This window comes from Capricornis sumatraensis, chromosome 14, assembly GCF_032405125.1.
Source record: "Capricornis sumatraensis isolate serow.1 chromosome 14, serow.2, whole genome shotgun sequence".
In the NCBI taxonomy this organism is placed as follows: domain Eukaryota; kingdom Metazoa; phylum Chordata; class Mammalia; order Artiodactyla; family Bovidae; genus Capricornis; species Capricornis sumatraensis.
In genome coordinates, this window is record NC_091082.1 from 73,402,264 (window position 1) to 73,546,442 (window position 144,179).

General features: G+C 38.0%; 2 protein-coding genes across 2 annotated transcripts; one reads left to right on the plus strand and one right to left on the minus strand.

Annotated features, from left to right (window-relative positions):
• The first annotated feature begins 2,993 nt into the window (after positions 1 to 2,993).
• Positions 2,994 to 98,324, plus strand: SWT1 (SWT1 RNA endoribonuclease homolog). Its single transcript, XM_068986415.1, has 18 exons — positions 2,994 to 3,069; positions 5,394 to 5,477; positions 11,365 to 11,423; positions 13,704 to 14,442; positions 18,710 to 18,769; positions 20,108 to 20,237; positions 21,196 to 21,297; positions 21,637 to 21,825; positions 31,335 to 31,428; positions 39,312 to 39,457; positions 40,932 to 41,095; positions 42,193 to 42,331; positions 47,436 to 47,584; positions 51,237 to 51,424; positions 66,877 to 67,008; positions 87,293 to 87,359; positions 91,980 to 92,044; positions 97,521 to 98,324. The coding sequence occupies exons 1-18, from the start codon at positions 2,995 to 2,997 to the stop codon at positions 97,648 to 97,650; spliced, it is 2,712 nt and encodes a 903-aa protein (XP_068842516.1). The 5' UTR covers position 2,994; the 3' UTR covers positions 97,651 to 98,324.
• Positions 98,325 to 102,732: 4,408 nt separating this feature from the next.
• IVNS1ABP (influenza virus NS1A binding protein) lies at positions 102,733 to 116,044 on the minus strand. The gene is made up of 13 exons (XM_068985707.1): positions 115,934 to 116,044; positions 115,543 to 115,712; positions 115,343 to 115,418; positions 113,764 to 113,937; positions 113,306 to 113,431; positions 111,828 to 111,935; positions 107,602 to 107,731; positions 107,148 to 107,372; positions 106,576 to 106,697; positions 106,353 to 106,479; positions 106,126 to 106,257; positions 105,838 to 106,011; positions 102,733 to 104,704 (listed from the first exon to the last, which is right to left on the minus strand). The coding sequence occupies exons 1-13, from the start codon at positions 116,042 to 116,044 to the stop codon at positions 104,451 to 104,453; spliced, it is 1,929 nt and encodes a 642-aa protein (XP_068841808.1). The 3' UTR covers positions 102,733 to 104,450.
• Positions 116,045 to 144,179: the final 28,135 nt, after the last annotated feature.

Consider the following 144,179-nt stretch of genomic DNA (forward strand, 5'->3'; position numbering starts at 1 on the left):
TACTTAATGGTTTTCTTCTTGGTCTGTTTATTTTCTATTTGTTTTCAGTACCCAGGGGAGAGCGAGTGTGATTTTTTTTGGCACTTCGAAACTCAAAACAGGAATGTGGTCCTCCCTCCCAGTACTTAGAAAGTATATGTGGAGGGGTTTTCCTCTTCTCTCCTCCCCAGTTAAACAATTTATCCCATGGAAGTTTTTGTGAATTGTGATTCTAAAGTCCTCTTAGTGGCCCCATCCACAACTTTTAACTAGTATTCCTGGATGTATATACTGCCTCACTGGTCTTAACAGTTAATTAAAAATGGGATAATAACATTATAGTTTGCAGGCATGAGTAGTGGATATTTATGCATCATCTAGGAACCAGGGATGTTTTAATTTGTGAAAGAATGGATGGTTAATTGAAAGCTTGATTTAGGATGTCAATTTCATTAATACCAGTTGAAAACCAGAAGATGAAAAGGGCTAGATTTTTAGTCTGTGTTTTCTGTGGAAATTTTAATCAGAAGTCCCAAGCACGGTCCCTGCTCTTGAGCCATCCTAAAGAAGGCATCTTCAAAGTTTGAAAAATTATATTGAGTATATTACTCATCTATTGCTGCGTAAGTTTTTCAAAACTTTATGGCTTAAGACAACCAATACACTTCTTACCCACAGTGGATTATGAGTCAGGAATTCAGAAATGGCTTTCTGGGTGTATCTGCCTTTGGGTCTCTCATAACATTGCAGTGAGATACTTGCAAGGGATGCTGCCTAGTGGATGCTTGATTAAGGCTGCAGGATCAGCTTCAAGGGTGGCCCACTCACATGCCTATAAGTCCATTCATTTTTGGCAGAAGGTTTCAGCTCTTCCTTGGTGGGCTTTTCTAGGGTTACTTGAATGTCTTCATGATATGGTGGCTGGCTTTTCCTAGGGTAAACAATTCAAGACAGAGAAAGGCAGAAGCCACAGTGTGTTATTTGACCTAGCCACATATTGTATAAATATATCCTGTTGGTTACACAGGTCATCTCTACTTATTGTTAGAGAAAACATCATAAGAGATGGTGGCAGCAGAGATCAGGAGCCAGTTGGGAAGCAGGCCAGCACAGGATATCTCCACTCATTTAGTTTATATTTTGATTTCCATAAAATTGGTATGAATGGTACACTAATATAATTTGTCAGTACATATATAGGTGTTTTTCTTTTGATAGTCTACTCTCTGCAGTATTTTTTTTTTCTGATTTGTCTTATGGATAATAGATTCAAATTGGTTTTGTGTGTGTGTGTGTGTGTGTGTGTTCAAAGCACAACATGAAAGGGTTTAAATTGTAAAAGGTAAAAAAACCAGCCCATTACCTCTAAGCAGTTTATTTCATGAAAGTTATTGTTTTTCCTTATGCCGTTCTCCCCATGGAATGGGATCCTTGGAACAAGAAGGAAAAAATGAAGATTATTCCTGTGATCTGGAAGCTCAACTGTGAATTTAATTATTGCCATGAATTATCTTAAAAGGCAAAATTTCTGGGTAATTTAGAATCTGTCCTTAGAAGTATATGTTGACTGTTTTATTAATTTTTATCATTATTATTAGATCTCTGATCTCAGTATTTTCTTTCTTCCATATTCTTCAAAACATTCTACAAGTTTGATTTAGTGTAGCTGATCATTCTTTTATAGAACTTCACTTACTGTGATCATGTTTGACTGGAAGTACTTGTAATTGCTTGGTTTCTAGTCTTTGTTATGTTCTTAGCATCAATACTTAATCACTCTGTGTGTGTGTGTGTGTTATGTGTGTGCGTTAGTTGTTCAGTCGTGTCTGACTCTTTGCAACCCCATGGACTGTAGCCTGCCAGACTCCTCTTCCCGTGGGATTATCAGGCAAGAATAGAGTGAGTTGCCATTCCCTCTTCAGGGGATCCTCCTGACCCAGGGATCGAACTCTGGTCTCCTGCATCGTAGGCTGATTCTTTACCATCTCTGTGTCACATGGAAGACATAGCACTAGCAGCAATAAACTCTCCTTTGGACTTTGCTTGTGGACCCCTTTATATGTTCTTGCCCCAGCAAATCTGGTAATGTTCCCAATCTCTGGCCTCTGTGTTCCAGTACAGGATGATTATATATACTATCTTTAAAGTGTTTATGACCATTGGGGATGACTGTATAGTTTTCTTTCTTCCTTTTTCTTTTTGTCAGTAACAGCAGTATAGACTTGATCTAGATCCGGGCTGGAAAAGGGAGACTGGGATGAGAAATGGACAGAGGGACTGCAATGAGCAAGAGTTGGAAGTGACTCAGAATGAACAATCACTATTCTGGGAAAGAAAAATTCACCTACTCATTTACTCAGAGGGCATTTATGAACACCCCCTAAATTTTCAATACAGCGTACTCTTCAAGAAGCTCAGGGGCTAGCAAAAAGACAATAAAGCCAGTGTTTTTTTAGACTCTACTGTGTACTATCTTGTACAAGGTGCTTTTACATCCATAGTTTCATTTGAGTTTTTGAAAAACCCTCTTGGATGAGTTATCTCTGTTTTACACATAGTGGAACTAGGACTCAAAAAATGTTTGTGTTTTGCCCGACGTCTCACTCAGTGAGAGATGGAGCGTGTACTGAGAAAATGAAGACTTAATGACTAATTGGTTTTGAGGTGTGGGTGGGGCAAAATATAATAATCCTGTAGGCAATTGAAAATGGGAATGCAATGCTAGAGAGAGGTTTGCCTTAAAGGCATACTTTTGAGAGTCTTTCTTAAAAGGTGACCATCCCCACCCTGATGGAAGGGAACAGGTCATGAGGCAGAATATAAATAAAGTGGAAAAATGAGACAATCCTATCATGTTGAGAATGAGTAAAATACAAAAATTATTTTATAAAACTCCAATCTTTAAGAAACTGAAATAAGTATGATTTCTAATGTTTTTGTTGTAGCAATGGTTTAAAAAAAAAACAAACCCACACACACATAATGTGTTTTTGATGTTTCTTTTAGCTTTGCAAAATGTCCAACAAAGAATCTTGTGAAAAAAAGGAGACGTCTCGGAGAAAAGGCACCACCCTATCATCCAATATTGAAGTAAGAATTTTGACGTATTGACCTAAAGATACCCTGTCTTACAGTTTTATTTTTGTATGATGAAAAAAATACACCTCAGTTTTAAAACAAGTTATGTAAATATTTTGTTCTTCTGACCGAGAAAGAGTCATTTATTTGTCTTTACTTGCATTATTTTATTTATTCCTCTCAACTCTATGAGGTAGGTACTATTATTATCCCAATTATACAAATGAAGAAACTGAGGCTTGGCAGCATTCTTTTTGGCTCTTTCTCCTCTTAAACTATACTCTCGCAAGTGCCCAGCCTGTTTTCTCAGTGTGGTAAATTGCAGTTACATTCTTTAAGTTGCTTGGACCAAAACCCTGGGCATCATGCTCTGCCTGCATCCCGTCTATCAGCAAATTCTGTCAGCTGAGTGTGACTACCACTCCCACTGCTATCACCATGATCCAGGCAAACAGCTTGCTTTCTACCTTTGCTTTCTTGTGTTCTCAACATAACAGGCAGAGTGATCCTATTAAAATGTTAAATCATGTCACTCTTCTGCTCAATATTTTCTAGTGATTTTCCACTTCAGAGAAAAAGCTAATGTCTTTGCTGGGACAGAAAACACCTTACTGTCACCATCTCATCTCCATCTCATTCTCCCTTTGCTTTCTCCACTCCTTGGCTTCCTTATTGCTGCTCCAGTAAGCCAGGCACATTCCTGCTTTGTGCTTGCTGTTACTCCCTTTAACTTGAAAACTTTCCCTAGATACTCACAGGGTTTGTTCCATCATTTCATTAGGTCTCCGTTCAGATGTCAAATTACCAGTGAGGACCCATTTTGACTACTTTGTTTAAAATTGCAAAAGCCTCACCCTTGCCTCCCAGCCCTTCCTGACCCCTTTTTCTGCTTTATTATTATTATTTTTTTAATAGCATCATCTGACACCCTAAATATATTACTTATTTGTAAGTTAAACCTGCAGTAGGTATAACCTCTATGACAGCCGGGACTTTTATTGTTTTTTCACTAATCTGTTCTCACTGTCTAGAAAAGTGTCTCTGATACACGGTAGATACTTGAAATACTTTTCTCCTGGGTCTGTTGAATTCAGGAGCCACTGAAAAAATAACTGGGTATATGGTTTTGCTTTGTAGAAGACTAAGTGTCACTATCGGAGAAGGCAATGGCACCGCACTCCAGTACTCTTGCCTGGAAAATCCCATGGACAGAGGAGCCTGGTAGGCTGCAGTCCATGGAGTCACTAAGAGTCCGACATGACTGAGCGACTTCACTTTCCCTTTTCCCTTTCATGCATTGGAGAAGGAAATGGCAACCCACTCCAGTGTTCTTGCCTGGAGAATCCCAGGGATGGGGGAGCCTGGTGAGCTGCCATCTGGGGGTCGCACAGTGTCGGCCATGACTGATGCGACATAGCAGCAGCAGCAGCAAGTATCACTATGGCAGTACCATTTCCCAATGTCCTTATGTGAGTTGTCTGCAACTTTCTGCTATATTACCTCTAATCCAAGTGAAAGTGAAAAAGTGAAAGTGTTAGTCACTCAGTCACGTCCAACTCTTGCAAGTTCATGGACTGTAGCCCACCAGCCTCCTCTGTCCATGGAATTCTCCAGGCAAGAATACTGGAGTTGGTAGCCATTCCCATTTTCAAGGGATCTTCCTGACTCAGGGATTGAACCCAGGTCTCCTGCATTGCAAGCAGATTCTTTAACATGTGAGCCACCAGAGAAGCCCACTTCTATCCCATCTCATTCCTAATTCAAGACCACTTAGATCTTCTGATTTCTAGTTAAGTCTCCTTTCCTCTTACCAATGTTTGTATGCCTTTAAACATTGTTCCCGGACTTCCCTGGTGGTACAGTGGATAAGAACCCAACTGCCATTGGATGGGACACGGTTCTGATCCCTGGTCCGGGAAGATTCCACATGCCAAGAGCAGCTAAACCTGTAAGCTGCAGCTACTGAGCCCACTTGCTCCGGAGCCTGAGAGCCGTAACTGCTGCCTGTGCACCACAACTGCTGAGCCTAGGTGTTGTGGCTACTGAAGCCCTCACACCTGGAGCCTGTTCTCTGCAACAGGAGAAGCCACTGCAATGAGAAGGCTCTCCTACCACAACTAGAGAATAGTCCCTGCTCTCCGCAACTAGAGAAAGCCTGTGCGCAGCAACAAAGACCCAATACAGCTAAATAAATAAATAAACATTGTTCTCCTCTGAAACTTATTATTAATGCAGAAGGAATCTTGATTTATAACAACATTGATAAAAGAATGCTCTCTTACACTGTGCTTTATTTTGTGCTTTTCTTTCCTTTTTTTTCCAAATGACATTCTTAGGATAAGAGAGAGAGAAAAACATCAGTAAGTTTTCCTTGTTCAACTTGCTCTATAAGATCAGTGTCATCAGAGAAGAGAAAACTGGTGAGTATTTAGATACTGTAACTAACTCTAAAAATGATATTAAAGTTTTAATGTACAATTGAAAGCTTTATAATATAAACTTCCCTACTACTTTTCCATTAATTTTTTCTTGATATTATACTTGCTTTTTGATAGCCGATAGATGGAAAAGCAGCTTTCAGCTTTTCCCTGCTACTCACCGAAAAGCATATATCAAATTCTTCCTTTGTGCTAATAGATCCTATCATGTGGGATTAGACAACGTGAATATAAATTTAGACAATTTTTAAGTCTTTTCCTGTATGTGGTTAAATTTGTCTTTACAGTTTCATTTTGAAGTCACCAGAGCAGAGATAGTGTTTGCATTTTCAGATTCAGAAATTGAGATCCAGAAAGTTAAGTGACTTGTAAAAGGACACAAAATTGTTTGCAGCAACCAAGTGAAGTCCAGATTTTTTTCCACTGTCTGCCAAATAACATGGAACAGTGACAGCAGACTAAATTCATCAACCTGGTACATGGATGGTTGCGAAGTGCTCACCATGTTCAAGAGAAGAGTTAGGAGTATATGAAGATTGCTGCACAGTTGTTGTAGATAATAAGAGAAAATAGTTGTGAAAGTTCCATGAATGCAGATTTGGGTTTTCACGAGTTTGTTTTCACATAATGGAACTGCTGTTGCAATTCTTGCTGTATTAACCTTCTTTAAACACGGATCTCATCATATTTCTCCTCTGTTGAAAAATCTTCATTTACTTTTTTAGTTTATCATTTGGGCTTCCCTAGTGGCTCAGCTGGTAAGAATCTGCCTGCAATACGGGAGACCTGAGTTCAATCCCTGCTTTGGGATGATCCTCTGGAGAAGGAAATACCTACCCACTCCAGTATTCTGGCTTGGAGAATTCCATGGACTGTTTAGTCCATGGGGTCACAAAGAGTCAGGACCCTTTTAAATTTGGTCATACCTTAAGTATCCAGTTTTCATTTTTCTTCTTCCTCAAAACAGCCCTTCTAGGTAGGCTGATTTATTTTCTCTCTGCTGAATTTATATCCGTCATCTCCAGCTTCTTAGAATGCCTAAGCATTTTTAATGGAGAATGCCTTTTTCTTTTACGCGTTCATCTTTATTCAATATATGTTCAATCTTTAGCATATTTTTGGCCTACTTTTTTTCCTTGGTACATCCCAACTTTGGGTTTTGATCTTTTAAACTCTTTTACAGCTTATTGTTTATTGTTCTGCTTTATTTTATTGTTTATTGTATATATCCTTGTACTTTTTTCTACTTTATCCCTTTGCTTTACTCTGAGCTTGTTAGGACAGGGACTGCTTTACTCTGAGTTCTTTAGGACAGGGACTATATCCTCTTTCTCTGTTATTTTTATTGTGTGTAGCCCTCTGCCCCTAGAGAGACAGGGTGGTAGAATAGAAAGGGTAGAGAAATCTGGTTTCAGATCATGGCTCTGCGACTAACTTGCTCTGTAATGTTGAGGATATTTTGCTCTATTTGAGCCTTGGGTGCTTTGTGAAATGAGATACTAATAATATCTGTCTCATGAGATTATTGCAAGGATTAAGAAAATTATTGTGTCAACCTGATACTGACCAGGGTTTTTGGCCTGCCCATAGTCAATAGAAAGTGATCAGATGCCAGATAAGAAGTTCAGGTAAGATTTCAATGGGGTGCCTGCTACAGCAGGGAGAGCGAGAACAAGGAACAGTTTCCTTTGCTTTCTCAGTCACTGAGGTGGGAGCTGCCTTGTTTCTTTTTTAAGTTTATTTTTTCAAAATTGGAGTAAAATTGCTTTACAATGTTGTATTAGTTTCTGCTGAATAACAACGTGAATCGGGTATATGTATACCTATATCCCTCCCTCTGGAGCCTCCCTCCCACCCCAACCCCAGTCCCACCCCTCTAGGTCATCACAAAGCATGGAGTTCAGTTCCCTGTACTATATAGCAGCCTCCCACTAGATATCTGTTTTACATATGATTCAGTTCAATTCAGTTCAGTCACTCAGTTGTGTCCCACTCTTAGTTACCCCATGGACTATAGCACACCAGGCCTCCCTATCCATCGCTAAGTCCCAGAGTTTATTCAGATTCATGTCCATTGAGTCGGTGATGCCATCCAACCATCTCATCATTTGTCGTCCCCTTCTCCTCCTACCCTCCATCTTTCCCAGCATCAGGGTCTTTTCCAATGAGTCAGCTCTTCGCACCAGGTGGCCAAAGTATTGGAGCTTCAGCTTCAACATCAGTCCTTCCAATAAACATTCAGGACTGATTTCCTTTTGGATGGACTGATTGGATCTCCTTGCTGTCCAAGGGACTCTCAAGAGTCTTCTCCAACACCACAGTTTAAAAGCATCAATTCTTCAGCACTCAGCTTTCTTTATAGTCCAACTCTCACATCCATACATGACCACTAGAAAAACCATAGTCTTGACTAGACGGACCTTTGTTGGCAAAGTAATGTCTCTGCTTTTTAATATGCTGTCTAGGTTGGTCATAACTTTTCTTCCAAGGGGTAAGCGTCTTTTAATTTCATGGCTGCAATCACCAACTGCAGTGATTTTGGAGCCCAGAAAAATAAAGTCTGACACTGTTTCCCCATCTATTTGCCATAAAGTGATGGGACCAGATGCCATGATCTTAGTTTTCTGAATGTTGAGCTTTAAGCTGTTTTCGCTCTCCTCTTTCACTTTCATCAAGAGGCTCTTTAGTTCTTCTTCACTTTTGTATATATATATCAATGTTACTCTCTCAGTGTGCCCCACCCTGTCCTTCTCTCACTATGTCCTTAAGTCCGTGCTCTGCGTCTGCATCCTTATTCCTGCTCTGCAGAGGGTTTCATCAGTACCATTTTTCTAGATTCCATATGTATGCCTTGGTGTACATTTTTTTGTTTTTCTCTTTCTGATTTACTTTATTAAGTTTGACAGACTCTAGGTTCACCCACATCACTGCATATGACTCAATCTAGTTCCTTTTTATGGCTGAGTAATATTCCATTGTGTATATGTACCACATCTTCTTTATCTGTTTATCTGTTCATCTGTTGATGGACATCTAGGTTGCTTTTATGTCCTGGCTATTGTAAATGGTGCTGTACTGTGCTTAGTTGCTCAGTCCTGTCTGACTTTTTGCGACCTCATAGACTGTACCCCACCAGGCTCCTCTGTCCATGGGGATTCTCCAGGCAAGAATGCTAGAGTGGGTAGCAGTTGTTTTGGATTTGCTTTTGTGGGTCATCTTCTTCTCTTTTGTTTCCTGCCTAGAGAATTTCCTTTAGCACCTTTTGCAGGCTGGCTTTGTTTAGTCCCTAAGTTGAGTCCGATTCTTGTGATCCCATGAACTGTAACCCACCAGGCTCCACTGTCTGTGGAATTTCCCAGGCAAGAATACCGGAGTAGGTTGCCATTTCCTTCTCCAGGGGATCTTCCTGACCCAGGGATCGAACCTGCATCTCTTGCATTGCAGATTCTTTGCCATTGAGCCAAGGACACTAACTTAATTAGAAGGCTAAAATCCTTGAGTAAGTAAGGCTGGCTTGGTGGTGCTGAATTCTCTTAGCTTTTGCTTGTCTGTGTTTAATTTCTCCATCAAATCTGAATGAGATCCTTGCTGGCTGTAATCTTAGTTGTAGATTTTTCTCTTTTATCACGGTAACTATATCCTGCCACTTTGACCTGGCCTGCAGAGTTTCTGCTGAAAAATCAACTGAGAGATCGATTCCCTTATGGAAATTCCCTTGTATGTTACTTTTTGCTGTTCTAAATATTTTTTTCTTTTATTTGGTTTTTGTTAGTGTGGTTTGTATGTGTCTTGGTGTGTTTCTCCTAGGGTTTATCCTGCATGGGTCTCTCTGTACTTCCCAGACTTGGGTGGCTATCTCCTTTCCCATGTTAGGAAAGTTTCTGACTATAATCTCTTCGAATATTTTCTCAGACCATTTCTTTTCCCTTCTTTTTCTAGGACCCAGTATTTTGAATGTTAGTGTATTTAGTGTTGTTGCAGAGTTCTCTGGGTCTGTCTTTAATTTTTTTCAATTTTTTTTTTCAAAATCCTGTTCCTTGGCTGTTATTTCCACATTCTGTCTTCGTTTTTCATTCTTCTGCCTTAGTTATTCTGCTATTGAGTCCTTCTAGTGTATTTTTCATTTCAGTTATTGTGTTCATCTCTGTTTATTTATTATTTAGTTCTTCTAAGTCTTTGTTAAACATTTCTTGTATTTTCTTGATCGGTGCCTCCATTCTTTTTCTGAGTTTTTGGATCATTTTTACTATCATAAATTTTTTTTTTTTTTCAGGTAAGTTGTCTATTTCCTCTTCATTTGTTTGGTCTTGTAGCTTTTTATTGTGTCTGTTTGTTTGTAACTTGGGTTTTTGTCATCACATATTTTTGGTAGGTGGGACTGTGTGTCTGTCTTCCTAGTTGTTTGCTCTGAGATTTGGGTTTCCCTGGTGGCTCAGAGGTAAAGAATCTGCCTACAATGGAAGAGACCCAGGTTTGATTTCTGGGTTGGGAAGATCCCTGCAGAAGGGAATGGCTACCCACTCTGGTATTCTTATCTGGAGAATCCAATGGAGCCTGGTGGGCTACAGTCCATGGAGTCACAAACAGTCAGACATGACTGAGTGACTTTTACTTCACTTCCAGCACTGGAGTTTGCAGGCAGTTAGGTAGAGCTACTTCTTGGTGTTGAGATGTGGACTTCCAAGAGACTTTATATTAATATAAAGTCCTTACCCCTACAAGAGACTCAAATTAATATTCCCTGGAGTCTGTGGTTCTCTGTTAGAACCTCCAGGTTCAGCCCTCCTACCATAGGAACTCAAGCCCATCCTCTGGCCCATGAACCGAGATCCTACAAGCCACAAAGCCGCACAGAGTAACAACAACAGCGACAAAAAGTGAAATTTTAAAAACTAACACATATATTAGGAAAAATAAAGATAAAAGTGAAACAACCACTGGAAGCTAAAACAGAACTGCAATAGGAAAAAAAGAGAAAAGAGAACGAAATCTGGAAAAAGTCTTGGCTGTTGGGGGGCAGGGCTTAGGTGGGGGTGGGCCCATGCTGCAGATAAAGGCCCTGGGTGGGGGTGGGGTGCAGGATGCCTGAGCTCAGCCGGGCCTGGAGGGGCTCTGGAATGCTTCTGGCCTCAGAGTACAGAGGATCAGGCCCCCGGCCTCAGCAGGCTTCCCAGGGTTGAGTAGGTTCCAGGTACGTGCCCCTGATCTTCTGACCTCCGAGGGTCTCTCCCTGTCCCTACTGATCCCCTTGAGGTAAGTGTGCCTCTCAAGGCCTGGGAACTCCTCTCCCCGAGCTGCTCCTCAGAGGCACTGGTCCTGCTAGCCTCTGCTTCTTCCCGCTCACTCCCCACTATATTCTACCCCTTAGTATATTGCTCAGAGGTTCCTCCTGTCCACCTGGGTGTCATGGTTGCCACTAGCATCTGGTAGGGCACTATTTGTGGCACCTTCCCTCTCTGCCATCTTGGCTCTCTCTTGTTATATGGGGTGAAGTTAGGGGTGTGCACAGACTTAGGGCTGGAAGGATGAGGTGTTTTGCCCACCCTTCTGGTGGTGGTGACTGCAGGGGGCATGCTTAGTACCCTGCTTTTTCCTCCTGGCTCTTCATGAGTAGCAGTTTTTTGGTCTTAATTTGCCCCAACTGAGCGTTCAGACAGTTATTTTTAGTCTCATATAGTTTCTTTGTATTCTGTTGCTAGAGAAGAGGTGTGTCCAGGTACAAGTGTTGCAGCAGTTACAGTAAAGGGTCCCAGGTCCCAGGCTGTCTCTAACGTATTCACTAACATATAGGTATGGAAAAATACTGTCTCCCAATCTCTTTCCTCAGTTCACAATTTATATTTCCTAAGTAATACCTTTTTTCTTTCAGAAATCAGATCCTGCAGATATTCTGTACTGTAATATGAAAAGAAGACAAGAACTGAAAAGGTAAATTTTCCCTTTTTCTTGGTATATTTTTTAGCTTTGAATTGTGAGACTGAATATTTAGATTTGCAGAATCCTTTATTTTGTCTAATACTGTTTTGTAGGCACATATTTATAGCTAAATCACAGATACGATTTTCTTAATATTTGTATAAATTTAAGAAAAAGTTGAGTGAAATAAAAAATCTTATCAGAATTCTATACTATGTAAATACTACTTTCAACAAAAATGTTAATTTGCATCTCAAATAATTTGATTTTGACACACCCTTGCAAGATACATAACTTCATGACATAACAGTAATAGAAGACGTTATGAGGCTGATTTCATCATTTTGGATAAATTATCTTTGCATATTACCCATGAAGAGAATATGTAGCTTATTGAATTGATATGGCTCTGAAACCATGTTAATTTAACAGATTGTGGCTACAACTAGAGAACTTGGGAAATAGTAGGAATAATTAAAGGTATTATAATGCTGAGTTTTCATTGTTTAATGACCTTATGGACCATGGTGTATAGATTGCTATGAAATATGCCACATAGGACTGTTGTGAAGAACAAATAGGAATTTCAAAATGCTCAGAAAACTAGGGGGTCCTATTAAAATTTTCTTTCGTTTGTTGTTTTCCTGATTTTTCTTTACTACAGTTAATATCTTATATGATATGCTAATAAGTACCAAACAGGGTCCTATTAAAGTTTTGTCTCATTGCTATTTATTAACAGGTAAATAATGATAGGCAATCTTTTTGTAGAAAGAGCAAAGAAAATAAAACCAGGTGAAGACTCAGGTGAAACTCCTATGGAAACTCTGAGATGTTTATAGTTTGCTCTTGTCATAGTTAATTCTTTGAGAAGTCACTTATTCATGGTCTCTCTGTCCCCTGCTGGACAGTAAAGTAATGAGGGGAAAGGGCTGTATTTGCTGTGTCCTCCACTGCCTCCCAGTGTCCAGAAGGACAGGTGCTTAAAAGGCATTCAGGGCTTTACTGATATAAATTAATAGATTGTGGCTCATCAAATTTTTTCCCCTTTTTTTCTGACTACAGAGTAATATCTAGTTTTATTGTGCAGGAAAATATTATCACTTCTAGCTATTGTTGCTTCTAGCATTCTAGTATGTTTCTTTCTGACTTGTTTACTATGCTTATTTAAACTGTTGAGATGGTCTTATGTATACAGATTTATGCCATGCTTTTTTTCTGCTTAATAGTATACCAGTATATTTTGTATGTCTTTGAAAATTTTGCATAAACATCCTTTGAAATGACTTTGATAGTTTATTGTATTCGGTAGAATGACATGTGTCTTAGTCATTTCCAAAATTTTAGCATTTACCTTGTACCTGACTTTTTGCTCTTACAGATAATCCTGAATTGAATATCTTATTATTTTCAGTCTATTTTTAGCTTTTTTCTCCTTAGATTTCTAAAGTGGGAATTACTAAGAAGTTAAAAGATAAGAACATTTTCAGAATTCTTAATTATATCATCCAATTCCTTTGTGGAACTGTTATATCATTTTGCATTTCCACTGGCAACATATGAGAGGGTCCATTTAACAACGTCTTGCCAGTATTTAGTGTTATTTAACATCTTGACTAATTTGATAGAAGAAAATGGTACATCACAATTAGCACATCTGCGACTACTAGGGAAGTCAAACATTTCTCCCAAAAATGTCTATTAACCATTTCCTTTTTCTAATTCATTGGTTTTCTGTTCATGTCTGTTTCTAGAGCCTTAGTACTGTTCGATGAGATTTTAATTTACTAAGGCTAATAAGCTGTCACATATGTAGCATATGCCATTTCCCAGTTCTTTTAATTTTATTATTTTTTAATATACTACTGTAGTCATTTACATTTACTGTTTTCCTCTGTGATATTTTTCCCATTGCTATTAAGTTTAGGAAGTTCTTTATTAGGAAATCTGATAAATGTTCCTTTTTTATTTTATGGTTTTTAAGTATTTAATATGAAGTATAGCAATTACAGAAATAATAATTATTTAGCACTTGAATGTTTAATCTGTTTGGGATTACATCATCTGATGTTATATAAAGCTGTACATTTTTTTTTCCAAATAACAAACCAGTTATTCCAATACCATTTATTAAGTAATCCTTTCCACTTTATTAATAATGTAGTTATTTCTTACTTTTAATGAAGTTCATATCAGGCCAGTTCTTTCATTTCCTAACTAAAATGATACAGTGCAATATTATGTATTATGTTTAATTGTAATGTCTACCTAATTTTCTGTGCTGCTTTACAGACTGAATGTAGAAACTGACCCTCCAAGAAAGAGACCAAAAATTGATTCTTCATCCCAAGGACTTGTTACACTCCAGGAAACATCATATTCAAATAATAATCAGATTATTACACAGAGTCCTTCTTCAAATGAAACTAAGAAAGATATAAGTAAATGTGTAGATTTTCAAGTTAAAGATATTAAATTGGCAAATGTTAAGAGTAAGCTGGACCATGGAATTAAAAACTTTAGCTGTCCTAAGGTGGCCAAAGATGTGAAACCAAAAGCTGAAGGCCAGGCAAGTGAAAAAAAATGGCCTCATTTACTTGCTCAGAGGGAGAAGATGAAGGAATTCAAGAAAGAAAGGTATAATAAATTTAGAGACAGTTCTGAAAAATGTGCTTCGGAGAAATGCAAGAGAATCCAACTTTCTCAGGATTGTAATTCCAGCAAGATAATTAAGGAACCCTTTGAATCTAGAAGGAGAAGGATTAATTTCAAAATCCCGGTAAAATCCCGCAATACCCTCCAGAATCTTGTACAAGAAAATGTCTTCAGTTTAGGTTCTAACAAGTTAAAGACTAAACAGGAGAAAAAAGAATGCCCAGAAGCCTCCCAGTTTTCATTAAAGTTTACAAGGCACAGAAGTGAATATTTATTTTCAGATTGCACATATAAGCAGACTGTTCATGAGTGGGAAGGAGAATATCACGAGCATCAAGAAATTAATGATATAAGTTCTGGTGAAAACCTAACCCAGGTAAGGTAGTGCAAAATGAATACAGACCTTAGTAAAGAGTTTAAATACACTTAGGTTTGAGTTGTTTCTGTTATAGATAGTGATTGTAAAAAGCAGATTCTGTTTAGACAGGAAGGTATGTTGGTTCTTTTATTTTACTCTGTAAATTCCAACTTCCTTAAGAAACTATCCTGGCAACTATCAGGGACCCAAAATAGAAGGGACTGTGTAAAAATACAGGGGAAGCAGTTATAGATAATCCTATCAGAGAAATACTATGACAGTTTTCTCTTAACTCCAGGTACAATTCCAGGGTTAATATTCCAAATAGCTGTTCCTTTAACAAATTATTCTTTTGAGTGCCCTGTATGCCAGGTACCACAATCACAGTCATCGTTTTCAAAGGCTTTCTTATATGAGGAGGTACAGAAACAGCCACCTCAAGTCTGACAAGTACTTAATCACCTTACATGAGAACACATAGCAGGGGATTAACATGGCCTTGGATGGATTAATTCAATAAGATTTACTGGAGGGGACAACATGTAAGTGAAGGCACTCAGTCGTGTCTGACTCTTTGTGACCCCATGAACTGTAGCCTACCAGGCTCCTCCATGCATGGGATTTTCCAGGCAAGAGTACTGGAGTGGGTTGCCATTGCCTTCTCCAGAGGATCTTCCTGACCAGGGATCGAACCTGGGTCTCCCACATTGTAGGCAGACGCTTTACTGTCTGAGCCACCAGGGACCTGTGGTTGAATAGGAGTTACTCAAGTGAAGACAAGGTGGAGTGAGATGGGAGAAACAGGAATGTTCCAGACAGAGGAATTATATATACAGAGATCTAGGCTAGAAAGCTTGGCACATCTGTTTTTGCTTCTAAATTATGCAGTAAATCAGCATATGTGGACTAATTTGAAAACCTAATTGTGATAGTCTTGTTTCTATGGCAAATAAAATTATTTATCTTTAGGAGAACTTTTAGAACTTTGGAATTTTAGAAGCTCTGAAATTTAGAGACTGCTTATAAACAGCAGTGGTTACCTCTTTTTTAGGAATCAAGACTATAGAGTGTTGTATAAGATACTTCCTTTGAAAAACGGAGGGATTGTAACCAAGGGGGCCAGAAGAGCTTGAGAAAGAGTACTCTTTTTCACTGAACTTGAAGAGGTCCAAAGAAAGAAAGAATTGAGTTTGTTCTTTTTATTGCTTTCTTAAAGGAAAGCTTCAGTTTTCTTCTTGTGCTGTATAACCAATTCTCTAGAGTAGAATGCAAGAAAGGAATCTGAGTTTTCCAGTATGTTGACTGAACATCCTTGTATCATTGTTTGGTATTCCCCTGGTGCTGTATATCTAAGGAACAGTATGAGATGTATCTTACACACTTTTTTGCTCTCTGTTTAGAATTATTATAAAAACTGAATGAGGTACATAGCATGAATATTAAGTTGTAGGGGAAGCAATTTTTGCATGATTACTTTTCAATTATTGGAATTAAAACTCTTTATATTTCTTTGATAGCAGTCTAAATGACTGAAAGTCATTTAGACGCAGGAGCAGCAAGTAAATATTGTTCTTATCTTGAATATGTTATCGTTAACATTATTAGTGACAGTAGCTAATCATTTAAATATTATATTTGTTTTCCTCATAAATTCTTCAGTGGATAATTGTCTTCCTAAAATAATGAGTTTACAAAGAAGTAACTGTGTTTTTTTGTATTCAGTGATCCTGTTATGCTTTCCTAGGAGAAAGTGACTTCTTTTTTTCCCTAGGCTTATAGTTCTTTGTTATCCTTTTCAGTTTGCATTTTCCCCTCACCATTGTGAACTAATATTCTAGAGATTTATTGTTTACAGGCCACTTTTATAAATGGTATCCCACTTAATTCTTATAAATCTCTGGGGATAGAAATTCATCAGTTTATCTAAATGTTATTATGTATTAAGCATTTAGAGTTTGAATAAGATGCTTTTACCCTCAAGAAGTTCCCAGAGAGGTAGATTAGTAAACAAATACAATTTCAGATACAGTGAAGAAAATATTAGAGCCCTGGGAATTTGGCTGGTGTTAGAATAAATTTGGAAGTGAGTTAAGGAAGGGCTCATTAAGAGATTCTTAAGAGATTCTCTTAAGCTTGGAGATTCTTAAGCTTGGTGTTGAAAAATGTGTAGAGCAAAGAATAGAAGTGTTGTCCTGCCAGGGGAAATGATCAGTTGTGTAGTGGCCCAGAGTTGTGAAACTGCATGGCACGAGCATACATGAGCACTGTGTTGTTCAGTTTGACTTGAAATGTGCTGAGAATCTATATGAGAGGAAGTTGGAGAGGGAAGCCAGGGTCTAGGCAATGGATTCCTGTATCTCTTCTGGGAAAGACTGCTTTTTATCTTGTAGATAGAACAGAGCCACTGAATAATCAGGTTTTTAGTTTGGAATCACTCCAGCAAATAAAGCCATTTATACCGTCATTGTTGTTACTCCCTTTTGTCATCTCCAGGGAAGGCTTTATCCCAATCCATGGACTTAATAAAACATGGAAGGGGGAAGGCAAAGTTAAATGCCCTCTAAGACTTTCTTTTATAATAAGGATTTGAAGTTGATAGAAAGTTTTTTGAAATGACTGAAAGTGACTTGTCAAAGAGAGTGAAGGGTAGTAGTGACCCAAGTAAAAGAATGAAAAGACTTGCAATGTCAGAAGTTGCAGGAAGTTCTGCAACTAGCAGAACTGATCTCTGATCTCTAGCTTGGTTGGCACTCCTTAGCGGAAGAGAATCTAAAGTTCCAGTGAGATTTAAAGTCAGGTGGAGAAAGCATTTTAGAGCCCACGGTCATGGGAGAGTGCGGCTGTAACGGGCCTACGTGTGTGACGTGTGTGGTGTTGTGTTGTGTGAAGATTGGTACTGGAAAGTTAGGGTTGAAGCTCAATTCCCAAAGCAACATAGGATACACTTTCTGAAAGAGAGTCTGCAGTTTATATCCAGCTTCTTATAAAATACATGTGTGTTTGATGTTATCTTGGCGAATTCTTAGAAGATGATTTGGTTCAGTAGAGGCTTAGTTAAGTTCCTTCTCACCTGTATGTAGGATTGGGTAAGTCTCAGCCACTCACCGAAAGTGCCAGGGAAGAACTGAAATTAGAGAGATCTTCAGTCTTTGCTGGGAGACAAAAAATAAAACACCCATACATTTTCAGTCTTTCCCTCCCTCAGCCATATAATAATCTTCAAGTTTCTTTCATTGTTTTGTCATGTCACTTTTAGAAATGGTTCATTTACTCATGGATGAAAATTTCCCACCACCAAGGCCCAGTATTTTTATCCTTGCCATGGTTATTTCTGTTTCTTAAGGTGGCATGTTTTGTTCTTAGAATATGAGTATTTTTAGGGAGGCATGTATATGAATGAGTAAATCTTTTTTTTTTTTCCTTTGTTGTTGTTGTTTTAATAGCTCAGTCGTGTCTTGACTCTTTTGAGACCCCTTGGACTGTAGCCTACCAGGCTCCTCTGTCCATGGGATTTTCCAGGCAAGAATACTGGAGTGGGTTGCCATTTCCTTCTCCATGAATGAGTAAATCTTAAAGAATTTCTACTATGTTTCATGACTTGATAGAATGAGGCTTTTCTATTCTGGGGACAGTTTTTCATCTGGGGGCAATTTTGCCTCTTAGTGGGTATTTGGCAACTGATTTGATGGAGACTTTTTTTTTTCAGTTCATTTTTTTTTTTAATTGCATTTATTGAAGTATGCACCCCCAAACAGTATAGCTTAGTGGAATGTAAACTGAAGTATAGATAATTTTCTCTTCAACTCCATTTACGTCAAATTCTGTCTCTGTTATAACACTGAAATTGTTTCGGCAAAGGGATGGAGACATTTTTGATTGTCAAGGATGGGAGGGAGGTAGGTATCTAGTGGGTAAAGGGAAGAGATACTTCTAAACATCCTACAATGCTTGGAACAACCCCAAACGCTTTGTGTTTTTCTATTTAAAGAAGACTTTAAAACCATGTTGATTGCTTTTTATTTGTGACAGTCAGTTCTACTTTTGTGTCTTTTGGGTCAGTGCCCCTTGATAGAAGCAAGGTTTCTCACCTCTGCTTTAATGTTAGATTCTACTTTAATTTCTTTACATTATGATACATCAGGGAACTACTTCCCTGAAGTGAGAAGAGCATTAACCCCCAAAACAAAGAATTGTCTGATCCCGAATGTCAGTAGTTCCATAGCTGAAAAACCTTATTCTTGGTGTATGCTTCTTAACTAATTAATAAAATTACTTTTCATTTCAGAGTTTTGAAGCACCATGTTCTTCAGTGTCACTTGAAAGTATTCAAGATACAGATCAAGAGGTTACTGATATATTTGTTTACTTTCAATATTTTTAATGAAATTAAGACAGGGGATTCCTATTTTAACAAAAAAATAATGATAAAAACTTTTATAGTATGAAAATAACAGTGATGTCTCTACTTAATTCAGTATATAAGTATTTATGAAGTCCTGAAAAATTCTTTGGGAAAGTATTTCCATTTATTCAATCACCTTTTGGGCTTTTTTTCTAATAAGCTCTAATTTGTTTTGAATAAAAAGCGTGGAGCCTATGCTCACAATATTAATTTTAATTTAATGTTATGTTTTTGCATGCTTATGCCTCAGCTTGCCAAAATACAGTATAATATTAATGTTTTTGCCTCATTTTTCTAATTAGCAATAAGATGAAAGTGAAAACACATACGTATTTATTTTTAACCTGTTGTTTCATTTCTCAGCTAGAATCTTCTGGTCAAACCTTTTAGAAGTATTGCATGTAATTTTATGTTCTCTGCTTCTAAATTAAAATTAGATTCAGAGAATGCTTTGGGTTTTTCTATTTAAAGGAAACTTTAAAACCATGTTGACTGCTTTTTATTTGTGACAGTCAGTTATATTTTTATGTCTTCTGGATCAGTGCCCCTTGATAGAAGAAAGATTTCTCACCTCTGCTCTAAAATTAGGTTATACTTTAATTTCTTTACATTATAATACATCAGGGAACTACTTCCCTGAAATGAAAACAGTATAAAGATCTGGATTTCAGTTTTTCATAGTTAATTAACAATCTTAGAAATTAGGAAGAGTGCTGATCATCCAGACAAAAACATATTTGGCTCCTAAAGTACTTTGAAGTGAGAATGGAAATGATAATTAACTTATTTTGGAGAATTAACTTATTATCTCTTATGTATTAGACCTTATGTGAGGTTTTTCATGTTATTTCACTTAATCCTTACAAAAAGTACCAAAAGGATACAAATATTTACCATTCCTATTGTGCGGATAAACTGAGATCCATGGTGTTTAAATGATTTGCCTAAGGTTGTAATAAGAATAAGAGAAGAGCCATTTTATTTTTTTTAAAGAGCTTAAAAAAATTTTTTTTTACTATGGTTGATTTGCAATGTTATGTTAGTTTCAGCTGTATAGCAAAGTTGATTCAGTTATAGATATACATGTATCTTCTATTTCAAATTCTTTTCCTGTAAACCTTGTATATGTTTATAAATCTGTGGGTTTTTTTACCATATTTTTGTAAAGTTTTTGCTTTCCACAGACTATCTCATATTAAGCGAATTAAGAATTAATTGCTTTCTTACTAATCTGAAGAGAAAATAATTAAAATATTGTTTTGCGGGTCTTTTGCAATTTAGATGCAGATAGTAGAAGAGCTTCATGCTGCTCGTGTGGGAAAAAGTATGGATTTACCTGAGGTTCCACCTTCAGGAGAGTTAATGAGTATGGAAATTGACGTGGTAGAACATGATATACATTCCTCTGCTGGTATGTATATGACTTTATGTATATGACTGTGTTTGCGATCTCCTGTGTTTTCTCAGTGTTCAATTTTTATAATATTTAGGTGAAAGTGTTAAAATGTGCTCATTTGAAATAATAAAATATGGTATATTTCTTTCAGCTGTAGGAATCAGGTCTAAGATTTGTGTTATCATTTGCTGTATATATCTCACATTATTAGGCAGTTAGAAATATTTTCTTTCTTTTTTTTGCCTAAGGACAGTAATCAGAATTATGACTAGTCTGTTAGTCTTGTTCTTAATCATAAATTTTAACAGTTTCAAGTTTGTAAAGCACTGATCAGAAACACTGCAATTTCCTCAAAGGTATTCATGAATTTCTTACTTATATAGTAAAACTGTGATTATTCTTACTCCTGGGAGAAGAAAACCTGAGATTATTCTTACTCCTGTGATTATTCTTACTCCTCCAGAGTATGCTAGTATACAGTTTTGAATGGCATTTCTAAAAATAGTAATGCTGCTACATTATATTCATGTTGCGTTTTCCAATTTATTGTTTATCTGTGAATCAGTTCACCTGTTCCTAATATGACCCTAAGAAGAAATAATACTAGTATTATTAGTTTTCTTTCTTTTTATACATATTTATCTTTTCAGTGTTATTTCACAATATATTAAGATTAGCTTCTCATTCCTAACTGGATAACTACCAGTGATAGAGTACAGGGTTTGACAACATAATTACTGCTGTCATAAGTTAGTTTATGATTTAAAAATCTACCCATAAGTAATATGCAATATTCTACTGGTGGATGATTAAACACTGATTGCTGTTCTTTCTCTTAAGAATTGGAGTAAATGTGTTTTTGTTGTGTAAAGGATTGCCTTAAGAATGCTGTCAGAGTTCTATGATAACAAAGTTTTATTTATTATACAAGTGTGTTACAAATGTCAGTTCTCACTTTGCTTTTTTTCCCTAGCAAATGCTGCTTCAGACAAAAAGCTTCTAATTGTTATTGACACAAATATTCTAATGAATCATCTCAAATTTGTTAGACTTTTGAAGACAAGAGAAATCCCAGGTATTTATAAAACATACTGACTGATTCTGATTTTCTTATTTAACACTTGTTAAGCACAAGCGCGCACAGCATAATCAGCTTAAGTAAAAAGGCGAATAAAAAAGAGCCTTTACTGGTTAATCTAGCTTCTAAACTTCCTTTTCTTTGATCTCCGGTTGTATTAGTATTTATTTTTGTAATGTTCTCTTGACACTGTATCTGTTTTAAGTTCCTATTTTTATGTATTGTTTCTTTATTTAGATTGTGAATTTCTTTAAAACTTTTAATTCTCCTACAGCAGTTTGATTTAGTAGCTTAATACATATTTGTTGACTTATAAGAAATCTTTTTATTTTTTAGGCTTTGAGAGACTTGTGTTAATAATTCCCTGGGTGGTTGTACAAGAGCTAGATCGTATGAAGGCAGGAAAATTACTGAAACATGCCCAGCATAAAGCTATACCTGCAGTTCATTTCATCAATGACAGTCTCAGAAATCAAGATAGAAAGCTATGGGGTCAGTCAATACAACTTGCATCTCAAAAACTTTGTAAGTATTGTCCTCTCAGGCTGTTTCCTGATTAAGATTTGTTTGGATGCTGACTCATCATGGCAGGGAAATGGTGCAAAAATAATACTATAAGTATTGCATTATGAAATGGCAGGACACAGTGATGCTTTGAAGTGTTCTATTAGGCTTGTTTTGGACATCTTTGATAATTTATTTTCTGTTTCTCCTAGACCTTATTGGGAAGGTCTGTGATTTCAGATAGTGGCTATATAGTTCTGTACGCATAGTTGTCTGTATTACAATACTTTAATTCTTTTTAAAAAATACCTTGCTGAGTGATGAGGCCCGTAAGTGATCTGTGTTTCTAATCATCTGTGTGCTCACATGATGCAGTAGTGTCTGGCTCCGTGCGACCCTGTGAACTGTAGCCTGCCGTGGGATTCTCCAGGCAAGAATACTGGAGTGAGTCGCCATGCCCTCCTCCAGGGGATCTTCCCGACCCAGGAATTGAACCTGTGTCTCCTGCCCTGCAGGTGGATTCGTTTAACTGCTGAGCTACCAGGGAAGCCCCTAGTCACCACTACATGCAGTTAATATAATACAGAGATAGGTGTTGTTTTCCTCTGGTTTGCCAGAACCTATAATGAGGTTTTTTAATAATAGAGATCTATAGATTTTCTCTTGATTTTTTTTCTATATTAGTTTTTTTGGGTTTTTTTTTTAGACATTTAAAAATTAGTCTTAGAACCAAAGTGTGTTCTTCATGTTTTGTATAACTATTTGGTAAAAAAATCTTTGTAAAGCAACACAGTTGCCTCTGAAGAGTTTATATTTACATTTAAAGGATATATTTCATTCTTTAAAAATTTGTCCATTCCCAACTCAGAATTATTTGTATATGTAGATTTGTATTATTTTAAATATCATGAATTTATGTTGTTTGCTGTATCCATATTCACCATAAGATATGAAAGAATTTATCCTAAGATGAGTCTAATTATGATATTAATCCTGAGAAGGCTTTTGGCACAGCTGTTTAGTCTTAAATCTTTGAAGAAAAAGGGCCTCTACCATTAATTCCCTTATTTATTCCCTTTACAAATAATTATTAGCTCTTAGTATATTCCAATACAATGCTTATGCATTTTGAGTAGGAACGTCATGTGACGTTTAAGAGCTTTTAAAGGAAACCACTAAAAAAAAATCATTTATTAGAGTTAAGAAAATACTAAAAATATTTTAATGTGTTATATTAAATTGAATGTTTTAGGTTTTTGTTTTTTTTTTACTTTCTATTATGAAATCCTTCAAATACAGAATCAGGTAGAATAATACAATGAATCCCTGTGTGCTTTTCACTCATTTTCAATGATTCTCAACATTTTGGTGAGAATTTCTTTCATTCTGTCATTTCCTTTTCACCTTCTCTCCCAACTCCTGAAACTCCTGTAGTACTTTGGTATATAATGCTAACAGATAGGACTTTTAAAAAAAAACAACCTCACTATAACAAAACCTCTATCTAAACCATCATTTCAATAAACCTCCAATCCTTAAGAAGAGGTGAGAACTTTTTTCACTCGTAATTTTTTTCCTTGTTACTGATAAAAATTATATTTTAGAGTATAATTGTATAGATGATGATAGTAATAGACAACACTGGTATGGCCGTTATTCTCCAGACCCTCTTCTAAGTACTTTACAGCTACTATCTCATTCAAAACTTACGGTACTTGTGGAACATATTCTTATTAGACCTATTCTGCTGATGAGGAAATTGAGACATAGAGATGTTAAGAACTTGTCCTGGATGGAATACCTATTCCTTCAATAGATTGACTTTGAGACTTATTTTAGAAAAACTAATAGATATTTTGGCCACATTTATTATTTATAGATACTTTATAAGTGTCTTTTGACTTTTCAATTTTTATGTGCTTTTTTTGATGCTTTTACTTCTTCAGTCTATGCTTTTAGGATTATTAAGGAGGATGAATCATAGCAGTAGTCTCACACTTCTGTGCTGCTTCAGTTCTGGGCCTTCCTGGAAAACCATACTTCCCTTTAATGCTTCAATTTGATATTATCTGGTCTTAATTTTGCTAAATTGTGCTTTTAGTTACAAGGTTGTAGATTAGTCTTTATAGATTATTTGTGTAATTGTCTTTGTCAGATAAATCCATTGTTATCTGTCAAACTGATTGTTTGGAACATTGTTTATATAAAATCTAATGTACTTAATATATTTATTCTATTGATAATGATTTTATGATCTTTAAAAATATCCTTAGTCATTTTTATCATAGTAAAATTATATTTTACATTCTAATGATGAATTGAAACGTATAAAAAATTTAATTCAGGATTTTTGAATAAAATTAAAATACTTGTTTGGAAAAAAGCAAGAACAAAACAGTCTTTAATTATGCTTTACATCTGGCAAGCACATTTGCCACTAACTCTAATAATTGCTTATAGATGTATTATTTTGTTTTATGTAATCGTTGAGTATTATAAATGTATTTTTCTTAGGAATTTTCTATTAAAAAAAGAAACATGCCACAAATTGAATGAAAATAGTCTATTTATTAATAGACTTAGTTGAACATAATTTTAGTGTTGTCCTTTTTTCAAAATTGTACTTATTTGATGTAGTATGCATTACGATGAGGATAGGATTTGAAATCTGATTGACGTGAGTTTTTTGAGCTGACCTGGAGAAAATTAAAGGTGAGGAAACTGAGTAAATAAAATGGGGGGAAATGACCTCTGGCTGAAAATATGGTTTTGAAGATTGGTTGAGCTAATTGTATTAAAGTGCTTAATGCTTTAATGTTTGGAATAGATGATAAGTCTTTTGTGTCCTCTTACATGAGAAAGTTATACAGATGGATTAGAAAAACTAAGTATTTCCCTAAATGGACAAAGATTATTAATAGGTAATTCACAAAAGAAGAAATACATCTAGTCAGCCTTTTTTGTTAAAGGTAAATATTTTCCCGTTTGCTGTTTTAAATATTGTTAACTGCTTATCACGATGGTGTGATCACTCACCTAGAGCCAGATATCCTGGAATGTGAAGTCAAGTGGACCTTAGAAAGCATCACTACGAACAAAGCTAGTGGAGGTGATGGAATTCCAGTTGAGCTATTACAAATCCTGAAGGGTGATGCTGTGAAAGTGCTGCACTCAATTGCCAGCAGATTTGGAAAACTCAGCAGTGGACACAGGACTGGAAAAGGTCAGTTTTCATTCCAATCCCAAAGAAAGGCAATGCCAAAGAATGCTCAAACAATACAATTGCACTCATCTCACACACTAGTAATGTTCAAAAATTCTCCAAGCCAGGCTTCAGCAATACGTGAACTGTGAACTTCCATATGTTCAAACTGGTTTTGGAAAAGGCAGAAGAACCAAAGACTAAATTGCCAACATCTGCTGGAGCATCGAAAAAGCAAGAGAGTTCCAGAAAAACATCTATTTCTGCTTTATTGACTATGCCAAAGCCTTTGACTGTGTGGAGCACAATAAACTGTGGAAAATTCTGAAAGAGATGGGCATACCAGACCACCTGACCTGCCTCTTGAGAAATCTGTATGCAGGCCAGGAAGCAACAGTTAGAACTGGACATGGAACAACAGACTGGTTCCAAATAGGAAAAGGAGTGTGTCAAGGCTGTATATTGTCACCCTGCTTATTTAACTTCTATGCAGAGTACATCATGAGAAATGCTGGACTGGAAGAAACACAAGCTGGAATCAAGATTGCCAGGAGAAATATCAATCACCTCAGCTATGCAGATGATACCACTCTTATGGCAGAAAGTGAAGAGGAACTAAAAAGCCTCTTGATGAAAGTGAAAGGGGAGAGTGAAAAAGTAGGCTTAAAGCTCAACATTCAGAAAACTAAGATCATGGCATCCGATCCCATCACTTCATGGGAAATAGATGGGGAAACAGTGGAAACAGTGTCAGACTTTATTTTGGGGGGGCTCCAAAATCACTGCAGATGGTGACTGCAGCCATGAAATTAAAAGACGCCTACTCCTTAGAAGAAAAGTTATGACCAACCTAGATAGCATATTCAAAAGCAGAGACATTACTTTGCCAACCAAGGTCTGTCTAGTCGAGGCTATGGTTTTTCCAGTGGTCACTTATGGATGTGAGACTTGGACTGTGAAGAAAGCTGAGCTCCAAAGAATCGATGCTTTTGAACTGTGGTGTTGGAGAAGACTCTTGAGAGTCCCTTAGACTGCAAGGAGATCCAACCAGTCCATTCTGAAGGAGATCAGCCCTGGGATTTCTTTGGAGGGAATGATGCTGAAGCTGAAACTCCAGTACTTTGGCCACCTCATGCGAAGAGTTGACTCATTGGAAAAGACTCTGATGCTGGGAGGGATTGGGGACAGGAGAAGAAGGGGATGACAGAGGATGAGATGGCTGGATGGCATCACTGACTCAATGGACGTGAGTCTGAGTGAACTCCGGGAGTTGGTGATGGACAGGGAGGCCTGGCGTGCTGCGATTCATGGGGTCGCAAAGAGTCGGACACGACTGAGTGACTGAACTGAACTGAACTGAACTATGTGTAAAAATTTTTAGCATATATTTTTTGCATTTTCCTTTTTTATTTTTATTGCTCCTATGTTTAGAATGATACTTCTTCCTAGCACTTGATAGGGACACAGTACTCAGTGCATAGGGAATATGAATTAGTAACTTTTCAGGAGAGCAATTTATCAGTGTTTATTACGAAGCCTAAAGAGATGAGTTGTCTTTCTTGCAATTATTCTAAAGAAATAATCAGAGATTCAGTGATTGATATATTTAATGTTCCTCACAGCATGATTTATACAGGAAGAAATTGGAAACAGTCTGTCAGTTGGAGATGTTACATATAATGCTATAGCCAAATGAGAGAATACTAATTTTGAAAAATGTTAATGATGTGATATTAAACAGAATAATATTTAAAAGAATGTAAACTACAATCCTAAATTTCTTAGATTAATTCAGGCAAAGAAAGACAAATATCATGTGTCACTTATATATGGAAGCTAAAAAGTAATGCCAAAAATCATCCAGATATCTGTCTCACAGTTCTGAAGACTGAAGTCTAGAATCAGGGTGTTAGCAGGATTATTTCCTTCTGACATCTATCAGAGAAACATCTGTTCCAGACTGCCTTCTTGGCTTGTAAATGGCTATTTTCTCCTTATGTCTCTTTATATCCTCTTCTCTCTCCCCATGTCTGGTTCCAAATTTCCCCTTTTTAGTTAGAATATCAGTCCTATTGGGTTAGTTCAATTCAGTCACTCAGTCATGTCCAACTCTTTGCGACCCCATGAACCGCAGCACGCCAGGCCTCCCTGTCCATCATCAACTCCCAGAGACTACCCAAACCCATGTTCATTGAGTCGGTGATGCCATCCAACCATCTCATCCTCTGTCGTCCTCTTCTCCTCCTGCCCTCAATCATTCCCAGCATCAGGGTCTTTTCCATTGAGTCAGCTCTTCGCCTCAGGTGGCCAAAATATTGGAGTTTCAGCTTCAACAGCAGTCCTTCCAATGAACACCCAGGACCAATCTCCTTTAGGATAGATCAGTTGGATCTCCTTGCAGTCTAAGGGGCTCTCAAGAGTCTTCTCCAACACCACAGTTCAAAAGCATCAATTCTTCAGTGCTCAGCTTTCTTTATAGTCCAACTCTCACATCCATACATGACCACTGGAAAAAACATAGCCTTGACTAGACAGACCTTTGTTGGCAAAGTAATGTCTTTCTTTTTGAATATGCTGTCTAGGTTGGTCATAACTTTCCTTCCAAGGAGTAGGCGTCTTTTAATTTTATGGCTGCAGTCACCGTATGTGGTGATTTTGGAGCCCAGAAAAATAAAGTCAGTCACTGTTTCCGCCGTTTCCCCATCTATTTCCCATGAAGTGATGGGGCCGGATGCCATGTTATTAGTTTTCTGGATGTTGAGCTTTAAGCTGTTTTCACTCTCCTCTTTCACTTTCATCAAGAGGCTCTTTAGTTCTTCTTCACTTTCTGCCATAAGGGTGGTGTCATCTGCATATCTGAGGTTATTGAGACTTCTCCCGGCAGTCTTGATTCCAGCTTGTGCTTCTTCCAGCCCAGCGTTTATCATGATGTACTCTGCATCAGTTCAGTTGCTCAGTCATGTCCGACTCTTTGTGACCACGTGAATCTCAGCACGCCAGGCCTCCCTGTCCATCACCAACTACCGGAGTTCACTCAAACTCATGTCCGTTGAGTCGGTGTTGCCATCCAGCCATCTTATCCTCTATCGTCCCCTTCTCCTGCCCCCAATCCCTACTCTGCATATATAAGTTAAATAAGCAGGGTGACAATATACAGCTTTGACGTACTCCTTTTCCTATTTGGAACCAGTCTGTTGTTCCATGTCCAGTTCTAACTGTTGCTTCCCGACCTGCATACAGATTTCTCAAGAGGCAGGTCAGGTGGTCTGGTATTCCCATCTCTTTCAGAATTTTCCACAGTTTATTGTGATCCACACAGTCAAAGGCTTTGGCATAGTCAATAAAGCAGAAATAGATGTTTTTCTGGAACTCTCTTGCTTTTTCCATGATCCACCGGATGTTGGCAATTTGATCTCTGGTTCATCTGCCTTTTCTAAAACCAGCTTGAACATATGGAAGTTCACAGTTCACGTTTTGCTGAAGCTTGGCTTGGAGAATTTTAAGCATCACTTTACTAGCATGTGAGATGAGTGCAATTGTGCGGTCATTTGAGCATTCTTTGGCATTGCCTTTCTTTGGGATTGGAATGAAAACTGACCTTTTCCAGTCCTGTGGCCACTGCTGAGTTTTCCAAATTTGCTGATATATTGAGTGCAGCACTTTGACAGAATCATCTTTTAAGATTTGAAATAGCTCAACTGGAATTCCATCACCTCCACTAGCTTTGTTTGTAGTCATCCTTTCTAAGGCCCACTTGACTTCACATTCCAGGATGTCTGGCTCTAGGTGAGTGATCACACCATCATGATTATCTTGGTCGTGAAGATCTTTTTTGTACAGTTCTTCTGTGTATTCTTGCTACCTCTTCTTAATATCTTCAGCTTCTGTTAGGTCCATACCATTTTGTCCTTTATTGAGCCCATCTTTGCATGAAATGTTCCCTTGGTATCTCTAATTTTCTTGAAGAGATCTCTAGTCTTTCCCATTCTCTTATTTTCCTCTGTTACTTTGCATTGATCACAGACACTAATGAACTCATTTTAACTTGCAAAAAACCAAAAATAGGATTTAAAAGAATATAGATTACAATCCCAAGTCCCTTAGATTCTGTGTATATATTTAGAGAAATATTGAGCTGATAAAATTATGAGATATTTTAGTTTTCTTTATCTTTTCAGAATTTTTCAGATTTTCCATAATTATTTATTTTTATAATTAGGTAAAAATAATGTTATCTGACACCTGCTACACCAGGCATTTGTTTCATCATTTTTATATTTTCTTTTATTACATTTTTGTTGAATCATTTACTTGCAAGATATTTGTATTAGACACTGTTCTAACTGTTGAGGCTGCAGCAGTGAATGAGACATACAAAGCCTGCTGTTGAGAAGCTTTAATTCTACTAATATGCTAAATATCATCTTAACTATAATTTATACAGTAGTTATTTTGATGTCAAATGTGAATAGAGGTCATTGCTGTTGAGATACAGTTAAGCTAAGTCTTAAGTAATCAACGAACTACTTAAGCACTTGGTATCACCACATATTGGGCCAAGTGTTTTATATACATTTTCTCATTTAATCTTCCTTCTTAAGCAATTTGCCCATTATTGCATGTCCAGTAAATGGGAAAGGAAGAATTCAAACCCAGATCATCTGTTTCCAGAGTCTTTGTTCATTTTTGAACAGTTCCTGAGCAAGTACTCAAAAATATTTGTTGGTAAAAATATTTCATGAATATTCTTATAATTTTAGGTATACCTTCTGGGGCTGTGTATTCTAGAAAAAAGTGACAGAACAAGTAATCATGAACTTTGATACCTTTAGAGCAGTGTACTTACTGTATGCTCTAAACCTCCTTTGATTGGTCAAATTGAGTTGCTAAAGTTAACTACTGATTTTGAGCTGCCCATTTTGCATTATTGTGATATTTACTTTGTGAGCTAAAAGTAGGAAAATTGGCTGTTGTAACATATGTCTGTCTGGCTTACTGGTTGTCTGATTAAAGAACTGAGTCATATGTCTCTCAGGTTCATGCTATGAGATCAGTTGAGTTTTGTCTAGACTTCGCCATGAGATGGTGAGGCCCCAAAGAGCTTGTCTTTTGACAAGCCTAGGGACCTGGTGCAGCTTAGACCTTAGAAAAATGTTTATTGCATGCATGAATGAGTTTTCTAATTTGAAAGTTTAGAGGACTCGGTGATATTGGCTAAAAGTTGAGGGGAGAAAAATGTTATAATCTGGGAAAAAAGTTAAGGCTCACTGGCCAGCATATCTTGACTTTCAGTGTGTAAGAGACTTGGCAAGGGCTTAAATCAGTCTTTGGATCCAGGCTTCAAAGATTCTTATCCATAAATGGGTCTGGGGTGTAGTGCTTCTTTCTATATTATTAATAAGTACCCCAGGGAATTTTGAGGCAGGTAGTGTAAGGACTTATAAAAATTATATCTTTGGTCCTCTTTCTACATGTTACATTCTTTTCATATACACACACAACTTATTACATACTTCAAGATTTAGAGAATATCAGCTACATACTAACATTTGTTAGAAATTACTTTTTGTATTCTCTTCCTAGTGCCCATGTTGTCTTCTTCTGTACATCTCTCTCTAAATGTTATTGCTTAGAAGAAAATCCCATGGATGGAGGAGCCTGGTAGGCTGCAGTCCATGGGGTCGCTAAGAGTCAGACATGACTGAGTGATTTCACTTTCACCTTTCACTTTCATGCATTGGAGAAAGAAATGGCAACCCACTCCAGTGTTCTTGTCTGGAGAATCCCAGGGAGGGGGAAGCCTGGTGGGCTGCCGTCTCTGGGGTCGCACAGAGTTGGACACGACTGAAGCGACTTGGCAGCGGCAGCAGCAGCAGAGGTTAAGAAAAAGCAGGCACATGAAAGTGGTTCTGTTGCTGGTAGAACCATTGCTCATTATTTTGCTGACCTCTTTTAAGTTAATATGAAACAAAATATAATCATATAATTTGCTTATAGTCTCTTAAATGACTGAACTGAGACTAGAATTCATAGCTTTTGGTTTCTAGTATGGTATTTTAACCTACTGTCCTTTGAGTTATAGGCATATTCTCTTCTGTTTTAGTAAACTATCAATTTAATAAACTATCAGTTAATTAAACCCATAAATATATGAATCGTAGATCCAGAATTTTCAGGTCATTGTTTTTGTTGTGTTTTATCTTCCTCCTCTTATTTAATAAGTTTTCTTTGTTTTAGATGATTCAATTTGTAAATATGGCCCAAATTGTTTATACAGTTCTCAGATTTTGAGTGTGCTTATTGATTGTTGCTTTTCCTGAATTCGCAGATGGATTGAGTGATGAGAACAATGATGATCGTGTATTAAAATGCTGTCTTCAGTACCAAGAACTATTCCCTTGTTCTCTTGTTATTTTGTGCACGTGAGTTTCACAATCATTTTACTTTTTTAAAAAATAGCAATTTCTATTAAAGAATTTTAAAAAATCATACTGTAATGACGATACCAAGGATCAAAGACATATATACTATTCTAAATTTCCCAGTAAATATATTCAGTTATATCTCACATTTTTATAATGTACAAACTATAGAGGAATGAGATTAGAATCTCATGAAGTTTCATTTCAACTTAAGTTATATGATATTCAGAAAACTTTTGAAAAAGCAAGGGAGAGTCAATTTAATATCCCAGTAAAATAGTTAGAAATGAAAATCTACATTTTGGTCATGAGGCAAGAGGGTTAATTAATTTATTTGTTGGGAAAGGCTAATGTATGTTGTAGTTATATCCTTTGTGCTTATAACAGAGTAAGAGTTGAAATTCTGGGTCTACCACTTACCAGCTTTGTGACCTTGGAAAGCTGCTTAATGTTTCTTTATGTGTTTCCTTATGTGTGAAGCATAGGGAGAATAATAATACCTGCATTTATGAAGATATTGTGAGTATTTAATCAGAAAAAGTATACATATATGACTTGGAAGAGTGCCTCATACATAAAATTATCTCAGTAAGAGTTTTTCCTCCTTCTCCTGTCCTCTTTCCATTCCATTCCTCCATTCCAAACTAATATATTCATAAGTTAGTTCTAAGGTAAAAGTAGCAAATTTTATTTGCCAAATTGTGTTTATCATGTATGAGAAAAGGCTCTATAGAAACTGATAAGAGCAATTTTAGTTTGTAGTTTTAGTCTGAATTGTATTCACTTCAGAATGGGGTTTTTACAGGTTCATGATCATGCCTAAATTCTCTGAAATGGAGTGATTATGGAAATGACTGGCTCTTAGATTTTTCTTGTGAGAGGCTTGCCAACTACCATTTTAGCTGTGTTCAAAGATAAAGTTATTTTTTTTTATTTAAAAAGAAACAGATTTCCGTCTCTACCTTCAAATTATTTATTAATCTAGGACATAATATATCATCCTGGAGTTTGTTGAGGGCTGAAATAGATTTAGTAATATGTTAATCATTTTGAATTTGAGATAAGCTAAAATTGAGAGAATTGTTATTTTTTTGTTCCACTTAGAATGAAAATTAAATTGGTGAGATTTAATCAATTCTCCATTATTTCTGCAGTCACTGTTTTGGAATGAACAGATCTAACAGTTTTCAATGAAATGAAATTTTGTGGTCAAACTTTACTTTTACCTCTGGCATTATCATGTTCCAGACAAGCCTTTTTTGTTTTTTCCCTGTTAAGTGTGATAATCATACTTACTGTGTAAGTCAGACATACGTAATGTGAGGATATATTTTTACTACTTTAAGGGATGATGAGATGATAATTAACATTAATATTAATAATGGCAGTGATAGGAGAAACCGTCTATAAATACTACGTACTATATCTCATTCTAAGTGCTTTACTCACATTTTTAATTTTAAGTATGTGCCAGCAACCTCCAGTTAGTATTTCCAGTCCACATCTCTCTTCTAAACTCTAGACTAATATATTCATCTACTTATTTGATATCTGTTTGGATGTCTCATAGACATCTGAAACCTGCCCTCTCCAAAAATGAACTCCTAATCTTTCCTTCTAAACTGTTCTCCATTTGAATAAAAAAGGCCATCTTCTACCCATTTTGCTAAAGCCAGAAACCTTGGAGACATTTTTTATTTCTGCCTTTCCTTCATAATCTTTAGTCAGGCAAATAGCAGGTCTTGTGTGGTCTTCTTTTCTTTACCTACTCTGCCACCATCCTATGTCAAGTGATGTTATTTTTCCTCTTCCTTTTCTTCTCTAAGATCCATTATGCTCTCTACTTCCATATTCTTCATTTCAAAAAAAAAATGGTATTTTTAACTTTCAAAAAGTTTTGTTATAAAGAATTTCAACAACATTCAAAGTGAAGAAGAGTTAATAAACTCCTAAGTACCCAGCTACAATAATTATCAAGTTTCTACACTTCTATTACCTTATATTTCCATCTACTCCCTATCCTACGATATGATAATTTTTATATAGTTCTTTTTATATTGAGGGAAGCTGTATAATGTTAAAATGCCCAAATATTAACTATACAGTGTGACAATGGATACCCTGGTTATAGCCCCACATCCCTCTTGATATATAGAACACTTCCATTATCCCAGAAAATGTGCTCATCCCCGTTTTGTGCCTTTTCTAGTTTCTTGAGGTGGAAGCTAAGATAATTTATTTGAGACTTCTGTAAATTTCCCTTTAAGCACTGCCTTAGCTGCATTTCACAAATTTTGATACACTATTTTTTAAATTCAATTTAACATGCTTTATAATTTGAATTCCTGGTGGTCCAGTCTAGTGGTTAAGACTCAGTGCTCTCCCTGTTGGGGCTGAGGTTTGATCCCTGGTAGGGGAGCTAATCCTGCAAGCCGTGGTGCAGCCAAAAAATAAATTAAAGAAAATATGTTTTATAATTTCTCTCATGATTTTCTTTTGACCCACAGGTTTTTTAGATATTTGGTGCAATTAACTCCAAATATTTGCAGATTTTCTAGTTATCTTCTTGTTATTGATTATACTTTAATTCTGTTACATGACTTGAGAACATAATTTATATGATTTCTGTTCCTTTAGATTTGTTAAACTTGGTTTTATGCCCATGAATAAAATCTTAACTTGGTGAATGTTTTATGTGCTCTTAAGAAGAATTTATTCTGCTCTTGTGGGTCGCGTATTCTATAAATTTCATATGGGTCAAGTTTGTTGATAGTGTTGTTTAGGTCTTCTGTAACCTTAGTATTAATGATTATCTGTCTACTTATTTTATGATTACTGACAGAGGAGTCTTGACTTTCCAAACTGTAATTTATTGGTTTGCTTCTCCTTTCCATTCTGTTTGTCTTACTTCATGAATTTTGAAGCTCTGTTGTCAGAGGCATACACATTTAGGATAGTCTTCTTGGAGAACTGACACTTTTCTCATTGTCTAATTGCTGTCTTTGTTCCTGATAATATTCCTGATTCTGAAGTTTCCTTTGTTTAATATTAATATTACTATTCCAGTGTTGTTTGCTTTGTATTTATAATATATATATTTTCATCCATTTACTTTTAACCTATCTATTTCTTTATATTAAAATATTTTGTAGATAGCATATAATTGATACTTTTCTTTTTTCCATTTTGACAATTTCTGTCTAATTGATGAGTTTCTACTATTCACATTTAATTGGTTGGATCAGAATCTACCATTTTACTAATTATTTTTTATTTGTTCAGCTATTCTTTTCTTCCTTTTCCTTTTTTTTTTCTTCTTGGATTAACTGTGGTGCCATTTTATCTCCATTATTGACTTTGTACCTTTTTGAAAAAAACTTTATAATGGTTGCCTTAGTGTTTATAATATACATCTTTACTTGATCAAAGTCTGTCTTTAAATAACACTATGTTGCTTCATGTGTAGTATAAGGATTTTAATATGCTTTGAATTTCTCCACCATCCATTTTGCTATCATTATTACATATTTTACTTTTACAGAAACAATAGCACAGTACTTTGTAATGTTTTTGCTTCACTCATTTGTCATTTAACGGAATTAAAAAAAAGAAAGTGAGTGCTTTTATCTTGCACTCCATTTTTAGCATTCTTTATTTCCTTATTTGAATCCAAGTTTCTGTCTGGTGCCAGATTTCTGGTCGTATTCCTTTTGCCTAAACAACTTTCACATGTGTGAGTATGTTGGCAGTGAATTTTCTGGTTTTGTTTGTCTGATAGTGTGTTTATTTCTCATTTATTTCTGAAGTATATTTTTACTGGATATGCAATTCTGGGTTGATTTGTTTTTTCTCTTTCTTTGAGTATTTTAAAGGTATCACTGCATTTTCTAACTTGTTTGATTTCTGATGAGAAGTCTGGATAAATATTTTCTTCCTCTGTGTGTAATGTTCTTTTGGTCTTTTTTTTTTTTCCTCTCATTGCTTTCAAGATTTTTTCTTTGTCTTTTTTTTTTTAGCAGTTTGTTTTTAGCAGTCTTTAGCAGATGTACCCACTCCAGTGTTATTGCCTGGAAAATCCCAGGGACAGAGCTGCCTGGTAGGCTGCCGTCTATGGGGTTGCACAGAGTTGGACACGACTGAAGCCACTTAGCAGCAGCAGCAGCAGCAGCAGATGTACCACATGTTTGTGTGTATGTTTGTGATCCAGGCATGCATGCTTAGTTGCTCAGACATGTCCAACCCCTTGTGACACCATGGATTGTAGCCTGTCTGGTTCCTCTGAATACTGGAGTGAGTTGCCATATCCTCCTCCAGTGTATCTTCCCAACCCAGGTGTTGAACCTGTGTCTCCTGCATTGACAGGTGGATTCTTTACCTGAGCCACCTGGGAAACCTGTATGCTTGTGGTAGAGGAGAGGAAATTATCCTGCTTGATGTTCTCTGAGCTTCTTGGATCTGTGGTTTGGTGTTCATTTTTTAGTTTTGGAAAATTCTCAGCCGTTATTTATTTAAATATTTAATATTTCTTCTGCCCCATTCCCTCTTTTCTCCTTCTGGTATTACAGAATTATTAATACATTGTAGTAGTCAGCCTCCAAGATGATTCCAGTGATTCCTTGCCTCTTGGTATCTTTTTGTTTTTGTTTCTTGGCTGCACTGTACCACTTGCAGGATCTTAGTTACCCAATCAGGAATCAAACCCAAGTCCTCTGCAATGGAAGTGCAGAGTCCTCACCACTGGACCACCAGGGGATTCCTGTGCCTCTTAGTATTAATTCCCTTGTGTAGTCCTCTCCTACATTGTACCAGGGTTGATCGTCTGTGTGACAGATAGCAGGCATCAGAAGTGATGGTATGTCACTGGCACTTCCTTTTTGGGCACACTCTTGTTTCTTTTTCTTGGATCAGTTGTTCTGGGGAAGCAAACTCCATGCTGTGAATAGCTCTGTGGAGATGCCCACATGGTGAGAAACTGAAGCCACAAGCCAAAAGCCAGTGAAGGGCTAAGCCCTACCAATAGCTACATGAATGAGCACCAATTAAATCATGAGGTGACTGTAACACTGGGGAATAGTATGTTTCAACTTTGTGAGATACCCTGAGCCAGAACCATTCAGTCAAGCTGTTCACAGATCCCTCACTTTTAGAAACTGTGTGAGATAATAAATGTTTTTTTCACACTACTAAGTTTTGGGGATAAATTGTTACACACTCAATAGCCAACTAATATATGCCTATATATTTGACTATTTGATATTGTCCAACAGCTCTTATACATATATATTTTTAACATTTTCTGCATTTTTGTTTCAGTTTGGATAATTTCTTTTGACCTGTCTTAATGTTTGGTCTTTCTTCACCTGTGTTGGGTCTACTGAGGAGCTTGTTGAAGGCATTTTTAATTTCTGTCTGGTTTTACATGTTGTTCACCTTTTCTGTTGGGCTTCCCAGGTGGCGCTAATGGTAAAGAACCTGCATGCCAAAGCAGGAGCTGTAAGAGATGTGGGTTCAATCCCTGGGTGGGGAAGATCCCTTGAAGAAGGGCTTGGCAACCTGCTCCAGTATTCTTGCCTGGAGAGTCCCAGGGACAGAGGAGCCTGGTGGGCTACAGTGCGTAAGGTGACAAAGAGTCGGACACGACTGAAGAGACTTAGCACACATGCATGCACCTTTTCCATTAGAGCCTTTAACACATTAATCTAAATTCTTTAAAATTTCCTGTCAGATTCAACGTCTGTCTCATATCTGAATCTGGTTCTATTGATTGATGTGTCTCTTGGAGTATATTGCTTTTTTCCTGGGTTGAATTTATATGCAGATTTTAGGACTCAACTCTGTGATTTCCACCCTTCTTCAGTTTCCCCTTAACTGTCCATATGTTTTGGCCTGTGCTACCTAACATTGCCTTCTGACATTTCAAGCCACAAAGGCTCTGACTTTCTGTCCTAAAGCATTGATAAGTTGGGGAATGCCCTCAGGCAAAAAGATAGAAAAGTGTGCTCTTAACCTTTGCAGTGTCTGTGTCTTAAGTGTACATTTCCTTCCACCTTCTACTTTCATTTTTTTGCTCTTTAGTGCCTTCAAATAGATTTTGCCTTTGTTGTTGTTTTTGGTCTAGATTTTCTAATTCTCTCTATGGGAACTTAGTCTGACCAAGCTACTCTGCCATTAACAGAAGCTGGAAGCCTGCTAGTCTCAAGAACAACAGTTTGGTAAACACAGATCTGATGTCATTTCTGCACTGAAGCCCTTTAATCTCTTTCCATTTATTAATGTTCTTGACTTTCTCTGTAGCCAGGTAAACTGGTCTTATATCCACTATTTCTAATCATCCTGGCTTCTTACAGCATATAGCAAATTCATATCATTTGTCTTCAGTCATCAGTTCAGTCACTCAGTCATGACCGACTCTTTGCGACCCCATGAACCGCAGCACACCAGGCCTCCCTGTCCATCATCAATTCCCAGAGTCTACCCAAACCCATGTCCATTGAGTCGGTAATGCCATCCAACCATCTCATCCTCTGTCATCCCCTTCTCCTCTTGCCCTCAATCTTTCCCAGCATCAGGGTCTTTTCTAATGAGTCAGCTCTTCACATCAGGTGGCCAAAGTATTGGAGTTTCAGCTTCAACAGCAGTCCTTCCAATGAACACCCAGGACTGATCTCCTTTAGGATGGACTGGTTGGATCTCCTTGCAGTTCAAGGGACTCTCAAGAGTCTTCTCCAACACCACAGATCAAAAGCATCAATTCTTCGGTGCTCAGCTTTCTTTATAGTCCAACTCTCACATCCATACATGACCACTGGAAAAACCATAGCCTTGACTAGACGGACCTTTGTTGGCAAAGTAATGTCTCTGCTTTTTAATATGCTGTCTAGGTTGGTCATAACCTTTCTTCCAAGGAGTAAGTGTCTTTTAATTTCATGGCTGCAGTCACCATATGTGGTGATTTTGGAGCCCAGAAAAATAAAGTCATCCACTGTTTCCACTATTTCCCCATCTGTTATGCCATGAAGTGATGGGACTGGATGTCATGATCTTACTTTTCTGAATGTTGAGCTTTTAAGCCAACTTTTTCACTCTCCTCTTTCACTTTCATCAAGAGGCTCTTTAGCTCTTCTTCACCTTCTGCCATAAGCGTGGTATCCTCTGCATATCTGAGGTTATTGATATTTCTCCTGGCAATCTTGATTCCAGCTTGTGTTTCTTCCAGTCCAGCGTTTCTCATGATGTACTCTGCATATAAGTTAAATAAGCAGAGTGACAATATACAGCTTTGACATACTCCTTTCCTATTTGGAACCAGTCTGTTGTTCCATGTCCAGTTCTAACTGTTACTTCCTGACCTGCATACAGGTTTCTCAAGAGGCAGGTCATTTGTTTTAAGCCCACTCTAAATAAATTTGTAATTGCCTACCCTTTGTAAATCATTTATTTTATTATGGCTCTTAATGCTTATTTTTCCTAGGATCATCATATTCTTGTGTTCAAATCCTCCTCCCACTTACCGGGTATAACTTTGGACAAGTTACTTAACCTTTTTATACTTCAGTTTCTTATGTGTGAAATGGGGATAAAAATTAGTACCACTCCTACCTAAGAAGTTTGTTGTGAGAATTAAATGGATTGATATATATAAAGTGCTTAGCATAGTTCCTGATACCAGGAAAACATTCAATATGTAGCAATAATAATTATTCTCAAAAACTAAGATGATATGCCTCTAGTGTGTGATAATTTATCTTCTGCATTAAAAAATTATCCTTTGTTAATATATGTACTGAGAATCACCAGCCTCTGATTAGATTCCATGTGATTTTAGTTGCCATACGATTTGTCTTATAAAAAATAAAATATTTTTTCCTCCTAATCCAACCTAGGGATGATAGAAATTTAAGAAACAAAGGCCTAATAAGTGGTGTGAAGTCACTCAGTAAAGAAGAATTGAGTGCAGAGTTATTAAACTTATCTCTGAACACAGATGTATGTCATCAGCCTTGTATATCTAAACAACAATTGAAAGCAGGTAGTATTCTTACTACAAATAATTAGAAGTATATCTTATTTTGTGTACTAAGAATATTGACAACAGTTGGAATTAATGGTAGATTTTTATTTTGTACATTTAAAGAAACATTGTTTGGAGTATTTGCTGGCACATAAATGGTAGAAATGAATGAATATTATAATGGTGATCCAAGAAAAAGCATACATGATTGCCTTCTATATATACTGTTACAAATTAATTTGCATTTTTGTCTGTACACTCATATACATTTTTATATATTTGTAATCACCATGTGAATCCTATTTTTTCTTTCACAGAGGATACCTTTTAAATTAATGGTAGCTATAAGAAATATCCATTTGAGGTAGGAAAAATAGTTTATTCTTAACATTACTTTCATATTCATAACTTTCTATTAACATAGTAAAACAGTAATGGACTTGAAGGACTCTAGGGGTAATGTTTTTAAATTTTAACTAATACACACATTATTTAAAAACATATCTCACCATTTCCTTCTGAGGGAAAAATAATTATTGAAGTTTTTAGTAGCATATGCACATGCTTCATATATTCATTTGAATATATGCTACTTATTTGTTGCTTATTTGACCTTTTTGGTAATAAAGTTCCTTTGTCATGATACTGTAAATGGCTTTTAGAGGCAGTTACAGAATATTCTACTTTATAGTTTTTCAAGGGAAATATGCTTTTGATTTGCTCATTTTATTACTGACATTTTAAATTTTTACTTCATATTCAAAGAGGTAATCCCCTTAATATTTTTAATTTTTCCATAAAGAAATTGCAGTTGTTTGCAGGTGTCAAAATAGTAATTATAATGAAATAATATAAATGAAAATAATCAAAACTAATATTAGAAGGTGAAGGTGTATAGGTAGTTAAGTCAGAGATTCTAGTCTTTTCAAGACAAGTTATTGATGTGAGTTATGTTTATGATTTTTGGAAGTAAACACATTTTGTCCATAGTTCTTGGTTTTCTATTATAAATATTAATAGATGTAAAGAATTTTTTTAATTTTTAATTTTTTAAATAATGTAAGGTTAAAATATACACATTTCTCAAATTCCTTTTTTTCTTTCAAATTTCTATTTTAGTAAAAACATTTCATTGCCTTTTGTCAAAAAGATAAAGCATTTACTAATGTAATATGTTTTGCATCTAAAAACAGCTATACTAAATATTTCTAAATACTCTTTATTTATTTATTTTTGGCCATGCCACATGGCTTGCAAGAGTTCCCCCGAACAGGGATTGAACCAGGGCCAGGGCAAGTGAAAGCCTGGATCCTAACCATAGCCCACCAGCGAACTCCCCAAAATCTTGTTTTAAAAATATTCATTTCTTCCCTAGATTGAAATACTAATTATATCCATTAAATATTTATTATTTATGGCCAAATACTAATTATATGTGTAAAATATTTACTATTAATGTCCTAAATAAAGCTTGTAACTATTTGTTTTGAAGAAACAACACCTTTGGAGGAGAGCTATGAGGAAGAATCTACAAACTCTGGACTACCCCTTCTACTTGAAAAGATTGTATCTGATCTCGAAAGATCTCTTGGAACAGCTTTATCTTCTATATTAGAAACAGAAATGAAAGTTGCTTTTGGAAACCTCTGGATGGAGGTGATTATTTGAATGCTTAGTTAAAGGTTTCTTTTTTATTGCTAAAGATTTGTTGCCTTATTTTAAGAAATATACTTTGTATAAAATATGTTTTATTGTAATAACTGATATCACAATAATATTTTTCTTGAAGTTTTTAGAATAACTTTAAAAACTAACTGATGGACATTTCCTAAAGATTTAGGACTATTTTTTATCATTCATTTTCTCAGTGAACAAATATTTATTGGGTGTCTACCATTTGTTAGACATTTCCTCCATGGAGCTTAAATTGAAAGAAAATGTCTCATTTTTAGTTTATTTGAGTCAAAATGTCTATATTGTGGCTTATGTGATATAAGTTTGAGAATCAGAGTGTAAATTTGGTATTAGTAAAATATTTTGAATTTTCTTTAGATTCACATCTTTTCTATAATAAGTTAACATTACATTTGGAAATAGTGGCCTTCTTAATGTTTGTTTGCTATTCACGTTTATCATTAAGAGAAAGTTTATTCCCTATCAATTGTATCTATCCCAGATATTCAGTGAGATTCTAATATTTGTCAGTGTGGCTTGATTATACTATCAAGTGTTAAACCAAGATGTTGAAGAATGATCAGATTCTAGGAAGGTTGACATAAATTAGATTTCATAATAGAGTCTAATAAAGTGATTGCATATGAATGATTGAAGAAAGGATGTACTGATCTTGTAGTACTTAATTATGAGTTTTCTTTATAAACATGCCTTTATAGGAAAATTCTTTTCTGTATAGATGTTTTTCTCTAGTTTTAGGAAATTAGATTGATTTTGTTGTAGAAATGACCATGTTGAAAGGTAGATGACGACTTTTGCTGACTAGAACTGTAGTTTTTCTGATGAAAACTATGCTTTCTTTTGGCACACATGGTTTCTGAAACTATAAGTATCACTACTAATGTGAATTTTATAAAAGCAGTTTTCAGTGGAATAGGCATTTTAAGATTGTGACTGGCTTTTAATAAAACATCTTTTAGTTTAAGAAGAATTCAATTATGTTTTGCCTAGAAATCTATGTAGGAATTCCTAAATAGGTACTTTAAAATAAATACATCAATAATGCTATTTTTCTCTAGATGCTGTACTTGAAACCTCCATGGACTCTAATACATTTATTACAGTGCTTTAGAAAACATTGGTTGGCTGTATTTGGATTAGTTATGGAAAAGAACTTGCTCTTAACCATTGAGAGTCTATATGAAAATCTCCGTAAAGGTATGAATCTTTCATTTTGTCTTTGGAAGTGTTGTATTAAAGTCAGAATTCATGGAATGTGAAGATGAATTAATAAAAAATTTTTCAAACAGTTCTTAACCATTTGCACTTTTAATTTCTTAAGGAAATTTATGGCAGCTGGATGAATGGATGGAGTCCATAGAGATTGTGACTGTTCATAGTATCATTTTTGATGTTCAAATAGTTAATCAAGATTTCTACTTAAAATACATGGATAAGGAGTAGGAATCCTTTGGATTTGGTGCATATTGAATTTTAGAACCACAAGAGACTAGAATCAACATTTAGTTGGTAGTTTCTTAAACTGTATCACACAGAACCTTCTTGAAGTGTTTCTGGAGTTGCCAGAGATTAGGGGTAGAAAGGTTGATGGGGAGCCTGATAATAGTGTGCTTTTGGCCTTCAACCCCAACTTTAGCCATTCAGCTTTCTTTTATTTATGTAGAGAGATTCCGTGTGTGATTAAAAAAGAAAAAGTTTTTCTGCCAGAAAGCAAAAGATGTGAAAAGCACTGATCTAATTGTGGGCTACAGTTTCAGTTCAGTTCAGTCACTCAGTCGTGTCCAACTCTTTGCGACCCCATGGACTGCAGCACGCCAGGCCTCCCTGTCCATCACCTACTCCCAGAGTCCACCCAAACCCATGTCCATTGAGTAGGTGATGCCATCCAACCATTTCATCCTCTGTCGTCCCCTTCTCCACCTGCCCTCAATCTTTCCCAGCATCAGGGTCTTTTCAAGTGAGTTAGCTCTTTGCATCAGGTGGCCAAAGTATTGGAGTTTCAGCTTCAACAGCAGTCCTTCCAATGAACACCCAGGACTGATCTCCTTTAGGATGGACTGGTTGGATCTCCTTGCAGTCCAAGGGACTCTCAAGAGTCTTCTCCAACACCACAGTTCGAAAACATCGATTCTTTGGCGCTCAGCTTTCTTTATATATAAGTCCAACTCTCACATCCATATATGACTACTGGAAAAACCATAGCCTTGACTAGACGGACCTTTGTTGACAAAGTAATGTCTCTGCTTTTGAATATGCTATCTAGGTTAGTCATAACTTTCCTTCCAACGAGTAAGCATCTTTTAATTTCATGGCTGCAGTCACCATCTGCAGTGATTTTGGAGCCTAAAAAAATAAAGTCAGCCACTGTTTCCACTGTTTCCCCATCTATTTCCCATGAAGTGATGGGACCAGGTGCCGTGATCTTACTTTTCTGAATGTTGAGCTTTAAGCCAACTTTTTCCATTCTCCTCTTTCACTTTCATCAAGAGGCTCTTTAGTTCTTCTTCACTTTCTGTCATAAGGGTGGTATCATCTGCATATCTGAGGTTATTGATATTCCTCCCAGCAATCTTGATTTCAGCTGTGCTTCCTTCAGCCCAGCGTTTCTCATGATGTACTCTGCATATAAGTTAAATAAGGAGGGTGACAATATACAGCTCTGACGTCCTCCTTTTCCTATTTGGAACCAGCCTGTTGTTCCATGTCCAGTTCTAACTGTTGCTTCCTGACCTGCATACAGGTTTCTCAAGAGGCAGGTCAGGTAGTCTAGTATTCCCAACTCTTTCAGAATTTTCCACAGTTTATTGTGCTCCACACAGTCAAAGTCTTTGGCATAGTCAATAAAGCAGAAATAGATGTTTTTCTGGAACTCTTCCTTTTTCCATGATCCAGCAGATGTTAGCAATTTGATCTCTGGTTCCTCTGCCTTTTCTAAAACCAGCTTGAACATCTGGAATTTCACGGTTCACGTGTTGCTGAAGCTTGGCTTGGAGAATTTTGAGCATTACTTTGCTAGTGTGTTTATGTGCTACAGATTATGGAGTCGCAAAAGAGTCCAACATGACTTAGCAACTAAATAAATGTTATTAAAGTCTGTGTTTTGTCATTAAGGAAACTAGCTTTGAGAGAGTAAGTGATTTGTCCATAGTGAACAGCTCCGTTTCTTTTGCTGTATAAACCATTATTAGGATGTTCAGTTAGTTCTTGACTTTTCTCAAACTCCTCATGAAGTGATCTATTTTATGTATTAGTTATATCCTGTCTACTTTTTAAATATAACTGAGTATAGATGGGCCTTTAAAGGACCACCTGAGTACAAGAGAGTTTAAGTTAGGCTTAAAGGCGCAAGAGCCAGGTAGCGAAGAAGAACCAAAGAGATATTTTTACTATAAAACATGTGCAAACAATTATTGCAATACTTGAACACAGATTTTTAGCACTAAGCTTCCTAACAGCTAAGATAAAACAAAAACATTCTATGCCGGATATCCCACTTCTCTTTTCCCCTGAAGTGTAAACTCTGAAAATGTTTTATATCTTTATAAATTTCCCCAGGGAACTTAAACTTCCTAATCAATACTTTATGACATATATGTAGTTGATGTTGCATGAATATTTAGTTTTTAAAGTTCCTGATTTTTAAAATAAAAATACACTTTCCAGGCATTGACCTTTAACTAGAAAATATTTATTAGGGGTATTATTATTAAGGAATGACATATTGGACATGTCTTCAAAGCATTTGAAAGATATATAGAAACAGTGTTCATATCTTTTACTAGGGACATAATTTTGTTGCTTCTGTCAAAAGAGGAAGTCCATAAACCATGTGTGATCTTAAGTAAGACTTGGTTTCAAAAATGGGATATCTAGTTGCCATCTTCCATTTGTCTGTTTTCCAGGGCTGGGCAGTTTTGTTGTGCTTATATGGAACTTTAGAGGTAGTAGTCAGTAGTTCTATTTTTCTCTAATAACAAGAGAAATGAAGAGATATGACCGTTCCTTTCATTAAAAACTCATTTGGAGGATTATTGTGTAATCATAATTTATTGATCTTTGATCTGGAAGAATCCAATGCATAATGTTTACTGACTTGTGAATGATATGTAATAGAATTATAAAAATGCTTTCTGCTCTAAAATACTTTTGAATTAGAAAAAATTACAGGTAATTCTGTTTATAATCTTTTAATAGTATCTGCAGCTGTTGAATTATACGTGTTTAACTTACTGTATCAAGCATGTCACTTTAGATCAATTCATAGAAAATTACATAGAAAATGAGTAGTAGCTTTTTCTGACTTCATTGTCTGTATTATTTTTAACCTAAATAATTATTGACCTTATATAAACATTAAATTATTTCAGCCTTGTAGATTTTTTTTATGCTTTGTCTGAGTACTGAATTGATCATTGACATTATACTTTTGCCTTAATCTTTAGTAAAAAATTCTTTTAAGATGAAATAAAATGATTAATTCAAGGATTTCAGCCCTATGAAACAGACTACACTGGAGAAGCATCATTAAAAGAAGTTGTGCCCAACTGCCTCCTCTGAGGAGATTTACCTCCTTTCTGTCCTCTGTAGCATCGCTTATCCCTAATTTTCCCACAGGAATTTGAACTAGTCTTTGATTTTAAAAATAACTGAAAGTGTTTTGTAAGGAGATGCACTGTTTGCTTAATAAAAGGGTAGCCAGAAACTTAGCTGTAACCGTCACATTAGATCAGAATTTCAGAATATTGAGTAATTGATTATGAAAATCCACTTTTTGTTTTCATTTAACCTTTCAGTATTTCACAAGCAAATATTTGTTATGTAAGTTACACAGAAAAACTATTTTTTTTTAACTCATAGTGCCAGTGTTTCAGAATAAAATAGAATTTCTGAAGCTGTGAACCTAAAAGAAAACAAGCAAACACATTGCACTGTGGTTATTTTAAATGCCTTTGAAAACTGTTATGCAGTATTCTATCTTAATAATAGAGATAATTTTTTCTATTCTGAATTTTGGTAACATTAGAAAGTTGTTTAACTTCATTTTTCATAACTTTGAATCTTTTATTGTCACCACTTCTCCTAATTGGTTTGAGAATTTATTGTAAGCAAGTTTAGTTCCTTGAGACAAAAATGTTACATCTTTAAATTATTACCTGTAGATTAACTCACTTTGCTAATTTAAGGGGGAAAAGTTCTATTAGCTTCTTTTGCCCATAGCTCACTGTTAACCCAAGTTGTTTATTTTTCGCTGAAATTGTATTGCATCCAGAGAGAACACATTTTCAATAAATCTGATATTATATTTCATGTGATGGGATTTGAAGATAAATCACTACATGATAACTGAGTTGATTATGAAAGGTACTGCATATAATTTAAGTGCTCACCACCAAAATGTGACACTGTGATGTCTCAAGAGTAATCTGTATACAAACAACCTCAGTTTTGAAAATCTGTAGCTTAACTCAGATTTGTTTGGTGATTATCTCTTCTGAAGAGTATAATATTGTTTCATTTTACTGTTAATTTTAAAAATTGAAGTATAATTGGAGTATAGTTGATTTACAATGTTGTGTTAGTTTCTGGTATACAGCATAATGATTCAGATACATATATATGCATATTCTTTACATTGTGGTTTATTGAAGAGTATTGAATATAGTTCCCTATCCTATTCAGTAGGGCCTTGTTATTTGTCAATTTTGTATGTAGTAACTTGTGCATTTCACGTTTACTTTGAAGTTGACCATTTTGAGGGACATTTTGGAATCTGAGTATAGACTCAGTATCCACAGGAAATTGGTTCCAGGACCCCCGAGGATAGAAGAATTCTCCATGCTCAAGTCCCTTGTATAAAATGGCATAGTATTTGTATATAACTTACACATATTTTCCTATAAACTTTGAATCATCTCTAGATTACTTGTAATACCTAATACAATGTAAATGCTCTGTGAATAGGTGCCAGTACATAGCAAATTCATGTTTTGCTGTTTGGAACATGATAGAACTTTTTTCCCCCAAATACTTTTGATCTATAGTTGATGGAAACTGTACATGTGAAAACTTACGGATATGGAAGGCCAGCTTCACAGAATGCCAGAATCAACTCCAAGAACTTTGTCTAAAACTAAGTCTCATTATGGCTTTTTACACCAGAGAGATAAATTAGGAGCCTGTAGATATAAATGTGTACTCTCTTTAAATTTCTTAGTTATTATTAGATTGATTTTTCAAAAGCATTTTTGTGTTGTATACTCATTCTTACATATTTTTTTCCTTCTTAATTTTCTGTTACCAGCTAACAAAGCAGTGGATTTTACAACAGTGAAATTCCTGCTTCAGGATTCTGAAAGTTTGCTACATGCTTTCAGTACAAGGTCAAATTATGATGGTATTCTTCCACAGGCCTTTGCTCAAGTAAACAAACTACTCCAAACATTTGCAGAGGTAAGATACCTTTAGAATGCCGTTTAGAGTGATCATATATGTTATAAGAATGTATTTATCAGACAACAGTAGGTAAGAAATTTAACTTACTCTAACATACTAAAAGCATTAAGTAAATATTAAGTGAATTGAATGGAGACTGAACAATCCTTATTACAGGTTATAAAATATTCATACTCCTATGGAAGCAGTGTCACAGCAGTTGTTGGGATTTCATATTGTTTCATTTATGAATAGAAGAGAACTATGCATTGTTGCCTGACTACTCATTTTCCAGTGCTCCTGACCAATGGATCACAGCCTGCATCAAAATACTTCAAAAAATTTTTAAGCGTGCAGATGCCATGCCCCTTACTGAGTAAAATTTCTGTCAGTGGTGCCCAGAAGTGTTTTTGTTCTTGATTCATGTTTTATTTTCAAATAATTTCAAACTTATAAGAAAATTACAAGAGTAACATAAAGAATTCTCATATGTGTCCTTTACCCCTATTGCCCACTGTTAACCTTTGATCACATTTGCTTTTATTATTTTCTGTCTTCTACCAACCAGTCTACTTATCTATCCAGAATATTTTTTCTAAATTAAGAGTATGTTGCAGATATTATCCCCTTTTACCCCTAAATATTTCCATATATATATATTTCCTAATGAATAAGGATATCTTATATAACTAGTATCGTTAATCAGGAAATTAATATTGACATAATCCAATTATCTAACCTACAGACTGTATTCAAACTTTGCCAGTTGACCTACCAATTTTTTAACAGATCTCCTCATGTGATTCTTATACAGTCTGCCTAGCACTGATGCCTTTTTGCCCCTTTAAAATAACTATGTGAGTTTTGTCCTTAGTAATACTGTATTTCTAGAGTCTTCTGATTTCAAATCTATAAAATTCAGGTCATTTTATATGCCTGAAACAGTTCAAAAAACTCAGCATCACAATTACATTGTTAGATATCAATGATACTTTCATCTAATATATATATATGTGTGTGTGTATGTGTGTGTCATATCTTTTTTCCTTTGAACTATTGAATTGGCCAGGTTTTCCTCTGTGGGTTTTTTTTCTGGCAACATAGGCCCTGGTACCTATGAAGTAGTGAAAGGATTAGATGATACTAAACTTAGTCATAGTTACTGAGGAAAGAATTTAACTTGCTTAAGACTAAAAGAAGCATCTTTTTGATAAACTAACAGGAAATATATGTTATTTCTTGAGGAAAGAATTGATTTAAGCAGTGAATAATCTTTTGGTTTAAGATGACCAAAACATTGGTACTTATTCTTTTAAATGGCAAGTGTGACTTGTAGAGTCTTCAGTAGGGAAAAATGGACCTGGAAATTTAGGAGTTGCAGCTTGAATATTTTAATTGAATTGTGTAGGGAAGAGCTCATTATCCTGTCTCTCACAGAACTGAGCCCTAAAACCCCATCTTTAGTGAAACAACCATGGTGAACAAGATGGAAAGTTTAGGATACTTACAGTCTTAGCAGCCTTTGAATGAAAATTATTGAGAATAAAAAAAATTAGGAATGATTGAGATAAAAATGATATCAAGATTCTTTTATCAGTTGGAAACCTAGCCATGGGAGTTTTCTTCCATGAAAAGTTTGATATTAAAATCTAGTGTTGTTTGTCGCATAATTGTATGCCTGTTATATATTGCCCACTTGTAAACATATTGGCTTGTTATTTAGTAAGTTATTTATTCTTGGATCCTGATTTTCTAGTTGTCACATTAGCAAGAGATTTAAGAAGACAAGGGACAAAAAATCTAGTATTCTCTTTAGTGCTTTTCCTGGAACATTAAGCATTAGTCTGATTGTTTGAAACAACTTGTGTTTTTTCCACAATTAGCGCTTTCAAGTATTGCTTATACAACAATTCATTGTCTAAGTCAGTCAAGAACATTGTGATTTAGCTTGGGCTTTTAAAATGCACTTTCAGTAGCAGTTATTTTGTAGAGTACATCTGGTTTATGACCTGAATACTTAGTTATGTGTCACTAACTTGAACAACGAAAAGAAAGAGATTACCTCCAGGAATAGAATATCTAAGTATAGTAACTGTAAAAAAAAAAAAAAAAAAATCCCCCTTATCTTAATTTACCAAGTGTAGAAAATCAGGAAAAGAGAAGTATTCATTATGCATTTGTTTCTGAGAAACCAAAATGGAAAGTTAAGTAATGTCATTTTCCAGATTTTTATATAAATGGGGTAGAGGAAAGGATATATATTTTTTCTCTTATGAACCTTTAACATCATAAAAAAAGAAAGACTTGCTCTTCCAGAATGATAGACTATTTAAAATAAGTCTTTTTAATAAACTTTAGACTTATGTGCCTCAGACTTCCCATCCTGACTAGTTGTGTTTTTAATTTCTGGTTATTTAATCTCTCAGAGCCTTAATCCCTTCTTTTATAAGAAAGAGTATAATAATCTCTGCCTTAGAACTGTCATGAGAATTAAATTAATATTTGTAGAGCCTAGCACATAGTAAGTGCTATGTAAGTGTTTGATAAAGCAGCCTATTTGTATATTGCATACACTTCTGTTTGAAAGCTGAGAAAAAGCATTATGTGATGATTAAACACATTTATCTCAAAACAAAATTCATATTTCCATTCATGTGTATTTATTAAATTCATAATTAATGTAAACAGGCAGTTTTCTTCCTTCCTAAAAAGAAATAAAAGGATAATATTTACCTTTATGAGCTGGAGAGAGAATATAACCACATTCATATATACTTATTCATATATACTTCATTCACTTATACTAAAGGTCAAGATTCTGTTCATGCCTCTTACCAGCTGTGTGACCCTGCATAACTTATTCATCCTTTCTTTGCCTCAATAAAATGTAGATAATCATAGTTTCTCCTTCATAGAGTAATTGTGAGGATTAAATGAGCTAAATAGATATAAAGTTCTTAGAAAATTCCTATACATAAGAAATGCTCAGTAACTATCAACTGTTGTTACAGTTTTGGAAATTTCCTTTTTTTTTTTTAATTTGATAAGCATGAAGCTAATGTTTGAAATCATACTTTTATCAACAAAGGAAACCTAGATAAACGGAGTGATTTTAAATTCACAGAGATATTATAGATGAGCCAAGTCAACAAACTCAATAAACTCATAGTTAAAAACTTTTTTCCATTCTATCTTTCACCTAAGTTAATATTTTCACCCAGGGTGATTTTTTAAAGAAAATGTCATTTGAATCAATGGTATTGCTTTTTCACACTGTTTAGAAATATGTTCAGATCTGTTCTTAAATATTTTTAATTGGTCGTGCTATTTACTGTACCATCTCCTTCCATCAGCTACCAAACTTCTTAAAAGAGCAGTATGGAACCATTGTTCCTATTTCTATGTTCACTTATTTCTTAATCCCTTACAAGTAGAATTCTACTTCTGTACTCTGTAATAAATAAATGGGAAATACTGTTTCATATAAGTGGAGAAGAAAAAAATTTTTAGCTCTGACTCTATTCTGATAATATTCTGTACATAATCAAGGACAAAGAATAAATAGCACTTCCACGAAAGGCAGAACATTTGTGATCTACAATTGGCGTTCTTTCTCTCTCACTTACTAGTGAAGGACTAGCTGCATATTATGTAATTCTTATTTCCCCAGGGCAAGGCAAAACTTAAGCAAAATTCTTCGAAAAATATCCCGGGTAAAAGCCAGGAAGATAATTCTCTGATGAAATCTGATAACCAAGAAATCACCGTTTTCCCCGGTTCTTATCCTCCCCAACCCAGCAGGCATCAAGAAATCTGGTCTATCCTAGAGAATGTTTGGATTACACTGTATCAAAACAGGTACTAAACTAACAAGAATTTTTGAGTTTCAGGGTTTTCCATTATTGCTAGTGTTCATTAACTAGTGTTTGGGGTGTGATTTTTTTTTTTTTAACTACCAAGTCTCTTAGTCTTTTAAAAATTTTGTTTGTTTGTATTCACTTTTGATTGTGCTGGGTCTTGTTGCTACTCAGGCTTTTCTGTAGTTGGGATGAGCAGAGCTCAAGCAGGGCTTACTCTAGTTGTGATGGACAGGCTTCTCACTGCTTCTTTTTTTGCAGAGCACAGGATGTGGGGTGCATGGACTTCCCTAGTTGTGGCTCCCAGGCTCTGGAGCACAGGCTCAATAGTTGTGGTGCACGGGCTTAGTTGCTCCACAGCACGTGGGATTCTCCTGGATCAAGGATGGAACCTGTGTCTGCTGCATTGGGAAGTGGGTTCTTTACTACTGAGTCACCAGGGAAGCCCTGGTTTGTGACTTTAGCAATATAGTTTGTACTAGATTATCTTATGAGGGCCTTTTGTCAAATTATACCTTAGAGGTAGTGCTGCTTAAATAGGGGCTCAAAATTATCTGGAGAGGGTAAAAAATACATATGGTTAGGTTCTCTTGTTAGAAATTCTAATTCAGTAGCACAGGGCTTCCATGGTGGCTCAGCTGGTAAAGAATCCACCTGAAATGTGTGAGTCCTGGATTCGGTCCCTGGGTTGGAAAGATGCCCTGTAGAAGGGACAGTTACCCACTCCAGTATTCTGGCCTTGAGAATTCCATGGACAGAGGAGCCTGGCAGGCTATATAGTCCATGAGTCGCAAAGAGTCAGACAAGACTAAGCAACCTTCACTTCACTTCAGGACTGAAGCTGAACTAGTGCTTCTGTCTAGTGATTCAGATGTGAAACTTTGATGAGAATCATTGCCAGATACGTCAGATCATTTGCCAACATGTCAAAACCAATGACTAGTCATCAGGAGTGGCTAAGAAATTAGCAGGATCCAAAGGCTTCTAAGAAATAAGATGCAAAATAATATAAAGAAAACATTGGTCTAGATTAGGAAAAATTCATGTAAAAAGTTTTTTAAAGATAAATGCTTAAGTGGAGTAATATTTTTGTTACTTTCATACACATAAAGTATTCTTAGTGAAATGAAAAGATAGAGACCATTTGTGAGTAGGCCTTTAAATAGGTTGCTGGAGTAACTTAAAAAATAATAGAAAACAACTGATTTTAAAGTAGGCCAAAAAAAATAAAATAAAATAAAGTAGGCCAACACTCCCTTCCATATTTTTCCTCAAGCCCATAGTCTTTAGATAACTAATATGTCAATCATACTGTATGCCTTGTAATATGATTTTGGTTTGAGAGCCCATTTTGTTATTTTGGATTAAGAGCCTCTATCCATTCTAGTTGTTTACAAGATCAGTAAAGTGGTCTTAGCACTCCATTTAAACATCTGTTCTCATTCAATTATAGATTTAGGACTGATTTTTAGTCCTTGACAATAGTTAAAAATTTTTTCAAACAAATTATTGTCTTTTATACTAAAGAAATAACTATATCTGACATGTGAGGTAAAGAAAACAGTATTTAAAATTTTGTAATCACATATAAAGCAAAGATTTTGTTTGTCCAGTCTTAATGTATTTTTAATGTTGTGGCTTATCATATATTCTTGTTAGCAGAATGTTGTATATACCAGACAGAGATAATCATTTTGAAACTGAAATAGTTTAAAACAATAGTTCAGTTCAGTTGAGTCATTCAGTTGTGTCTGACTCTTTGCGATCCCATGGACTACAGCACGTGAGGCTTCCCTGTCCATCACCAACTCCCAAAGCCTGCTCAGACTCATGTCTATCAAGTCAGTGATGCTATCTAACCATCTCATCCTCTGTTGTCCCCTTCTCCTTCTGCCTTCAGTCTTTCCCAGCATCAGGGTCATTTCCAATGAGTTAGTTCTTTGCATCAGGTGGCCAAAATGCTGGAGTTTCAGCTTCAGGATCAGTCTTTCCAAAGGATATTCAAGACTGATTTCCTTTAGGATTAACTGGTTGGATCTCCTTGCAGTCCAAGGGACTCTCAAAAGAGTCTTCTCCAACACCACAGTTCAAAAACATCAGTTCTTTGGTGCTCAGCTTTTTTTATGGTCCAACTCTTACATCCATACAGAACTATTGAAAAAACCATAGCTTTAACTAGACGGACCCTTGAGGGCAAAGTAATGTCTCTGCTTTTTAATATGCTGTCTAGATTGGTCATAGCCTTTCTTCCAAGGAGCAAGCATCTTTTAATTTCATGGCTGCAGTCACTATCTGCTGTGATTTTGGAGCCCCAAGAAAATAAAAGTCTGTCACTGTTTCCATTGTCTACCCATCTATTTGCCATGAAGTGCCAACTAAGGTCTGTCTAGTCAAGGCTATGGTTTTTCCTGTGGTCATGTGTGGATGTGAGAATTGGACTGTGAAGAAGGCTGAGAGCTGAAGAATTGATGCTTTTGAACTGTGCTATTGGAGAAGACTCTTGAGAGTCCCTTGGACTGCAAGGAGATCCAACCAGTCCATTCTGAAGGAGATCAACCCTGGGATTTCTTTGGAAGGACTGATGCTAAAGCTGAAACTCCAGTACTTCGGCCACCTCATGTGAAGAGTTGATTCCTTGGAAAAGACTCTGATGCTGGGAGGGACTGGGGGCAGGAGGAGAAGGAGACGACAGAGGATGAGATGGCTGGATGGTATCACCGACTCGATGGACGTGAGTCTGAGTGAACTCCGGGAGTTGGTGATGGACAGAGAGGCCTGGCGTGCTGCGATTCATGGGGTCGCAAAGAGTCGGGCACGACTGAGCGACTGAACTGAACTGAACTGAACTGATGGGACTGGATGCCATGATCTTAGTTTTCTGAATGTTGAGCTTTGAGCAAACTTTTTCCACTCTCCTCTTTCACTTTCATCAAGAGGCTCTTTAGTTCTTTTTTGCTTTCTGCCATAAGGGTGGTGTCATCTGCATATCTCTCCTGGCAATATTGATTGCAGCTTGTGCTTCATTCAGCCCAGCATTTCACTTGATATACTCTGCAATTAGCAGGGTGACAATATGCAACCTTGATGTATACCTTTCCCAATTTGGAATCAGTCTGTTGTTCCATGTCCAGTTCTAACTGTTGCTTCCTGACCTGCATACAGATTTCTCAGGAGGCAGGTTGGGTGGTCTGGTATTCCCATCTCTTTAAGAATTTTCCACAGTTTGTTGTGATCTACACAGTCAAAGGCTTTGGCGTAGTCAATAAAGCAGAAATAGGTGTTTTTCTGGAATTCTCTTGCTTTTTTGATGATCTAGCGGATGCTAGCAATTTGATCTCTGGTTCCTCTGTCTTTTTAAAATCCAGCTTGGATGTCTGGAAGTTCTCAGTTCACATATTGTTGAAGCCTGGCTTGGGGAATTTTGAGCATTACTTTTCTTGCGTGTGAGATGAGCGCAGTTGTGCAGTAGTTTGAACATTCTTTGGCATTGCCTTTCTTTGGGATTGGGATGAAAACTAACCTTTCCCAGTCCCATGGCCACTGCTGAGTTTCCCAAATTTGCTGGCATATTGAGTGCACGCTTTCACAGCATCGTCTTTTAGGATTTGAAATAGCTCAGATGGAATTCTGTCACCTCCACTAGCTTTGTTTGTCGTGATGCTTCCTAAGGTCCACTTGACTTGCACTCCAGGATATCTGGCTCTAGGTTAGTGATCACACCATCGTGGTTATATGTTTCATCAAGATCTTTTTTGTATAGTTCTGTGTATTCTTGCCACCTTGTCTTAATATCTTCTTCTTCTGTTAGGTCCATACCATTTCTGTCCCTTATTGTGCCCATCTTTGCATGAAGTGTTCCCTTTGTATCTCTAATTTTCTTGAAGAGATCTCTAGTCTTTTCCATTCTATTGTTTTCCTCTATCTCTCTGCACTGATCACTGAGGAAGGCTTTCTTTTCTCTCTGTGCTATTATTTGGAATCTATTCAAATAGGTATATCTTTCCTTTTCTCCTTTGCCTTTCACTAAGCGAAAGAATATTAAAGCAAAAACAATATTTAAGGGGGAAGTCCTAAGATGGCGGAGGAATAGGACGGGAAGACCACTTTCTCCCCCACGAATTCATCAAAAGAAGATTTGAACACTGAGTAAATTCCACAAAACAGCTTCTGAATGCTGGCAGAGGACATCAGGCACCCAGAAAAGCAACCCATTGTCTTTGAAAGGAGGTAGGAAAAAATATAAAAGACAAAAAGAGAGACAAAAGAGGTAGGGACAGAGATCCGTCCCGGGAAGGGAGTCTTAAAAAAGAGAGAAGTTTCCAAACACCAGGAAACACTCTCACTGGAGAGTCTGTGGCAAGCCTTGGAACCTCAGAGGGCAACATAACCAGGAGGAAAAATAAATAAATAAATAATTAAAACCCACAGATTACGTGCCCAACGGTAACTCCCCGTGGAGAAGCAGTGCAGAGGCCCGCATCCACCACTAGCAAGCGGGGGCTGGGCAGGGAGGCAGGGGCTGCGTTGCTTAGAGTAAGGACCGGACCTGAACGCCCCGAGGGCAATCTGAGGGAACTAACTTGAGATAGCAAACCAGACTGTGAGATAGCTATCCTGAGAAAAGCCCTACACCACCAGGCCCGCTCACAGAACAAAGAATTGAGCAGAGCTAGCCGGCTGCAGACCTGTCCATCCCTCACCAGAGACAGGAAGGTGAGGGCAGCCAGAGCCGGAAGAGGGCAATCGCAGCCCCAGAGAGGCATCACCTACCAAACTGCAAGCAGGCTTCGTTGCTAACCAAGACTTCTTGCGATTCGGGACGATCGACATCTGCCGGGAGAGTCGCAGCCAGAGATCAGCCCCCCAGAAGAGAGACACAGCACACCTGAGAAGGTGCACGAGTTGTACACTCAGAAAACTGAGTAGCAGGGATGGGGGAGGCGATAAGTTGCAGCGACCGCGCTCACCAAGCACCTGGTCACCTGAGCTGCTCGGACATGGGAAGGGCACAAAATGCGAGCCCAACCAAGTCTGCGCCTTTGTGGAGTACCCGAGTACCTGAACCTGAGCACTTAGACCTGGGAAGTGCATACAACCCAGGGCCGGCCTCACACAGTTCCCAGCAGAGCAACCTAGAGCCTAAGCAGTGTAGACAGGGAAAGCACACACGCAGTGAGCGGGGGCAAACCCAGTGTGGCTGAGACACTGTGAGCACATGCCAGTGTTTGTTTGCAGTGTTCCTCCCTCCCCACAGCCCGACTGAACAAGTGAGCCTTAAAAAGTGTCCACCACTGCCCCCTTGTGTCAGGGCGGAAATTAGACACTGAAGAGGCCAGCAAACAAAAGAAGCTAAAAACAGAGGGAACCGCCTTGGAAGTGACAGGTACAATAGATTAAAACCCTGTAGTTAGCACCGACTACATAGGAAGGGGCCTATAGATCTTGAGAAGTATAAGCCGAATCAAGGAACTATCTGAAAATGAACTGACCCCACACTGCCCACAACACTATCAGAGAAAGTCCTAGATATATTTTGACTATTATATTAAAAAAATTTTTTTTAATTTTCATTTTTATAACCTACTATTACTTTGTAAAAAAAAAAAAGACCCTATTTTTAAAAGCAAACTTCATATATATATATATTTTATAATTTTTGTGACTTTGTTTTTTTCTTTAATATTGTATTTTTGAGAATCCAACCTCTATTCTAGATTTTTAATCTTTGCTTTTTGGTATTTGTTATCAATTTTGTACCCTTGAGAATACAATCTTCAGTAACCATTTTTACTTGGGAGAGAGATTACTGGCTTGACTGCTCTCTCCCCCTTTGGACTCTCCTTTTTCTCCACCAGGTCACCTCTGTCTCCTGCCTCCCCCTTCTCTTCTCTACCAAACTCTGTGAATCTTGTTGTATGCTCTGGACTGTGGAGAAGACTTAGGGAACTGATTACTGCTGGATCTGTCTCTCTCCTTTTGATCCCCCCTGCCTTTATCCTCCTGGCCGCCTCTGTCTCCTTCCTCCCTCTTTTCTGTATAACTCCATGAACATCTCTGAGTGGTCCAGACTGTGGAAAGCACATAGGGAAGTGATTACTGACTAGCTTGCTCTTGCCTCTTTTGATTCCCCCACTTCTCCTCCTGGTCACCTCTGTCTCCTTCCTCCCTCTTCTCCATGTAACTCTGTGAACCTCTCTGGGCATCCCTCACTGTAGAGAAACTTTTCATCTTTAACCTAGATGTTTTATCATCGGTGCTGTATAGATGGAGAAGTCTTGAGGCTACTGTAAGAATAAGACTAAAAACCAGAGGCAGGAGGCTTAAGTCCAAATCCTGAGAACACCAGAGAACTCCTGATTCCAGGGAACATTAATCGATAGGAGCTTATCAAACGCCTCCATACCTACACTGAAACCAAGCACCACCCAAGGGCCAACAAGTTCCAGAGCAAGACATACCATGCAGATTCTCCAGCAACACAGGAACATAGCCCTGAGCGTCAATATACAAGCTGCCCATAGTCACACCAAACCCACTGACATCTCATAACACATTACTGGATACTTCACTGCACTCTAGAGAGAAGAAATCCAGCTCCACCCACCAGAACACCGACACAAACTTCTCTCACCAGGAAACCTTGACAAGCCACCCGCCCAACCCCACCCATGGCGAGGAAACTCCATAATAAAGAGAACTCCACAAACTGCCAGAATACGGAAAGACCACCCCAAACACAGCAATATAAACAAGATGAAGAGGCAGAGAAATACCCAGCAGGTAAAGGAACAGGATAAATGCCCACCAAACCAAACAAAAGAGGAAGAGATAGGGAATCTACCTGGTAAAGAATTCCAAATAATTATAGTAAAAATGATCCAAAGTCTTGGAAACAAAATGGAGTTACAGATAAATAGCCTGGAGACAAGGATTGAGAAGATGCAAGAAAGGTTTAACAAGGGCCTAGAAGAAATAAAAAAGAGTCAGTATATAATGAATAATGCAATAAATGAGATCAAAAACACTCTGGAGGGAACCAACAGTAGAATAAGAGGCAGAAGATAGGATAAGTGAGGTAGAAGGTATAATGGTAGAAATAAATGAAACAGAGAGGAAAAAAATGAATTAAAAGATGAGGACAATCTTAGAGACCTCTGGGACAATGTTAAATGCCCCAACATTTGAATCATAGGAGTCCCAGAAGAAGAAGACAAAAAGAAAGACCATGAGAAAATACTTGAGGAGGTAATAGTTAAAAACTTCCCTAAAATGGGGAAGGAAATAATCACCCAAGTCCAAGAAACCCCGAGAGTCCCAAACAGGATAAACTAGAGGCATAACACCCCAAGACACATATTAATCAGATTAACAAAGATCAAACACGAAGAGATATTAAAAGCAGCAAGGGAAAAACAACAAATAACACACAAGGGGATTCCCATAAGAATAACAGCTGATCTTTCGATAGAAACTGTTCAGGCCAGGAGGGAATGGCAGGACATACATAAAGTGATGAGAGAAAATAACCTACAGCCCAGATTACTCTACCCAGCAAGGATCTCATTCAAATATGAAGGAGAGATCAAAAGCTTTACAGACAAGCTAAAGCTGAGAGAATTCAGCACCACCAAACCAGCTCTCCAACAAATGCTAAAGGATCTTCTCTAGACAGGAAACACAGAAAGGGTGTATAAACTCAAACCCAAAACAATAAAGTAAATGGCAGTGGGATCATACTTATCAATAATTACCTTAAATGTAAAAAATGGGTTGAATGCCCCAACCAAAAGACAAAGACTGGCTGAATGGATAGAAAAACAAGACCCCTATATATGTTGTCTACAAGAGACCACCTTGAAAAAAGGGACACATACAGACTGAAAGTGAAGGGCCAGAAAAAAATATTCCATACAAATAGAGACCTAAAGAAAGCAGGAGTAGCAATACTCATATCAGATAAAATAAGTTTTAAAACAAAGGTTGTGAAAAGAGACAAAGATGGACACTACATAATGATCAAAGGATCAATCCAAGAAGAAGATATAACAATCATAAATATATATGCACCCAACATAGGAGCACTGCAATATGTAAGACAAATGCTAACAAGTATGAGAGGGGAAATTAACAATAACACAATAATAGTGAGAAACTTTAATATCCCAGTCACACCTATGGATAGATCAACTAAACAGAAAATTAACAAGGAAACACAAACTTTAAATGATACAATAGACCAGTTAGACCTAATTGATATCTATAGGACATTTCACCCCAAAACGATGAATTTCACCTTTTTCTCAAGTGCACATGGAACCTTCTCCAGGATAGATCACATCCTGGGCCATAAATCTAGCCTTGGTAAATTAAAAAAAAATGAAATCATTCCAAGCATCTTTTCTGACCCCAATACAGTAGGATTAGATCTCAAGTACAGGAGAAAAACCATTAAAAATTCCAACATATGGAGGCTGAACAACACACTGCTGAATAACCAACAAATCACAGAAGAAATCAAAAAAGAAATAAAAATATGCATAGAAATGAATAAAATGAAAACAACCCAAAACCTGTGGGACACTGTAAAAGTAGTGCTAAGGGGAAGGTTCATAACAATATAAGGCATACCTCAGGAAACAAGAAAAAAGTCAAATCACCTAACTGTACACCTAAAGCAACTAGAAAAGGAAGAAATGAAGAACCCCAGGGTTAGTAGAAGGAAAGAAATCTTAAAAATTAGGGCAGAAATAAATGCAAAAGAAACAAAAGAGACCATACCAAAAATCAACAAAGCCAAAAGCTGATTCTTTTAGAAGATAAATAAAATTGACAAACCATTAGCCAGACTCATCAAGAAACAAAGGGAGAAAAATCAAATCAATAAAATTAGAAATGAAAATGGAGAGATCACAACAGACAACACAGAAATACAAAGGATCAGAAGAGATTGTTATCAGCAACTATATGCCAATAAAATGGACAACTTGGAAGAAATGGACAAACTCTTAGAAAAGTACAACTTTCCAAAACTGAACCAGGAAGAAATAGAGAATCTTAACAGACCCATCACAAGCACAGAAATTGAAACTGTAATCAGAAATCTTCCAGCAAACAAAAGCCCAGGTCCAGATGGCTTCACAACTGAATTCTACCAAAAATTTAGAGAAGAGCTAACACCTATCCTACTGAAACTCTTCCAGAAAATTGCAGAGGAAGGTAAACTTCCAAACTCACTCTATGAGGCCACCATCACCCTAATACCAAAACCTGACAAAGATGCCACAAAAAAGGAAAATTACAGGCCAATATCACTGATAAACATAGATGCAAAAATCCTTAACAAAATTCTAGCAAACAGAATCCAACAACACATTAAAAAGATCACACATCATAACCAAGTGGGCTTTATCCCAGGGATGCAAGAATTCTTCAATATCAGCAAATCAATCAATGTAATACACCACAGTAACAAATTGAAAAATAAAAACCATATGATTATCTCAATAGAAAGTGAAGTTGCTCAGTCGTGTCCAACTCTTTGTGACCCCATGGACTGTAGCCTACCAGGCTCTGAGGAGCCTCTCAGTCCTTGGAATTTTCCAGGCAAGAGTACTAGAGTGGGTTGCCATTTCCTTCTCCACGGGATCTTCCCAACCCAGGGATTGAACCCAGGCCTCCCACACTGCAGGCAGACGCTTTACCGTCTGAGCCACCAGGGAAGCCTAAGAAAGCCTTTGAAAAAATTCAACATCCATTTATGATAAAAAACCCTCCAGAAAACAAGAATAGAAGGAACATACCTCAACATAATAAAAGCTATATATGACAAACACACAGCAAACATTATCCTCAATGGTGAAAAATTGAAAGGATTTCCCCTAAAGTCAGGAACAAGACAAGGGTGCCCACTGTCACCACTACTATTCAACACAGTTTTGGAAGTTTTGGCCACAGCAAGTGGAGCAGAAAAAGAAAAGGAATCCAAATTGGAAAGGAAGAAGTAAAACTCTCACTGTTTGCAGATGACATGATCCACTACATGGAAAACCCTAAAGACTCTACCAGAAAATTACTAGTGCTAATCAATGAATATGGTAAAGTTGCAGGATATAAAATCAACACACAGAAATCCCTTGCATTCCTATACACTAATAATGAGAAAATAGAAAGAGAAATTAAGGAAACAATTCCATTCAGCATTGCAATGAAAAGGATAAAATAAGTAGGAATATATCTACCTAAAGAAACAAAAATCCTATATATAGAAAATGATAAAACACTGGTGAAAGAATCAAAGAGGACACTAATAGATGGAGAAATATACCGTGTTCATGGATTGGAAGAATCAATATAGTGAAAATGCGTATACTACCCAAAGCAATCTATAGATTCAATGCAATCCCTATCAAGCTACCAACAGTATTTTTCACAGAGCTAGAACAAATAATTTCACAATTTGTATGGAAATACAAAAAACCTCGAATAGCCAAAGCAATCTTGAGAAAGAAGAATGGAACTGGATGAATCAACCTGCCTGACTTCAGGCTCTACTACAAAGCCACAGTCATCAAGACTGTATGGTACTGGCACAAAGACAGAAATATAGTCAATGGAACAAAGTAGAAAGCCCAGAGATAAATCCACACACCTATGGATACCTTATCTTTGACAAAGGAGGTAAGAATATACAATGGAGAAAAGACAATCTCTTTAACAAGTGATGTTGGGAAAACTGGTCAACCACTTGTAAAGGAATGAAACTAGAACACTTTCCAACACCATGCACAAAAATAAACTCAAAGTGGATTAAAGATCTAAATGTAAGACCAGAAACTGTAAAACTCCTAGAGGAGAACATAGGCAAAACACTCTCTGACATAAATCACAGCAGGATCCTCTATGACCCACCTCCCAGAATATTGGAAATAAAAGAAAAAATAAACAAATGGGACCTAATTAAAATTAAAAGCTTATGCACAATAGAGGAAACTATAAGCAAGGTGAAAAGACAGCCTTCAGAATGGGAGTTCAGTTCAGTCACTCAGTCGTGTCCGACTCTTTTCGATCCCATGAATCACAGCACGCCAGGCCTCCCTGTCCATCACCAACTCCTGGAGTTCACTCAGAGTCATGTCCATCGAGTCAGTGATGCCATCCAACCATCTAGTAGCAAATGAAGCAACTGACAGAGAGTTAATCTCAAAAATATACAAGCAACTCCTGCAGCTCAATTCCAGAAAAATAAACGACCCAATCAAAAAATGGGCCAAAGAACTAAACAGACATTTCTCCAAAGAAGACATACAGATGGCTAACAAACACATGAAAAAATGCCCAACATCACTCATTATCAGAGAAATGCAAATCAAAGCCACAATGAAGTACCATTTCACGCCAGTCAGAATGGCTGCTATCCAAGAGTCTACAAGCAATAAATGCTGGAGAGGATGTGGAGAAAAGGGAACCCCCATACACTGTTGGTGGGAACGCAAACTAGTATAGCCATTATGGAGAACAGTGTGGAGATTCCTTAAAAAACTGAAAATAGAACTGCCATATGACCCAACAATCCCACTGCTGGGCATACACACCGAGGAAACCAGAATTGAAAGAGACACGTGTACCCCAATGTTCATCGCAGCACTGTTTATAATAGCCAGGACATGGAAGAAACCTAGATGTCCATCAGCAGATGATGGATAAGAAAGCTGTGGTACATATATACAATGGAGTATTATCACTCAACCATTAAAAAGAATACATTTGAATCAGTTCTAATGAAGTGGATGAAACTGGAGCCTATTGTACAGAGTGAAGTAAGCCAGAAAGAAAAACACCAATATAGTGTAATAACACATATAGATGGAATTTAGAACGATGGTAATGATAATTCTCTAAGCCAGGCTTCAGCAAAACGTGAACCGGGAACTTCCAGATGTTCAAGCTGGTTTTAGAAAAGGCAGAGGAACCAGAGATCAATTGACAACGTCTGCTGGATCATGGAAAAAGCAAGAGAGTTCCAGAAAAACATCTATTTCTGCTTTATTAACTATGCCAAAGCCTTTGACTGTGTGGATCACAATAAACTGTGGAAAATTCTGAAAGAGTTGGAAATACCAGACCACCTGACCTGCCTCTTGAGAAATCTGTATGCAGGTCAGGAAGCAACAGTTAGAACTGGACATGGAACAACAGACTGGTTCCAAATAGGAAGAGGAGTACATCAAGGCTGTATATTGTCACCCTGCTTGTTTAACTTATATGCAGAGTACATCATGAGAAACGCTGGGCTGGAAGAAGCACAAGCTGGAATCTAGATTACCGGGAGAAATATCAATAACCTCATATATGCAGATGACACCACCCTTATGGCAGAAAGTGAAGAGGAACTAAAAAGCCTCTTGATGAAAGAGAGGAGAATAAAAAAGTTGGCTTAAAGCTGAACATTCAGAAAAGTAAGATCATGGCACCTGGTCCCATCACTTCATGGGAAATAGATGGGGAAACAGTGGAAACAGTGTCAGACTTTCTTTTTTTGGGCTCCAGAATTACTGCAGATGGTGACTGCAGCTATGAAATTGAAAGACGCTTACTCCTTGGAAGGAAAGTTATGACCAACCTAGATAGCATATTGAAAAGCAGATACATTACTTTGCCAACAGAGGTCGGTCTAGTCAAGGCTATGGTTTTTCCAGTGGTCATGTATGGATGTGAGAGTTGGACTGTGAAGAAAGCTGAATGCTAAAGAATTGATGCTTTTGAACTGTGGTGTTGGAGAAGACTCATGAGAATCCCTTGGACTTCAAGGAGATCCAACCAGTCCCTTCTAAAGGAGATTAGCCGTGGTTGTTCTTTGGAAGGAATGATGCTAAAGCTGAAACTCCAGTACTTTGGCCACCTCATGTGAAGAGTTGACTCATTGGAAAAGACTCTGATGCTGGGAGGGACTGGGGGCAGGAGGAGAGGGGACGACAGAGGATGAGATGGCTGGATGGCATCACCGACTCAATGGACGTGAGTCTGAGTGAACTCCGGGAGTTGGTGATGGACAGGGAGGCCTGGCGTGCTGTGATTCATGGGGTCGCAAAGAGTTGGAGACAACTGAGCAACTGAACTGAACGATAACCCTGTATGCGAGACAGCAAAAGAGACATAGATGTATAGAACAGTCTTTTAGACTCTGTGGGAGAGGGCGAGAGTGGGATGATTTGGGAGAATGGCATTGAAACATGTATATTATCATATATGAAACAGATCACCAGTCCAGGTTTGATGCATGATACAGGTTGCTCAGGCTGGTGCACTGGGATGACCCAGAGGGATGGGATGGAGAGGGAAGTAGGAGAGGGGTTCAGGATGGGGGACACATGTATACCCATGGCGAATTCATGTCAATGTATGGCAAAACCAATACAATATTGTAAAGTGAAAAAATAAAAAATAAACAATATTTAAGATATTTTAATCTTTAATGGCACCCCACTCCAGTACTCTTGCCTGGAGGATCCCATGGATGGGGGAGCCTGGTGGGCTGCAGTCCATGGGGTCGCTGAGAGTTGGACACGACTCAGTGACTTCACTTTCATGCATTGGAGAAGGAAATGGCAACCCACTCCAATGTTCTTGCCTGGAGAATCCCAGGGACGGCAGAGCCTGGTGGGCTGCCGTGTATGGGGTCGCACAGAGTCGGACACGACTGAAGCGACTTAGCAGCAGCAGCAGCAGCAATCTTTCTTTTATTTAGAAAATATTTTGAATAGTTTATGTGGTGTAGAAGTGACCTATAATATACATGCGTTTGTGTTGAATGTTACAGAGCTCTTGTTAATTTCTGGATATTACGCTTTATATTATAGTCCTTCAGTAAGTGAAAAATGCTTATAATTACTTTATCATTGTATAGTTTTTAAAGCCTACTTCATTGTTTGTTGTGCCTGAATGTGTACCAGAGTCACTGTAGAACTTCTCAATATATTCATGTTTGAGCCTTTCACATAGAGATGTTTATTTGAAAATCTGGTGGACCATGCACTATTTTTCATATAAAACTATTCTGAGTACTAGTCACTAAGTCATGTCTGACTCTTCGCAGCCCTTTGCACTGTAGCCTGCTAGGCTCTTCTGTCCATGGGATTTCCCAAGCTAGAATATTGGAGTGGGTTGCCATTTCCTCCTCCAGGGGATCTTCCTGACTCAGGGATCAAACCCTTGTCTCCTGCTTGGCAGGTAGATTCTTTACCACCGAGCCAGCTGGGAAGTCCTAGAGCACTTATGCACAACCCTAAGAGGCTGAGATTAGCAGCTGCAAGCTTTTATATAAGGAAAGGATAAACAACGTGGTCCTACTATATAGCACAGTGGACTATTGTTTAGTATCTAATCATAAATCATAATGGAAAAGAATATTTAAAAAGAATGTACATATATATGTATAACTGGATCACTTTGCTGTACAGCAGAAATACAGCATTCTAAATTAACTACACTTCAATAAAAATATTGAAAAATAAAATGACAGAAATTTATTCAGTCTAGTCTGAAGACTAGAAAGTCTGAAATCCAGGTGTCTGCAGAGTTGGTTCTTTTAGGAGGTTCTGAAGGAGAATCTATTCCATGACTGTCTCCAGCTTCTAGTAGCTGCCAGCAGTATTTGTAGATATATCACTCCAGTCCAGTCTCTACATTTGTCTTCACATAGGGTAGTGTCTACCCTAATCCAGCATGACCTCATTTTAACTTAACTTACATGTGCAAAAATCTATTTTAAATAAGGTCACATTCTGAGGTTGTGGGTGAACATGAATTTGGTGGGGGGACAGTGTTCAACCCATACAACATATGTTTTGAGTTTTTATATGATTTTTTTATGTTATATGAGTACATTTTGTTTACCTTAATTTTTCTGTTTCATAGATGGCATAAGCCTCATCTTAACAGTTATTTGGTATTTCATCAGGTAGCTAATTTACTACTTCACACTTTTTAAAAATATTGTTGGACATTGAGGTAGTTATTAATTATGCCTGTTTCTAAAGTTGGAATTATCAGAACAAAGTGTATGAACATTTATAACATCCAGTTTCAGCAAACTAAGTCTGATGTGTGATTTTTTTTTCTTCATCCTTGTAAATGAGAGTACGGTCATTACTACGTACTGACTTGAATATGGATTGATAGCATTACTTCCCTTCTATCTCTTATGGTCTCTTAGAGTGAAACATTATTCACACAGTTTTTACAGTATTACTTTCTATTAGACCTATATAGTTGTTGACCCCTATTCTTTGCATGAATGGATGTCTGGACATTTCTTTTATTTCTCATTTAAACAGATCAACATTATGAGCTATAAGTTATAAACATTATTTTATACATTCGAAGTCGAAACACTTGAATTACATACAGTAAATATGCGTGTGTTCCTATGAGCATTTTTTTTCCTTTCTATTTTAGCATGGATGTGTTTCAAAGGTTGGATTCAAATTCAACTCTGACGTCTTCAAAGATAGCATCATTTGAAGAAGCATTTGTATATCTTCAAAAGTTAATGGCAGCTGTTAAAGATATTCTGGAAGGAATTCAGAGGTAAATACTACTTAGTTTTAAGATTTCATTTATTTCTTACTTTACTCTTTCTTTTAGGTTTATCGGCTTTTTCAGAGTTGGTGGGAGTCTTCCAGCAAGTTTCATAAACTAGTAGCTTTTAGACTGAGCTTGTCTCCCTCTGTTGCAGAGAATGCCTGCTTCAGCTGATCATCTGGACCACAAAAATGTATCTACTTTTTTCCTTTCTAGAAAAAAATTGGCTAGATTGTAGGCTTCATAAGGAACTTGTCTACTGCATAACTGTAGCTCCAAGAACAGTGCCTGACACGTGATGTTCAGTTCAGTTCAGTTTCTCAGTCATGTCTGACTCTTTGCAACCCCATGGACTTCTGCTCACCAGGCTTTCCTGTCCATCACCAACTCCCGGAGCTTGCTCAAACTCATGTCCATCAAGTCGGTGATGCTATCCAACCACCTTATCCTCTGTCATCCCCTTCTCCTCCTGCCTTCAGTCTTCCCCAGGATCAGGGTCTTTTCTAATGAGTCAGTTCTTCACATCAGGTGGCCAAAGTATTGAAGTTTCAGCTTCAGCATCAGTCCTTCCAGTGAATATTCAGAACTGATTTCCTTTAGGATGAACTGGTTGGATCTCCTTGTAGTTCCAGGGACTCCTAAGAGTCTTCACCAGCACATAATGGGCACTCAGCAATTACGTGTTGAATGTGTGTGAGTGCTCAGTTGCTCAGTCGTGTTGACTCTTTGCAACCCCTTGTACTGTACACCAGGCTCCTCTGTCCATGGAATTTTCCAGGCAAAGAATACTGGCATGGTTTGCCATTTCCTCCTCCAGAATAAAAAATAGTATATGCTAAGGTAATTATCACTGCCCTTTAAAAGAAAAAACATGCTAATATTTGTTAATATGGTTGATTTCATCCAATACAGTCTCACAGTACCACAAACTGAGAAAGTTTGAGGAGCAACTTAGTCTTTCAGTGCTTTGAGACTTAATTCGTATGTGATTATTAAATATTTATGAAGTATATAGAAAACATAGTTCTGGAAAGGTATAGAAGTGACCATGCCATCTTTCTAGTGTGAAGTCAGATGTTTTCTTTTGTGGCATTAAAGGAGATTACTTGCAGTTATTTTTTCTTTATGCCAAAATTGCTTGATCTGAATTAGACATACAGCTTGCTCTGAGAAGAATGCTGTTCTTTACCAATTAAAAAACAAAACCAAAAGCTGATGTGATTTTAACAAGTCAAAGTTTTAAAAACTTGGATTTTTAAAACAACAGCAATTTTTTATTTTGCTTATTTCTTTTTAACAGTTTTTGGAAACATCATCTCATTAATGTGTGAAGCATTTGTACCTCTTTTTGGATCGCTTGGCTAATATAATTCTTAGAATGAAAGGTTACCAAAGCTTTTTGCTACTCTTAAGTTACTGACTGAAGAGGGGACAGATCCTAAGTTAAATTTCATCTCTAAGTGCACATAGGTTTTGTTTTTTTTTTTTAATTTAAGGCAATAATATTCCATAAAAGTAGCTCTATGAAGAAGAAATACTCGGTTCTTATTTTAGCTGTGTAAAAGATGTTTCACATGCTACACTGCATAAAAGCCATGCTTGACATACTACCTTTTCTATAGAAAGTAGAGATATTAATCTGTCTTCAATTACTAAACAAATGTTTGTTGAGCACCACCTATGCTTGGCATCATGTTAGGCTCTGGGGAATCAAAGATAGATGAGAAGCAATCTCTGACTCCAGTGAGCTTGCAGAAATAGTGCCAACAGTCACATTAAAACAGATAATTATAATAGAGAGTTACTAATATTTTAATAGGAACACAGGTAGTGGAGGGAGGGAGGGTTTGGCAAAAGATGAGACTGGATGGGGGTTGGAGGGAAATGTCTTTTCAGCTTCATAAAGCAGTTTCCACTTTATCCTGTGGGCTAGTATTTCACACATCCAGAGCTGTTCTGTGCCATGACAGACGTGTTTCTAGTCCAAAAAGCTATGGAAATTCTGTGTACTATATTACCCACTGAGAAAATCATTATACATCCTTTGGTAGGTTTTATGGACTTTGCTGTAGAGAACCCTTCTTAATTTTAGAAGCTTTAAACATATTGTCCCCTGGACCCCACCCCAGAGATTCTGATTCTGAGGGTGTGCCTGGCTATGACAATTTTAAAAATTTCTCCAAGTGATTCTAATGTGTAGGCAGATGTTGAGGACCACTAGCCAGTGTGCTTAACCACTTGTTGTCAGAGTGTGGACACAGAACCAGCCTCATCATAGCCACCTGGAACTTGTTAAAAATGTAGATTCTCAAACCCTGCCCTGCCTACTGAATTGAAAACTCTGGGGGTAGGGCCTGGTGGTCTGTGTCCTGATTCTGTGCACACTAAAGGTTGAGCACCAATGGGCCTAAGTGGTGCTCAGCCCTAGTGGCCAATTATAATCACCTGGGAGCGTAAAAAAAGAAAAAAAGGCCGGGCACTAACCCTAAACCTATTCCATCTGAATCGCTAGGAGTGGGACCTGTGTGTAAGCATTTTTGTTCACTCCCATGATGATTCTTATGTGGAGTCATGTTTGAGAAGGTGTAGCATGTACTGCTTTCAAAAATGGTACCTAAAGAAATAAACACTAGAATTTTAAAGCTGGTTGAGTTTTGTTACTCTTTGCTTTAAGTGTACATCAGTTCAGTTCAGTTCAGTCGCTCAGTCGTGTCCAACTCTTTGCGACCCCATGAATTGCAGCACGCCAGGCCTCCCTGTCCATCACCAACTCCCGGAGTTCACTCAGACTCATGTCCATCAAGTCGGTGATGCCATCCAGCCATCTCATCCTCTGTCGTCCCCTTCTCCTCCTGCCCCAAGTCCCTCCCAGCATCAGAGTCTTTTCCAATGAATCAACTCTTCACATGAGGTGGCCAAAGTACTGGAGCTTCAGCTTTAGCATCATTCCTTCCAAAGAAGTCCCAGGGCTGATCTCCTTCAGAATGGACTGGTTGGATCTCCTTACAGTCCAAGGGACTCTCAGGAGTCTTCTCCAACACCACAGTTCAAAAGCATCAATTCTTCGGCGCTCAGCCTTCTTCACAGTCCAACTCTCACATCTATACATGACTACAGGAAAAACCATAGCCTTGGCTAGACGGACCTTAGTCGGCAAAGTAATGTCTCTGCTTTTGAATATGCTATCTAGGTTGGTCATAACTTTTCTTCCAAGGAGTAAGTGTCTTTTAATTTCATGGCTGCAGTCAGCATCTGCAGTGATCGGACACAACTGAGTGACTTCACTTCAGCTCAAGGAATAAGGAAGTATTGGTTGCTCTGCTGGTTTTCAGCATGTGACCTGGGGGAAATTGTCTTGAGCCTCAGTCTCTGTCTATAAAAGAAGCATAGAGCTTTTCATTAAGTTACCGCGCTTCAAAAATTGAGTATTGGTATAACTAATCAAGCCAATGATTCTCTGCTTATTAATGCAGAGTTCTAGATCCTATCTCAGACTTACTGAAATCACTTCAATATCTGTAGATATTTTGTAGAGAAGAACAGTTGTATTTTTAACAAACTTTCCAAGAGATTTATATGCAATTTGTACAGGAACACATTTAAAAAAATTAATCCAACCTCCTATAGTAAGTATATCAGAACTTCTTAAGCTACCAGTAGAGGGCATTATGATTAAAAAGTTTGCCGATTTAAATATTTATTAATCAACAGAAACTACTAAAATTGCAAGGTTTTTTTTAACTGTTCAGACAATGGACATTTGAATCAAAATGTATTAAAAGTTAATAATTATATTATTTTGTCAAGTGTTATGTGATCTTAAAATCTTTTAAAGTAGTTCAGTGTAAACATTGAAAAATACACTCAAATTTGTAATGACTGCAAATTCATTAACATTTTGGATGCTTGCTAAAATGAAATAGTTTCCTTTTTTGAGCTATATGCTCAGTGAATATATATCAGCTCTGTTTCTTTTTATTGTGCTGTGCTAAGTCACTTCAGTTGTGTCCAACTCTTTGCAACCCTATATAGAATATAGCTTGCCAGGCTTCTCTGTCCGTGGGATTCTCGAGGGAAGAATATTGGACTGGGTTGCCATTTCCTACTCCAGGGGATCTTCTTGACCCAGAGATTGAACCCATGTCTCTTATTAGAGCAGATCATTTATGGTGTTATTTTAGGAACTGGTAATAAATAAGCTGTTAATCAAGTCCTTCAGTTAAAGAAGTGAATGAAAATGTGTGTGTTGAACTGAGTTTGTAGCTGCCTTCACTAATGTCATCTACTCTAGCTAAGCTGCTCTTTCTTTTCTTAGGATTTCCCTTAGGATGGACTGGTTGGATCTCCTTGCAGTCCAAGGGACTCTCAAGAGTCTTTTCCAACACCACACTTCTTCTCCAATACCACAACACAGTTCAAAAGCATCAATTTTTCTGCACTCAGCCCTGTTTATGGTCCAACTCTCACATCCATACGTGACCACTGGAAAAACCATAGCCTTGACTAGACGGACCTTTGTTGACAAAGTAATCTCTCTGCTTTTTAATGTGTTGTCTAGGTTGGTCATAGCTTTTCTTCCAAGGAGTAAGCATCTTTTAATTTCATGGCTGCAGTCACCATCTGCAGTGATTTTGGAGCCCAAAAATTAAAGTCAGCCACTGTTTCCCCATCTATTTCCCATGAAGTGATGGGACCAGATGCCATGATCTTCATTTTCTGAATGTTGAGCTTTAAGCCAACTTCTTCACTCTCCTCTTTCACTTTCATCAAGAGGGTCTTTAGTTCCTTTTCACTTTCTGCCATAAGGGTGGTGTCATCTGCATATCTGAGGTTATTGATATTTCTTCTGGCAATCTTGATTCCAGCTCGTGTTTCCTTCAGCCCAGCATTTCTTATGATGTACTCTGCATAAAGGTTAAATAAGCAGAGTGACAATATACAGCCTTGACGTACTCCTTTTCCTATTTGGAACCAGTCTGTTGTTCCATGTCCATCCACATATCAGTCTGACTGAATTATCCAGCACTAGCTGGTATTTAGTTAACCTTTCTCTTTAATGCTATTGAAGGTAACAGATCATTCATGACTTATGTTTTAAAATAACTAATTTCATTTTAAATATCTGAAGCTCTTATGTGTGCTTCCTAGCATTTGTAATTCAAGAATAGGCAATAAGGACCTTTATTTTTATCCTAAATATCAGCACTGTAATGCCAGTTATTCCTGTTACCCTTAAAGCATTTCTTGGTGTTAATGTTCTTTTGTTTTAGTCAATAAAATCCAGTTTTTTTAACAGTGATGGAGTTAAATGTTTCCCATTATAAACTTTTTGATCACACCAGAATCAAAGAGTCATATATAAAGGAAGATGACTTCTTGGAGATAAATAATTTGTTTATAGAGTTGTTTTTATTTAAAATCAATACTTTAACATTTTCCTTTTGTTTTGTAACTGGTTATTTATACCTAATGACTTACTGATCTGATATTTACTGAAAATTCGCTGCTATCAAGTCTTCTTAGAAGTGCTAAAACTACCAACCATTCCAGTTTTCAGAGAAGCAGATGGGATAAATGTCTGATTAAATCAGTGGAATTAAACATAAGTAAAATAAATGAAATGGTGGGGTTTAAGGGGAATCAAAGGTACTCAGTAAGGGAGATCATAATAATTTTAACTTAAATAGTAAGTATATAGTGAATGTATGGATAAAGGCAGATGATTAGTTCTAATTCTTCCCTATAAAGTTGTACAAAAGGTTTAAAGTTAGAGTGTACCCTAGACTCTAGGATTAGTCTCAATCTATTTTGAGAAATATCCTCTTGTGCCTCTAAAGAACTTTTAACACTGTACTCGGCCAAACCATCTACCCATTGTGAGAAGTGATGCAATCAGTAAAACTGTTTCCAGTAATATAAGAGGTTGAGTCCAACTCAGGACAATGTTTTTTACATAGAAGATAATAAATATTTATTATACATTGGAAACCCCTGGAATTATGTTACATTCTGATGGTCCAGTCCTTGTGACTAAGGCATAAATCTTTAAGAATCAACATATAATTACCTGTAATAATAATGTAACTGGAAGTATAAGTTATAAATTTTCCAATTAATGTTTCTTTTTTGCTAACATTAAGCTAGTTTAGTTTTTGACAACCACGTAGCTATATATTTTCCCCAACTTAATTGTTGAGCTAAAACAAGTAGAATCATCAAAAATATATTTTTATATTAAAGATTGTATTTTATGCATATTTTATTTAAACTTTTGGTAACTAGCTGAAAAAGTGTGAGTACTTTGTACAGCATTGGAGTATGTGCATGTATGCATGCTAAGTCAACTTCAGTCATGTCCGAGTCTTTGTGACCCTATGGACTGTGGCCTGCCAGGCTCCTCTGTCTGTGGGATTCTCCAGGCAAGAATACTGGAGTGGGTTGCCGTGCCCCCCTTCAGAGAATCTTACTGACTCAGAATCGAACCCACGTCTCATGTCTCCTGCATTGGCAGGCGGGTACTTTACCACTAGCACCGCCTGATAAGCCCCACATTGGAGTACAAGGTAGTATCTTCTGTAAAAGGATTTGCATTCGTTTATCAGGGTGACTGTATCCTAGAAGAAGTGAAATAAACCTTTTAGGAAGTTACTAGATCTGAGTTAATACTAATCCCTGCTGCTGCTGCTGCTGCTGCTGCTGCTGCTGCTGCTGTCACTTCAGTCATGTCCGACTCTGTGCGACCCCATAGACAGCCCACCAGGCTTCCCCGTCCCTGGGATTCTCCAGGCAAGAACACTGGAGTGGGTTGCCATTTCCCTAGAGACTTAAAATTTCACTGTTGCAATTGTGCACTGTTGGAGAAATGACCAGGGAAATAAATCAACGTTGATCAATAAACAGTGACTACTGGTTTGTTTGGAAACTTGGAAAGTACAAAGTTGGAGAGTTAGTGACAGGAAAATCTGGAAAAGAGATGTGTAATGGACACATAGAGGTATAATGGGCATAGAGTATGAGAGTATTTGTGTCCCATGTGAATGCTCATCAAAGGCTACCCACTGCAGAGGAGACTGTCAGTAATCAAATGGACAGGATCGGCTGTCCTGTGGATATCAATCAGCCTTTTCACCTACCCACCCGAGTATTTGGTCAGTGAGCTGTTATGCAAAGGGACAGTGGCAGCTTGGGCTCTCAGCCAACTTGAGCTCAAATGTGGGACTTCTTCTCATTAAGGCTGCTCTGGCTACTACCACTGTTGAGAGCCCAAATTTCCAACAGAAGAGGCAAATACTAAGCATCCTATAAGGCAGTATTCCCTAAGGAATCATCAAACCACAGTGGCAGTGATTCAGATCCCTTCCATCATGAAGGCGGCAGTGATTTGTCTTCACTGGAGTAGACACTTCTTTAAAATATGGAATTAACTTCTCTCACTGCAGTATTTGGAGAAGGCAATGGCAACCCACTCCAGGACTCTTGCCTGGAAACTCCCATGGATGGAGGAGCCTGGTAGGCTGCAGTCCCTGGGTCGTTAAGAGTCGGACACGACTGAGCGACTTCATTTTCACTTTTCACTTTCATGCATTGGAGAAGGAAATGGCAACCCACTCCAGTGTTCTTGCCTGGAGAATCCCAGGGACGGGGGAGCCTGGTGGGCTGCCGTCTACGGGGTCGCAAGAGTCGGACATGACTGAAGCGACTTAGCAGCAGCAGCAGCAGCAGCAGCAGCACTGCAGTATTTCTATCCACAACCCCATCTGTTGATTTAAGGAATTTGTTGGCCACTCTCTTGATAGCCAGTACAACTAAGAAACTAGTTTTGCAGCGAAAGAGGTACAGCTCTAGCTACATGGAATTCACTGACTTTATCATATACTCATCTAAGGAACTAGCTTGGTAAACACTGTAAAAGACTTATTTCACATACCAGTTGTAATCTATGAAGTTAGGGTGCTGTCCTAGCTAATGTATGAAACACAGAGAGGGACAAACAGCTATGTATGATGCTGTTTCTCCCTTAGAATATGTAGATCCAAGAATAAAGAAAATAAGTGGTGCTGGTTTCTCCAGTATTAAACTGAATAACTCTTCTGGTAACAAAGTACCAGAAGGAAAACAGGAGCCACTTTAGCCATTTCAGACAGAATTTAATATACACAGTTTAATTTCAGTGCTGTTGGAAGGACTAGAAGAGCAGAGGAGAGAAAATGGGAATACCTGGCGAAGCAAAAAAGCATTTTTAATGTTTTGAAATTTCCTGTATCGTGCTGCGCCTCTGTACCATAGGACCATCATACTACATGATTGCTATGGGCTTTTTTTTTTTTTTTGGCCATGCCTTGTGGCATGAGGGATCTCAGTTGGCTGGCCAGAGACTAAACCTATGCCCCCTGCAGTGGAAACATGGAGTTCTAAACACTGGACTGTCAGGGAAGTCCTGTGATCACTGTCCTTATTTCTAAACATTCAGCAGTTCCTCCAGATTGCTTGGAAATAATTGTAAAAGATTACAAGAAGTGGATGTGATCCTATAAAATAGTTGGTATGAAGTAGAAACATTCTTCAGTCCAGTGTGTTCCATTCAATTAAGGTGTATTTGTTATGCTTCCTTTACATATATAGGCTCAGGGCCTAATGTGGAAGTAACCATGTGTCCTCAGACAAAGCAAAGAAAGTCCAACTGATTTTCAGAACCTTTAATCAGGAATTAAATTTCTTTCATAAGTGTGTAATTTTTAAAGAAGTTGCAGACATATTTTATTATAACCTAGGCCAATCCATTTTTCATACCTATGCATTTTCAACTTTCTACTGAAAAGTCACTTAAAATAGAATTCCATGTTCAGAAATTTAATTGCTGATTCTTCAACTTAGGTACTTCTGTACCTAGACAGAATGACTCATGTAGGAAGGTCCCATTGTTTATACACCTATCCCTTGTGGATTTCTACATTCCACCTCAGGTCTACATCTTACCTGGTCTTTGGGGTGGTCAGTTTCTGCTGTGACGATCATTATCTGTCTATACCAACAGAGGTACTAATCTCTCTTCTCATGCTGAAATATGGAAAATATTCTCTCTTGATTCAACTGAGATACCATTGGACTTTACAGGAGGAACCTTCACTCTAAAGCTATTGAACGTATGACTAAACAAAAAGAAAAAAGTGGCAAAAGGAGTTCAAGAATTCCTTGTTTTAAACCAACCAGAAGATTAGCTTAAAAGAAATTCCGTACTTTGCTGTTTATCTAGTTGATGGTTATTTCCCTTACCTCAGCCCTCATTTCTGGGTCCATTATTTCTAAATCCCGAAACTTACTGGCATACAGAATAATAGTCAATTACTTATTTTGTCTCATGGTTTTAGGGCTTGACTAGACACATGAGGGCAGTTCTTACTAGAGATCTCTTGTGTGGTTGTGGTCAAATAGTGTTTGGAGTCATCTCTAGGTTGCCTGATCCTGGCTGTCAGCTAGAACACGAACATGTAGCATCTCCATGTAGCCTCAGCTTCCTCCCAAACAGAAGGTTGGTTTCCAAGATCATCCCAAAATATCAGGTGGTCAGTATATTGCTTTTAATGACATTGCCTCAAATTATATGTCATCCTTGTTGTCATAGACCTGGAGGGGGCACCACCATAGACCCTACCTATTGATAGGAAGAGAAATGTCAATGTTAGCATTATAAGAAGAAACATCAGGGATGAAGCAAAATTTTCAGCAGTTCTTTTACCAAAGATCTGTTAGTGGTAAATGCTCTCATTCTGACTGAAAGTGTTGTTTCGCTTTCGTTATTGATTGCTGTTTAACTGTGTGTAGGTTGTAGGTTGACAGTTATTTTCCCTAGGCACTTTGAAGATATAATTTCATTATCTTATATCTTCTTGAAAATAGGTTGTCAGCTGTCAGCAGAAGGGTTTTTAAGAAGCTGTTACCTTATCTGTTCTTCTGCAAGATAAGCTCAAGAACTTGTTAGTCTGTTACAACAGTTTCTGTTATAACCTATGGGTTCAGGGAGGGTTTCACTATCACACCCACTTTATACATTGGAAAGTAGGATCACAGGGATAATGTCATTGCCATAGGGATAATGTCATATGCCTAATGTCATATGGTTTATACTTAGCAGAATGACCTATTGAAATTGGTCTTGGTCTAGAGAACTCACTTCTAAATACCCTAAACTTTCTGACTGAAAAACTTAAAGTCAGTTATATTCAAGAGATATTTTTTTAATTGGTTTCATAGAACTTTAGAAAATTTCTAAATTTAATTGAAAAGAATGTTGGGACTTCCCTGATGGTCCAGTGGTTAAGACTCAGTTCTCCCAAAGCACGGGGCCCTAGTTCGATCCCTGGTGAGGGAACCAAGATTATATATGCCTCACAAGGTGGCCTAAAAAAGAATATTAAATGACTGACAAAAGTACAAAATATCTTTGCCTTAGAAGTCAATTCACTTTCTTCCTCTGTTTTTCTAAATTTGTCTTTTTCTACCTTTTATTTTTCTGAGAGGAGAATGAATCTGCTTGGTTGAAATGAGTATCCCCAAAAGATTTCTACTGGTAGATGGTCTTGTCCCAAGAGACAATTTTTAACAAATGCAACAACTGGGGTAATAAAAGCAGGAAAGAAAACTGTGTTTGAGGTGATACTGCCGACAGTCAACATCATGTAATTTGGAAGAGTGAAGACCTGTCTTAAAGCTTGAATAAAAATTTCCGTCTTATGGACCAGACTAGGTCAAGATGAACTTAGCATCCATGTACCAATACATTGGGGCTTCCCTGGTGCTCAGACAGTGAAGAATCTGCCTGCTGATGCAGGAGATCAAGGAAACCTGGGTTTGATCCTTGGGTCGGGAAGATCCCTAGAGAAGGAAATGGCTCCCCTCTCCAGTATTCTTGCCTGGAGAATTCCATGGACAGAGGAGCGTGGTGGGCTATAGTCCATGGGGTCCCAAAGAGTTGGACATGACTGAGCAACTAACACACACACACACACACACACACACAGACCCAATGTGTTGGGTCATTCATAGGGAAAAAAATAGATAAACTGGTTGTTTTGATGCATTTAAAAATAAATGATTTGCTTAAGATTTTACTTTGTAATGGATTGATTGTGTAACTTAGAAATGCCTTAGAATTTACAAAGCATAGTTGGATTGGAAACAGTATTTCTAAGACTGAGAGGAGAAGGGAAAACAATGACTGTTTATTTTAGAGGATGAGAACACATGGTACCTTAGGTAGTACCAGAGGGATAATAGAGATACATGAAACTCTCTTTAAGCCCAAGGGGCAAATGTGACGCTAGAAATTTAAGGTGAACACCCACAAGAAAGAAGCCTGGGACACACTGGAAATTAGTAGGAAACAAAGGACAAAGGAAGAAACAGGATGAGAAGCTCTAAGACATTTTTCTTTAAACAGTGTTAGAGTGCTTATGCTTTTTTAATTTGGCTAGTGCCTGTGTAGCCAGCATGGATTAACCCAGGTTAATATGCAGATCTGTAAAAGCAGACTGAAGGTGAATTACCAGAAAGACTGAAAAGTTTAAGAGACTTGGCAGCACAGATATCTGGGAATTCCCTGGTGGTTCAGTGGTTAGGACTCAGCACTTGCACTGCCACAACCCAGGTTTGATCCCTGGTAGGGGAACTTATATTCTTGGAGCCATTTGGTGCAGCCAAATTAAAAGAAAAAGAAGAAAGGAGTTTCAAAAGAGAAGGAATCTTTAATAATGTCGTGTTTTACCAACAGGCCAAAAAAAAACCTGTCCATTAGATTGAGCGACATAGAAGTCATTGGTGAATTTATTGGTGTTAATTTCATAAAAGTGTAGGGGCAGATTTTAATTATCAGTCGACCAAGGGGACTTTGAGATAAAGACTAGAAACAGCAGAAGGACATCATGTAACTGTAGGAGATCACAAAGCCAAGGGAAGAGATTGTGTTTGAAATTTCCTTGAGAAAACAATGGGTCAAGTGAGTATAAAAGTTAGATAATGTCAGTATAAATGTTTCTTAGATAATATGTGAAAAGATAAAGCCATTCATAATAAATAAACTCAGAGTTACAGCAAAAAAAGTAATTTTGTAATAATAATACATAAAGTTATTCTTAACCCTTTCACCACAGTAATTCTTAAATCTTCCGGTTTCTCAGAAAGGCCTTTTTGCTAAAGTTTCCCTTCTTAAAAGTAAAATCATGCAGTTTTTGTCCTTTTGTGCCAGGCTTATTTCACTTAATACAGTGTTTTCAAAGTTCATCCGTGTTGGTCGCCTGTGTCAGAATTTCCTTCTTAAAGCTCAGTAAGTGTTAGTTGCTCAGTCGTGTCCGACTCTGCAACCCCATGGACTGTAGCCCACCAGGCTCCTCTGTCGTGGAATTCTCCAGGCAAGAATACTGGAGTGGATAGCCATTCCCTCCTCCAGGGGATCCTCCCAACACCCAGGGATGGGGCCCGGGTCTCCCCCGTTGCAGGCAGATTCTTTACTGTCTGAGCACCAGGAAAGTGTATATACCACATTTTGTTTATCCATTGATTTTTAAATTTATGTATTTTAATTGGAGGTTAATTATTATACCGTATTGTGATGGCTTTGCCACACATCAGCATGAGTCAGCCACAGGTACACATGCGTCCCTTCATCCTGGATCCCCCTCCCACCTCCCTCCCCACCCCATCCCTCTTGGTGGTCCCAGAGCACTGACTTCCGGTGCCCTGCTTCTTGCATCAAACTTGACACCAGTCATCTATTTTACATATGGTAATGTGCGTGTTTGAAGAGCACTTAGGTTGCTTTTGCTCTTTGGCCCTTATGAGTATTACTGCTGTGAACGTGGACATACAGATATCTCTGTGAGTCCCTGCTTTTGATTCTTTTGGAGGTATATCTAGAAGTTGAATTGCTGGATTATGTGTTAATTCTATTTTTAATTTTGTTGAGGAACCACATACTGTTTTCCATAGCAGTTATACCATTTTACATTCTCACCAGTGGTGGGTGCACTAGGGTTCCGTTTTCTCCACATCCTCATCAATTCCTGTTATTTTCTGTTTTTTTTTTTAATTTTTATTTTTTTAGTAGTCATCCTAATGGGTATGAGGTGTTATCTTGTGATTTGGTTTGTCTTCTTTTCATAAAAAGTCTAATGCATTTTAAAAGCTCTTTCAATCTTGATTAGTTAAATGTATGTATTACAAGTTTTTTTACTCTTCACATTTTTTCCTCAGAATTATTCTAAATAGAACATTTCTCTCATGTTTTTGATCTTTTATAAACAATCTCTTTATTATAGGGAGATGTGCTTATAGTGAGGCAGTAGTAAAATTGTGTCACAGCCCTGATTGCACATATTGAAATCGTCCAGCAGTAAATGGAACCTCAGGCATATCTTTCTTTCGCTCTTGGCTCTTATCTTGGCTCTCCTCCTTCCTTTTGATCTAGAGAGATCTTATTTGCCATGTTACAGTGGAAAGATAGTAAGTACCTGGTAATGAGGTGGGATTAATCAGCTAGGAAATAACATTCATAAGATATTAGGAGTAACTATGATTGTTATACAGATTTTACTGCAGTATCTGGTCTTAGAGTGGGCATCATACTCTTCAAAGACTTAGTTGTGAAGACTTAGTTAAGCCTGATAGGGGTCTCAGCACTAAGTAGAAGAGGAATGAGCTAGTTTGTCATACTTCTGGCCCCTTGTAGTATGTTGTTAGTGCTAAGCCTAGAATTGGCCTCCAGCAACACCATCTCAAGTAGTAAGATTACTTTTTAGCAGGAAATACAATGCCATGAAGCAAAGCAAATGAAGTAGTTGTTTTGCAATAAACTACTCAGTCAATTCCACATCAGTCTCACATTCTGGGAAGTGGTCCATCTTGCTCCTAATCTTGAGATCTGTGGCTCCTCAAAGCTGAGCCAACAGTATTTAGGATGTCAGCTGTATTCATTTGCTAGGGCTGCCATAAGGAAATAGTACAGACTTGGGTAGCATAAACAACTGAAATTTGCTTCCTTATAGTTTTGGAGGCTGAATCAAGCAATGCTGGCTGGGTTAATGTCCTCAGAGGCCTCTTTCCTTGTCTTGCAAATGACTCTAAAGGAAAAACAATATAATTTATTTTGTTTAAATTTGTTTAAGTTGTTTAACTTTATTTATTTATTTTTTACCATTTTTAACTACATATGGTGTTCTTTTAAAACCTGAGACTGATGTTTATCTCCTACTTACATAGATTTTTTCACCAAATTAACTATAGAAAAAATGATTTTAATTTTGCTTATAGTAAAGGACTCCAAAAAACATACTCTTTTAAGATCCAAGACTTTATTCCCCTGGTGAGTATGTCCTTGTTGTTGATTTGATAAATTTTCACTCAGTTTATCAGTGATACTGCTTAAATTCATCAGCAGCAAAATTCAGTTTGCATGTCTCTGTATCAAAATAAGAGGAACATGGCTGGAGCTAGAGATTATCATACTAAGTGAAACAAGTCAGACAGATAAAGGCAATTATTTTGAAGAAAAAGAACAGAGCTCAAGGGTCAAAATAATCTGAAGTTGAATCCTCGTTCCATCCATTTACTAACTCTGTCACCTAGACTGGTTAATTAACCTTTTTATATTTGTTTCCTAATCTAGAAAATGGAGTTGATAATAGTTGCTTTGTTAAATTGCAGAAGTTAAAGGAGATAGCATTTGTTCCCTTTCTGGCACTAGTTAGATGCTCAGTAGTATCCTCAATAATAATGTTGATTCACAGTAAAAAATAAGCCTTAAGTTGGTTATTAGCTTTGGAGAATGTACAATGAGTTTTTAAAATAATGCTATAAACAAACATTTCTACTTTGTTTTAATGAACTTTTTTATTGTGGTAAAATACACAGAGTATTACCATTGTTAAGTGTTCTTAAAAATGTATTAGGGCTTGCCTGGTGGCTCAGTGGTAACCAGTCTGCCTGCAGTGCAGGAAATGAGGGTTCAATACCTGGGTGGGGAAGATCCCCTGGAAATGGAAATGGCAACCCACTCCAGTCGGTATCCTTTCTTGGGAGATCCCATGGACAGAGAAGCCTGGCGGGCTACAGTCCATGGGGTCGGGAAGGGTTAGACACAACTGAGTGCACATGTGCATAAACATGTGTTAATGGAGTATTAAATGCATCCATATTGTTGTGTAACCATCACCACATCCATAACCATAACTCTTTTCATCTTGTATAACTGAAACTCTGTTTCCATTAAATATAGTAACTTCTCATTTCTTCTTCCTCCCAGCCCTTGGCAGCACCTGATGCCTGTCTATAATTTTGATTGCTCTAGGTATATACACAAAAGAATTGAAAATAATGTCTTGTTATCAAGCAAAGGGCTTGCTGCCCAAATTTGCATATAAGCCAATACTATTGCACCAGCTTTTGAGAAGAGAAAGGGCTTTATTGTGAGGTTTAACTGGCAAGGAAACAAGGAGGCGTGGCTCTCAATTCTGTCTCTTCATTCTGGGGTTTGGTTGAATGTTCATGAGGTAGAAGAAGAGGGTTGGTTTGCAGAAGCCCTGGAGGGGCAGGTATCCAAGGCAGGGCTGTGGAGCCTGTCCATTTGTGGTGAGGTTAGGTTCAGCAGCTTCAGAACCAGATCTTCCTGCACCATGGACCCTGCACTTCTGACAGGGCTCTGGTCACATCTGGCCCTTTCGTTCCGGGGAGGGGGGAAACTTTGGTTCTGGGTGTTACTTGAGGTCAAATTTTTCTCTTCTGAGCATGCTTTGCGTGCATGACTTGTGGTTTTGTTCTGTTTGTCTCTGAAAAACAGCTCAGTATCTTGTTAGAAACAGGATAGGGCCAGTTTGGGCTGGTTCTGCAATTATAGTCTCAAAGAGATATTTACATACCTATGTTCATAGCAGCATGAGCCACAGTAAGTAAAAAGTGAAAGTAATTCTTATCCGTCAACAGATAGATAAGCAAAATGAGGTATGTACATACGATGGAATATTATTTAGCCTTACAAAGGAAAGGAATTCTGACAGATGCTACGACATGGATAAACCCTGAGCAGCATGGATGAACAGTGAGCTGAGTAAAATAAGTCATATAATTACTTTTTAAGCTTATTTTTAATGTTCTTCAAACATGAAAAAACTATTTAGAATATTATATTAATGTTAAACTGCCTTGCCAGCAGGGAACATAATTTATTCAGTTCTGTGGGATGTAAGTTTTGATCTATAAATATCCATGAATATGCTGCGTCTTCTTTTGAATTTCTAGAGTTAAATATTAAACTTGAATATTCTAGACTTATTTCCCCACTCCTGAGTCTGATGCTTTACTTTTTCTACCTAGGAGGAAAGTTTTATTTGAATTTTAAAAATCCTTATTTAAAAATTAGTCCATTTTAATACATTATTTGATTTTTAATTTTAGTCAGATTATTTTATTAACTTTTAAAAATTTTTGAGTGGCATACTCTTTTTTTCTTTAATGAGATGGGTAGATATTTATCTAATATTGGATGAGATGGAAATGAAGTTTGTTTAATTCAGATGAACATGCTGCTTACTTAATGTTAATTGCTCATCGATAGAGAACTCAAAGTGCTTATGTGGTTAAGAGTTAGAACTTCTAGTGAATGTTGGTTCTGCTACTGACTTCCTTTGTGGCTTTGAGAAAGATCTAACAACTACAAAGATTTAGTGTTGGAAAGTGCACAAAATAGTTTGCCAGAAGCATTTGTTAAAAGGCAAATTAACCGGGTGACTATTTCATAGAGTCTTTTGGACTCTGTGGGAGAGGGAGAGGGTGGGATGATTTGGGAGAATGGCATTGAAACATGTATAATATCATATATGAAACGAATCGCCAGTCCAGGTTCGATGCATGATACTGGATGCTTGGGGCTGGTGCACTGGGACAACCCAGAGGGATGGTATGGGGAGGGAGGAGGGAGTGGGGTTCAGGATGGGGAACACGTGTACATCTGTGGCGGATTCATGTTGATGTATGGCAAAACCAATACAATATTGTAAAGTAATTAACCTCCAATTAAAATGAATAAATTTATATTAAAAAATAATAAAATAAAAGACTATTTCATTTGATTTCATAAAATCACTTAATACAAGAAGTTGTAAGTGTTATCCTTTTTTATTAGTGGATAAAAACATGGGGTCCAGAGTCAAACTAATAGAGATTTAGGTACCTACCACCACTCTGTCTTGGGCAAGTGTTTTACAACCCTAAACCTTGGTTTCTATATCTGAAAACTGGTTTTCATAGCAGCAGCAGCAGCAGCAATATTTATTTACATGTGCCAGAAATTCTGCTAAACATCTTAATTTTAGACATATTATTTTATTTGCTTCATATAATAACCTTATTCAGTAAGTGCTACTTTCTCCTCATTTCACAGATGGGGAGCTGGGGAGCTGGGGTACAGAAAAGTAGGTAACGTGATTAACTTGGTTTGTAAATAATCTTCTAGCTGCAGATTAAATCCTGCTTCAATCTGTTCCCCAATTCTGATTCCAAAATTCTAAAGTAAAATTTTGTGATTATAACAACTTGAGGATAGGCAGCCATGTCTTCTAATTTTTTTATATTATATAGCTCTTAGTATCATATACATTTGAGAGTATAGTATACATTTGATATGTATTTATTGATTGTTAGGAATTTCTCTTAGAAAACATGTAGATATATTTATAAAAAAAGAATGGCCACTTTCTCTAACGGCTAGTTCTTTCTATTATTCTTTTTAAAAGTTGCCATTGAAGGGTAATTTTAGGACTTTCATTCTAAGACTCTTTTGTCTTCATGCTGGTATTTTTTAAAAACAAATAAGAAAGCTATAGAGAAGGCTGACCTCTCAAGAATTTGTGTGTGGGGAATTACTTAAGACATGAAAGTCCATAAACCATTTTTCTCCATTTCATTTTTTTGTGTATTTTCAACAAACTGTACTTCCAGTTAGTAAAAGATGGCAATTTTTGTTTATACCAGGCCAAATTCCATTCTCATAAACTCAGAGTTCATTGGCCTTATGAAAGTCTAAAAGCCCTAATTGAGTATATTTTAATAAAGATTATCTGCTCAATTTGGGGCTCAGTTTACCTCAGAACATTTTTTAAGAGTAGCATTTAAGAGTGGTAGGTTTCATAATAAATCCTACAACGTATATCCTTGTTTTTAAAAATAGCATTATAATTTTATTCTGATTATATCAGTAATATATCTGTGAATGATGCTGATATCTCAGTAACCCTTTCCTCGTTACAAGGTAATTCTGTGATATTTTGTCAAATAGTCAAGTATTTAAGTTTGTACAATGTAGATCATTGTACATTTCAGTAAATTTATTTATAAAATCATTGAATTGTTAAAGTGAGTGAATTTTATGGTATGTAAACTGTACCTCAATAAAACTGTTAAAAAATAAAACCATGCCAGGAGTTGACAATTTTTTCAATTTTTTGCTAATTGGAAAACTAGGATGATGTAATTATTTTCTTTATTTCATACTGTGGCTATGCTTTGTTGCCATAGGTAAATAACTGATTTACCTAAAACTAATTTTTTTGTGAAGTATTTCAGGACAGAGAAGTGTTTACTTTATTCTCTGGCAAAGAGAAAATATAAGCTTGAAATTTATAAGATTCTTTTATAAAACATATTGTTTCATTTATTTTTTTAACTCACTTTTATGGACAGTTTGGATTATTTCCAAAGTTATAAAAAAGAATGGGTGTAAATTATTCCACATTGCTGATTGTTTGTTTACACTAGGTTACAAAATTGGAACACATTATTTTTTCCATTGCTTTTATAAAACATTGGTTTAACTTATCTATATAGCTTTGTTCTCATTTTAAAAAACAAAGTACTTATGGACCCTTTCCAATGTATTTATTGTCTGCTTTTTCTTTCTTTGGGGTTTTGATATTATTTATATTTTAAAATTACTTATTGGGAGAGTAACTTTTTCCATGAAACTTATTTTTAGGAAGATTTTTGTATGTTCTTAAAGATATTCTGTATGTATCTTCTCCAAAGGTGTATGATCCATTTAAAAATTTGACTATATCCTGAAAAATTATTTTATGTAAGCTATCTTGCAAGTCTAATAAGGGCCAACTTTTTTAAAGATCTAATTAAGATGTTATTGAGATCAGTTAACTAATATTTGACAACATCAAGCATTGGTGAGGATGTGAGGACCTAGAGACATTGTTGTAATTAAAAGGCACTTGGAATTTAAGAGTTAATTGGGGTGGCTTGATTTCTCATTAGTTAAATCGTCATGCACTTTATTCTGTGGCTTGAAACTATTAGACATTAGATGATCATAGTTGTCATTGTTACTGTTTTGTATGTATCAATATATAGTGCTTGCTGTTCTATCAGACTCTGTCATCAAGACTTTACTTATAGTAACTTGTTTAATTCTCACTATGATCCTATGAGGTAAAGACTACTACATTGCTTGTTTAACAGATAAGGAAAATAAGTCACACAGAACTCACTCAAAAACACAGATCGCCAGGTAGACATTGCTCTTAACCATTTTACCATAATATGAGGACTGCTTTCCTTTTCTTTTTTAAAAGAAACAAAAGATTCTTCATCTTGAAAGAATTAAAAAGTACTTAGTGTAAAAAAATGAGAATTAATACTTTACTGCTAGAAGGATGAGTGTTATTTCCAGTGACTGACATAGCCTGATTACTGATGCTTTTTCTTAGATTGTTAGGCAGTTAGTTCAAACAGTATCATTTGAATTTAGTCACATAATCTTTATTAGTATTTTTTAATGTGTATGGTAGTTTATATCACTTGTCTATTTGCATTGGTTGCACATTTTTGTGGGAAATCTTTATCTGCTGCTTAAAAGATAAGGAGTGTAAATATACTTCGCATTTCCATCTAACTTTTGAAAAATCTGTATCATTGTAACTCAAAATGTGAACTATAATTTCACATAGGAATTCTAATAGTTGTTGATTAACTGATGACATATTAATATAAGTAAATAAAAATATTTTAATAAATTGATATTTCATATCAATTGATATTTGTTGAAGTAAGTGCATGGTTTATAACTTCAGTTGATAAATAAAACCCAAAAAAGGTTGTAAACATTTTAATAAGCTTATTATACATACTGAGAATAAGGTATCTCTCAGTATGAATATGTTTTGGGAGAAAAGTTCAAGCTATAGTTTTGTTTTTTTCTTAAATCAATTCATTCCCCCTCCTTTGTTTATACTTTATTTTTTAGGATTTTGGCCCCCAACAGTAATTATCAGGATATTGAGACCCTCTATAACTTCCTAATCAAGTATGAGGTAGGAAAAATATTTTTAAATGTTTATCATATTTCCATTATAATCACTTTTTAATATAAACAGAGGTGTTCTAAAATGGAATGCTATTTGATTACTGTTTACTTTAAATTCTTAAATGCCACCAAAGTTTGCCAGCGGCATTCGTTTTTTGTCTTTCATTCTCTTAAGTAAGCACATGTAGTAGAGCCCTATACTAATACCACATGGAATTGTTTCCCATCAAGGATGCTGTTGGTATGCTGGATAGGTCATTTCTTCAGTGTGGAACGTTGCAGGATTTTTCAACATCTCTTATTCTCAGATACTAAATGCCAGTACTCTCTCAGTCATTGTGACAACCAAAAATACCCTCCCACCGCACCCAACTCGTATACCCAGATGGCCCCTACGGAGGAAGAACCACCTCCGGTTGAGCACCACTGATTACTGAAAACGAAAGCTATAATTTAGTTTTCTCCATAGCAGCAGCATAGACCCTGGAATTAAAGCTCTGATGAGGCTCCAGTGTATTTTGTAAATTAATCTGCATGCTTTTCTTATCCTTGTTGATCCAAGGAAAGTATTCTGTTGATCTTCAGTTTTGTTTGCCTACAGTTCTTTGCCCATGTGCCCATATATTCTTTCTTTTTGAGGGTGTGTGTGTTTAATTTTTAAAAACACTCTAAATATAGGAATATGACATATTCAGGTGTCACTTTTCTTGTGAAGTTGAACATCTTTATATGTACTCCTTTGCTTTTATACCTGATTAGCTCTTAAACTTTTTTTTTTAATTTAAAAATTTTTTAGTTTGGCTCTGCTGGATCCTTGTTGATGTGCAAGGGCTTTCTCTAGTTGTGGTGCCCAGGCTTCTCATTGCAGTGGCTTCTGTTGTTACAGAGCATGGGCTGTAGAGCACAGGCTCAGTAGTTGAGGCTCATGGGCTTAGTTGCTCCAAAGCATGTGGAATCTTCCTGGAGCAGGGATCAAACCCGTGTACCCTGCACTGGCAGGTGGATTCTTAACCACTGGACCACCAAGGAAGTCCTCTGTAACTTTTTTATGCCACATCTTATATTAAGAACCTAGTGTTGAAGAACACGGACTCTGAAGTCAAACTAGTCATGTTCAAATGTTGGTTCTGCCGCCAGTTAAGTGTATAATCTTAGAAGAGTTATCTGATTGTCCTTGTCTCAGTTGCCTCATCTTAAAATGGGAATAACATAAGTAGATAAACTACAGCTATTCTTTAAATAAGACTAAATAACTTAATATATGTAAAGTGCTCCAAACAGTACCAGGCACAAAGTAAGTGTTCAGTAAGTGTTACTTCTCTTATTTAAGGAATGAATGGTGTTTATATGTACCTTTTAAAAGTTACCCTTAATATGTTCAGTTCAGTTCAGTTGCTCAGTTGTGTCCATCTCTGTGGCCCCATGGACTGCAGCATGCTAGGCTTTGCTATCCAGCAACTCACAGAGCTTATTCAAACTTATGGCCATTGAGTCAGTGATGCCATCCAACCATCTCATCCTCTGTCGTCCCCTTCTCCTCCTGCCTTCAGTCTTTTCCAGTATCAGGGTCTTTTCCAAGGAGTCAGTTCTTCGCATCAGGTGGCTGAAGTATTGGAATTTCAGTTTCCAGCATCAGTCCTTCCAATGAATATTCAGGACTGATTTCCTTTACGATTGACTGGTTGGATCTCCTTGCAGTCCAAGGGACTCTCAAGAGTCTTCTCCAACACCACAGTTCTCAATGCTGTATAACCACATTATGTGATTATTAAGATAATTTCCTCTTTTGAGATGATGTGATGAAATAATTATTTCACCATACTTTCTGAATTTCAATCCAATAAAAATTTATTTGGAAAAACAATGGGACAATTTTAAAATCACATCCTGGAAAAATCTGATATATAGGTCTTTGGGGGGTTTAGTACTTTCTGTTGCTGAGAGCATTGGGAGAAAATACCCAATTTGTTATTTATAAGAATATGTGGATCTGAGTCCCAGATTTTTAAAGTTATTTCTATTAGCAGAACTTCATCCCCAATACCAATTATTACATTGGATGTATTTGTCTCATAAGCAGTGATAGGGACAATCTAAAATTTTTAAGATGTTTGGCTGTCACTATACTTAAACCTTTGCTTCCTGATCTTGATTTTTTTAAGAATTAAGAATAATATGACCGTTTCTCATATTTGGCACTCACTGTTAATCGTACAACTAAGAATTAATGACACCAATTCCATTTTACAATCATAACTCTTAATGTTTACTGACAGGGGTATCTTTCAGTTGTTTTCTGGGAATTAAAATTGTACACTTAAGCACAGAAATGATACTTAATAGTGTAATTTAAAACATCCCAATATGACTAATTTAAAATATCTTGTATCAAAACTAATGAAGATAGTGAAATGATATATTTCCGGCTAGAGCCTGTGAGTATGTCATGAATCTGTGCTTTAGTTTTCCTTTGTTAGTAGATTCACTGCCAACTTTAGAAGTCATCTGCTATAACCTGGAGCCACATCACCCCAGCCACGTTCTGGGAGAAGGGTCTAAATAGATGTGGGTGATTGTTTTCAAAACTACAGATAAATCAGACAGTTGGTTTTTTTGTTTCCTAAAAATCTGCTAATGGCTTCGAGAATTTTTTTGTATTTATATTATGTCAAGTTCAAAATCAGTTCTTCAGCTGATTTTTCTCAACAGTTGATAGAGAATAGATTATTCCTCTTATCTTATGATCAAAGATCTGCAGTTTTGACTGCCGACATTTGCTGGCCTAAGTCTGGAAACATTTATAGGTCCCAGCATGTTGGGGCAATAGTGAAAATATCAAAGGCCCTTGAGATCATCGGGGCAGAACATATAGAAAAATAGGAATCGAACTGGTTGATAAGTTAACTCTAAATGTATATCTTAAAACATTTTTAGAAGATTATTTTAATAAAAATTACAAAGTACCTAAAAATTAATTATGGTAAATCATATACCACTTTCTTAAATCTTAAATATAATAGTAAATATTATGTATAATTAAATAACATTTTCAGCAAAAATTGAGGATTATATATATTTCAAATTTATGTTTAAAAACTATGTGTTTTTAACTTGTAGTGAATGGAACATTTTCTATACAGATATGTTGAATTTGTTGTGAAAATACTGAAAGAAGCTCATGGAACTTTTGCAAATAAGCAATACCCTAAACTCTACAGGAGACTTTCATGATATAAATATTTAAAGTAGTGTTAATTAAGTCAATGTAGGAACAAAAATTTTTCCTCATCAAAAATGCATATGCTAATAATAACATAAGTATTTTTAAAAGTAAAGTGAATAGAAGATAGTTTCATTTAGTTTCCCTTCACTAATTCATAATTTCTAGAAAGTTAGACACCATGTTATTTCTTGAGTAATCCAGGGCTAAGGGCTAAGTCACTTCAGTCATGTCTGACTCTTTGCGACCCTATGGACTATAGCCCCCCTCAGGCTCCTCTGTCCATGGGATTTTCCAGGCAAGAATACTGGAGTTGGTAGGCATTTCCTTCTCCAGAGGGTCTTCCTGACTGAAGGATTGAACACCTGGCTCTTATGTTTCCTGCATTGGCAGACGGGTTCTTTACCACTAGTGCCATCTGGGAAGCCCCCCTTGAGTCATCTGATAAAAAGAATTTACTTCTACAAATTTCCAGAGTCTTCCTTGCAACATAAATAAAATACTGCCTAAATCAGTGGTAAGCCTCAAGAAATACAGGAAATACAGGATTCCTTCAATGTGTTCTCCACATGTGCCACAAAAAGTTTTTGTATGATGAAGGACTTTTATTTTTACAGTATTATAAATTGTGAATTATAATAGATATTTATAAACTTAAACATATTCATTTAAATATGTAGACGTTGATAGTCGGAAAAACACATTTATTTAGAAAGTGTCTATAAATCATCCATTTCCCAAAACAGATTTTTCCACACAGTTCATTACCTTAGGGTTTAAAGTTATTCAGTAATAACTTGCAGAAGGGTCAACCATAGTATTCAAATGTTGTTAGATTTGACTACTTAACTTTTTCTTTCAGCTTGAATTATTTCTAATGTTCATGAAATAAACAAGATGTGGCTGATTGTGCTTACAACAGTCTACCTGTATGACCCAAATCTACTATAGCTTTAGGTATAGGTATTAAATGTTAACAATTTATATACTTTTCCCAGAAAATAAATATTAAGTATATTAGAGCTAGGCTAATTGATGCATGAAATCTGCTGATAAGAGCCAGCATAGTAGAATTTAGTGTTGCATGTATTTTACACATTTTTTTTCTGTCCATTTGATCTCTAAAGTGATCATCTACTTTGTTGGGAGTCCCACAGATCCCAGGACCATCTCACTTCTTTTGGTTCTGTTAACAGATTAAGTTGTAACAATAGGACTAATATTTTTACACATAGTTCAGTGTTGTTATGTTCACTGAACTTCTAATTGTTATTATTTAGTCCTTTTTATGCAAAAGCTAAAAACTTGGCATTCTCCTCCTTCAGAATCTAAGCCATTCTAATTGTTCTCTCACCTTTCATTTGACTTAATATGCATTTTTAATAGCTATATCTTGATTCTTTTCAGGTAAATAAAAATGTCAGATTTACTGCCCAGGAACTTTATGATTGTGTTTCACAGGCTGAGTATCGGTAAGTCATATATGTATGTATAGTCATATATATATTTGTATGTAGATACATCAGAGTAACATGCTCTTGCCATGTGTAGCACTAACTTGGTGGTGGGGAAGGGTTCTTTTTATGTCTTCACTATACTATGATTTCTTTTTAGCTTTTATAAATATGAAATAGTTCATACATATAAAAAAACTGTGTGTATATATATATATGCACCTAGCAAGTTTAATTTTTAAAGTAAATTCTCAAGTTTAGATGTGTCAAGGCTCTTTTATATTTTTCAAAAATATTGAAGACCCACCCCTAAGAGCCTTTGCTTATGTGGGTTTTATCTATCTATAGAAATTAGAATTGAGAAATTTCTAATATTTATTCATTTAAATAGGCTGTGTACAGTTTTCTCTGTTCATCTGGCATTTTCCACTAATGAAATCATATATAAGAAAATAGGAAATTTTTGTTGTGCTCAGATTGTTCTTTAATGTTTCAATGCTGTTACAATAAATTGTGTTCAAAACAAGAACTGTAGCAGAACTGACTGGATTCTCACTGCTGTGTAATATGCCGCTGTATCACTTAACCAGTTTATTTGCCATTTATAATTTGCAGATATATTTGTGTAGCTACAGAATTGTATGAGTGGACACAATGACAAAGTTAACTATCAAGGTGGCTCTACTGGTAAAACTCTAGATTGATAAATATGTTTGATGATATCAAGACACTAGAACTGATACACAAATGTTATCAGGCAGCATAACTGAAAATTCACTCATTCACTAGATTAACATAATTTTTCTAAGAAAATCTGAAGCCAGTTAGGCATGCATCATCTGTCATAGCTGAGGATGAAAATGATTTTTTACCCTAATCTTCAGACTACCTATTAATCAGTTATGTTCTTATTCATGGGCTTCCGTGGTGGCTCAGTGGTAAAGAATCCATCAGCCATTGTAGGAGACATAGGTTCAATCCCTGGGTTGGGAAAATCCCCTGGAGAAGGAAATGGCAAACTACTCCAGTATTCTTGCCTGGAGAACTCCATGGACAGAGGAGTCTGGTGGGCTATAGTCCATGGGATCACAAAAGAGTCAGACATGACTCAGCAGCTAAACAACAATCAACAACTCTTACTTACAGATTGTTACAGATAATCTGCATTTAAAGGTTTGTATACTTGAGATTTGGATCAAAAATATAATGTCTTCCAGTCTTGGCAATATTTTTGAAGGTGTATAAAGCTCTGTGTATAACTTGGAGGGCAGAGTCCCTTACAGGATGGTTCCATTCAAATGTCTACAATTATTTTGACTTCAGTTTACTGTTTAAATATTTGGGAAGTTTTTTTGGTTTATTTTGTTTTGGAGAGGGAAAGGATGCAAGTGTCAAACTTAAATGTTCAAAGTTAAAGCAGTCGTACCTATTTTTCTCTTTGTTTTCTTTGCACTTACAATGCCAAGAATTTGAACTATGATGGTAATTAATAAGCTCCCTCTTACTAATCCTGAAAGGATGATTTTAAAGAGAAATCCAATATGTCTAATATCTTGAATGCATTGGAAAATGGCAGTTGCTGTTCAAGTGGGCTTTTAAAGTTAATAATAGCTTTTAGATTTGTTACTCTGTTGTTTTTTTAAAATTATTTGCTATATTTTCAGTGAATGGTACCTCCCATATGAACCTCTGGTATACTCCACAGCTCCCAGTTTTCAAGTAAGTTGCCAGAAGACAGAGGTTCTTTTTGTTTCAATAGTTCATACTAGACGCAGAGCCAAATGCAATAGATGAGAGGTAGCGAAGCGTCCCTGTGACTCAGAAGTGAAAACGGAAGAATGATTTAACTTCACTATATTAAGAAAAACAATTACTTAGAATGTCTGACTTTGGTAATCTTTGTTTTTGATTTGTGATGTGTTAGTTGTGAAGGAAGAGACTGTTGATGTGTCAACATCAAATTTATTGCAATAGGGAAGAAATTAAGTAGCTCAAGAAGAAAACTATTTTATAGGTTCTGATAAGGCAGGTAATTAAGGTTTCATATTGAAAGTGGCTTGGACCAAAATTTGAATTCCATGACATAGCAGAACCTTGGTGTTTCTGTGTATACATCAGTTAGTGTTTGCTCTCTTCTGTAGTTTGTAGATTCTTTGTCCTAGCTTTTGCTCTTGCCAGTGGGGTCTGAGCACTGCTTACCCTGAGCAGATGAGGAGTTTGCTCAGAAAATCCAGGATGGTAAATTAAGATTATCAAATAAATTACTAAATAAATATCTTGTGTGATATCCTCTATTGATACATATATGAAAAATAAATTAGGAATAGTATTTAATTAACTTTGCTTGACCTATAAATTCTTGACAGAATGTTCTGGCATGTTTACAAGACAATGCACAATTGTGCATTTTTTCTGTGTGAAATGCACATTAGTTTGTGACATCAGCTCCTTCAAGTACCTGGTATATCCAAATAATATGCTGCCTAAGGCACGAGCAACTGAACTGAACTGAATTGAAGACACGAGTATCGGGAACAACTTTGTTTTTTCCTTATGGCAAGAGCTTTCCGGAATTACTGCTTTCTGAACTCCAGGGATCAGCTCTGTGGTAGGATCACATTAGAGCTCTGGTTCTCTGAAGTGTGGTTCCTGGAGCTGAGTGTTAGCACCATCTGGGAACTTGCAAGAAATGTACTCGAATACTCCAGCCCAGACCTTCTGAATCAAAAAACTATTTATATACTGTTGTATATGTACTACATTGTATTCCATTTTCCCTTTACTTGAGATGCACATTGCAAGTGTTTAAAAACATTAAGAGAGCTGTAAAGCAATATCCATTGTACTCTTTTTCTTGTACCTAGAAAGGATTTTGGAAAAAATATTAGAGGTAGGGCACTTCAATTTACTACTGCCATGCCACTTTGACAAAATTAGCTATTGAAATGAATCAGATAACTGCTGCAGTTATTTTTTATTGACTTGATCAAATTTCTGCTTATTTTGACCCATCTGAGATTTGGTCAAAGTTAGTTTCAGACTCATAATAGGATGATTTAGAAAATCAGTGGCGGTTCTGTAGAAATTTCATGAACAGTACAGAATTGCAGAACTAGAAGCAATCTCCGGTCTTTAGCTTTGTTCCAGAAAGGATTAGGAGTTGGGATTGTTTAGTTTGGCAAAGAAATAGGACCACCTGTAAGGGACATAAAATATCTGTACTGTTGGAGGAAACAGGGATAACAACTTCTTGTTTTGTTTTAATTTAGGCAAACAGCTTATAGATTTTTTTTTAAAGCCCAATGTAAAGAAAGAACTTTCTAGCAATTAAGAGATATCAGAATAGGTAATAGGCTTTCTCTCAGTTGTAAATGTTTCATCAGCGAGAGGTGAAAGCCAAGGTGAGATAAGTCACTGGAGATGCTACAGAGTTAAGGTAAGCAGTGTCTAATATTCTGCTATTCTGCTTCTAATCCATCGGGGAAAGGAACTCAAAAATTCCTATCATCATAGTCTGGTATTGGCCAAACACACATGATGGGTGTGTTTGGTCGATACTAAAAAAACATCTGATACTTTCCTCAGCAGTAATGACAACTTGATGCAGGAAAGCAAAATCTGTGGCTGATAATCCATTGTCAGAATGCTGCCTCACACAAAGGAACCACATGCCACCAGGATGAAAAGAGGGCATAGGGCTCACGTCTTAACTAGGAGAGGAGGGGAAAAGAGAAGAAATAAGAAAAGACACTGAAACAGATGAAAAGTCTAGTTACTAAAAGAGTTTTTTTCCACATGTAGAATAAGTAATCAAGAACAGGAATAGGGACCTACCCTTTTAATTTCATTTTTAAGTTTATAGGAAAACATTTTACATCTCCTATTTTGGATCTCTTAGAGTCTTCCAAAAATCATTTTCTGAGTAGTTATAAAGAACTGGCAAGAACATAACACTGATTTTAAGCACTCTAAATATAGGGAATAGGTCTAGAGTAATAGAGTCAAAAGTCAGGTTTGAATCAGCCTCACTACATGTTTTCAGGAAGTGAGGCCTCTCCAAAAATACAGTGTATTTACTTTGCTGCCATTGTTAGCTCTCATCCTATTCCTTCAGTTCTGATTCACTTCTTTTCCCTTTGTGCCCTGCATCGGGGGATTCATGGGTGAGGGAGGAGGGGTAGTGTGCAAAGGTAGCAAGGAGTCCTTCCCAATACCCTGGAGGTGGCTCAGAGCAGTCTTAGAAACCAGAGAAGTAATAGCAGTGTCCATGCTGCTTAGTTGCTCAGTTGTGTCTGACTCTTTGTGGCCATTTGGACAGACTCCTCTGTCCATGGGATTTTTCAGGCAAGAATACTGAAGTGGATTGCCATTTCCTCCTCCAGGGGATCTTCCCAACCCAGGGATCGAACCTGCATCTCCTGAGTCTTCTGCATTCAGGCAGATTGTTTACCCACTGAGCCACTGGGGGCTTCCCAATAACCGTGTAACTTGCATAATAAAAATAACTGCTGTTTTCTGGCGCAGTACTGGATACTGGGTATTCTTTGTGAACTTATGCAGACGACCTCTCAGTAGATTTAAATAGGTTTTCAGGGGATTTGAACTCCTGACACCATGTATAATGAGTTGGTGCTCTGATGACTCAGTGATCCCACAGTTAATAGGCCTCTTGTCAGCTTTTGAGATTCACCTAAGCTTAGTGTTAGATACAGTTGTGAGTAGTTGGGGCACATATCAGGCATTTACTACCCCTTCCTCACTTCTGGTTGAGAGTAGTTAACTAGTATTCATTTGTTAATGGCTAAGTGATCGATTCTCTTTAAGAGTTGAAACTGTCAGCTTCCTGCTCCCTGTCCAGTGTCTGTTCCTGTCTGGAGGTGTGTCCTCTTAGAATCCACTAGTCTTGCTGTCCTTTAACTCCCAAACCAAATAAAACAAAAATATGTGATCTACTCTACAGTGTCCTTATTGGCAGCAGGTCTTCCTTGGAAACCTTTATTCATGATTTCAGTAATATCCTCAAGATTGTCTCCATGATGACTAAGAATTGTGTTACTAAGTTGTTTATCCTGCCAAGTTATTTGGTTCATTGGAAGGACTGATGCTGAAGCTGAAACTCCAATACTTTGGCCAGCCACCTGATGCAAAGAACAAACTCATTTGAAAAGACCCTGATGCTGGGAAAGATTGAAGGTGGGAGGAGAAGGGGACGACAGAGGATGAGATGGTTGGATGGCATCACCGCTCAGTGGACATGAGTTTGAGCAAACTCCAGGAGTTGGTGATGGACAGGGAGGCCTGGCGTGCCGCAGTCCATAGGGTCACAAAGAGTCAGACACGACTGAACGACTGAAGAAACCATTTCTCTAGGGATTTTTACTCTCAAATATCAAATAATATATTCCCAATCCCAGTGTTCTCCTTTTGTAGTGAGATTTTTTTCATTTATCTGGCTGACTGTCTTGTAGTCATGTAACATTTCTTTATCCTCTAGGGAAAAGTTAACCATTGGATGCCGCCAGCTGACTGAGATGGAATACACCATGCAACAGTGCAATGCCTCTGTCTATATGGAGGCCAGAAACAGGGGATGGCGTGAAGACATGCTCAATGATAGGACCTAAGCGCCGATTTGTAACTTAGAAGGAACTGCATTTGTCTTCAGGAATAACAGAGTACTTTTCAATCTTTTGTGCCAAACCTGAGAGACTTAGAAGAAATCTCATAGGTATAAAAAGATGATTGCCTAATACTGACAATCTCATTGAGCTTCTATTGCATCCATTGTGGAATAAATTGTGGACTCGACTCTTCAGAAGTTGACCTTACCTCCCTACCTCTACTCCTAATACTGAGCCAATGTGACTAACGAAAGGAGAGTCATCTTTTTGGACATCTTAGGGCAAAAGCCACTGTGGCATCTGAGGAAGGCCAGGGACCCAGCATTAGCATCTCCCTCAACCCCAAATACGGGTTGGTGACCAGAGACACTTTGAAACCTCAAGAAAGAATTAGGACATGGCCATGCGCATCGTATTCCACAGGAGAAATCTACCCTGGGCTGTTTCTGATCAGACTGTCTTCCATGCAGACCTGGTGAAGTAATTAATCACATCCCTTTAACTTCCCCCAAGGTAAGGGAAGTAGAACTTTTAGTTCAGCTCCACCTTGCTACAGTAGCCTCTTCTCTTCCCTGGGCGTGTCGCTCTTCAGGAAGTTTCCAATGGGAAAAACAGGGAAATCTCTCTACTCAGTTTTCAGATGTGAAGCAGCGTGGATTTATGGTATCAGGTGGCAGTGGCTGATGTTTGCCCCTAGCTAAACCAAGTGTTTAATTGACTTATTTCGTTATACCGTAAGTAGGAAATCCTTGTTTACTAAAGTATAGTATGCTGTTGTTAATACATTTGAGAAAATCTGATTTAGTATTCTATTATAAATGTTAATTTATTTTTTAAAGCAATAAATTATTTTTAGTGATTTTGCTTTTCACCTTCCAAATTTTGTTTTTGAATTATGTACAGGTATGACTATAAAAGGGACCCTCTGATAGAAGAGAATTATGTGGAGTGCTCACTACCAGGAAGAAGGATCTGATGAGCTTTGTTTGCATAGAAAGCCACACCTCCTCCCAGGAGCTCAAAGTGCCCTCAGGGAAATGAGCCCTTGTAGAAGCAGCTTCCAAAGCATCTCTGCTGTCTGCCTCTTTCCTTTTCCTTTCTCAGGAGCCAAGAAAGCATCCCCTCCTCTTAACAAAAGAACTTTCATCAGATTTTTCTTCCTCAACTACTTCTAGTTATTGTTGGGTTTTACTCTGTTTGGGTTTTTTTTTTGGTGGTGGTGGCTCTCAGTTTGCAGGATCTTAGTTCCCCGACCAGGATTAAACCCAGGGTCATGCCGTGGACTCCGTGGAACTCCCTGCTCTGCTTCATTACCTCCCTTTTTTCCTTTTATCTTATTATTATGTTATACTTTTTAGGAAGTTTCTTTTCACTCTGATTATGACTTATTTCACCCTATACATGTGGATTTTAATTTTATCCTAGTCTTTGTGTCTTACACTTTCTGCATTGTTTTCAGCCTTTTTATTTAAATATTTATTGTAAGATGTAAGTGTTTCTTCTTTCTAGTCTTATTTTTATCTTTGGCTACATTCTTTAAAAAATTTTTAGTGTTTGTTTCTTTGAAATGTCGGATCTTCTTTTTGTTGTTGCCTTTTCCTGATTTTAAACTTTCTGCTTTTTTTCCCTAATAGTCCATTGCAGGAGTTGAGGGCTTCTTTTCCTCCTGTCCCCTACTTTTTTTTATTTTTCTGGGTCTCCTCTATGGATTGGAATAAGTTAGTTGACGTAATGATCATTTAAGCACTCCCTTGCACAGAACATAAATTTGTTTTGATAGGAGATTATCAGATCTTTAGAGCTTCAGGTTTTAAAATCTCCATTCAGTATGGATAGCTATTGTATTTTGTTTGAGGGGACTGATGAAGAAAATCCCATGAGGGGAAGAGCTCTCTGCGTAATGCCTTGCCTTAAGAGAGGAGCTGTGATAACTTCCTGAGACGCAATACCGAAGGATTATTCCAGTAGAGTTCATGGAACCATTTTACAACCTTTCCTAGCTTACTTCCACAAGATCATCTATTTCCTTCTAGGAAGGACCTGGTTTGAATCCTCTGGTTTGCAGCTGCCATAGCTCTTCAGCATTCTGAGCCAAAGAAAAGTTGGCTCAAGAACGTTGTTGTCCTACTGGGTCTTCTTGTTAGGACCTGCAGTGGGCAATTGGAACTGTACAGGGTGGAACCTCTCAGATGGGTTCATTTCACTTTCCTGTCATTGTCTTTGCCTGTCATATGAAAGACAGGGGACACAAGACCAACCTGAAACTTTATTTCCTTGATCTTTTGGCCATCATCTTAAAAACAGAAGTCCTTTCACCCTTTCAAAGTTGACCCACTATTTAGTGTCTTGGTCTCCCTTAGACTTCCCTGGTGGCTCAGATGGTAAAGCATCTGCCTACAATGTGGGAGACCCAGGTTCGATCCCTGGGTTGAGAAGATCCTCTGGAGAAGAAAATGGCAACCCACTCCAGTACTCTTGCCTGGAAAATCCCATGGACAGAGGAGCCTGGTAGGCTACAGTCCATGGGGTCACAGAGTCAGACACAAATGAGTTCGTATTCCTGATGTGACATCTCCTCAAGTTCACCTACCTTTTGGAGCCTTTTAGCTCCTACTGACTCATCCCATGAGTTGGAATGAATTTACCTTTTTTTCTAAGAGGGAATGTATCTGACTATTGAATAATGAAATGCACCTTCCAGTGAGGGATGCTGCCACCCGTACTCCTTTTCTGATTCAGATTGGATCAGATCGGACTGACAGCCCATTCTCTACCCAGTTGGTGGCTCCTTAGGCTATTTGGCCAAAAAAACCCACTCCAGGGAAAACAAGCAGCTGCATGAGCGTGAGCAGAATCTATAGCTGTGAACCAAGAAAAGAAGGTTGTATTCAGATCTCAGGCACCACCAAGGCTCAGTATTCCTAACTACAATCTAAACTTTAGTCTCCTAGCCTGTGCAACTCGATTGTAGACTAAAGGTTGTAGGCAAAACTACATTAATTTGGAACATAACCCTTGCATGGCCAGAGAGAATGAATGGTTCCCTGATGTGATTTCTAGTCAGGTAAAATACTAACATGTCCTAGCCTTTTGTAAAAAGCCTTTTCTTTTAAAGGTTTGGTTAAGCTAGAAAGACAGAACCTTTCCAAGTGTACAATTTTTAGTTTTGTCAGACACTATCACACAGCAGCTCACCTGTTATAGGAGTTTCAACCGCTCCTTAAAATTCCCTGGTGCCTTTTTGTAGCCAACTCCCATTCCCACCTCAGGAAGCCTCTGATGTCTCCTGTCCATGTAGTTCTTTTCTGGAATGCTCTGTAAATGGAGGCTTTTCACTTAGCATGAGGCTTCTAAGGATCCGTTCATGTTTTATCTTGTTTTATTCCTTAGTATTTCATTGTATGGATGTACCTGTCTATCCATTCACCAACTGGAAGGATATTTGAGTTTTCAGATTTTGGTGATTATGAATAAAACTATTATACATAGGTTTCTCTAAGAACATGTTTTCATTTCACTTGGATAAATACTTAGGAATAGGGCTACTGTCTCATAGAATATTTAACTTTATAAGAAACTCTCAAACTTTCCAAAGTATATCATTTTGCTTTTTACATTTTCCTAATGATCAACGGTAGTAAGCACATTTTCATGTTATTAGATTCCATTTATCAGTGTCTTTTTCCAAACCTTTTGCAGGATGGTTCCATTCGTCTCTTAAATTTTTCTGATTCATTAAAATTTGGTATTCTGTGTTCATCTTTTTCTAAGCTAAAATTATATTAGTCCCATTCTCTCTGAGCAATGTTTTGCCATCTATTCAGACATATGCCCTTTTTAGATTCTTGTATTCCTACAAGATATCAACCCTAGATATACCCAGCTTAATAACTGAACTTTGCTTCTCACCCTTATTCAAACCCCTAATAGAGTACTGAGCTTCTAACAGAGAAGCCTAAATCTTTTGTTAGCTATTGTGCTAGTACAAGAAGCCGTGACACGCACTTGAGCACATCCCGCTCTGTATCTCCTGTACTTACTGTTCAGTTATCAGTATTACTCGTCTTTAAGACTCTTGAGAAACTTCTGGTCTTTTATGAAGAAAACTGGTACTTCACAGTTATTTAACCTTCAGATGATTTATTCAGTGGGTCTCCTGCTAACAGGCCCGAATTTGTGTGGCCTGGCCTTACTTAAGTATGTGAGATTCATATATTGATATTTCCTTGTTTTCTCAGTGAGAGACTCTTCAAATTTTTTGAAACAAAGCAAGATACAAAAAATACTAATACTATGGAGACTGTTTTCTGTGACTCACAGTCTTGTAACTATAATTGTGGAGATGCAGTAATGTCTCCTTTGCCTACCCCCTTAAAACTTTATAGGGTTTTTACAGATTATAGGGTATACTTGCCATTCAATCACTAAGTCGTGTCTGACTCTTTGTGACCCCCATGAACTGCAGCATGCCGGGCCTCCCTGTCCCTCGCTAGCAAGGATTCTTGCACTAATCATATTCCCAAGTTCTCTTCCCTAATAAAATATGATTATGTACGGAATTCTACATGTTGAAAATGGTAAAATATGTAAAACTCTATACTTAGAGGCCACATATCAAAGCCCTATCCTTGAAAATCACAATAAAAGAAAATTCATACTTGAGTATAATCAATTGTTTTGTTAATTCAAACAGGTATTTTATAGTTTTTGCTACTGTTTTAGGAATCGGGTATGTTTCATACATTATTACGATTGAGACTGGTTATTAACCAATATCATTTCTAAACTACTCGGAAATCGACACTGGCAAAAAACAAAAACAAATTCTTTAACTTACACTGAAGCTATGCCATTTTCTCCTTATCTTAAAAACAAAACAAAACAAAACAAAAACAACCTTTTAAGTGCAGATAAACAGGAACAACTGGTCAATGAGCACTTTTTTTTTCCCCTTTATGGAAACTTCTTATATTCAAAATATACTTAAAGAACATAATTTTAGCTACAGTGGCATCAATGGTAATATGATAAAACTTTGACCAAAATATTCCCACATATTATTTGCATTAAGCATGTTACCTAGGAATTGAGAAGTGATTTCAAGGATTTCATAGTGACCCCCTCCAGTAAAATTTTATTTCCTTGTGCTAAATAAATAAAACATACACAGAACTATTTTAAAAAGTCATCATATTAGACAGATTCAAATATGCCAACCTAGTTTTAGTCTGGAATGAAACTAGTGATAATCAGGAACTACAGAGCCACCAGGCAAACTCATTTCCTTTCCTGGTGGTTCTTCATGGAAAAGAGGAGTGAAACAAGGTGTCAAAGCACCAGTGGAACACTTGGGGGAAAAAACCTAATTTTCTTCTTAACCCAGCTTAGACACTGGATAGTCATATTGTCCCAATTGTCCCATGTGCCTCTTTGCCTTCTCAGAGAAAAGCAAAAAACAAACAAAAAACCCCCCCAAACAACAGTCCTTATTTCAGATGTAAGATACCAGGTAAGTATTTTCCCACAAATACCTTAAGCTCATTGTTACTGGGAAAAATTTCTTTAAAATCTCCCCCCAAAACTTTTAGTAATGAAAAAGAACACAAACAACTTTTGGATAGTAATCCCATGGTGCAAGGATTTCCTGCAAAGTACCTTTAATATGTTTGCATCAACAGCAAGCATTAGGATGTTCTAATTTTGGCACCATAAGTTATATGTGTAGCATTACATAATACCAAGTCACCACTCCAACCAGTATTTATCCATATGAATAGAAAAACTGAACAAAAACATAGTTCTGATAAGGCTGCATTCATAATCCCAATACAGTTTAAGGTTAATTTTTTTCCCACAATCAAGGACTGCTATTTTAGGATTGTTTTGTTAATGATAAAAAATAGGAATTATTTAGAAGATAAAATACTTCACTGTTCTTTACTGTTATATATAATATTGAGTGTTTTGCTATATAAAATATACCCCCAAAGAAGTCAAAGTATTTAAAAACAGTGTATCAAATAAAAATCACAGCCATGTTACTGTTCAGCAACCCCATTCAAATAAACATTGGTATTGCATTCTCAAAAAACAAAAAAAAACCTGTAGCTAAGGCAAAAGTTCTGAAGTTTGTATTCTGGGAGTATAAAACACTTCACTGCATACTTTTAAGACTGCCACTCTGCTTCAGTAATTTGAACCTGTGACATGTTAACTTCAACAGGTAAAGAAAGTACTCTGCTAAGAATACAAAAAGTTATAAAAAGGCAATCATAAAAGATTAAACCTTGGTAGGCATGTAAGCTTCCTTTTATTAAAAACAAAAATAGTCACTGTCATCTAGTTAAATAAGTCTCTTTGTTGTAGAGTGTTCCAGTTACTGAAAAAGGGCCTTTTAAAAACAACCCAACTGCCTATATCTTACCCTACCCCTCTTGCCCCATAATACACATTTGAGGAGAAAGAGTCATTTAATGTGCAAATTGGCAAAACAAATGTGGAGGAGAGGGGACTTCTTGAAATGACGTGCCCAATCAATTCTTGGTTTATTCTTTTACAATATCAACTTCCAAAAAGTAACCAAAGTATTCCTAAAAATACACAAAACAGACCTTCATCTTTGCATTCCTTTCCCAATAAACACAAAAAGTATGTACAGCATGTTTAATAATATGCAATATGCAAAAGCTTTGTGTTGCTGTTAGCAACATCTATACCCACCCACCCTCCTTATTCACAAAGTGTACCTCTACTAAACACAATTACATCACTAAGCCTGTTAGTTTGAAAGGGTTTTCAATTTGTTAAAACTGGAAAATCTTGGTATAGGGGCTCCACTCATTTGACTCAAGGTTATAGACTTCCACCGTATTCAGAAACTCATTGCCATCAAATCCTCCCACTGCATAAATTGTGTTCCCTACAGTTGTAATCCCAGCATTGCTCCGTGGTGAAGTCATGTTTCCCATCATCTTCCATTCATTTCTAGCTGGATCATACATCTCCACACAACTGATGGCATGAGAACCATCAAAGCCACCACCTACAAACAGTTTTCCTAAGAGAGAGAGAGAGACAAGGTTAACCTGGAGAGGCTAAGAAAGAAACCCTTAAATCTGTCTTTTGCTAAAATCAGTGGTTCTCAGTAGAAAAGCCCGTTCATCCTAACTAAATGTGGCAAGCATTCCCTAGAAGCTGGGAATACAATAAAGTAAAACTGATAAAAACCCATTTGCACATGTAAGTCAGGCAATTTAAAGGAAGTGTAATTCTCACAACAGTTCTATGAGGTTGTTTCTATTACTATCATTTCACAGATGAAGAAATGAAGAACCAAGAAGTTAGACAACTTGCCTAGAGTGCACTGGAAGTTTTCTATTAGTCCAGTGCACAAGAATGAAGATTACAGGAAAGAAGGCTTAAATAAATGAACATTTTCTAGACCTTTCCAATGATATAAAATGGTTTTGCTAAAGAAATTTCTTCTTGGAAACAGGCAATGAAATGAACTATTTTCAAATATACATAGGCAGTTAATTGTTAATTACTATCAAATAAAATATTAGCATTAAATATTCTCTGTAGCTTAGGGAAAAAACTTTATTAGGGATTCTCAAAATCCTTATTTTCTCATCTGACTGTCACTTAGCCTACCTGTGTCCATGTACTTATGAAAGAATTGACAAGGCTCCCTAGGCCCAAGGCTGCAGGCCAGTGGGCTACTTATTGGTGTGCCTACACACTTAGGCTCTTACCAGTAGAGCCACAAGCTTTGTTCCAAAATAAATATGTAAATCAATAAAATGGATGTGAAAAGAAAGCTATCTATATAAAATGATTTGGAAAGACTTGTTTTGCTTTCAATTAGGCATGGAGTAAACTAGATGATTTGTATTTCCTTTGTTTTACAAATTCTTGCTCTAAAAAAACAAACTCAAACTCCAAGATGAGGCATCAGGAGTGTGATTTATGGAAGATGGTGAATATATTTATGCTATATACCCAGTACCGAGTCTCTGATTATTAGAAACTTCTAAAAGACAAACCACCAACCCTCACTGCGTCAGAAACGATGGCTGCTTCTGAACTCTTAGTTACAACAGTGCATATTTATTACTGACATTCTCTTGGAATTTTAGAACAAACTCTTGCCACTACCCATTCCTCAACTCTCCAAATCCCAACACTCACCGTCAAGAACAGCCACTCCAGCTCCTCGCCTAGCCACGTTCATGGATGCAATTAAAGTCCAGGTGTTGTTTTCAGGGTTGTAACGCTCTACTGTGTTCAGACAATTCCAAGACTCTGCGCCTCCAATTATGTACAAATAACCACCAAGCTCACAGACTGCAGACTGGTGTCTACCTATAAGATCAAGTCAAACCAAAATTATTACTGTATCTCCCAAAACTGTTAAGTGTGCACTGCACATACCACTCACTCAGAGGTCTTAAAAAAAAATACTTAAAATCAACTTACGAATGTTAAGAGGTGCACAGCTCGTCCATGACTTTGTTATAGGATCAAATACATCACAATTTTTCAGTCCTTTTTGACCATATGGATCTGATCCACCAACGATGTATAATTTCCCATTCAGAGCACACACTCCTACGTGATTATAAAGTAAGGTTAAAAATTGATAACTTAATCATCATACTTAAGTATGGTTTAAGTATTTGATTATCTCAGCAGAAAAGTATTACCTGCATTACAACGGTTAGTTCTCAGTTCTGGAACAGGAGTCCAGTCATCTATGTTTGGATCATACATCTCTCCACAACTCAGGTCATCTGAGTGACCATTTGATCCACCTACCACATAGAGTTGGCCCTAAGCCAAAAGCAAGAAATTAGCATTTCTGCCATTGTGAAGTTAGCAGAAAGCGCTAAATGTGGGCTGCTTCTTCCTGCAAAATTATATACTTACCATGAGTACGGCCATTTGAAATCGTGCTCTTGGTGTCCTCATGGGAGCAAGAAAGGACCAGTGATCTGTGTGTGGATCATAGCATTCAACTGTTCGAAGACATTCCTCTCGGTTATAGCCACCTGGTATAAGAACCACAAACAGTTATGTTTAAAATATTAAACTGGCCCAGGGTTTCTGGTCTAGAATGTTTCAAGTAATCTGTACAAAATCAGAAAAAGAATTTTCATCCACAAACTTAATAAGGCCCCATTTTAACTAAGTGCCTGTTATTGCTGAATGACAAAATTATCAGTGTAAGTAAACTGCTTTGTCTTGGCTTGAAAATTAGGAGACAATTACTTACTTTATAGTTTTTAAGGAATTAGAGACAGACATTAACTTGAAGACAAGGCGCTACAACAGTACTGACTCTCTGTCATCTCAGAATGTGATAAAGTGGAATGCTAGAGAAGGCGGCATATTAAACCCTGTCTTCCGAAATTTGCACGTCATAAGCAAGGGTAAACATCTGCTTAAAAGACTTAGCCAGTTAAAGCTTTTGGCTAAGTCACTCATTCTTCTGTTCTTACCTGCAGCTATGAGTTTGCCATTCATCTCTGCTGTCCCCAGACCAGATCGTGCATACTGCATAGGAGACATGGGCTTCTCTATGAGCTCATCTGGGTGCATCTCAAAACTTAAACTTTTAATAAGTTTTGGAGTACTTGTTGGTGAGCTCTGTGGGCTGTTTCGCCCATGAAGGAAAATGACACAGAAAATACCGTCCAGTACAGCCAGGCACAAGTAAGTGTTATCTGTAAGCACAAGAGTTCTGTGTTTTTAAAGATGCAATTTTTATTACTTTTGGTTGCTGTGGTGATCCTGCATTGGACTCCAGACTCCAGACAGGGATGACCTGTTACTCTTTTCCAAATTTAGTTGCTTCTGAGTTTTTTCCTCAATCAACTTGATATGGTTCTAACTTAAAACTCCTTCTTAAAAAGAAATAAACCAAAGGCAATCTGACAAGTGTAATACACTTACTTGAAGTCTTCTCCGAAGCAACGATTTTCCACTCATGCTTAGGGCTTTGTATTGTAGCATTTGGAGAAGACAGACATCCAATGGAACTGCTACTTATCTGCTTATGGCCATTCTCACGTGGTGGCTTTTTCTGCAAAATCAAAAGGCAGCTACAGAAACCTAGCCGAAGACCATGCCTGGTGCACCTGTGCTCCTGAGCTAGTCCACAGCACTGGATACTCAGTGCCCTCCACTCACGCATGACGTTCACTGCACACCTAGACTGAACACAAACCAGCACTTCCTGACTGACATGCGCCACTGGCATTCTTCCACCTCCACTTAGTAAGGAAACAACTGTACCTACCCTGGTCAAGAAAAAGCTCAAGTTCAACAATTAAGAAAACACTGCAGATCAAGTAGCAAAATACTCAAGGGAAGAACAAAAGGAACCTCCTCCCTCATAATCCACATAAGCTCACAGTCTTTATATTTAAGTACAGAATCTCCCAAAATATGTTATAAATCTAAAATAGCAACAATTAACTGAGAGAATACATTTAACTCACTATCTCCATGAAACTGCTAAACTTAACTAAATCATATGTACTGGTGTCATCCTTCATACAATGTTAGCAAAAAGTGAGCAGACATATCCATCTAATCTCTGAAAGTTATTTTATAGGAAAAAAGTGGCAACTACAAGAAACATTTACAACTATATTTCTTTAGGATTGCCCGAAAGGTATTATAGAGTGGTTTTTTAGACAAGTAAAAGTGTGAGTCGTTCAGTTGTGTCCAACTCTTTGTGACCCCATTGACTGTAGCCCGTCAGGCTCCTCTGTCCATGGAATTTTCCAGCAAGAATACTGGAGTGGGTTGCCATTCCCTTCTCCAGGGGATCTTCCAACCCAGGGTTTGAACCCAGGTCTCCCCCATTACAGGCAGATTCTTTACCATCTGAGCTACCAGGGAAGCCCAGATAAGTAAAACTACATAGAAACACAAAAGTAAAAAATGGTACTCAGAAATTAATAAAGCAGTAACACTAACAGAATCAAACATTCATAAAAGAATACACAGGAACATAAAAGAGGGAGAAAAGAGCAAAGCTGCAAATTTCCAAATGACTGTGATTACACTGTGCCCTCGTGTACTAGTTTCCTTTGATGGTTTTCTTCCAATTCCTTGAGCCCTAAATACTTCTAAGGAATATGATCACAAGGCATCAGAAGAATCAAGACTACCCTGGCAGGAAGTGCCTGCTGAATGAACAGCCACCATCTTCAGTACCTGGCCAAGTTTGCTCATCTATTTTGGTCCCCCAGGCCAGAGCCACATGGGTAGGTAGGATCTCTAAAGGAAATTTCTCTTTAGAGTGGAAGAAGGAAGACATGTGACAATAGAGAAAAAGATTCTGGTAGCTACTTGAAGCTGGGAAAAAACTACCAAGTTTGGTGTGGGCAATTCCGCAAATGTGGTTGCAGTATAAGAGGCTATTTTGAGAGAAGACAGAGAATGTATCATGGTAATGGTTTTTATCAAATTCCATTTACACATTATATACCTAGGTATTACTGGGTACTTTATTCACATCATCTCTTTTAATTCAGGAAGGGCAATACACTTATCCATCTGAGAGACAAAAATACTGAAAATCAGAAGATATACAATGTGTAAGGCAATAAAACAATAAAAATTAGGAATTCTGAGTATAAAGCCACTCTTTTATACTATGATAGTCTTGTTTGTATCCTCTGCTAATAGCAATTACAAGGTACATAAAACCCTATCCCAATCTGTGGGAAAAAGGAAGCCAAAGTAACACAAGATGATGATGGCTTTTACTGCAGTTAAGAAAACTGTTCTAATGTACGGCTTTGAGAGAAAAATCAATGTGAAAGAAAAAAGCATGGTAACAAGGATGACTACTTAGTGTTATTAACTACAAGCCTTATACAGAAATGCTGGTCAACTCTTTTATATTTCTTCCAGAACATTTTCAAACCGAATTCTTTCCTTTATCTTCAAACTTTCCCATATCAACCCTTCCCATCAGCACACCCACTGGCCTACACTTTGCCTCTGAACTCCCCTCTCCAGGGGGTGGTCCCTGCTGGCTCTTTCAGCCACCAGCACTTCTCAAGCTACGGGTTTCTTAACCTTAGTTAACTTTTGGGAAATTACAACCATTAAAGGTTACAGAGTGGCTTCCTTAAAACCAGTATAGATGAGAAACCCCTGACCTTTACACATCCCCTCTAAGTATGATTTAACATAGTTAACAATTCAGTCTTTCAGACTTTTTTCTCCTATGTTAGCTAGCTTGACCACCACTCTGAGGCTAATGGCTACTTCTCAACCTCACTTCCTATTTCTGAAGCCTAGTGTCTCCTCTTCCTTCTTACTTCATTTCCTCTATTCATGGCACGTCCTTTGAATGAGTCACACTTGTCAGGATCCTGCTCACCCTCAAATTCTTCCTTTTCCTTGATTTTCCCAAACAGTCACTAAGGACCTTTGCAACTAGAAACATCTAATCTACCCTTTTCCCTTCTCCTCAAATCAAGGTTCATCATCTTTTTTTTTTTTTTAACCTGAACTACTACTACTGCTTGTAATAGTCTACAGAGTAGTCTCACAAGCTTTCCTCTATCCTCTGTACCTGGTCATAAAAATAGGATTTGATGCTTTTAGTAAGTAAAAAACAAACCACCGCCCCCTCCCCCAAATCAGCTGGAATTCCACAACCCAGAGAATGCCACCTAACAGTTCACTGTCTAAAATACGACTAATGAGCTTCTAGATCTTGGCAGTATGGAAACAACCATAATTTGACCAGTCCCCCTGCTGCTGGACTGTTGCCCAGTTTTTCACTATTATTAAAGTTGTGAAATGTGTTTGTTCAGATCACTCTACTCCCTTGTCTAAAATTCTTTGAAAGCCCCCCACTACTTGTAGAATAAAGTACAAAGCCCCAATCAGACTATATTTACCGACTTTTTCCAGTTGTGAGACCTGCAACTCCAAGAGAATCTCCTTGTCCAGGTATCCTTTGCTACCTGACACACCTCTATCTGCCATGCAAACTCTTCTATGTCCTTAGACTGCTCAAATGTTGCCTTCATTGTGAAATTTCCCTGGTTTTTCCTCTCTTGTTCTACCCTCCCTGAATGTCTTTTGTAGGTAATGCTTATTAGTCTGTTCTGATTTACCTCCTCCTGTAAGGTCCAAGAAGCAGAAACTGTCTCTTACACATTTGGGGGCCCTCTTAGGTAACATCATGGCCTTCTACTTAGTAGGCACTCAACCACTGCCTGATCAAAGAGTACTTAAAAAAAATGTCAACCTATGATGTTTGGAGACAAGGGGAAAGATAGCCTCAACGTTCAGAATGCACAAATTTACACCCAAAAACTTCTGTGAAAATAAAAATATTCAGCCACTACTGACACAGAACACCTAATAATATCACCATATAGGTTGTTTTCTGAGTCTACCATTTACCTTTTAATTACTAAAGGGAAACATCCATTAATTTGGGTCAACTCAGCCTACTTTATAGCTCATCCCTCACAAATACAATGCTGAGCTGAAGGCCAAACAAAACCAATTCATACTGTATAACCATTTACCTAAATTTCAAACATGGGCAAACTAAGGTAATATTTCAGAAGTTCAGATAATGGCTCCCCTTGGGGTAGTGTAGGGCAAATGACTGGGAAGGGGGCAAGAAGAAGGCTTACAGAATGCTTGAAATCTTCTCGTCTTCATCCAAGAAGTTTCTAAACCAAGGGTTTTACCACTTGACACTTATGATCTGTACTCTTTCTCTATGTTATTTACCAATAAACGAAAAAAGTTTATACCTGGATTTATAAAACTTAGGCTTAACAGTCATTCCTCTGACAACTATTTTTTATAGTCCAACCAAAAAACCAAAGAATTTCTATGTTGCTTCATCTTATTGGCCCTTTTTCTTACTACTTGCAAATCCTATTTGATCGAGATTAAAAAAAAAAAAAATTTAAATGGGGTTTCCTAGTTTGCTGTGTTAATTTCTTTTTATGTGGCAAAACTGGTAGTAATGCTAAGAAAGATAGGCTGGTTTTTCTCCCGCAAATGTTTCTGTCCAGTTATACCAATGAAGTTCTTTCACTTTCCTTCATTAAAGGAAAATTTCAGTACACTGTAAAATGCTCTAATCAAACTTTACCCTGAGGTTACCTCAGATGTGCACTGTGTACCTGCACAAACTGAATGTGGTCATCATCACTGCCAAACACCTCAGCCTGTCCATCTAGTAGGTTCCCATCAAGCAGCTTGTGATCAGCTGAGTAGTACAAGGTTTGAACCTGCAAAACAGCAACAGAACACCCATGTGGCTACTGTCTCCATGGCTACTCCACTACTATGCAGATCACACCACGCCTCACGGTAACCTCCAGTGTGCTTCTTGAATTCTTGACATCTTACTCTGGCAGGATCCCCAAAGTAAAGAAAACATGTCATGGTGGTAAAAATTTAAAAAATAAAAACAAAAAATAAGATACAGAATCTTCTAATATTGGCTGAAGAGTCCTTGGCTTGGTTGGCTTGAAAGAAATCTTCATTTTTTTCATAGCTCCCATGATACGGCATTAATAAAAAAAAAGGGACCAGTACAATATATATACTCTTAAAGAATGTACATATTTATAGTAAAATACTGAATATGGTTTACACCTTCGAAGATAAGTGGTTTAATATGTATAAACATATTTCTGTCCTGCAGGCAATGTCAAAAAAAGAGATAAAAAAACACAAATGCAAGAGTTCAAACAACCTGCACAGCTACTTCCCTTAACAGATGCAAACACATGGCTAATGCATCTGATTTTCAAGTGGGAAACCGGACAGAATTTAAAGATCACCTCTTCGCCTTTTTAGAGTATAATGATAACTGGGTTTCTAAAGGCCTAACCGATTTGGTAATAAGCCTTTCGTGTATCTGAAAGGCTTAAGTGGAGGGATAAACTCAAGGTCAATTCCACTGTTTCACCTGCCTGTTTAATTCCCATCATTTCTCCGTCGATTTTTCTTTGTGTATTTTTTAAAAAGTAGCCCAAGTTAAGTGAGTGACTCTGTGTATGAACAACACCATTGCAAGACACAAAGCTTTAAAGATAAGAATCCTGTAAAGGAGTAAACACCATTAAATCATCATCGTTCTCTGCCCACAGCGGATTTTTCTTAGGAGAACTGGGGCAGGACTGCTGCTTCTTTACGTGTCAATACACTTGAGGATTCTTCTTGTTTCTTCAGTCTTGGGTATCCTAGTTTTGTTAATAAACCTATGGGGAGATAAATCAATGGGGAGGAACAACCATTAGAAGCTTTTACCTACTTGTCAAATTTAAAGCAAAAACCTGTGAAGAAAAATTAAGAATCTACAGAAAATTTCAGTACCACCTCCCATGTCTAAAGCAAATTACATGCTACTTTAAAGAAAGTTAACAGCACATAATAAGCAAAGAAATAAAAAAAAAAAGAAAAGCAGAAGACCAAACTGAACAGTTCATTCAGCTCACCTGGACACCCCCCCTGTTTCTCAGCTTAGGGGTACCTATAGCAAAATTTAAATTCTTTAGGGTCATTGTTATAAAATAAAAGTGAAAGGGAATCCTTCATGTTATAGCAAAATCATTTTTAATAACTGTTGAGTCCCATTTACTTTAAAACTAACCTCTTCCATCAGCTCTTCCAGACTGTCTCCATTCTCCCAGATGCTACGCTGCACCCAGTTGATTACCTTTGTATACAGTTTGCCATTACTGGGCAAGCAAACATTATCTTCAAGCATTACCTCCAGCTAGAGTGGGGAAAAAACAAAGACACATGGGTCAGTGTTGAGCCCCTTAATTCTCTATTTCATAACAAAGCTGTCACAGATGCCCAATTACACTCCACACATTTATTCTAATTTATAAGAATTATAAACCAGTAGCCAAAAAAAGAAAAGTAAACAAGCTGCTAGGCAGGAAGCCATTACACTGCTAAACATAACATCACTTCAATGAACTGTCATTTTCATAGTCATTACTCACTTGCTTGAAACATGAACAAAGATGACATTCTTGGAACTAAATAGTATATATCTCTGTATAGATTTACCTTCACATCTTTATTCTTTATAGATTTTACCTTTAGCCGTGGAAGTTTAAGAAACTCTTCCTCTTCTGAAATTTGTAACAAATGTTCCTGAATGTAAGCGTCAACCTTATTCAACAAACGTGAGTCTCCCATACAACTCGCAAAATTTCGGTAAGAGATGCAGCTGGTAACATCCATTCTAGATAGTAAATAATCACCACAAACCTTGGGGGAAAAAATATACAAGGGTCAACATTTACCCACACTTTATTTAACAAATATTTAATATTCCTTGTAAGTACTATGCGACAATATAAAAATTAATCAAAAAAATTCACTGCCTTAATAGAACAAGTTAAACTGTAGGAAGAATGAAGTGAAGTGAAAGTCAGTCAGTCATGTCTGACTCTTAGTGACCCCATGGACTGCAGCCTGCCAAGATCCTCTGTCCATGGAATTCTTCAAACCAGAAAACTGGAGTGGGTAGCCGTTCCCTTCTCCAGGGGATCTTCCCAACCCAGGGATCGAACCCAGGTCTCCCACATTGCAGGTGTTATTTTTTACTGTCTGAGCTACCAGGGATACATGTATACAAACAATAACAGCAAAGAAGAACATACAAATACATAAGTTGTTTAAAATGCAACAAATTGAAATGCTATGAAAAGGTACATGGAACGTTCAGACAAATATCTCCCACTAGAATGACAGACAAGGCTTCATAAAGGCAATTATCTGAACTGGCCTCTAGAGGGGAAATGATGTTGAATGCAGATAGGTACTAGGCAAGATGCTCCAACAATTTAGTTTGGCTAGAAGGCAATGGCACCCCACTCCAGTACTCTTGCCTGGAGAATCCCAGGGATGGGGGAGCCTGGTGGGCTGCCGTCTCTGGGGTTGCACAGAGTCGGACACAACTGAAGCGACTTAGCAATAGCAGCAGCAGAACAAAAGGTAAGAAAATCAGGAAATATTTTGGAGGAATAGCAATTAAATTAGAGAGAGCCTGGAATGCTAACCTGAAGGACATGTGCTACAAGCACAGAAGGGTTTTTAAGCAGATTGACATGAGAGGAGGGGAACAGGAAAACTTCTTCCTAAGGGGCCAGATGGTAAGCAGCTTAGGCTTGTGGGCCATACTTTCTCACAACTCTTCAACTCTGTCACTGCAGGTAGAAAGCAGCCGTAGACCACCTGCGCTTGAGAGCCACGTTCCAATAAGACTTGATAAACCAGGCAGCTGGCCTAAAGCTTGGTTTACTGACCCTTACATTACAGGATTAAAACCTTTTTTGCTTCTATAAATTATTAATGCCACTTCTCAGTGGCATTAAATTCTAGAAAGAAAACTTCTAAAGAAGAACTGAGAAATGTAGAAGAATCAAGAATTAAGGGTATGAGTTATAGGATTAACTAAGAACAATCAAGACTAATTATCTAAGACGAAGTGTGACCGTTACTATAGCTAAACAGTTAAAATTATATACATACTCACATCTCTAGGGAGGAAAAGGGGACATTTTCAAGTTCTTGAGACCAACAGATATCTTATGACAAATTATACAAACTAATTCTATAAAGTAAGACCCCCAATAACATTACTCCTTGTATATTACTACTGTTACTCTACCTGCTTTACACGGTCCATCTTCAGCTTTTTTGCTGCAGAATAAACATCTTTGACTAATTCCTTATCAGCTTTCAACCTATTGGAAAAAAAGGTTCTATATCATTTATCATACTATGGCCTTAAAACACAGATTCTTAAATAAATTTAGAGGGACTCGGAATTTCATTTCCTAGTTATACGATGTACTTCAGAGAACTTACTGAGCAGTGTAGGCATAATTCAACAAGACTTCAACAGCTTCCGGATTGAGATCATCAAACTTAACATGAGAAACTCGGTGAGGATCACTGTCACTATTAAAGATTTCAAATAAATAGGGACTGCAGCAGGCCAGGACTGCTCTGTGTGCTAACATCTCATGGCCACAGACCTGCAACATCAGGCATTAAAATTAGAAGCACTGTGGACTATGTATTTCTCTAGCTAATTACTACATCGTACCCTTCCTCTTACATTTCTAGGTAAATCACCGTCTTTTAAATTTATTTCATTAAATGCCTCTTATGAGAGAGAAAATAAGCCAATCCAGGAACATACGGTTTTCAGTAATGAAAGATCAGTTTTGTAAGTTTCCAATTAAGTTTTAAATACCTGAAGTCGAACATCACAGAACTGCCCACTTTTCCTCAGGGCATTCAATTTGGCAACAGAAGATTCAATGAAATTTTCATCTTCAAACATTAAATATCCATTGGGAATCATTTTTCCTTTTAAATTTAGCTAAAGGGCAGAAATAAAGCCAAGTTATTTTTACTTATAAACGGTGATTTTTATAACATTTTGAAAAGTAACAGTATCTTTAATTTTCAAATTCCATCCTATCAACAATACATAAAAATTTCATCACACAAAGAACATTGCTAAAACAACACTGGCACTGAATGTCCAAGCCTTTGCACCCCTATACTTTGGTCCTAAGTCTTTTTAGGAATTTGTACAGTAGTGGTATGATATCCTAGCAATTTTGGCCAGGTTTCTATTAGGACGCACACTGTGAAGGGGAAGAAAATGGAAACCCAGCCCTCCCCAAATCCATACAACAAGGAACTGAAAAGTCTAGAAGGATGTGAAGTGGTCATTACATACAGATTCCTTGGATTGGGGCTACAGTCACTCCTTTAGTCACAAATGAGAAAAACTGATATAAGACTAACTTAAATTCTGTTCCCTTTGCTCTACTCAATATTCTAGGATAACCCATAGGAGAAAAGAATTATATGTATATGTGTAACTGAATCACTTTGCTGTACACCTGAAACTAACACAACATTGTAAACTGACTATATGGCAATAAAATTAAAATAGTTTAAAAAATTCTCTTCCCTTTCCCAGTTTCATTTATTCTAAACTACTTGTCTTATAACAATACATGTTAGAAATGTATGTTCTTTAAAAAATTTTTCATTTCACTTTTTCCTGTGAACAAATGGACTACTGGCTACACAAAATGGTACGAAAAGTGGTAAAAGAAGGTTTCAGGTTGAAGTAAGTGATTTATTTAAATTCAAAACAGTTTGCAAAAAAGAAAACTACAGGAAAAAAGTTTTTTTTTTTTCTACAAATACTATTGACTTCTCCGCCTTTTAAAAAAAATTATGAAAGGATGCTGGTGTACTTGGCACAGTCTTTAGGAAAAAAAAGTGTGCACTGACCACTGAATATTCACTTACCTGCTATACTGGTGAGAACAGTATTTCTGGGATGCTTTAAATAATCCAACAACAAAGGAAACTCAGCACTTCGGCGAGGTATGAAGACAGGTGGTTGAAGAGAAGGCAGAGGAGTCTTAACCTCTAATGTTGATGCCAAAACTATCAGGCTTGAAAATGATGTAATCAAGTCCTTTAAAGCTATAGACAAGAATTTCTTCTGTGATAATCATGCATCATAATCTGTAATAACGAAAATTTTTGGATATTCAGAATGATCAAAGAATGTAATTGATCTAGGTAGATCATGCTGATCTTTAAGACATTTCAAGATAAATGGCACAATACAGAAAATAATACAAATGTAACTATACCTAAATATTTTCATTTAACTTGCAACCACTCAGGTGATTAAAAAAAAAAAAACTCTCCCCAGAGAGCAGGAGCTAGTAACTTATCATTTAAGTGAGATATATAAGAACAAATGTGAGTGAGTGAGTGAGTGAGTGAAGCCGCTCAGTTGTGTCCAACTCTTTGTGACCCCGTGGACTGTAGCCCACCAGGCTCCTCCGTCCATGGGATTCTCCAGGCAAGAACACTGGAGTGGGTTGCCATTTCCTTCTCCAGGGGATCTTCCCAACCCAGGGATCGAACCCAGGTCTCCCTCAATGCAGGCAGACGCTTTAACCTCTGAGCCAATATTGGTTAATTCTAATATTTGTTACTGTGAGATTGTAATTAATACACAAACGTGGTCTGTCAGCTTTCACCAGCCAGCAGCAACCTTCATTATTTCCAGACGTGTATACAATGTTACAGTCAAACCAGATACGCTGTTTCCCAAACATGCTCTGCATACTTCCTCATCTCTGTACCTTTGTTCAAGTTTTGTTTTCTTGGAATACCCTTACCACAGCCTCTGCAGATGACATTTTACCTTCATAGAGCCCCCACCAAATCCCCCCAGCTGAGAACAGTTTCTCTCCATCCTTCACATACTGTACCCTCTCTGAAAGTGTGTTTGTGTGATCTTCCAGCTGGTCTATTCTGGGCTGTGTACCTGCTTATCTTCCATGATTCAAGGTCCCTTGAAAGCAGAGCCTCTGTCTTGTTTATCTTTGTATCCTTCCCACCACCACCCCACCCGCCCCCGCAAACAAGTAGCCTAGAAACCTGAATATAAAGATAAGTAATTTGTTGAAACAAACTAAATAAACAAAATGGAAAATATTAATGTCTGTGCTTTATGTGATCATTTTTTCTCATATTCAGTAATAAACTACCAAAATCAAGTCTGCAAGGAAATCACACTCAATCCTCCTACCTTGTCTTTCCCCCTTATTTCCACATCATTAACTAAAGTGTCAAAGTCAGCTGGTTCTTTTTTTAATTACCTGAACTGCTATTATACCAATGTCTAATTCTGCAAACCAGAACTAAATAAGAAATTATTTGAAAGATGTGCATACTTAAAAAAATGGAAATCTTAAAATTACCTGGATTCTTATACATCAATCAAGCCCACAACCCTGACAATTATGTTAATATGAATGGTTTCTTACCCCAGAACCCACTTAAAGGCTAATCCAATTCTATTTCAACAAATTAGCGTATTAAGTTCAACAGTAGCACAGCCTGAATCCTGTATGCCTTCACTGGTTTCTCCATAGCTTAGATTTTATCTCAAAGAAACCTGAGTATTCAGACTCCAATTGGGACTGTTGTCAATGCTTATACCTGCAATGAAACTATTTCATACCATCGTGTAATACTGACTTCCTCTGCTGTTCACTTGCATCTAGATTAGCTAATTCAGCTCTTCTTAATTCTATGTACAGAGAGAACACACTATCTAAAAGAAACCCTAAACATTTCCAGCCAATACCTAGCCCAAGTTAGGAAAATCTATGCAAGGGTGAAAGGCAGAACCATTCTATGCAGATTATGTTAGAAATGACTTAAGTGTATGCCCTCTGAGAAACAAAACACAAATGGAGATTTGTAAGTATTTTAAGCCTTGACCAGTTTTATTCAGTATTTCTTTGTAAACTAACTTTCATTTAATCAAGACTAAAAAAACGGCATCTACACACAAACATCTTGCTTTACTGCACTTCACTGTACTGTATTTTGGGCTTCCCTTATAGCTCAGATGGTAAAGAATCTGCCTATAAGGCAGGAGACTGGGGTTCGATTCCTGGGTCAGGAAGATCTCCTGGAGGCAGGCATAGCAACCCACTTCAGTATTCTTGCCTGGAGACTCCCATGGACAGAAAAGCCTGGTGGGCTACAGTGCATGGGGTTGCAAAGAGTCGGACACGACTGAGTGACTATACCACCAAAGTACTATACTTGACAAACACTGCTCCCCGCCCCCCCCTCCAAATTGAAGGTTTGGGGCAACCCTGCATTGTCAGATGATGGCCAGCATTTTTCAGCAATGAAGTATTTTTAAATTAAGGTATATAAGTTGTTTTTAAAGACAATGCTTTGGACACTTAACAGCCCCAAGTATCATGTAAACATAACTTTTATATACACTGAGAAACCAAAAAATTCATGTGACTGCTTTATCACAGTGCTGTGGAATCACACTCACAGGATCTCTGAGGGTATATTTGATAACGTCAAAGTTCTACCTCAAATTTATCTTGGAAAACAACAGAAACCCAGATGGTTAAAAATCACTTTAGTCCTTTGGGAGAAAATAGCTCAGTTGGTAAAGAATCCGCTTGATATGTGGGAGACCCCGATTCAATTCCTGGGTTGGGAAGATCCCCTGGAGAAAGGAAAGGCTACCCACTCCAGTGTTCTTGAGCTTCCCTTGTGACTGAGCTGGTAAAGAATCCGCGAGCAATGCAGGAGACCCCGGTTTGATTCCTGGGTTGGGAAGATCCACTGGAGAAGAGATAGGCTACCCACTCCAGTATTCTGGCCTAGAGAGTTCCATGGCCAAGTCTATAGGGTCGCAAAGAGTCAGGCATGGCTGAGCAACGTTCACTTCACTGGAGAAAATCTGGAGCAACTCCTGCCATACACATTTGTACAATGTTATTAGTTTTGCAATAGAGTGCTACTACATTAGTGTGTGTTTAGTCGTTCAGTCGTGTCCGACTCTTTGTGACCCCATGATGGACTGCAGTCCGCCAGGGTTCTCCAGGCAAGAATACTGGAGTAGGTTGCTATTCCCTCCTCCAGGAGATCTTCCCAACCCAGGGATCAAACCCAGGTCTCCCACATTGCATATGGGTTCTTTACCATCCGAGCCACCAGGGTAGGACTAGGTGATTTTCTAGTAAAGCAAGGTCTCAATATGAACCTCATCTCTTTGATGTCTGCTGATTAGTACAACCCTACTTGATTGCAAAAGCTAACTCAAGTTCACCTGACATTTAAATTAATGCAACAAACTTAATTACTGTGGCCTCACTTACTGTGTGCCCCTTCTTTCACCCACCTCCAAATCAACTTCTGCCTACAAAAAACCAAGTCTTTCAAAGTTCACATTCACTCTCACTGAAGTCAGCAAGGGCAAATTAAGTTTTAAGCCTTTCCAAAAATTCATAGATCTTCCTCTGGTCTATGAAACTCGATGGAACAAATATGTGGGGAGAATTTTTTTTTTTTAATATTTGAAAAGCCAAGGCAAAAGCTCCAACATCCCAGACTTATAGAAAAGTATAAAAGTTAGAATTTTATTTGATATTTTAAAAATACATTTAACAAATCCACTTTTAAAATGAAAACTGAAGTCAAGTACAATATATTCTGGTAAATACACTTCACTTTTTTAATTTGGTCAGTGCAAGGAAAGAGAGACAGACGACTCATATATAAATAATTAAACTACTTTAGAAAAACCCAGGAGTTCACATGTTACCAAAGCTCCCCAAAGATAAGCTTAACCCAAATACAATTCAGTAAGTCTTATCAAAGAGATGTTAAAAAAAAAAAGCCATAGATCTCCCTCAACATTCTTGGGCTTTCAGTAAGAGTGAAATAAAATGTTATCATCAAACTTTTAAAGCATCCTAAAAAAACCTCAAGGCAAATTACAAGCTTATTTAAGAATTACAAGCTTGTTCTTTAAGTTGGGTAGCCAACTTAAAGAACAGACTTTTGAATACAAAGAAAATCTACAAATATTTTTAAAACTACAAGTTATAGATTCCCAATATCTGAAATGATCCATCTATATACAACAAAACTCACCAAACTCACTCACCCACTCCATGCCATTAACCTTGTTGTTCTGTAGTTCTTACATCCCACATACACTTATGGCTCCAAACAGATGGCAGACACAGTTTGGAATGTGATGCTCATGACACAACGGACCAATCAGAAAGACAGACAAGCCAAGCAGTGAAAACACTTCACACAAAAGGGGGTAAAGATAGGAAAAGCACAAATATTCCAGAAACTGCAACAATTTCTGTTTCAACAGACTACGGTTTGCAGGATGCATATGGTCAATAGTAGGAGAGGAAGTAAGAGATCAACATTAAGATGATTTAAACAGAGCAGAATTTTTAGCAGAGGCAAGAGACACTAGCAGAAACGTGGAGGTGGTCTGGAGGAATGGGTAAAACATGGGAAATTATTATACCCTTGCTTTTCCTAACTAAGGCAACAATGACATTTTAGAGAAGATATTTGGCATCATTATAAAACTCAATATTAAACTTAGAACTCAAAAAGCATAACAGAGACATTTTTAGTTTGCTGCATGCTTAAAGTCGGGAAGGAAAAGAGGAATTTGCTTTGGGATATTTATACGGCTGATGTACCTGTTGGGCATCCAGGTTGATGCCAAAAGTGTTAAGGATAGTGAGGTGTAGGTTTTGAAATCATTTACAAGGTGGTAATTAAAATTTCTACTTGAAGGTGGCAGAGAATGAGATGGTTAGATAGTGTCACTGACTCAATGGACATGAGTCTGAGCAAACTCCAGGAGATAGTGAAGGACAGGGAAGCCTGGCATGCTGCAGTCCATGGGGTTGCAGAGTCAGACAAGACTTGGTGACTCACGAGCAACAACAAATTAAAGTTCACCAGTGAATACAAGAATGTATTTTCTGTGGTTCTGACAGAAAACAGAAATCACTCTCTTATTCATTAATTCTTCCACTTACACTCCCAAGCACAAGGTAGGGGGAAGATTCCCAACCTTCTTGTAGATTTGAGTATACAACCATAACGTTGAAAAGTCAGTGAAATGATTTTTAGGGGTACTTCGTCTAACATCAATGATTAAGACAGTTCCCCAACAGAAAAACATTTAAAAATAAAAAACCAAAACACTTATTTGCAAAACATATTCAAATACCACCTAACATTCTTCAAGCAAGAAAAAACAAAACCCCACTCCAAAGTAAGTAGCAAAAAGACACTAATTTGAAAACAAAACCTGGAATGCTGTTTTGAAGGCAAGAGGTGGAAAAACAGAACTACAAGATAAATTAAGAAATTAATATGTATTAATAATGACAGATTTCAAATATTAGGAAAACACAGAGGAACATTATTCTGGGTCTCTTTTAGGTCAGTGATGCTAGTTCAGTTTTCTCTCTCACTACAAATTACAGACATTTGACAAGTAGCCTGCCAGCTGGTATTAAATTATGGTATTCTCAACCCAATTCTAAATAGTGTACGCCTCACCTTCTGATACACAAATAACGACTGCTCCTTCAGCATCTTTCAGGAGAAGTTTCAGCATGATTATGCCTAAAGCTATTCAATATTTTCTTTTCCTTAACCACCAGTGCTAGAATAATTGGAAGAAAATATTGTCTCAGTCTAGTCCCTGCTACACTTGAACTGTTTATAGTAGTACTACGCTTGCCGAGTTGTTATTTACTAGTGGACAGAAGGTCACCACACACACAGTCCTCAAAGAACAGCTTGATGCCAGCGTGTTCCAGCCCTCCATCACTGACAACACATATTGGGTAACAAAATAAATCCTTTAATAGGCCTCAAAGTTTTTGAAACGGCAGCGGCCTCAAACAATAGATCTAATTTGTATTGGGGAAAAAGTAAAATTTCTAAAGTATCTGTGGTTCAAGTTTCCCTAGGGCTAACCCTCAATCTGATCCTACTGCCTGATACCTTCTTACCATCATGAGCTTACAACCAGTCGCTACGCAAAATGCGCAGAACGACGGAAAAAGAACAAACCTCTCTGCTGATATTTTTTTTTTTTTGGCGAGGGGGCAGGGGGTGCGGGGGTGCGGCGGGGATGAGAAACAAAGCGGCGAGGGCCCCAGAGTGACTGTCTGGAGAGCCCTGCAGTCCCAGGCCTTCATCCTCGCGCGGCCCGGCCGAAGACCACTCCGAAGGCCGGGAGGCAAGGCGCCCAGCGTCTGCACACTCCCGCCCGGGATTGGCCCGGCCCGCAGTCATTCAGCGCCGACACGTCAGGGCAACAGCTCCCTCCCTCCTCCCGCCCCCTTCTCCCCGCGCTTGGCAAGAAAAGCGGGCAACGTGGAGCGGGAACAAAGGACCCCGCGGCCCACGGCGATCGGGAGCGCGGTGCCACCCTACCCCAGACCCGGGAGCACCGACTGGGCCCTGGGCCGGCTCCCCGCCCACAGTCGCCGGGTCCTGAGAGGGCTCACGGGAGAGAATCCAGACCCCGGGCAGACACCCCACACACACACACTAGGCGGGGTTCCTGACAGCAGAAACGGAGATTCCCGCGCCCTCCTTCCGGAAGGTCTTGACCCAGGCCCCCCGAGGACCCTCTCAACCCAAAACTTCTCGTCCCTCCCGCCCTGCTTCTTCGGCCGCAGCGCTCTCCGAGGCGGCCCGCCACCCGCCTTTGGCCGCTGACGCGACCGGACAACCACGGCAGCGCCCGGAGCGCGGGGTCCGCGCGGCGCCGGCTCCTCTTCCACAGAGAGCAGCGGCTGCGGCGACTTGCGGACTTGCACCCCGGGGACTCCGCACCGCTCCGCGCTTCCCACCCTAAAACCCCAGCCGCCCGCTCCATCCGTCAGCTCGGAGTCTGGCTGCACCCTGCCCTTCCTCCCCTGGCCGCGTCAGTGGGATCAGCACAGATCACCTGGTTCATCTCTGAAGAGATGAAAAAACTCATCTCTGGATCTTCAACAGGGAGCAGGAGGAAGCGGGCGGGAATCGGCCCAACCGAAAGCGCCTCGAGGCCGCGAAGGAGGGAGCGACCGAGCGAGGAGCGGACGAGCGCACAGCCCCGCGGAGTGTGTGAGGCCGGGAGCGCACCAGGAATTCGCCGAGACCCGCTCGCTCGCTCGCTGGCACAGCCGCGCTGGAACCGCAGGCGGCGAAACTCTGCACAGCAGCCCCGAGCGACCGACCTCCACGCGCGTCCCGGAGACACTGCCGCCGCGGCGGCCCGCGCGCGCCGCACCCCCCCTAGCACGTCACCACGTGAACCGCCTTCGCCGCGGTCTTCGCCGCTGCCAACGCCTCCCCGACGCTTCCGGCTGGAGAGCCGGCAAATGACCGGCGAGCGCAGCAATATCGCCCTCGAGGCCCCGCCCACTTATGGCCCCGCCCCCACCGCCCCGCCCTTCTCCTCGGCCCTATGCGGTTCCGTCCTGCGCAGCTCAACTAGGTCAGCGCAAGGTGATCCCTGAAAGGGGGGTGCTTCGGCCGCGCCGCCTCCCTTATCGCGCCGTCGGCCCTCCTTTCCTTCACCCGCGCACCCTCTCTTCGCCGCTTCAGACAGTTCGGGAACTGGTTCCCTCCAGGCGCCCTCACCTGTTCTGCAGTCCCTGGAGGCACAATAGCTTGACAGATCAGACGTGGGAGATTAGGTTTTTTCGGCGTCAAATGTCCTTATAGGCAACCGCCCTAGACCGGAGCTGGCCACAATGGACCTAAGAGTCTGTAGCAGCCAGTCCGCGTCACCTTTGTGGGTGGTGGTGTGCGGGGAGAGAACGTGGTGATTGTGAGGAACAACAGAAGCTCGCTGACAAAGAGGGGCGAGAGGATTCAGTCACTTTTGAGAAAACCATTGGACAGGTCAGAGAAGACATAGTATTGTATCAGCGTTGCTGTGAAAATCTGTTTACATCTGCTTTTCGTCCCTGAGATCTTTTTTTGTCTGAGTGCAGCTCTTCTCTCAGAGACACTGAGTTAGTTCTTTGCTGGACTTGCCCTCTTGGAGAAAGAGAGTAACCTTGAGAACAGATAGCAGCCTTATTTCCACCACCCCATCTTGCCCCCAGGAGGCGAACCTGTTAAGGGGAAGGGAGACGCTTGACAGCAACTTCATGTGACTCTGAAGGGCACACTGGAAAGTTTCCTAGATTGAAGGTGAGGGGATTTTGTGAGGTAAACTTGTATAAGAGTTTGGCAAAGGCTTCAGGTTAATGTGTTAGCTTATCCTGATTTGGCGAGGGCACTTAAGCCATCTAGGCCTAGCCTTGTTTGTATCTGATCCCTGAGCTTAGAGGATATTTCTAGGAGCTCTTCGTCATCAGTCATCACTTCCTACTACTCGTTATCATAAACTATTTCATGTACGCTTATGGGAGCAGAAAAATATAGGGGCCCTTCATCTGCAATAGAAGCTTTACAACTTTCATTGCTGAAATATTGAAGCAAGGAGACTTTTGTTTCCAATTCAATTGTGGGTGGAAACGAGGACCTAAGGTATCTATTAGTATGGTTCTTATGTTTCTAGAGGAGAAAAAGACTGACATTTGCCACTGGGCCCTTGTTTTTGTCTTCAGATAATTGTCAGCAGTGTTCACTTTTATTGCAAATGAAACAGAGTACATACTTTTACCTTCTTTTAATACCATAGACTTCATCCTTCCAGAGAGAGAGTATGAACTGCCCACTTCAGGTAGGCACATGACTCTGTGGCCTGCTGTACACATGGTCCCTCTCGCTGTACTCTAAACAGTGCCTTTGTGACCTGAAACAGCCAACACTTTCTTAAAGCTACAGTGTGATCAATCAGTGTGTTTTTGCCTCATGTGGAATTTCACATTTGTGTAGTACCTTCTGTATGAATAATGACATAATTTATGCATTCCATTTGTTCTCCAGGCAACTCCAGGTTTAAACCTATCTATCCAATTACTGTATAATCCAGATGAAAATTTAGCAGTGGAACACCATGGGCAATTTCAGCCTGGTAAAGTAACCAATTATAAGATTTCACTCAATATTTTAATTACACAAGATATATTTTAACAGTGTTTAATATAAAGGAAAACTATTGACTTCTATTTTATGTCATGCACTGAGAACGATAAATTAGGAATTGATGGCTACCTGCAATCTTTCTATTCCTCTCTGATCCTGCTGTAAATGTTGCGCTTGTGTTTTGTTCCGTATGTGTTAGTTTGCTAGGGCTTCTGTAACAAAGTACCACAAGCTGAATGCTTAAGCAACAGAAATTTATTGTCTCACAGTCTGTACTTCTAAAGTCACAGTGTTTGTAGGGTCCTGGTTCCCCTGTAGGCACCTGAGAAGGATCTGTTCCAAGCCCTTCTCCTGGCTTCTGGTAATTCCTTGATTTGTGGCAAAAGAGCTCTAGTCTTTGCATGGCCTTTCCCCCATGTGCCTGTCTCTGTGTCCAAATGTCCTCTTTTTATAAGGATTAGAAGCCCACCCTAACCTGGTATGGCCTCATCTTAACTAAGTCACCAGTTCCCAAAACGATCATACTTTGAGATATTGAAGTTTAGGACTTTAACACAAATTTTGGAGGGGACATAATTCAACTCATACCACTTCAGTTCAGCGTTTCTCCAGATTTGGTCCACACACACCACATTTATCAAAATAACCTCGATGTTTTAATAGAAATGCAGGTTCCTAAGCTTTACCCTAAGCAAGTGATTCTCAAAGGCCAGGAATGATTTTTTTTTCCCCCCTCAGGGGACATTTGGCAGTGTCTGGAAACGGGACAGGAGAGAGGTATCTGATATCTAACAGACTCAGAATGCTGCTAAACACCCTGCTATGCACAGGACAGTCCAGCACAACAAGAAAATGATCCCAATCCAAATGTTAATAAAGCCTGGACTTCCCAGATCACAGTGGTAAAGAATCCACCTGCCAATGCAGGAGACACAAAAATGCAGGTTCAGTCCCTGGGTCAGGTAGATCCTCTGGAGGAGGAAATGACAACCCACTCCAGTATTATTGCCTGGAAAATTCCATGGACAGAGGAACCTGGTAGGCTACAGTCCCTGAGGTCACAGAGATTTGGCCACGGCTGATCACCACCAAGAAGCTATATCCTAAAACTGCTAAACCAGACTCTCTGGGATAGAGGCCTGGAAGTCAACATTTGACAAGCATCTTAACTACTTTTACCCACACTAAAGTTTGGGAAGCACTTCAGATACAAAATCCTTTTCTTGGAATATATATTAGTTACCTCTCTTATTTATTAGCCATGCTAATTATAAGATGTTAATCTAACTAAATATGACAACTTAGCAATTGCCTGAATTTCTGAGTCTTACTGTAACATTCATTTTAGATTGGAAAGCTGTTTCTATTTTAAAATTTCTGTTCCACATTACATTATTTTGGATCAGCTATCTACATTTTCTAGATGCCCTTTGTCTAATCGAAATTGTTTTGAACAGGAAACTATTGCTAGTTTCTGGCTTGGCAAAGCAGTGCTTTGTTCGCTCCAGTCCACTGGTCTCTCCAGTAGCCAGAGTGACTGACTTGTCTATTTCATATATTTCTCTCATCCCTTGAAGTAATGCTGCTCTTCTCTCAAATTCTTTCTCTTCTTTACTTTTGGCATTTGAAAATATTTTTAGGGTGTGTTAGTGGTGTCTTAAGAGCAGAAACAAGAAAATGGTAGTGTCATAAAAGCCACCAGAAGCACAAGGGAAAATCTTAAAACTTCCATTAAAAAAGGTCGTTGGAAATTATTATGTGTTTCCATGTATAACAAATTGAGAACTTGCCTCTCTAAAAAACTGCTGTAAGTATTCCGTTTTAGAGAATGCTTAGTTGCTCAGTCATGTCCGTTCTTTGAGAACCTTTGGACTGTAGCCTGCCTACCAGGCTCCTCTGTCCATGGGATTTTTCAGGCAAGAAATATACATATGTGTGTTTGTGTGTGTGTGAAATATATATAATCCAGAGATTATAAAATCAAAATATTTTGGCTCTGCATTATCCTTATTGACCATTACATTATCCAAGCTGTTTTGCTAATGACCTTTTGCTAGTTTTCTGAAGTCATCGCTGGTAAAATTTTGAGAACAACTCTAGCCTCCTGTTCCAATGACCAGAATCCCTGAATAGTTTCTTTCTCTTTCAACAGTTTCTTAGGAATTAAAACTTCTCATGTCATTCAAACATATTTTCTGTGACATTATATATATGACCTTTAAGCCTGCTTACCTCTTTGGACTATGTGGCCAACAATCGTATGTTCAACTCTTGAATTACAAAGTGCAACCTAAGCTTTGGACTTCTCTGGTGACTCGGACGGTAAAGGGTCTACCTACAATGTGGGAGACCCAGGTTTGATCCCTGGGTCAGGAAGATCCCCTGGAGAAGGAAATGGCAACCCACTGCAGTATTCTTGCCTGGAAAATCCCATGGATGGAGGAACCTGGTAGGCTACAGTGCATGGGGTTGCAAAGAATCAGACATGACTGAGCAACTTCACAAGCTTTCTGAAAGTCTTCATTCAAAACACCCTAAAAAAAAAAAAAAGAGAGATTGCTGAAAATAAGCAAGGTGTAGAGTAAGTAGCCTTTATACTAAGCTGAGTTTTTAATACAAATGTTAAAATCAAATGTATAAACAAAAGAGTGGTAACATACAGCAAAATCTGTACAGTTTGATCCAGAAGATCTTTTGTTGTGTTTGCATCCAAAACTTGACACCTGATGGCTGAAAGTCATACAACACAGTTCAGCTGGACTAGCCAGCCAACTGTTGCCAGTGTAAACTGATCACTTAACACATGAAGTTAAGAGGCTTCTACAAAAAAAAGGCAGGAAGGATAGAGAAGTGAGGATATAACATCAGTTCTCCCCTTTTCTATCATGTTTTCTACCGTCTGGAGACCAGAGTGAAGTACCATGAGAAAATGATGGAATTTTACAAAATTCTTGTGAACTAAGCTTTCTAAATTACTGAAGAGTCATAAAGTTGTTATCTAAAAATTCCTCCCCCGAGAGTAATTCCTCATAGCCATGCTTCAAAATTGGCACCCTAGCAAACAGAATGAACAGATAAAGTAAAATGTTTTCTTTCCCAATCATCTCTAATGTCCTGCTACAGAGGAAAATGTGAGGGAAAAGAGATGATGGCAACATAATCTACCAATGACCTCAAAGGTCACCATGTCTGATACTGAGTGAAGTAAATCAGAGTATTCTTGCCTGGAGAAGTCCATAGATAGAGTAGCCTGGTGGGCTACAGTCCATGGCATTGCAGAGTGAACATGACTCAGTGACTGACACACACAATTCAGAGAAGCAGAAACATTGTATTATATCCTTTATATGCAGACTCTAAAAAGACATGATACAAATGAACTTATTTACAAAGTAGAAACAGGCTTACAAACTAAGAGAAGGAATTTATGGTTGCCAGAGTGGGGAAGGAGGCAGGGAAGGGGTAGTTAGGGAGTTTGGGATGGACATGTACACACTGCTATATTTAAAATGGATAACCAACAAGAATCTACTGTATAGCACAGAGAATTCTGCTCAATGTTATGTGGCAGCCTGGATGGGAGGGGAGTTTTGGGGAGAATGGATACATGTATATGTGCGGCCAGTTGCTGCTGCTACCTGAAACTATAGCAACATTGTTAATTAGCTATGAAGTGAAGTGAAAGTCAGCTCAGTCCTGTTTGACCTTTGCAGCCCCATGTATTGTAGCCTGCTAGGCCCCTCTGTCCATTGGGACTCTCCAAGCAAGAATACTGGAGCGGGTTGCCATTCCTTTCTCCAAGGGATCTTCCAGACCCAGGGATGGAACCCAGATCTCTGGCATTGCTGGCAGATTCTTTACCATCTTGAGCCACCAGGGAGGCCCAATACCCCAATATAAAATAAAAAGTTTAAAAAGAAAAGGTCACCCTGCCTCTGAGATACGCTTTCTCTTTAAAGTTTCTCTCTCAATAGCTTACTCCCACCAATCCTTCAAGACCCAATCAGCACTTTGTCACTTCCAAGAAGTAGGTTCGTATAAATGAAAGAATACTGGACTTGAAGGCCTAGGTCCAAAATCTTGGCTTTGTTGCTTAACTATTTAAGGAAAATCTCTTGTCTTCTCGGCAACTCTGTTTTCTAATCTTCAAAATGAGAACTAATACTTGCCTTACAGAATTTTCTATACTTAGTACATGGAGGGTGATGAGTAAATCTTTATTTCTTTATTTGAAGGCCTCCTCCAATTACTCCAACATACATGACTTCTGTCCCATTTCTCTGAACCCTGGCACGTCATTTATAAAATTCACTTGTCTCTTAATCTACCTTCAGTACTTTGATGCTTGTGGGGCTGAGAGGTGAGTGGTTTGAAGCATATCAGCAACCCAGACCATAGGCATCTCTTAATTTTCTAGAAAGTGTGGAGCAAAAAAATCAGGATTAATTTTGTTATATCAAAAAATAATTTTATATAAAAAATCTGAGCAACAGCTATATACTGACACTTAAGGTGGCTGTTCCTCTGCCCTTGGACACCTTGAAGTGTTGGGTGAATGAATGTCTAAACCACAGGTGTTTCTTGTGCTTCTTTCTGTCAGAGTGATGTTTCCATAGTGAACGTAAGTGGTAGAGGAAGCAGGAGAGATGGAGGGCTAGGGGAATAAGAAAGGAAGTGGTTATGGAGGCATATCACAAGCCAGAGAGGGTAAAGGCACCTCGGATGACAGACAAGGATGGTGGATCTCCCTGGCTAATTTCCTTTCTCCTTCTCAAAGAGGTCTCCATTGTGCAGAAGGGAATGTAGGATTCTCAACTCCTTTCACTTAGAAAAGTCTGTGAACAAACATCCTAAATACTGCTTTGTCTGTGTCTTCCATGTGCAAGTGTCCTTATGTAGCTGTTTCTCAGATTTTTTTTTCTGTAAAATTATTCTTCACCATAACAAAATGAATCCTAAGTTTTTGTTCTGCATTTCCTAGAAAGCTAGGGAAAGCCTAGGATTTGAAATGATGGGGGTCAAGGTTCTTCCCTTTATGTATCTATGCCATGATGCAAGATCTGGCCTTAGCAAGTCTCATTGCTCATGTTGCTTTCCAGCCACATTGAATCCCTCCCTTCCTTGATACACCATGCCTTTTGGATGTACTCTGACACTGACTGAAGCACCCTTTTGTTGTTGTTTAGTCTCTAAGTCATGTCCAACTCTGTGACCATAAAGACTGTGGACTCCCAGACTCCTATGTCCATAGGATTTCCCAGGTGAGAATATTAGAGTGGGTTGCCATTTCCTACTCCAAGGTATCTTCCTGACCCAGGGATCGTTAATTTCTACTCATCCTCCAAACTTTGGTGTTGAACTGAAGAACTCACTTCTTCTACCCAGCTTTCCTGGATGGGCCTGGGCTGGGCTGCTGTCCCTCCTATGAGCTCACATAGTGCCCTGGGACATCTCCCCTCTTTGTAACATAAATTGCATGAGTAATGACAGAGGATGAACTGGTTGGATGGCATCACTGACTCAATGGACATGAGTTTGAGCAAGCTCGGTGAGATGGTAAAGGACAGGGAAGCCTGGCATGCTGCAGTCCATAGGGTCTCAAAGAACTGGAAATGACTGAGTGACTGAACAACAACAATGCAGGTATCACTTGTCTGCATCCCCTCTGCACGTTGCACTCTGGGAGGACAGATGCCATCCTGTTCATCGTCACATCCTCACTACCTGCCCTGAGGCCAAGTACATAGAGATCCTCAAAACACATCACTGCAACAAGCAAAGGAGGGAATGATATGCATTACTGTTATTGCCTTGAGCTTTAAAAATGTGAAGATGTACAAGACAAGAAGTTGGCTTTTGCCTGAGTTTTTGTAGTGTGTTGATCAATTTGTTTTAGCTTTAAAATTCTAACCTAAAGTAATATGTAATCTTCACAAAGCTTGTAGGTAATTCTCTTTTGTATGCGCATGCTAAGTCACTTCAGTCATATCCGATTCTTTGTGAGCCTATGGACCACAGCCTGCCAGGCTCCTCTGTTCATGGGATTCTCCGGGCAAGAATCCTGGAGTGAAAAAAAAAAAAGAATCCTGGAGTGAGTTGCCATGCCATCCTCCAGAGGATCTTCCCGACCCAGGAATCAAACCCATATCTCCTGTGTCTCCTGCAATGCAGGTGGAAATTCCTTACTGGTGAGCCACCTGGGAAACCCACTTGTCTGTCATCAATCAGCAGGGCCATTGCAAGCCTTTGGTGTGACTTCATTTACCTACTTGTTATGGCCTACATAACAACAAGCAAGTCAACAGCAAGTCAAACACACAAATTCTTAACAGATTGAATCATTTCATTTTCCAGAAGGTAATGTATCCACAATTTTTATATCAGTTAAGGGAGAGCCTCATTATTCTAATGTTGCACATACAGGAAGCCTCTCCTATACTGTAGAGCCTGTTTTGGGGTTTCTTAAGCTCATCCATTGCATTACAACCTTCTTGCTTGCTTGCTTGTTTGGATTTTCAGTGCTACATATGGTTTCAGGCACAGAGCTGATGCTTGAGGGAATTCTGGAATAGCAGTTTTGAGTGTTATAGGGACATACAGTCACTTCTCATTTTACTTACTTCTCACAGAAGTCTCAAGATTTATCATCATTGTCTTATGGATAAGGAAATGGGAATTTAGAGATGTTAGGATGCTTGCCTGAAGTCATGTTTCTTGAATGGTGATGACAAGAGTTTAATCCAGGAGAGTCTGATCTGAGGCCACCCCTGTTTCTACCACCACACCCTGCCTTTCAGTACATGTTTACTAAATCATTTAGTACTAATTTCCATAGGAGACAAATAAATAGTTGATGCATCTAGGAGAAGGGTGAACAGAGGATATTGATAGGTTATATAATGAAACTTTTGTCTTTAGTGTCAGTGAAATTACCCATTAAGGATAATCAGAAGCGCAATATAACCAGTATGTAGAGCTGTGAACACACCACTTTGGCAGGCAGATCTAAGAAATAGAACTCTTCTTGGTAAACAACATCAACTTAACTTCATGAACAGGTCTCCAAGAGAAACGAGGTGAGGCAGAGTTGGCTGCTTGCCTATGCTGTCCATACATTTTCCTTTTCCTCCTTAGAAACACAATATTAAAGGCCACAGTTCCTAGTCTCCCTTGCAGCTAGATACGGTAAGCTTGAAATACTGTGAGAACATCATAAAATTGTTCTTCAAAGAAAAAAGGAGTACCCTTTTGCCTTTCCTTTTCCTGCTGATTAGGATGCAGATGTGATGGGTTGAAATCGAGTAGCCATTTTGGATCATGAGGTGATGGGCTAAGGATGACCAGAACAGTGTGCCAGAGGAAATCTAGGGTCATCTTGATCTGGCCTGCCAAACTCTAGACCTCCTCTATGTGAAAGAATAATAAACTTTCATTTTGTTTAAGCCAAACATGGAAGCGGAAAAAGCCAGTTTAGTGATTTCTGTCATTTGCACAAGTGTCCCTTCTCCGGTTTGTCATCCTGTTTCTGTCCGGTTTTATTTCATCTTACAATACTGCAGTTGTTTATACTTCCTAGAACCTGCACTGCACGTTTGAAACTAGCAAGCAGCAAACATCATTTCTTTGTCATAGACTGGTTATTGGTACTATCTAACACGTTCACACTAAGTCCTTTGTAGGTGACTCTGATTAAAGGTCAGGAGACCACATGTAAGCTCTACAAATAACCTCAAGTTTTGAATTATACGATTTAGAAGGTTAGGCCCCACCTCAGCTTTCTCTTATTTGACCATTGATCTAATACCACATCATTTTTATTTTTCCAAATGGTATATTATCCCACTTGATGGTTCACTGCAGATATCTACTGAATTTATGCCTAATAACATGTAAAACATTCTGCTGTATACAATGAGTTCACACATGAATCATAAAGGTTTTGTTCTTTAAGAAAGTAATCAGTTGATTGAATGGAGATAAACTCTGTGGGCGTACAAATAGGGAATGGATTTATTTTCTTTAACCTTCAAACATTCCTCTGGTGGTCCAGTGGCTAATACTTTGTGCTCCCAGTGCAGGAGGCCTGGGTTTTGATCCCTGGCCAGGGAACTAAAATCCACAAGCTGCAACTAAGACTCAGTGCAGCTAAATACATAAAGAAATGACCTTCAAACATGGATTTTCTCATTACAAATAACTTCAGATAGTCCCTATAGTTCTTTAGTCACTTGGGGTATTTAAGGCTTACTTTCAGGTATTAAAAGACAAATACAGTTCAGTCTAACTTAAAACCTTACATCTGATTCACTAACCCAGTTGCATCTAATCTTGCATGTAATTCACAGTTTCCCATGGCCTACCCCACCCCCAGCCCAGACCTGATCCAAGGCTCAGGCATCCACAGTGGGCATGAGCAGGGGGGTGTGATCTTTTTATCACTCTGTCTTTACTCTCTACCCATTAAGTACAGAGTAATCTCAGCCCATTCTAATCTCTGTCCTTGTTTCCTGCCATTTGCCCTCTTCAGGCCCAGTGGCCTTCTTTCCATCCCTATTAAACATGTTTCTGCCAAGGGCCTCTGAGTTTCCTGTTTCTCTGCTTCACTCTTCCCCCAGCCATCTGCACAGCTTGCTGCACGACTCTCAGGCCTTTCCTTAAATGTCTGTTTATCAGTGAGGCGTCCCTGACTCCTCTATCCCACACCCATCACTTCCACTCATCTCATGATCTGATAAATTCCACTTCCGCTGGAAAGTGAGGTGCCTGTCTCCTGTCCTGCAGACACCTCCCGTCTTTAAGAGGCAGGTCAGGAGGTCGAGTACCTGTCTCTGAGTATGAGAAGAGAAGGAAGAAAAGCCAAAACACTCTCTCCTCCTTTGAATTTCTGTTCTCCTTGACTTTCTTCAACCAACTTTCACAATTTGGTCTTGTCGTTTAGAAGCTGGAAGTGAGAGTTCCCTAGTTACTGGATCGATCTGTCTTTTTTTTTTACTGAGTCTGCATGGATATGGCAGGCACTCTCTTTAGAATGCAGGGGCAGTTGTCTCATTATTCTTAGCTTTGGGGCTTCAGCTCAAGTATAGAGATGAAAGAACCATCTCACAATCTAATGTGTAGTGATTGTCACAAAGAGAACATTTGAATTTGAGGTAACATTGTGATATGAGTAGATGACTCCAGGGATTCAGGATGTCCGATTTTTTGGAAATAGGAACCTAGGTGTTTGCACATTTCCGAAGCAATTCAAACTGGTTATACAGTGAGGTTGCCCCTGGATCCAGCCCTGCCTGGACTTTATATGAGTCAGTTATTTTCCTTTTTTTCCCTCTTAAGCCAGGTGACTTGGCTTTTCGTCACTTGCCACCCAGCAGTCCTGGCTGTTGCCATGCCATTTCTTGCCTTAAACTGCTGCCTGTGTGTTGTCATCAGAGTTGCTACACTCCTGGCATATTTTCTCAAGTTGCACTTTTCCTTTTCCCAGGGACTACTGATAATTGAAAGGATTTATTTCCTTCCAATAATCCCACTCTGGGATTCTCCTGGCCACTGAGCCAAGCAGAAGAAACATTGTTAGTAACTATTTTGACAAATCCAGTAATGTTATGTTTGGATGCATAGTTGTGTTTGCAATTCTGAATGCTATTGCTCTACATATGGCTGAAGAAAATATTTTCTTATTGACTTTCCATAATAATCCTACATAGTAGGCTCGTATTCTTTGTAATTATCATTTGCATTAGTTAGTCTTTAGGTGAAGTATCCAAACATCTGTAAGTTATTAATCTTTGGTATTCAAATGTTATATGAGGGCTTCCCTGGTGGCTCAATGATAAAGAATCAGCCTGTAATGCAGGAGATGTAGGTTCTATCCCTGGGTCAGGTAGATCCCCTAAAGAAGGAAATGGCAACCCACTCCAGTATTCTTGCCTGTGAAATCCCATGGGTGGAGAAGCTACAGTCCATGGAGTCACAAAAGAGTTGGACACAACTTAGTATCTAAACAACAACGAGTTATATACCTAACTCCAAAGGTACTAAAATCCGTTAATGAGCCTGAAGTCCTTTAACATTCATTCATTCTCCCTAGTGCCAGAGACATATTCCTCTAATAAAGAGACTTATAAAGTAATATATAACACAGTCAATGTGGTTTACATCTTTGAGAAGTTTTAGCAGTGTTACTGTTGGGAGAATTAATTTTCTGAAAGAAATCTGAAATTAGAAACAATTTCAGATTTTAGCCATAATTCAGAGTGTGATAAAATCAGGGTGTGATTTTATACACCCACCAAAGTCCTAACTTTAATTTCCTGTTCTTGGTATGAAAATAGAATGTTTATGAGAAGAAATACCAACAATTGAGAGGGAATTTGAAATCAAATTCATCATAGATTCACCCAAAAGAAAGAACTTCGAGCTCCAGATAACATAAACTACTATACAGGGTTTGGTTATGCTTCCTTCTTCTGATAGGGATGTGGAGACAATAGAGAGATTCCTAAAAAAGAAAAAAAAAAAAAAAGGAAACTACTAGGGGGTAGGATTGATAAAATAAGGCCCTGTACCTTTTTACTATAAAAGAAAAGCTGATCTCAAATTCTTATGTCTGCTTGTTTATAAATTAATTCATTAAACAAATGTTTATTACAAGTTTACTACATACCAGATGCTATGGTGAGTTTTCATCCCACAGGTTAGGAGACAGATAATGAAACAGATGACGAGAGTCACTGCGATGATGGTGAGGGAGTGGGGGAGGCTGGCAGCGCTGTGGGACTCTGGAATAAGTGCAGTGATCAGAGAAACCTCATGACCTGAGTCTAGTTTGACCTGAGATTTGAAGCCTGAGTATGAGTTTTCCTGGTGGATAGCGAAGGGTGTTTTAGAAAACACATGCAAACTAGAAAGTGTGTCTGAGGATTCCCAGGTAGGTTATGATGGAGGGTGTGTAAGATGCGAAAGGCCTGAACAATGAAACAAAGGTGGGTGTCTTACTTGTTATTCTTTAGGTTTGAAATTGTCTTAAAGGCGCTGGGGATTGGCCAAGGGATATTAATCTAGGGAGGAACATTACCATGGTTGCATTTAAAAAGGCTAAGGAGAAAGCTAATGAGTTCCCCATACCTACAAGAGAGAGAATAAGAGGGGAAAAGCTGAGATGAAAGGATTGAATCCTCGCAAGAAAGAGTTCGATCAGAGAACTTGACCCTGTAGATGATTAGACAGATGTTGTGAAGACCTGAAGATCTTCTATAAAGATGGTCATCTTTCACATTTTATTTTTTAGTTTTTGCATTTTTATTTATATGTTTTTGGCCACACTGCACAGCATGTGGGATCTTATTTCCCCAACCAGGGTGGGAACCTGTGCCCCTGGAAGTGGAAGCATAGAGTCTTAACCACTGGACCACCAGGGAATTCTCTACATTTTAAAATGTGTCTGGTTGAGGCAAGAGGTTAGATATGCTGAGATTTCCTAAAATATGTTCTTTAGAAGAGTTGTTGATAGATGTTTCATGAACAGAAAACAGAATTTTAGTGCTTTCTAAAAGTTTGGCTTGGTCACACTGAAGAGGCCTATCTATTTACTGTGGGACTTTTACAGCCTTTAACATGCTATGTGTCTTTGACTGGGACTTGGATTCAGGGTTTCCAGACTTTATTGATCACAGGACCCCTATGATCTTCTGTTCTAAAGAGCAGACTTGGTAAAATACTGAACCAGACACATTTGATTCTGTTGCTAAGATTTTCCCCTTAGGCTCTGAAATCCTAAAAAGTATTTAAGACCTGGAATTACTTTTCCAGAGTGTTTATCCATTACAAATGAGTAATCTTACAGTTGTCAAGCAAGTCTGTCAAAATTGAATAATAACTAGTCAATGACTACTTTTTAGATTCCTTATTTTATGATATAATTGGATAAAATATGAACATAACTAGAATCCTAAGGGCCAACATAGACAATTCAGGAAACCAAAAATATACTCATTTCAAATAATTAAAAGAAGATAGGGGATAAGCTGTCCCTTATCCCTCTACATGAAGATATTCTCTGATAATTTAAACCTCAGAAAGGGAGTTAGATTTCTTATGTGCAGTTTAAACAGAGAGAGATGGAATTTTGGAGTCATCTACAGAATGACGGGCTTCCCTGGTGACTCAGTGGTAAAAGAATCCACCTGCAATGCAGGAGACACAAGTTCCATCCCTGAGTCGAGAAGATTCTCTGGAGAAGGTAATGGCAACCCACTCCAGTTTCCTTGCCTGGGAGGAGCCTGGTGGGCCGTAGTCCGTGGGATTGCAAGGAATTGGACATGACTTAATGACTAAATAACAACAACAGAACGTTTCCACTGGGAAAGTGACATTAGGTTGGTGGGTGTAAGATTAGGGATATTCAAAAAATACCTCTGAAAAATAGATATTCTAGTGATTTAATCTAACCCTTGAATTGCAAACAGACTTTAATTTAGATGTCAGTTCCAATTAGTTGCTGTGTTGTTTGAAGTATTAGCTTCTGAAGAGTTGAGAGTCTCTGTATAGTTAAACAAACATGATGACTGATGAGCAGTATATGCCTTGTGTAGGGAAAGAGAGAGTGAAGCTCCCCTTCCTTGCAGTTGCCATTCCCCTTTGAAGTCATGCTGGGAGGTATGTAAGTCATAAAGTGTTCTGGTGAGGTGGATTGGGTAAGAAACAACTATTTGAGATATTTAAGTTATTTAAAAATGATTTAGAAGATCTTGTCAGGTCACTCAGAATGTACGTGACCCTAGAGGTCTGAAAGAAGCTGGTGTCCAAGAGAACCATATTACGTTGATTTAGGTTAGAAAAGTGAACTTTGTGGAAATGCAGTACAACAATGGACCCCCGTAGAAAGGAGTCCTTGACAAGGAAGTTCAGATCTCTTTCAGCACATAAAGTGTAAGGATTCAAATTTAGTATAGTGTCAATATGAGAATTTCTGTTGGAGCCTGCATGATTAATCTTTTCTGTGAGTACGTTGAGTTCATATTCATTATTATCTTTTGCCAAGCAAGACTGTAAATCCTTCACAAAACTCTCAATATAAAGAACTTTCTTTCCTTTAGCAAATGAGGCCTCTGTTTCCCATAGGAATCCCAGAGTCCCTGCAATGGACAACACTGTCAAAGGGAAGGATACTTCCCTGGGAATAAAGAAGGAAAAGAGTAGTATGTCCTTGTTGATTGTGCAGTCCCAACAAATCCTGGCCCAGTCTCCCGTGGTGGGGGGCCCTCGGCCTGTTGGCGGACAAGCTGCCGCCCAAGTAGAGTGACGCACCCTGTGAGTCAGGGCCACTTGCAACTTCACACCCAGCTTCCTGCCCAAATCCCTGCTGATTCTCTTAGCCAAATGACTTCAGGAACAACTTGAGGAAAATATAAAGAAAGTTATGCCCTTTTGAGACAGTTTATTTCCAATAGTGTCTAGCCTGTGGCTGAAATTCTGGACTTGAAATTAGGAAAATGGAGTACAGATTAGACAAAGTTAGAAATGGAAACTTCTCTATGCCATTCCCCTCGTGAACAGGCACTGCTGCAGAACTCTGACGATTCAGCTTCCCTGGGTCTCAGTGTCCTCATATTCTCAATTGGGATGATAAGAAGCCTGGAGGTGGAGACAGTGAAGAAAGCAATTTTCATATTTCATAAATCCTAGATAATTTATCTAAAGAGTTTCCTGCTGTCTTCAGACAACAGCCAATCCCGTCATGAGATCAGCTGTGAGATGACCCCACAAATTAGATGGAATAGAGGGAACCCCCACCACCCCACCCATCCCAGCTGCTGCAGGAAATCTCCAAGGTTTGTCAAACAAGTGATTTGAAATTTCTGTGATCGCTCTGGCTACATTATGTTTTCAGATATTGCCAGTGCCTGTGGCTCTTGAGATGGGTATCATCATGAGTTGGTACCTCACTCTGCACGGTATCATAGTCCACTTTACAACAGTGCCCACAGGGGTCTGGATCATGTGGCCCCAGGTGACTGTTTACTGGTGCTACTGCATGTCCTTTCCCTAGGAATAGACAGAAGTTTCTGAGAATCAGGCTGTAAACAATCCAATTGCATTCAAAATCACCTTTTCCTTCAGAAGACTTGTGTATAGGGTTGTGTCTAGACTGGCATAGGCTTCCCAGGTGGCTCAGTGGTAAAAATCCTCCTGCCAATGACTTGGATTCAGTCCCTGGGTTGGGAAGATCCCCTGGAGAAAGGAATGGCAACCCACTCCAGTATTCTTGCCTGGAAGATTCCATGGACAGAGGAGCGTGGTGGGCTACAGTCCATGGGGTTGCAAAGAGTTGGACACAACTGAGTGATTGAGCACACACATGCACATAGATTGGCATAGCACTTCTTTTGTGATTGTTGTTGAGTCGGCTAAGTCATGTCCGACTCTTTGGAAAACTCAGCAATAGCCACAGGACTGCAAAAGATCAATTTTCATTCCAATCCCAAAGACAGGCAATGCCAAAGAGTGTTCAAACTACCATACAAAATCAGGCTACTTTGGTCAGATATCATTCATTATAAGGTGAGAGAACAAAATATCTGACCAAAGTAGCCTGACTTTTTTTGTCAGGAGAAGGTTGACTTCATTTTTTTTTCAATTGCAATGAAAGGGGCTTCCCAGGTGGCACTAGTGGTAAAGAACCTGCCTGCTGATACAGGAAACAAGAGATGTGGGTTAGATCCCTGAGTCAGGAAGATCCCCTGGAGAAGATAATGGCAACCCACTCCAGTACTCTTGCCTGGAAAACTCCACGGGGTCGCAAAGAGTTGGACATGACTGAAGCAACTTAGCACATTGCAATTAAGTGTGGTTAAATGCATGTCTGTGCAATGTGACTCCTTAATTCAAGTTGCGGTTAAGTTGAGAGAAGGCTTGGAGCCTTCTAGTGTCTTTCTTCCCTTTGTTCTGTCTCTCCAGAAATCTGTGGACCACAGGTGTTTACCCCTGGAGCATACACACCAAGGTTATATGCTCAGTGAGGCTTTGCTTTCAATTTATTTTGTAAAGTAGTTGAAGGGTCTCTGGTTGGGAAAGAGAATGTGGGAAAACAGCCAACAAACAAGGGCCATGCCACTGCAGCATTCTCTTCAGTAAACCGGGGTTATGAGAGGACACATTGGAGTTCAGGATTTGAACATTGATTCTGTTCAAACAATCCCTGTTTAGGAACCCCTCTAAAGTCTTTATACACACACACACACACACACACACACAACAATTAAGTTATGGGCACCCTGGTTGAAGACCACTGCCTTAACCCCCCATATTCACCCCAACTGGAAAGTCTGGTTGCTCTTCTAAACTTAGGACTGCAAGTTTGTTGACTGTTTGCAATGTACCAGTCAACTTAGTTACCAAAGTTTATCTTCTTGAAAACCTTGCCATGGATAATTAATTGTGCCATCCAAAGTCATGTAGCAAAAGACTCAGGAACCAGACTGAGGTTCTCTTAGTGCTTCCTTCCTCCCCAGCTGCCCTGAAGTCATTCTTATTAAACAAGACTTGGTCAGCTGAGTATTTGAATTAAGGGAAGGATTAAAAGGGAATCCTCGACCTCTGTAGACTATTTCTGATCAAAGTCCTCATATTCCACCAGCCCCCAGGTAATGTCTGGTCACCTGGTTTTGCCTTCAGCAAGAATCCTGTTTAGCCAGAACCCATTGTATTTGCTCTTAGTACTTTTTCCATTCATCAATCTTCCCTCAACCCCCACCCCAACTCTGTTCCTTGGCTATTCCTTGTGATTCGAGCCCATCTCTCTTCCCTACTTAAAAAAAAAAAAAACAAAACTTAAATTTTTAGTAGTAGCCCTCCTTGAATAAAGTCTTCTTTACTGTCTTTAAAGAGGGTCAAGAATAACTTTTAACACTTCAGTAGGGCTTTAGATAACCTTTTGAAGCAGTTTGATTTACTTAGAGAATTCTACATAATACTATGGGCTGGTAAAGAGCCCTCCTGCCAGTGCAGGAGACACAAGAGACATGAGTTTGATCCCTGGGTCTGGAAGATTCTCTGGAGAAGAAAATGTATTAATTAGATATTATAATTCATTAGAAAATGACTTGTTAATTCATAGAACAAGTTTCTAATGTCTTTTTGAAATTTACCAAGTAATAATATAAAAGATTTAACAGCTCTTAAATAGTTTTTATTGGCAAAAAAGATAAACTATCTCCAAATTACTCCTAAATATTATAAAAATAATTTCCCTTTAAAAATAACTGGCCAAGAATCCAGAAAAAGCTCTTTTCCCCCCCAGACCTTAAATTTTTTATTTTGTATCAGGGTATAGTCAATTAACAATGTTGTGGTAGTTTTAGGTGAGTAGGGAAGGACTCAGCCACACATATATGTGTATCCATTTTCCACTAAACCCCCCTCCCATCCAGGCTGCCACATAACGTTGAGCAGAGTTCCATGTACTATACACTAGGTCCTTGTTGGTTATCCATTTTAAATATAGCACTGTGTACACATCCATCCCAAACTCCCTAACTATCCCTTCCCCTACCCCACAGCAACCGAAGTTTGTTTTCCAAATCTGTGAGTCTTTTCTATCTTGTAAGTTTGTTTGTATCATTTCTTTTTAGATTCCACACATAAGGGATGTCATACGCTATTTCTCCTCTGCCTGACTTCACTCAGTACCACACCTAGAGAGGTCCATCTGCGTTGCTGCAAATGGCATTATTTCATTCTTTTTAATGGCTGAGTAATAGTCTGGTGTATATACGTACCGCATATTCTTTTCCATTTGCCTGTTGACGGGCATTTAGGTTGCTTCTGTGTCTCGGCTGTTGTAAACAGTGCTGCAATGACTGTTGGGGTGCATTTATCCTTTTGGATCATGTTTCAGAAAAACCTTTCATTTTAGACTTTCCCTACCTTTTGCTTTTCTTTTATCTTTTATCGGTTATTTTATTTGTTTAACTTGGGCAGTAAGAAATCAGTTTTTACTTTGAAATTAAAGACACTCATTTTTGTCTTTGAATTTTTTAACAATATAGTTATGTAGAAGTATAGCTTATTTTTGATGTCTTAGGCTAACTTGACAATTTATAGTTTTTTGTTAATTAAAAATCATTAGTTTTACTGCCTCTATCCTGTTGGATATAAAAGCAACAGTATCTAATTATAGTCTAATTTCCCCCTTTTAAAATTCTTATTTTTTTCCAACCAAAAATTGAGATATAACTCACAGAGACATAACCATTTTAAAGTGTACAATTCAGTAGCTTTTAGCATACTAACTTTCCTTTAAGATAGTCACCACTTTTTTTATCTTTAGTTTTTTTGGCACACTGAGCAGCACATTGGATCTTAGTTTCCAGACCAGGGATCAAACCCACATCTCCTGCACTGGAAGCACAGAAGTCTTAACTACTGGACCACCTGGGAAGTCCAGGGTCACCTGTTTAAAGCGTAGACTTCTACCCTGGTTCTTCCAGTTTACATATGAATGGCTTTTCTGTTCTTGAAACGCAGAGCCCAGCATGGTGCTGGGCAATTTACTGTTCCTCAACGTTTATTGAGTGAATAAAAGAACTGAAATGTCTGCCTTTGGTTATTGAGCTACTCTTGAGTAAGCTTAGAAATGAAAAGCGTTGAAAGATTTCAACATCCCCTTGAACATAATGATTCACTGCTGTCGATTCTTCATCTTGACCCCTTTTTGTGAACCCCACTTACAAACAGAGTACAGACAAAGGTTACTACCCTCACTAAAGTTACATGCAAATCTGGGTGTTGAAAATGTCCATAGTAAAATGGTGGCTGTCACTCATGTTTCTTTAGTCATATTTCTGTTACACATCTCTTTACAGGTTTAAAACAATTTCTTTGCCATTATAGATGTATCTGATCATGGAACTTGGGCCTGGAAAACACCAAGCAGCTTTCAGTGTGGAGTCTGTCAATCCACTTTGAGAATGTGTATGTGTGTTTGCAACTGCTTGCTCCTTCCTCTCCCGGGACAGCTCCCGGAAGTCAGAGCCTGTGGACAATGG

What these genes read in the sequence shown, in the direction of transcription:
- SWT1 (XM_068986415.1), top strand. Translation starts at nt 2,995, where the DNA reads ATGTCCAACAAAGAATCTTGTGAAAAAAAGGAGACGTCTCGGAGAAAA. An exon ending in CATCAGAGAAGAGAAAACTG is followed by an intron (nt 5,478 to 11,364) that starts GTGAGTATTTAG and finishes TTTTTCTTTCAG; the next exon opens with AAATCAGATCCTGCAGATAT. An exon ending in GAAGACAAGAGAAATCCCAG is followed by an intron (nt 21,298 to 21,636) that starts GTATTTATAAAA and finishes TTTATTTTTTAG; the next exon opens with GCTTTGAGAGACTTGTGTTA.
- IVNS1ABP (XM_068985707.1), bottom strand. Translation starts at nt 116,044, where the DNA reads ATGATTCCCAATGGATATTTAATGTTTGAAGATGAAAATTTCATTGAA. An exon ending in AGATGGACCGTGTAAAGCAG is followed by an intron (nt 113,938 to 115,342) that starts GTAGAGTAACAG and finishes TTTTCCCCCAAG; the next exon opens with GTTTGTGGTGATTATTTACT. An exon ending in TGCTTCGGAGAAGACTTCAA is followed by an intron (nt 107,373 to 107,601) that starts GTAAGTGTATTA and finishes TTGTGCTTACAG; the next exon opens with ATAACACTTACTTGTGCCTG.